Genomic DNA, 118,352 nt, shown 5'->3' with positions numbered 1-118,352 from the left:
GAAGTGAAGTCACCTTCTCTTACACAGACTGCCTGTAGACTATACCATTGAGTAGTTACCACATTTCAGTAGCTGGAGTATTCAAAAGATGAGCAGTATTAGTGATTTTTAGGAAAACTGTAAAACTGTAAATGCTTCTTAAAACATTTTGTGGTGTAATCTCTATACTACTTTCAAAATTCCTCTGTAAGAGAGAAGAAGGAGGGGTTAGTTAAAATGCCCACAAACACTGTGCAGTGCATGTGTTTTCTTCCTTGTAAGAAGCAAAGAATAAATAGGTGGTGACTGGATGTTTTGTCAGTCAAGCAATATTACTCTGAAAAAGGATGTATTTACTCTTTTCCCTGTTAATAGATTTTAATTTTATCAGCACTATTTATAATGTCAAAAGGGGAAGTATTGGGCTGTGATAATTGTGGAAGATGCAAAGATTAATGAGCAAATCAGTGGTATCGATATGGCACAGATCCTTCAGGTTTTTTTCATAAGTAGGAATGTTCTCCTTTAGAGTCTTGTTTATATGGTCACAGTGATCCCATCCACCTCCTTCTGTAGTCACTGGGGAATCTTGGATGCTTCTAAGGCCCTCCAGAAGCTATAGGCAGACAGACTTAGATCATGGCATCACAGAAGGGTTTGGAAATGACCTTAAAGATAATCTAGTTCCTTCCATCCATCCATCCATCCATCCATCCATCCATCCATCCATCCATCCATCCATCCATCCATCCATCCAATCTATGTCTCTCCAATTTGCAGACAAGGATGTTGTGTGAGACAGTCTCCAATGCTTTTCCATTTCCATAACTCCAGGTAAATGCTGTCAGTAGGTAGTGGTGATGATTCTCATTTTCCTGGGAGGGAGCTTAAGGTAAGTATTTAATGACATTATAATCTTGCAGAAAATTGATGAAGTTTGAGAATTGTACAGCAATCTGCTGAAGTCAAACATATGATGCAGTGTCTAACCAAATTACCATCACAAAAATCATGGAGGAACTGTCAGATTTGTATTGTTTGGGCATATCATGGTTGTCAAATTCCTCCTGTAGAGTTAATAAATCAAACCCAGCAGGATTGGTGCTGTTTTTCCTCTCTGTTCCACTATCCTATAAATAGCTCCTTGTTCCATGAGAGCAGTGGCAACTTTCCCAGCAGAAATATGATAACAAAGATGTCTATCATCTACACCTCTCTTTGTGCCTTTTTCAGTACCACGTAGTGGCATGGAGAATATTCTATTTGTACTATGAATTTACCTTTTTTTATTTGGTGTATGTATATATATTTCCTCTTGTCCTGAATTACAGTAAAGATGATGAGAATGAAATCAGGGTGCTGTTTGGATATTGTGCTGCACTTTTTATACATAATCATAAATATAAATAATTTTCTGTCTTGACAGTGCTACATTTTGAAAAGCTTAAGGCAAAGTTTGCTTTCTCACATGCATTTCTATCTCAGTCCACCTGCACAGTGTTCATTTTGTACTAGACTGAAGAAACAGCACATAATAGCATTTCTTAACTTTCATTTTTCTAATATAATTTCTTGTCTTATAGGTCCCTGTGTAAGAAAACAACCCCCAATCCAAAAGTATTTAAAAGAACAAGGAGAACTGCCATTTAAACCTGCACAGTGTTCCAGCCTGTGCTGCTGTCTCCAGCTAGTCTGACACCACCTACCAAAGGAAAAACAGGCTGTACAGTTGTAATAGGATTAAACAGTAAAAACCTGCAAGCAGAAATGTGATTAATACAGGGTATGTCTGAGTCCTGCAGTGACTATATTGCCACACTGAGAAAACCAGAATGTTTATTAGAAGCATTTTCAGTATGTATATATTTTTCTGAAGTTATTTATAACTGTTGCCTTTTTCTCAGGCCTGCAGGAGATAATTTTTAAATTAACTGTGCAGTGTAATCAGTATCAGTAGACTATACAATCCTGAGATGTCAAGAATTATGATAAGCCTCATACTAAGCTCTGGAGAGATTTGTAACTGTGTAGTTTGCACTGCCCCATTTTTATTAGCATTTTCATTATAAAGTTGTTACTGGAAGCATAAAGTTAATGTTCTGTAACAAGAAAACAGCAATTATGCAGTCCTAAACAAGAACTCAACATTAAACATGGCAGATATAAATAACAAGCAGATACAGTTACTGCAGACAGATAATGTGGAAAAAAATAATGTAGCATTTACAGGAAAGCAATGGTAACTTTTCTTCCTTAAGCATAAAGCTGGTTGCCAAACAACGCCCTATAACTTCTGAGCATTCATCTTTGCATTTTCAAGTAGAACTTCCAAAAGTATAGAGCATAAGCTCAAATTGTTTTCCCTTTGAAATCAATGAGAAAATAAAAATCTGATAAAAATTTATGTGCTAATTAACTTTAAAAAAATGTCTTAAACCTGTGTAGCTTTTGAGAATGCTCTCTTCTGTGTCCTCCCCCAGAATCTATATTAAATGGATACTGTTGATTACGTCCACAGCTGTAAATATAGCTCAAGTTGTCCCTTAGTGGAAAAACAGTTTACAAAATCCAGGAAGGACTGCTTAATTACTTTACAAAGTTTAGTCTTTGCTCTCACTAAACAATGGTCCCTTTTCTTTTAAAAATAATGCAACACATCCATGGGGCCGGATGAGATCCACCCCAGGGCAGTGACAGAATGGAGGAAGAGCTCACCCTGCCACGCTCCATCATTCATCTGCAGTCCTGGCTAACTGGGGAGGTCCCAGATGACTTGAGGTTGGCAAATGCAACACCCACCCACATGAAGGGCTGGCAGGAGGATGTGGGGAACTACAGCCTGACTGTGGTGCCAGGGGAAGCCATGGTGCAAATCATTGTGTGTGTCACCACATAAAGAACAATCAGGGGATCAGTCCCAGCCAGCATGGGGTCCTGAAAAGCAGGTCCTGCTTGACCAACCTGACCTTCTATGACCAGGTGACGATGTAGTGGGTGAGGGAAAGGCTGCAGATGTTTTCTACCTGGACTTCAGCAAAACCTTTGACACCTCTTCCCACAGCATTCTCCTGGAGAAACTGGCTTCCCATAGCTTGGGCAGGTGCACTCTTTGCTGGCTAAAAACCTGTCTGAATGGCCAAGCCCAGAGTGGTGGTGAATGGTGACACATCCAGTTGGTGGCCAGTCACTAGTGGTGTTTCCCAGGGCTCAGTACTCAGTCCAGCCCTGATTAAGATCTTTCGTGATGAGCTGGATGTGGGGATTAAATGTACCTTCATTAAGGTACACCAAAGGACATTAAGGACACCAAGCTGACTCTCAGCTTGTTGAGTCTGGAGTGTTGGTCTGGTGGAGGGTAGGAAAGTTCTGCAGAGGGATCTAGACAGGCTGGATCGACAGACCCAGACTCGTTGTATAAGGTTCAATAAGGTCAAGTGCTGGGGTCCTGCCCTTGTGTCCCAGCAAGGCCCTGCAGTGCCCCAGGCTGGGGACAGAGTGCCAGGAAAGTTGCCCAGTGGGAAAGGCCCTGGGGGTGCTGGCCAAAAAGCAGCTGAACATGAGCCGGCATGTGCCCATGTGGGCAAGAAGGCTGGTGGCCTCCTGGCCTTCTGTGCCAGCAATAGTGTGTCCAGCAGGACCAGGCCACTGGCTGTCCCCCTGCACTTGGCACGTGTCCCCCTCACTTGGGCGAGGACACACCTCAAGTGCTGTGTGCAGTTCCGGGTCCCCCACTACAAGGAGACTGAGGTGCAGGAGCGTGCCCAGATAAGAGCAGTGGAGCTGGGGAAGGGTCTGGAGCACGTCTGATGAGGAGCAGCAGAGGGAGCTGGGGATGCTCAGTCTGGAGAAAGGGATGCTTGGGGGCACTTAATTGCGCTCTACAGCCACCTGAAAGGAGGGTGTATCCAGAGGGGAGTTGGCCTTTTCTCCCAGGTAACAAGTGACAGGAGGTAAAGGCCTCAAGTTGCACCAGGGCAAGTTTAGGTCCAATATTATTGGATATTTACAGAAAGGGTTGTCAGGCATTGGAACTGCTCAGGGAATTGTTTGCAAGCAACTACAGGAAACTCAAATGCAGTAGAGTGTATGAGTATTGTATAAAATATTAATTAAATATTATTAAAAAACCCAGACAGATGTTTTGGGCTTTTTCCATTCTACAGCAAGTGCACACAAAGTTGAAGACTTCTATTTTACACTGTTTCTTAAAATATTTAGCTTCTTATACCTGAGTTCTGCTCTCTTCTTAGAATGCTTTATGTACTCTACTTCATAAAACACTAAAGGACTTTTGTCTTAAAATATTGGTATTAGAATAAAAATCAGTCAGGTTGGAAATTCAAGCACTGGAAGGTCATTAAGCGTCTAAATCAAGGCTGTTGGCATATGCCTGTTTTTATCTTCCGTTGGTGTTTTTTGTTGCATATCCTTAGGTCACGATCACATAATTCACTGCTTTCTCTCACTGGACAACTGCCTCATTTAGCCAGTTATTGTATCTTCCCTCTACAGAGCTTTGCCTCATTTTGTTGTGCGTGCTTATGGGACATTTATTGATTTGCTTTTTCAACAGAAATTACTTTACTTTCTGAAATGCCCATGGGGAAAAAAAGGCAAAGTGACACACTGAAGTTTAGTGTAAAGTTTCCCTAACTAGATATCTTCAATGTTAAGACATCTAGGATAAGGGGATTTAAAAGTAATTATCACATTTAAGCACAGATGCTAAGATTTTCAACTATAGAAATAAGTAAAGCTTTTCAAAGCACATTGCAAATGCCACAGTGAGGAAGCAGAAAAGGAGGAAGATGCAATTAATGAATGCTGGTTTTATATCATAAATGAACTCAGAGAAAAATCTGTTCCTAATCTCCCTTCATAAAACCTCATGTTTACCTCTCAACATTTTCCAGCTTCTGTAACAAACCAGGCAGAGTCTTGTGTTACAGATGAGCCCCTGTGCTGTGTAGCCCTCATTCATATCTAGGTCAGGTACGTCAGCAACGCTGAATGAGTCAGAGATTCTGAACAAATGCAGTGTATGAGTGTGGGATGTGAAAGATTCCCAGAAATAGCTTATGCAAATGGAAATGAAAACTGTACAAAGCAGTACTAATTCTAACTTTTGATTGATTTTATCACCTTAATTCTGTGGGGCTGCTCTAATGGAACAGTGAAATGCTTTTCCTATTTGTGAATAAAACCATATAACTGGGAAAAGGAGAAGTCAGCATCTGCTGTGCCCTCAATAAGGGCATCCACACTCTGTTCATGGATTCCAGCTCCAGATGCAGGCTGAAGCCCTGTGCAATACTGAACTTGATCTATATTTGAACTTTGCATTCCCTAGCACTTGGTAGAGATTGTTGTTGTTATTATTATTATTATTATACTACAAGAGTTGGTTCAGAAGTCAACTCATACCAGCCAGGCATGGAGGCTCTGAGAAGGAGCTACTCAGTGGGCTGAAGAGAAGGAACTGGGAGCTGTATTTGATAAACACTTGTGTGTGCAGGAGCTTATTTGCAAGTGGCTAGAGAGATGTCAAGGGTGAGAGAGAAAGTGCAGAATGCATCTGGAAAAAACATTTGAGAAAAACAGGAAAGATATTCCTGTGAATGAAAACTGGCACTGGGATCTGAAAAATAACAAAAGAGGTCAGACAAGAGGATGTGCAGGAGGGACAAGGAAAGCATGGGTGGTGTAGGCCTTGAGTTTTGTCAAAAAGGAAACTGTGACAGAATGAGACGAACAGACCAGGATCAGGCTCCCACTAGAGATGGGATCTGTTCATAGAATCACAGAATATCCTGAGTTGGAAGGGACCATCAAAGGATCCTTGATGTCCAGGTCCTGCACAGGACAGCCCCAGGAATCACTGCTGTGTCAAGAGGGCCTCATGATCGATACTGGTGATTCCAGTGCCTGGATCTGTGTTGTGTGTGGTAAAGCTGAACTCTGCTGGTGACGAGTTTTGTGGCTTTTGACATGATGCCACTTCAAAAACTTGAGGGTATTTTTAAAGCTGTGAAATTGCTGATTCAGAGCTGCAAAAATTTTGCTTCATGTGACCTGGCCAGGCACCTCAACAGTGATAGCTTTTCTTTCTTTTCTGATATCCAACAGATAGACCACCCCCCAAAACATTTTGACTAGGCCAGGCAGCAAAGCTCAGCAATTCCAACTCTGATTTGTTGTCTTAGGTACAGAACAAGCCTTTATGAATGTAGCCTTTTAAACAGGCTTGTGATTGTGCAAAGCAGAACTGTATGCAGTATGTGTATGTAAAAAGTAAACCACGTGGCATGTGGATGCTCAGCCAATGGTTCTATGTGAAGACAAGTGCTTTTCTTGGCAGGACAATCCACCCCACTTGCTGTAGTTAGGCTCAGTGACTCAAGGACCAGAGAATGTTCTTTCAATGCCAAGGTAAGGATGAATATTATTCATGTCCAAAAAAGAGCACAGTCCTTTCCTTTCATGGGCAGTATGTGCCTGAGCACAACTGTGCTTTCATCTTTATTGCTCCTAGAAGTATGAAATGTTCTCCAGAAGATATGTGCAGTGTGCGGGAAGAGGGGCAGAAATGGGCACAAGGAGTCCAGAAGGTAAAGAGGCAGCAAGCTAAAGACAGGTTCCCAATGTTGCTTCTCATGAGGTCAGAACACCCAGTGATGACTCTGCTACAATATTGCTCTGTTATTTGCACTTGGTCAGAGGAGACAAAAAAATTTTGCAGAGGAGCAACCACAGCCTCTGGAAAGTTCTGGTCTTTCCCTTCTGCCTTCTACTCAGGTCTCTGACATAAATTCTAAAGAACATGTTTTCATAAGAGTTATCTCATCTAAGTAATTCTGAGTAAGAGAAACATTGATGGGTAAAAGTGATGGAGCAAAGCTCCGTGTAAAGCTGGTAGAAGTTGTGACACCAGCGAGAAGTGACTTTTACACACAAATGACCCTGCTTCCTCACACTTGCCTTTGCATGCCCATAAGCACCAAGGGTGTTTGTTCAGATAGTCCTGCCAGATTTACCTGCGGTGACACAGAGGACAAGGGACACGCAACCTGGTTCCCCATGATCTCAGCTCTTACCTCAGAGGATAGGTTTAATTAGGAAGAAATCCTTCACTGTGAGGGTGGCAAGAATGCAGATTCTTGAGTCAAATCAGACTCAAGATTCACAGGGAAGCTGTGGATGTTCCTGGAAGTGTTCAAGGCCAGGCGGGATGGGGCTCCAAACAACCTGGCTTAGAGGAAGGTCTCCCTGCCCATGGCAAAGCGGTTTGAACGAGAGACCCTTCCACACAGTCCATTCTATGACCACCTCGTATGTGCTAAAGTACCAGGCTCATTAAAGCACATTTTACCCACAGGCGGTGAATTAAAACGCCTTTAGCATCCGGAGGCTGTGTCAGCCTGAGCTGTGCAGCCCCGGCCTTCCGGGGTCCTAGGGCGGGCGGCGGGTGCTCAGAGGGGCACGGGGAGATGACGGCGGGGTGTCGCGGCTGTCCCGCGTGTCTCCCGCCACAGAGTCCCCTCGTCCCGAGCCTCCTCCCGCCGCTCCCCCAGCCCGCGGGCGGCGCCTCAGGGGACGCGGCCCCGCGCGGCCGCCACTGCGCAGGCGCCGCCCCGCCCCGCCGAGCCGAGCCGAGCCGCCACTGCCGTGTCGGCCGCGGCAGATTCGCCATAAGGCGCCGCAGGGGGACCCGATTTTCGGTGTTGTTGTTTTTTTTTTTTTTTCCCTTTTCCCTCGCTCTGTTTTCGAAGCGGGCCGCGCTCGGCTCCCGGCGCTCTGTCCCGCTGAGTCCCCGCGGCGATGGAGGCGGCGGCTGCAGGTGAGCGGGGCAGGGCCGGGCGGGCGGGGGAGCGCGCAGGGATCCCCGCGCGGCGGACGGGGGGAAGTAGTTCCGGCGTGGCTGTGTTAACGCTCCTTCCGCACGACAAGTAGTTCCCACAGAGGCGCCCGGCCCAGCGTCCATCGCCCCGCGCTGCACGGCGGCCTGGGGGGCTGTGGGGCCGGGGGGGGCCTCCAGTAGCCGCCGGAGGGCTCGGGCAGCCCGAGCCTGGGAGTTCTGTGCCCCGGCTGCCCGTCCTGAAGCTGCCGCTTAGCAGCGAGTCGGGAGCAGCTGGAGCTGCTGCTGGTGCCGAGTTGAAGCGTGGAGACCCCAGAGCAACCTTAGAGGATGTGAAGGGGGCCTGCAGGAGAACCGGAGAGGGACTCTTCCTCAGGAACTGTAGTGATAGGACAGGGAGTAATGCGTGCGAACTGAAAGAGGGGAATTTTAGTCTGCATATTAGGAAGAAATTCTTTACTCTGAGGGTAGTGAGACACTGTAAAGAGTGACAAGGAAAGTTGTGGCTGGCCCAAGCCTGGCAGTGTTCAAAGCCAGGCTGGATAAAGCCTTGAGCAACCTGGTCTAGTGGGAAATCCTTGGCCATGGCAGGGAACTTGGGACTGGGTGATCTTTAACGTGTGTTCCAACCCCTTTCCATGCTCTGATTCCATGATTCTGTGCTCACCTGGGTTTGAAGCACTCGTGAGCTTCTCTGGCAGCCGCTCTAAACAGTGTTAACAGCTCAAGGTCCCCACAGCTCAGCTGCAGAAGGCACATGTTTAAGATGTGTTAAAGATGTTTCCACTGCACTGTCATCTCAGACCTTCGTGTGCCTTTCATTCGTGTGGCTTTCATTCGAGCAGTGAATAAAGTTACTCAGAGGTGGCAGCCCGAGGAGTGCTGTGTGTGTGCTTTCTGCCTTTCACAATCCCTATATGCTGTTGCAGTACAAGTTTGTGAAGTGATGTTGCAATAATTTAATGTCTGTTAATTACCCTATATAGTCAAATTTGGCTTCTGGTTGTCATTCCCCAAGTTGACTTCTTAATTTTTAGAATCCTGAGTTATGTCTACCTGTCCTATGAAGTGCTGATGGATAGTTTACAGCTCAAACCACCACTAAGGGGTGATAGCCATACTCTAAAACTCAGAAAGTTCAACTGCAACATGAAGAAGAACCTCTTTATGTTGAGGATGGCACTGGAACAGGTTGCCCAGGGAGGTGGTGGAGTCTTCTTTTCTGGAGACATTCAAAACCCACCTGGATGCATTCCTGTGTCCTGCTTTAGGTGATCCAGGGAGGGAGGGTTGGACTAGATGATCTCCAGAGGTGCCTTCCAACCCTATCTATTCTGTGATTCTGTGAAATGGGATTTTATGCCAAGGAGAATTGCACTATCAGGAGGATAATTGAGTAGCAGAATAGCTAACAGGTGCTGTGTTACTTATGGACTATTGTTAAAACATTTCAGGACTGCTTTTATATCCTGGGATCCAACTTTTCAGTGAGAAATAATTCTCTTACTACTAGTGCTACTAATACATATTTATTCAAGCACATTATTATTTGTCTTAATAGAAAGTGTTCTGAGTGTGGTTGAACCCAGAACTCTCCTGAGTGCTCAGTATTTTTTATTTTGCTGCTGCTGAGGTGTATCTGACCTCAGATAGTTTTCCTTATGGCTGCTTCCAGAAATCTGGTTCAGTGTTTCATTTGGTGCATCTTGAAGTTGATGACTGATTAAGTAGTTTGTGCTTCTACTTTGAGGGCTTCTGAGTGGTTTTGGTTTCTGGTAGTGCACCTTACACATTTTGATATTATGCATTAGTGTATTTTAGTGGAACCTTAAGCAGTGTTGTGTTTAGCCACATGAGGGAGATCTTAGAACATGAAAATAAAAATGTCTTGCTATAAACGTATCTACTATGGCTTTTTTTTTCCCCTTAATGATGGAAAAGCTATTCTGTTTTTATGTTGGATCAAGTGATTATTCTAAGTGGAAAATAATTTCCTAGTTATTTGAATATCCTATTAAATCCATGTTATACCCAAGTAATGAATTTCATATATTTTAGCCAACAGAAGTTTGTGGAGACAGTTGTCTTCTTTTAATGAACTTTATTTAACTTTTTTTCCAGGAGCATTTGTGAAGATGGTGTGTGTAGTGCAGAAAAATACATGTGCTTTTATTTGCCATCTTCAGTTAAACTCCAGTTGTTTCAAATCCAAGTTTCTTTTCACAAATACAGTATCAGACTGGTTAAATACAATGTGTTTGTCTTAGGTGAGAGTGCCAGAGGTGGGCCTGGGTGAAACTCGTGGAGCTCAGCAAGGCCAAGTTCCAGGTCCTGCACCCGGGTATGGGCAAGCCCAAGCACAAACACAGACTGGGCAGGGGCAGGACTGGAGCAGCCCTGACGAGGACTTGGGGTGTTGGTGGGTGAGAGGCTGGACATGGGCCAGCAATGTGCTCTGGCAGCCCAGAAACCAAACATGTCCTGGGCTGCATCCAAAGCAGGTGGAGGGAGGGGATTCTGCCCTGGTGAGACCCCACCTGCAGTGCTGTGCCCACCCCTGGGACCCCAGACATGGGAAGGATGCTCTTCAATGCTGGAACAACTGAGCTATGTTGAGCTGAGCACATATTTCCTGTGCCTAACAGCACACAATGGATGTTTAATTAGAGAAGAGTAAGAATGGGGCAAGCACGCAGTGATACTTGTCCAGAATATGGACTTAGACCTTCTTATAGGTTTTGCTGAGCCCCAGCCAGTCTCTGTCAACTTGGTGCTTCCTGGTCAACTTCTAAGAATTCTGGACACCAAGTGGATGTGTACCCACTTTGGAGTTGCAGCAGCATGGAGAGATCAGCTGCAAGGCAAGCAGTAATTTCAGAGGGGTCGTGTCCTTCATGACACCTGGTTTTGTAGTTCTTCATTTTACACTTTGCCTTTTCTCTGGTCTTCAGTTACATCTTTCCAAGCATAAAAAAAAAAAAAAAAAAAAAAAAAAAAAAAAAAAAAAAAAAAAAAAAAAAAAAAAAAAAAAAAAAACAACAAAAAAAAAAAAAACAACCAAACAAAAAAAACCCCAAACAAAATCTGATTTATTTAACTGCTCATGTATGGAACCATGCTGTGTTTGTTATTGATCTTCCTTATTTCTGTACCTTTTATGGATGTTGATTATGATTACTATTATTTCAGTAGAGGAACAATATCCAAAGATGTAAGCCCAATATGGATCTTTTCTATTTTTCAATAGGTCTTTGTATTATAGGACTGTCTCTTTTATAGGTCTGTCTGTTTTAGCTCTAAGCTTTTGTTTCTGAGTGCAGTTCCTAGCCTTGTTTTGAGGCTGTCTTTAAAGTGTTTGCTATAATTGAGAGATCTTTCACAGAAAACTTCTCCAAACCATTAGAAAATGACAGCAAATTGAAAAATTAATTTTGCTATGGGCTTGCCTTCTTTGAAGGGTCTTTTTCCTATACAGATTGCTTTTTATTGCACAGGCTCTTGGGCAGGCCTGTTACTGTTGAGATGTTTTTAAAATGTTGCTGCATTCTACTTTTTATTTTTTAAGTTGCTAAAATTATCCTTAATGACCTGCCTCACTGTTTTTTTTTACCTTAAATTGGACACAATTTAAATCTTCCTTTGCTTTCCTCATTAGATGAAACTTCTATGAAAATGTTTTCTTCTATTGAAAGTTCATTTTACTGCTATTTAGCCGTGTTAGATTTTTCCTTCCCGTTTCTAAAACCTTCTTTGATGATTAGCATCAAATATGATGCTTTTAAATAGCCTTCATGCTGCTTTCAAGGATTTAACTTGTCTTGGAACGCTTTAGTTTTTTTTGTGGTTTGTTTTGTTAAAGATGCTTTTTATCTTCATATAGTTTGCATTGTTGAAGTGAAGCATAAACATTCAGTTCTTTATCACTCTTTTAAGAGGGCTTTTGAGAGTACTTTAATCATGGTTATAGAGTAACTCTCAAATAATGTCACTTCGAAAAGCGTCTTGTGTTTTACTTCTGATAAAGTTAAGAACTGTTTCTCCTCATGTGGTTTCCCTGTCTGCTTGCTGGGTGAAACAGTCATTAATGGTGTCTAAATGTTTAATCTTGGCATCCTATCCTGACCTGACATTTAACCACTCTGCCTAAGGCTAATTAAAGCCTAATAACTAAGAAGTAGTGTCGCTTGTCTTAAACAAAAGCAATTGGCTTTTTACATGCTGCTTTCATATTAACTGCTACCTCACATTTCATTGCTTCTATCTAAACAGAAAAAGTCTTGTTCATTGTTCTTAGACACTTCAGTATCTTACATGCTCAACATTTGTGTATGAAAAGTTCTTTTACAAAACAAATAATTTGATTGGAATAGCTGTGCTCACTTTTCCCACTTTTTATTGTACTTGATATCTGCAGGGAAACAACAGAAAGAGGAAAAAAAAAAACAAAACAAAACAAAAAGCCCAACAAGACCAAGTCTACTCTGATGAATAAGATTTTTAATTGCAGAAAGTTCCTGTTAAGAATTTGATGGTGATGAGGCAACAAAGTTTGTTTCAGCTCTGTAGTAAGTTTAGAAAGAAATAAGTTATTACTCATATTCTGAACTTAATTGCTGCATATTTTAGGAAGGTTGACCAGATGCATAATTATTGATCCTATCAACTTTTTACACAGGCCAACAAATACCCAGTGACTTCATTTTTTAATTTAATTGTGGAGTTTTAATTCCTTTTAACAGCTGCAGAACTTTAAAGGCACTTACAGCAGTTGTTAACTCTTGCCTGCTTTGAAAGGAAAGGTGAAAATTTTTGGATGCATTAGAATGATTTAGGGTACATAAATACAGATTTGTGTCCTTGCCCTGTGTGTCTTGTAAAAGTAAAAGTTATTGTAAAAGTTATTAAAAATAAAACAATACCCAATGCTGAGACTTCCTTTTATGCAAAATTAAAGTTTTTGGTTAGTTAAAATTTACTTTGCACTAGGTTTTGTCATACACTGGTTAAAAGTATATATGACAATAATATATTCCTTGATTCCTTTAAGTACTGTTAATTTCGGTGATCTTTCCAAGATAAGTGCTGCTTTCTTGCCCCTTTCCCATTCCCCACTACAACTTTAAAGCCAAATAGGACAGATACTGGTTTATGCTTTGTGAAGGGGATTGGGAAGCAGGGACTCTGCTTCCTAGTCTGCAGCTTGCTCTTTGTTTTTAGTAATCCATTTGTTAAACTCCCCTTGCCTTAGATATGCTTAGTGTGAAGAAAAAAAAAACGCACTAATTAAGAAATATGCTGAGGGTTTTGGAAGAATTAGGAAAAAAAGGCTTTGCTTAAGTTATAGCTCAATTTTCCACATAGTCAATTAAGAAGAAAATTATTGGTATTATTTATTTCAGTGTATATTTAGCACAGCTTATAGGGGCAAACTGAAGATAATGAATTACCATAAACATGTTTAGTGAACAGAACATCCCAGATTGGTTTTGGCTGAATTTCCTGACATTTGTGTACCTGCATACTTTATTACTGTTCTTTTCTTTCTCTGCATATTTAATTGCCACCTAATTAATTGTTCAGTTGATTTCCTACATAATTAATTATTCACTAATTAGTCATTGATTCTATGCATAGTTAATTAACTTACTCCTTATTTGATTTTTACACTTAATTGACTATAATTCATTGCTTTATTGCTACACTGCCTAATTAGCAACTGCATAATCAATTATTGTTTGCTTATTCCATACTTGCTTAGTCTGGTGATCAGCAGAGTTTATCCTCTGCTCTCTGACCTCCTTTTCCAGTCATTCTACCTAAAATAATTTCATTACTCTACTTTCCATCTCACCTCTGAGTAAAGCTCGTGAATCTTCTGTGTGTTCCCCTGCTGCTTCCTGCGCCTTCACTGACACTCACTGTGCTCTGCCACCCAGGCCGTTCACTTCTGGGTTTGGGTGGCTTTGCTAATCAAACACTTCTAACACTCACAGAGGCTTCTGGGCGCTCTCCTTGCTCTTCTGCCCCTCCCCACGTCTTCACTGGGAGGAGTGAGAGATAAAGTGGTGTGTGAGTACTGATTGCAGCCGTGAGGAGACAAGCGACAAAACACTGAGCCTGAACTTCTAGGGTAAACAGCCAGCAGGTCAGGAAGCAGAAACAGTGACAAATAAAATTTCAAAATAGAAGTGTCAGCTAAATCGTGAGATTTTAATTGGTTAAATGTTTAGGTAAATGTTCGTAGGTTTTATTTTGCGTTTATATTTAAAGAGAAGAGTTGTTATTTGCTGGGTCAATAACAGGCTTCATGCCCTTTTAAAAAAACCAAAAAAACCAGTAATGCTAACTAGAGCAGAATTAGTTCAAAGGAACATTTCAACATACTGCAATCAAAACAGAAATATCTGTGTGCTCAAGACAGCAGAATGCCTGAGAAGGAGCCCAGCTGAGCTGCTAAGAACATGTTGATTGTACCATACTTACACAGCTGCTTGTGTGTCATAAGGGAATATTTCGAGCAACAGGAGCAGTATTGGAGTTGTTTTTTCAGAGATGTTGTGGAAGAGATGAAGGCATAGCCTGCCTGTTAGTTTTGAGCTGCACTTTTGTTATATTTCAAGAGCAAATACCTGTAAAAGTGACACCTCTGCTGCTCTTAACTTTCAGGACACCTTAAATAAAGATTTTTTTTTTGAGTGGGGCGAACTATATAATTAGTGTGTCATGAAAGAGGTGGAGTAAGTTTCAGTAGGGAAGTGCTTAGGTTTGTTTTAAAAATAGGTCCCAAAATACAGCTTCCCTGTTCTCTTACCCCCAGAGTCATCCCAAAATTCACAAACTATCACTTTATTTCTGTACTTACCCAGTGATCTCTGGTTTGACTTGTACCTCAAAAGTGCTGCTTGTTCCAGTTTGGTTTCAGTGGGCTTACGTCCCTAATTTTCCATAGGGAGGTGGAGGGGGAGTAGCAATTGCAACCAGTCTCTGGACCAGAGCTTCATACATGTAGCTGGAGAACAACTGTGCTGTTAAAATTGGTTCCTGGTTGTTTCTTTGTTTCATTGGAACCTGAAGGGAGTAGGGACTCTTCAAAAATCTACCATTAAACTAAAAGACTGCAGTGTTAGAAAACAGAAGTCCTCTGAATTTCTCTGTCTAAAATCTCTGGCTTTTTTATATCTGGCATTATATGAATCCTTCTTTATTGTTATTTACTTTCTTGACACTTTGCTTTCATATCACACTTCAAGTACCTGTGAATTGAACAAAAACATAAAGCTTTATCTAAAAAGTTGTGTCAAATTGACCAGGGGGCATTTTAATGACATTCCTCATTTGCTCCTGCTGCTTTGAAGGTTTTTAGTTTGTTTTTTGTTTTGTTTGTTTGTTTTTCTTAAATCAACAGGAACCTTTCATGGAACTCAATGAGGACGTCACTTCTTACATATAAATTTATCATGTGTTTGAAAATACATAAAATTATAATGTTGTTTGAGGCTGGAAGGGGAAAAAGGTTTTAAATTGTTATTCCTTTTGTATCATGTTAAAACATTTCTAAGATTTTAGCCAGAAGAAATTTTTTGCCCTATGAGGATCTAGCTGGGAGTTTACCAATTTCTTAAATTAATTCATTTGGAGATGTATTATGAATATGTTAATTTAGTGATATAACATTAATGTTTTCACCTCATTGCTGCCTGTTACGTGTCTTAAGTAAATGATAGTTACTACGTTGACTGAACCGAAATCCTGGTAACTCATGGTAACATAAATAACTTACATTTGAAAACACTAATTCCTTGTTTTTAAACTTGTTTTTTCAGGGATCAATTCCATCTTCATGTGTAAGCTTTGTAACTTATTTTCACCAAATAAGTCCGAGCTGTTGTCTCATGTCTCCGAGAAGCACGCAGAAGAAGGGACCGGTGTGGATGACATCATTATTCCTCTCCAACCTCTAACAGTACCCACAAACACAAGCAAAGATGGAGAAGGTACATTCAGAAATTGAGAGAAATGTAATTTTCAGTGTTACATATTTTTTTTAATAAAACCTGTGGTGTGATGACTCTGCCTTGTGTATAGAATGGTGTCCATAGTTTGTTTTTATAATAAGCACTGTGCAGCTGTCACCCCAAATATCATTCAGCACAGAATAGATCACATGACAGGTATGGATAAACTCAACGTGTTTTAGGGAATGATGACATTGGCTCATTAATTTTCAATCTCAAGTATAGTAAAGTTTGCTTCCTACAGCTTTAATTTGAGCTCTGTTCTGGGAGCAGTGGGAAGATTGTCTAGCAGCAATCAGGACACCATGGGTGAGGGTGTGTCTTGAAGCTTAGGTGTCCTTTTTGAATTGTCTAACTTGTTTGCTGTGATTCAGGTAATGTTAATAGTTCTATTCCAAAAAGGAAGTGGCACAATTCATAATTTATAACCGTGTTTTGATAGTGATGCTGGTAAATAAAGCAATCAGAGGTTGAATTAGTTACACATAAAATTTTTATTGTGCGATGGAAGAAGTTATATTAATTCCATTCCATTTTAAGCTGATCATAATTTCCATCCTTTGGAATATTAGCAATGGATTCAGAATAATTCAGACTTTTATCTTCTTTTATGCCCTTACTAAGTAATGGATTTATATTGCTGGCAAACCTCTTATTTAACACAAATACTAGGATTTTTCAATCATAATTTCTGGATTTTAAAAGCTATGCACTTATGAATCAACCACCCTCTAATATCATACATTTAAGAATTTTTTTGTTGTTAACATATGTATGTGATGTTTCTTTGCTTATTTACCAGCAGTAATTCAGTAGTTATATTAACTTCATCAATGTAAGAAGATATTTCTAATAATGGTCATTTAGTATTTCACTAGAGCTGCTGTCTCCTTAGGTGGCTGGTGAGGAAAAATCTCACCAGAGTATTATTTCACATAAAGCCCAAAAAAACAGTGTATCAGAAGGTGATGAATAAATTTCAAATTGGTTTTCAAAATGTCATTCTAATTTTATTTTCGTAGCACAGAATTAATTCCTTGGGCATGCAAAATGCATTTTCCTGTCTCAAATCTTTGTTTCCTGTTATTCCTCTACTACATATGTTTCTGAGCATAGTGATACTGGTACCTTGTAACATATTCTTATTCATTTTAGTAAAAAGGCTCTTCTGTAAACTTCTCTTTGCATTTTTGTCAGGAGTATCTGCACTTTCTATATTGTATGTGTTCAGCATGCATTGTACATTTATGAGGATAGTTTATAATTACCATTATGATCTGCAGCAACAGAAATTAGACATAATTAGCTTTTAAGAAAACAACTCTGCAAATCTTACATAAAATATAGCATTCTTAAGTTATATATTCATAATTTACCTTTCTAATTATTCTTGGAGAATACTTTATTCGTCTGATGTGCTCATATGGTGCCACCTTTTTCAGGTTATGTAGCCCAACTCTTTGCCATCTGATGTCAGTAAGAATGTCAAGGTAAATTACTTTTCCATAGTTTTCAAGTCATGTTCTAGACATTCTTCAGCATTTCTCCTTTCCCATCAGGCAGATTGATTGGAGAAGAAGGTTCTGAAGTACCATTGAATTATTTTCTGTGTTCTGTTAAAAAAAAAATACGGTATTTACAGTTGAGCATAGGATTTGGATTTGGAAAAAGTTCTTCTTTCAAAGAATCAATTATTCCCTCCTGCTATGGAATCTGCAGCAAATAAAACTTAAAAAGCTTGTAGTATACAATTATTTGTCAGTGAACCATTCTTTGTAGTAATTCAGTATTGTCACTGAAAGGCAAAGTAATTGATGAATGACAGTCTTAGAAATTACAACTTTCAGTACTTGGTGACTAATATATGAAGGTATTTTTCTCCTTTGAAAGTGTAAATTCTTTTCCAATTATTGGTAAATACTGTAGCTACCCCACAATTGGTATAGAAGAGTGAATGCTGAGTTGCTAATGGAGCTCTTTGTTCTGCCTGAGTAATGAATTAATGATTTTATAAGTACTGGGGACAAGTAAAGTGCTAGGCATGTAATATGTGTTTATTATTCTAGTGTTACTTAATTTACAGTGCTCTCTACTGAATTTTGTTTAGTCACACCACTTTCCCATTGTTAAGCCATGATCTATTTAGAGTTGATTTGTCCTAAATATTTTGGCACGATGATGTTAAAATTTTTTTTATGAAGTGGGACAAAGGGTACCAGGGAGATGTTGCTGTTATACATCTATGCACAGGTCACATTTTGTCCAGCATATCTGGAATCACATCATGCATGTGACATCTTTGTTTTGGGAAGTGAAGGTAATTGTAGTCATTCACGCTTCAGTTTAGCCTAGGGCTTTTTATAATTCTTCCCAATGATGTCCATTTCCCTCACAGTGCTTGACAAAACTCAGCTTTCTTTTGCTTCTGCTTAGTCAGATTGGTGAGGATTTGTGGGCATCAATGGCCCTGGCTTCATCTATTCATACTGTTATTACCTGATGGATTGTTGTTTGGTTTGGGCTGTATCTGGATTATGGGATGCATGTCTCTGTCTGTTATGAAACCTCAAAGAAAGTTACAGTCTGAGTATCACAGTTTACTCTGAGGAGTGCAGCTCCTTAAGGTCACTTAGAATCACAGTGTGTGCATCAGCCTCATCCTTGCCTGACCACAACAACGCACACAGACCCTGCATTCACACCTGGGGGACAGGAGGTGCTGCAGGTGCTGTGATACAAACACAGAACTGTAATAAGGCTGAGGATGAGATTTATATGCATGCATTTATGTGACACTGTGTGCAGAAGAATCTGAATATGTTGTGCTGTTGTAACTGATGAATGTAAGCTTTTTCTACTGACATTTGAGAAGGATTCATGTTGCATAATGTGTCAGCCTGTTAAAATATGGTCAGGAGGTTTAAGTGACATTTGCACAAGCATTTTGTGACTTCTGACAAACTTTTTGTATTAAATAGATTGATTTGGGCAAGCTTATGTGAACAATTCCTATGAAGGAACAGTATAAAAATAGACACACAGTTTATTTCATTACTCTCTTTTTGAAGTGTCTTTTTTTATGCCTTTGAGTACATAATTATACAGCATAGCACAGAATGTCTTCACTGGATATTGCTATTGCTCATCCAATAGCAGTCAGCATAAAGATTGGTTTCAGTCAGTCTATAATGAGTGCAAAATCCCCAGAAACAATGCAATTGTTCTTGAGAGAACAGGATCTTAATTCAAAATCTTTTAAATGACCAATTTAAAACTTCTATTTATGACTAAGCATCATTGAAATAAGTGTTAGGGGGATTTATTATTTATTTAATATACTACTTTATTTTTAGCAGTTAAATAGATTCTATTTTCTAACAAGAAATATTTTATTAACTTGGTTACGTACTGGCAGATGAATGAAAATGTTCTACTATTAAATTACTGGATGCTGTTGATCTTAGGTGGTTTAAGCTGGAATTTGTGTACTGCAGTGTGGAGAGCTCTCTGGAGGCAAGCTGGGTAGAGAGGCAGCTGGAATTTGTGGTTATGTGCCTCATTAAAAATTTAATTCTGGCATTTGTTAACTCAAAGGAGCTTGAGATAAGTTCTGTCTTGGAAAAAGGAAACCAAGGAGCAAGGAAAATAAATGACTGATAAGCCTTGGAAGTTCTGGTGATGTATCAGCTCTCACATTAGTCCTGCTGTTCCTGTGTTTGTTGCTGCCTGCCTCATGCCACCAAACCTTTTACATGGCTGAGAACTGCTGTAAATTCTCCTACTGCTGGACACATTTACAAACATTTCTAAAATTTGCACATTCTTTGTTTATTTGCCACACCATTAATAGTCACAGTGATAAGAACTGCAATTTTGTAAGCCATAGCAAAAGTTCTATCACCAGACATCTAAAGGAGCAGTTTTCATATTTGCACTTGCATGCAAGATTTTGTTTCAATTTCTGACTTAATGTGAAAGTGCTGTTCTGTTTTTCATTAAATTTGCACTAAAACAGTCAGGAAGAAGTGTCTCTTTCACCTGATTTTTCTTAATTTCTTTTTGTTGGGTAGTCTGATGATTGCATTGGAAAGAATTAAAAGAATAACATAGAGATATGGTGGTTGCATTAATTCTTCCAAGTGTTGGATTTAACTATTTTGTAGTAGTCTGACCAGCATCCACATGTGTATTCCTCATGTTGGACAGTATCAAGGCCAGACTATGGCCTTTTGATGGGTTGATGGAAGATAATTGTTGTTGGGTTTGTGTTAATTGTTTGTTAATCAACTTAAATACTGATTGCTGTGATGGATGGATATCAAAATAGCATGAATGGTAACAAAGAGAAGTTTTGAGAGCACAGAGATTACCCCTTTCTTTTTGGCTGAAACTGACAAAACTACTTTTCCTAGAGTAGCATGAAATTTCAGGACACTGGTGGAGAGTTGCAAAAAGTTATGGGAAACAGTTGCTTTTTTTCTATTCATAGTAAGGTCTTTTGGCAGTTTTATTATGTTTATTTAAGCAGACAGGTATTCAGACACTCCTGTAAGAAGACAGAATGCTTTCTTTTTAATCTGATAGTAATTACATGGTTAACTCAAAGCTGTGGTCTCTGAGTGTGAGGTTTTGTTTGCGTGGTATGTTTTAGGGAAATGCTGAATAGGTTACAAATAACATGATGCTACCTTCTGTTCTCCTGCATCATCTTCCTTTAAGATTCCCTAAGTCATTTATTTTTCCATATCCTCTAAATCAACCAATTCAATAACGTCTTTCAGCACCTGTGCTTGAAAAATTTTTGTAATTTGTTCGTTTTTTTTTTAATATTCTCTCTTTTTGTGGTTTTTCAGACTTCTACATTGTCAAACTCAATTTATCAATACAGCAGTGATGAGAGAAATCTTAAGCAGGAAATACAATTTATGTTGTCATGCATTTCTGTGCACTGCATATCATTGATTTCATCAACATTTCCTCTACAGAAATATGTAAATGTAAAATAATATGGTATTTATTAGTTTTGGATGATGTTTGATTTTAATTCAGGAAAAATTTTTTGCGTGACTTCTGGAATTTATTTGTTACCAACATTTTTTTTAGGCCAGCTTTTGGCTAGAAAGTGCTGGCAATCAAGAACCACAGAAAATATTAGGGAGTAATTTTTCACTATATTAAAAAGACAGTGAGATTTTGGTTCTTAAACATACATTATTTTTCTCTGATTACATCTCAGTACCTGGATAATTTATTTGAAAATTATTTAAATTAAAACGCTTTTGTAGTGTTGAAACACACTAGAGCAATTTTGTAGAATACATGTGCTGATAGAGTGCCCGCAGTGTAATTAAGTAAAACTGTGGCACTTTGACATCTGCTGGTCTCAGTAACACAAATGTTACTGCTTTGGAGCTCCCAGAAATGCCAGCAAATACCACTGCTCAAAAAAGGTTTGTGTGATGCTAACCTTTTTTAAGCTTTTGGAATAACTCCCCTCAAACTTTATTTAAGGCACCTATTTTTCAAAGATCAGAGGGCTATTAGCTAATTAGCCGTGGAATTTAATTGTAGTTTACTTTAAGCTTTACTTTAAGCTTTTTTTTTCTTTTCTAGAGTTGCTTGTAGCGAAGAGGAAAAGGGGCAGACCAAAAGGGTCCACTAAGAAGTTTTGTGTGGATGAAGATGTGGCAGAAAATAACCCTGTTCCAAGCAAAGAGACTCCAGCTGGGACAGAGGAAGGCCCAGAACTATCTGAAGTCTCACCAGGCAGCCTGGAGTGCAGGAAATGCAATCGGAAATTCTCCAACACACGTCAGCTGACCAAACACATCTGCATTATTGTCTTAAATGAAGGAGAAGAAGAAGGAGATGGAGGTAAGAAAACATCCAGCAAAAATATCTGAAACAGGTTGTGGGGCACCATGAGACCTGGCTTGGAATCCCCAGTGCTGGCTTTAAATGGAATGGAGTTGTCTGTTCCTTGTAACACAAAAAAGCAAAACTGAACTTAGACGAGGTATTTAAACTTCTTTCAAAGTGGTCAAAATGTTTATTACAGTAATGATGGTCTTACAACTCCCTGAAATGTTTGTTTTTCATTAGCAACTGTTCTGTTTCTCATAAACTGGATTGTAGTTTTTCATTGAGAAGTGGTATAGGCCATGCAGGTGAGTATCACACATAGGTGAGGAAGGATGAGCCTGTACAGGTGTTTCTATCCCATGTCTTTGGAAACCTGAGTTCTATTCTCTTCTTTTGATAGAGTTTGCTTTTCTGGATGGCTTCTTTCGCTGTATAAAAAATAATGTCAAACTCAAACAAAGCTTTATGTGAATGATTGTCTTTGGCATAGGAGAGTCCAGTGTTTAAATTTAGCTTTAAGATTGATTTGGATATATTCGTCCTCTTAAATTTTTAGTATAGAACAGAGCAGAATGGAGTTATTTTCAGTTGTAAGGAACCTACAATGACAATCTCATCCAACTGCCTGACCAATTCAGAGCTGACCAGCAGTTAAAGCTGCTGCTAAGGGCATTATCCAAATGATTTCTTAAACAGTCATTGGCCTGGGGCATTGAACCCCAATGCATTTAAAAAGACAACAGTGAATATTTGTTCAGAATAGAGTAGTTGAAGGGATGTACAGTAATCATCTCCTCTACCTGCCTATTTAACTTTTCCCTAAGGTCAGTGTCACATACATACAAAGCAATTACTTAGTCCAAATTACCTTATGTGAATTTTGTGTTAATGGTAAAATTCAGGTTTTGCTTTTGCTACAGTTGCTCAGCATAATATTGTGGATTCTGCTTGTAGACAAAATTTGCCACTGATTTTTTTCCAGTTTTCTGTTAGTCTTTCCAGTCTGTCATGATTATACACATACTAGTTAGTATGACTATTTTACTTGCATTGATATGTAGAGTTTAACTTCTGTGGAAAAGCTTAATTAAAATAAGCTTAAAGTTTGTTGATAGAGCAGAGAAACCCTTACTTTGATAAAGTACCTGGTTATATTTTACTGTCATCAGTGGTACAATTTTTCAACTACACAAAAGAACAATTACTCCAGCTGTCTCACCTCTGACATCCTAAGTGTCCATGCCCTCTGCTGTTTGTATGTGCTAGATCCACTGTTAATATTTGCATTATTTTAGAAATGTTGCCTTTTCTAATGTCCTTTTAAAATAAACTCTTCAGGTCAAAGTATAAACTCAAATTACCTGTTCTTGACCTGTTAGCTCATTTGAGCGCCTAAATCTTATCTTCATTGGTTTCTCTACAAAATACACTGCAAATTTTCCAAACTAAATTGCTCATCCTTTTCCTTCTTCATAAAGAAAATAGCCTCAGTTTTGGGCAGATGAAACATTTTTTGTTTATTCCTTGGTAAAAGCAAAATGGTCAAGCAAAGTCAAACAGTCGAGCAACAAATGACTTGGGGTCACCAAAACAAGGGGTTCCAATTTTTGGAAGCTTTCTATCTTGACTGTGGAGGTATTAGGGGCTGGTTTTATCCTGAAAACATAATTCTTCCTTGGAATACATCTGTGAAATTCAGTCCTCAGCGGTCTACTAGTTACTGTCCCATCACAGGAAAATTTTTCACTTCTGCTTTACCATATGAACTGGTTTGAAATAACTTTTCAGTTTCTGAATATGTAAATGATAGTAGCATGTGCATTATTATTTTCCTCTAAGAAAGTGTGAATACAGTCAGTAGCACAAAACTCTGTGGAATGGGCAAGAACAGCATGTTCTCTGCCTAGGGTTTTCTATAATAGTCTCTGTAATATTCCCCATAACCTTTTGCATAATCACAGAATTGCTAAGTTTGGAAAAGACATCCGAGGTCATTGAGTCCAACTGTGAACTCAGCATGACCATGTTCACCACTAATCCGTGTCCCCCAAGCGTCACATCCACAGACCTTGTGAACGCTTCCAGGGACGCTGAGTCCACCGCCTCCTTGCACAGCCTATTCTGATGGTTGATCACCTTTTCAATGAAGAAATTTTCCCAATATCCAATCTAAACCTCCTGTGGCACAACTTGAAGCCATTTCCTCTTATCCTGTCTCTTGTTGCCTGGGAGAATAGGCCAACCCCCACCTGGCTACAGCCTCCTGTCAGGCAGTTGTAGAGAGTGATAACAGTCCCCTGGATCCTCTGCTTCAGGCTGAGCACCCCCAGCTCCCTCAGCTGCTCCTCACCAGACTTGTGCTCCATACCCTTCCCCAGCTCCATTGCCCTTCTCTGGACCTGCTCCAGTCCCTCAATGTCTTCTTGTAGTGAAGGGCCCAAAACTGAGCACAGGATTTGAGGTGTGACCTCACCAGTACTGAGTACAGGGGGACAGTCCCTGCCCTGGTCCTGCTGGCCACACTAATTTTAATAATGTGTCAAGCTGCCAAGGTGCTATTTGCCTTCTTGCCCACCTGGGCACATGCTGGCTCATGTTCAGCCACTGTTGACCCACAGCTTCAGGTCCTTTTCTGCCAGGCAGTTTTCCAGCCCCTCTGCCCCCAGCCTGGAGCAGTTGTGACCCCAGGGCAGGACCTGGCACTTTACCCTGTGGAACCTCATACAATTGGCCTCAGTCCACTGATCCAGCCTGTCCAGATCCCTCTACAGAGCCCTCCTGGTTCATACCATGGCATGAGGTGTTTTTTTGCTGTTCTGCTCATTTCTTGATGTTTCCTTTATATTATGGTTGATTTTTCAGACTCCTGCTTACTATTAAACTTATATTTTCAGGGAAATATTTAGAAATACAGACAGATCTTTCTTGTACTCTGAGAGTCAATTTAGAACCTATCATTTTATCAGTTTTTTTTTTTTTTTTTCTTGAGTCCACTGTTGCCAATTTTCTTAGAGCTGGATGGAAGATTTTGTTGAAGGTCTTTGAATTTTCCAGAAGTATAATACCTGGTTCTGCATGTCAGAGACCGTTCAAAACAGATGGCTAAAATTCACAAGCAACTTTGGCTGCAGGTTCTTCTCACTTAGTCTTTTGACATTTTACCTAGTACATACAAGTTGTGGTTTTTTTCTTTTTATCCATGTATTTTCCAACTTGAAATTACTCACCTGTTTTTTTTAATGCTTCTGATATATTTCTATAGTTTTAAAGTTTATAGCACTTTCTCATGTTTTTAATTTCTTGGAAAGCTTAGCACTCTATGGACATCTGGTTAATAGTCAGATGTTTTCACTTTGCACTGTGTCTGGCTGCAATGGAGTTAATTTCTTCATAGCAGCTCATATGATGCAGTGTTTTGTATTTTTGACCAAAATAATGGTTTGGCTATTGCTAAAATATGCTAAGCATGAAAATATTGAAAAGAGATATATACATATATACAGTTATTCTGTGTGATAGTCTCTATTCAAAGAAATCTAATATATGTTTTGTGCTGGAGCTCAAATATTCATAGAGGTTTACAAGTAATAAAATGTTTTGCTGTCTTTTATAGGTTGACAAGAAAAGTGCTGAAATCCCTAACATAACTAAAATAAATAAATCACTAGAAAACTCTAATTGAAACTAGAGTTGAAACTTCATTGAAACTGCACATGTATTGGTCAGAGGAATAGCTGGTAGATGCAGTGGGCCTCTGCTGTGCCTTGCTTCTGTAATTCAGAGTCTCAGTGATCTGCATTGATCTCTGAGATCAGTGACTCATGGATAGTTCTTCTGCTCCTTCCAGAGTAACCAGGCCTTACTGGTCACTGACATCCTCTGTGCATCTCATTTGATCCTTTGAAGCATAATGATTGCCTTCACCTTGCATGCCCATTCACTAAAATAGAATTAAAAAAAAAAAAAAAAGTATTTTTTTTCAAATCTGGAGGGTTGACCCTGCCTAGACTCCAGGGTGCCCAGGAAGCAGCTCCTCAGCTAGACTGGAAAGAGAAAATACAACAAAAAGCTTGTGGGGAGAGATCACTCATGAGTTACCATCACAGGAAAAATAGACACAACTTGGGGGAATTAACTTATTACCAATCAAATCAGAGCAGGATAATGAGGATTAAACTCAAAACTCCATCAGAGAAGCCAAACTGTAGCCCTCCTGCTGCCAAAACACGGCCACACAAAGCCAATACAGCACAGGATTAAAAAATGTCCACTGTATTTCCAATTTTCCATGTACATGCTTAGTAAATATATTTTCTTCATAGAGGGCTTATTTGCCTAAGCAAGTTGCTGTTTTATAAGCCAAACTGTGTGTACACCTATTTCTGTTTCTTTTTGGTTAAACAAAGTTAACAGTTCTGGCTAATGGTTTGGATCTGGCTGGCAAGATACAAGAGAGGACATTTAATGGCTGGGGAATGGCATTTGGGTGGAAGACAGATTACAGCCCCTTCTCTGGAGTGAACCCTTCAATCCTCCTGAAGTGGGAGTCTACATATATCTTAAAGATGTCACTTTGGGTCTTAGTTTAAAATGGTTTTGCCATCAGCTGGATTCTAATTTAAATTAATTCTTCCTGCAAGTAGGATGTCATTCTCTGCAGGAGAAGCAATTGCCTGTGTTAGTTTTAAATGGCCAGTTCACTTTCTTTTTTCTCAGCTGCTCTCCTACTGCTCTGAAATACCACTTTTTAGAGGCTAAAAAATAGTAATTTGAATGAAGAGTAGTTTAAAAACATGCCAGTTAAGGCTGTGTAGCTATGCCTGCGAAATGTCATACATCCAATTACAAATGCTGAGAGCAGTCCCTCCAATTAATGACTCCAGCGGAGTCCTGGGACAGATGAACGATGCAGTTCGATGGGACTCCAGAAGCCCTGATTAATTCAGAGCTGGCAGTAGCTCTGCTGATGAACAGACCTGACCATTCCTGGATGGTGTTTGAGGCAGCTCAGCGTTGTGTTTCCTGCACAAACACGAGCGGCGTTCGAAACGCCTGTTGGATCCAGGTGCCAGCTGACAAAGTGCTGAGCTGACTGCTTAGCAGGGGAGGTGCAGAGTGAGACAGTTTGCCTAAACAAACCTGTTCAGGAGCAAGCAAAGGCTTTTACTGCCTGGAGGAACTCACCTTACTATTCAAGTGGCATATACTCCATTTTCTCATAAATCATCTTAAACTCATCCAAGGGTGTTCCTTTATAACCCATGGTCGTTATTATACAGGAGAACTCTCCTAGCTGAGATGGACAAAGCCTTTATTTGACACTCTAATCCATGGTCCTAACAATGAAGGAATTTATTCCAGGAAGGCTGCTAAATACTGATTAGATGGCCACATACTATAGAAAGGCTGCTTGAGCCCTGTGGTCAAAGTTGAAGCTCTATTGTGTCCCTTTTAATCCTTTCCTAAAGCACACCTTGCACTTCAGGGTTTTTTTTTTTGGAGTAGAGAGAGTTCAGGAACAAAGAGCTGTCATTGAGAGTTAAGGTGTTTGCTCATTTGGTGATTTGATAGGTAGTGTTGGTTTGAAGGATTTTTAAGTCTCAGGTTACACAGAGAACATGAAATAGTTCTCTTTGTAGCAAAAAGTGTTATCAATGTGTGCACCCCAACTTCTTATCAACAAATTGTTTCTGGAAGATGTTTCTTCCTCTCAGACAGGGGTAGAATGGGGCTACTGCCATCAACAGGCATCAAATTAGTGAATAAATTTTAATGTTTAAGTATCATAACTAGATCACTGTAGAGAGATGATTTTTTTTAAATCAGGTATCACGTGAGGGTGAGAATGTTCTTACAGATCCTCAGCACTAGTAGCAGATGTATGATCAGGAAATCAGTGGAGTTTTCCCACTGCTGTTTCTCACCAATCTATGTGTGGGCTTTTTTTGTGTTAACTGAGATTGCACAGCACTCTGTAGCTTCCTCGCACCTTTGCTCCTACTGAATGTAGTCCTCCTGTTAGGAGATGGGTGTTTTCAGATCATATTGAGAAAGTTGAGATTCTTTTTTTGTCATATAGGTAGTTGAGATTGAGTTATTTGAAGTACTTACCAGCTTTGGATTTTGTATGAAATTTTTTTTGTATGGCCATAATTTTTAGAGCTTAGCCTACATGCACAAATATTTTACATGTATGAAACAGTTCCATTTTAACAAAGAAATATTTTAATATTGCAATTTTGTATGTTGTTTTTAAGTCCTTTAAAATAGTATTTGTGGTCTGTTTTCAAAGCAGGGAGGCAGTCAGCAGTGTATGACTGTATTATTGTAATACATCTCTTCACCTTGACCCTTGGTTGGACTGAAAGAACTGCCAAATTGATCTGCCTGACAGAGGCAAGTCAGGAAAGAAAAACAATGTGAAACATTTGTTGGCTACTGTGGTCGTAGTTATTCACTAACATGTATTACAAAACAAACTCAAATCTGTGGTTCTCCTTTTTTTAATAGAATTCCAATACTCAGAAGTTAATAGGGTTGCATATTAACATGAAAAGGTAATAAATGGTTTTGTTATTTGTTTTCAGCCACTTCATCATTAAACTGATTAATGGTTAGATAGGAGAGATTAGGAGTAAGGTGCTTGGATTCTATTCATATAACTAGTAGGAATTACATGATCCCTAGTGAAGTGGAGAAAATCCCGTTCTCCTCATCAGAGCTTTCATTCCAATATATGGTTCTGGATTTCTTTTAGCTAAAGCATGTTTTGTCCATAGGTATATAAAACATTTGGGGCCTTTTTTCTAATGCTTTTCAGTTTTGCTTCCTGCCCACTCAACAAAAGCAGAGTAACTAATTAATTATTTAAGCCAGTGTGTGAAGTACCGTCAGGGAAACAATTCAATAAGCAGATTGTATTCTCAGGTACATGGTGTGGCTCCTGGGGACAGTCCTGAGCAGGGCCAGGAGTTGGACTCCATTATCCTTGTGGATCCCTTCCAACTCAGTTTATTCTGTGATTCTCTTTTTTCTGATTCTTTATGAGAAGACTTTCTTGCGTTGGTAGCCTGGTCCTGCTGAGAAATTTGTGATGATTCATTTTATTCTTGCTAATAAACTAACAGAGGTTGTTTAATGAAGAAAATGTGAAAATATGTGTTTATTTCATAGAATCACTAAGGTTGGAAAAGAACTGTAAGACAGAGACTGACTGTTTCCTTACACCCCTGCTCAGCACACCAAAAGAAACCACTGCACAAGCAGGTTCTGTTTGAAGGGGATTTTTCTTTATCTTCAAATATCCCTTTCAAGTATTGCAGAAAAATATCAATGCTAGAAATATGCTCTTTTAGTATAAATGAATAATTTACAACTATATTAAGGAGTTAAATGGGGATATTATGAAACTCTTTATACCTATAAAGCAGCAATATTTTCCAAAAATCAGAGAAGTCCACAGAGAAGAACCTAATTGAGAAGAGTCGTAGATCAAGGAATTTTTGTAATGAAATTGGAAAAATCATTAGTAGGTGTTGAAAAGCTGGGGGCTCTCCAGGCAGAGGAGTTGGAAGCTGGGCAGAATCATGGCTGGCTGTGTTTGAATTCTGTTTGCTTTTTCGTTGTTCCTTATTCTGGAGATTCTAAATAGTAATTTCAGGCTTCAGTTTAGTATTAAATCACTGCCAGTTGTCAGCATACAGATTTCTGTTTCAGGATGCCTGAGAAAGCTAAACTTCTTCCTGCACACCTTGTTTCCTTCTGGTTCTGTGTCTTGTACAGAAATTGTGGTTTATGCAGGTTATGTGATCAGCCGTACCCATGCTGCTTTAGCTTCTGCTTGTGTCCTTCATTTTTGTAAGGAACAGCCAGGGCACTTTAAACCTTTGTTCCATTAGAGTCAGGCCACAGAGACAGTCTTTGTTTCTATCTCAGCTGAGTATTTACAAAATATTACTGGAATTAACACAGCTGCTTCCATGTTGTGTATCTTTTCACTCCTTCTGCTGTTTGCATGACAGAAACAAGTCTGGACACAATACAGCTTTGCTCTTACTGGTTTTTTATTTATATTTTGTTTTCCTATCTCATCATGGCAGCTACAGCATATTTTGTATTTACATGGAATTGCTTATTCTGGAGATTGAATCAACTGATGTAAATTGAGAAAGTAAAAAAAAAAAAAAAAGAAAAATTCACTGGGTTTATTTATAATTTTCTTCCATTAGTTTCTTCCTTCCTTCCTGAAACATTTGCATAATGCCTTAATATGCCAACTTTGTTTTTTCTTGTCTGCATCTTCTACCACGTCATTTAATATAAGGAATTTTATTTGTATAAGCTTAAGAGTTCTCTGTTTTTTTATTGATGCTGCTAATTATTTATCTATAAAGACACAGGTTTGTGTTTTTTTTTTTTTTTGTTTGTTTGGTTTTTTACTTTTATTTTTATTTTTTAGAATTTCAGTAAAGGAATTCCTCATTTGCTTTAAAAAAGAAATCAGCTGATTACTGGCTATTCATTTTTATCTCAGAAGAGTATTTTGTATACAACTGTTGTGAGACTTTCTAGTTAACAGGTTGAAAACTTCTCCTATTTAAGAGGTTGAAGACATTCTGAACAGTGACAGGGAATGATTTGGATGTGCAGGCCTTCAAAATGAGGAGTTGCATGTTGGGAGTGAGGTTGAACTAAAGAACTATTTTGAACCCTAATTATACTTGAATCAACACTAAAAAGAAAATTATGTTTCTGGCTGTTGATTTACAATAACTGGAGCAGAAGAAGGTCTAATCCAAAGAGATGGTCAAAAGACTTGCCCTTAAATAAGATGGATAATGAAGCCACTATTAGAAAAAATAATCCTAAGATTGTCAGAACAGTTGAATATTGAAAAGAGAAAAATTAATTGTTCATTAATTGCAAAATCATAAGACCTTCAACGAAATTTGTATCATTTTCACAGAAATCCACAATAACTTGAATGAATTTAGAGACACATGTTTCTGAGAGTTCATTTTTAAAATTTTGATTTTTTTTCTCTTTTATTTTCTTTGTTTGTATAAGTATCATACTAGTTTTATTAAATAGAGGGGGAAAAGGTTCCCCTTGAGGGATCATGTAGCACATCTTGTTTTGATAATGTCTTTCTTTCTACTGTAGCATAACTTTTCTCCCCATTTGTTCTTGCAGTGTTAGTAACTGTGTCACCTGCATTGCTTTTGTACATAGTTACCTTCTTTTTGATGTTTGCTCTTTAGGTAATGATTCTGACGTTGACCTTGACAGGAAGGAAGATGAGCGAGAAAAAACTCCCAAGAGGCCCAGAGTTCAGAAAACAGAGAAAACAGCATCAACTAAGGAGACTGAGCAGGTTTCAGGAGCTAAAAATCCTATTATAAGTGTGGTTTTGACAGCCCATGAAACTATTCCAGGTAATCAAACTCACCAATTATATAATAATACTTTTTTAAACTATGCTGACACTGTATAAAACATACATTGGTCTAAGACAAAATTGCTTGGAATATTTAATGTATGAAAAATATTTAGCATTATTTGATTATCTTAATAGAGTCTCCTCATCTGGCAGCTACGTAATTGTAGAACTTCAGTCACAATTTTGCATAGGTACCAGAAATGCTGGACCTGGCTGTAGTTAACCTCAGTTACTGCATTGACATCAGTTATGTTTAGTCTGTGAATAGTTTAAAAGAAGAAAATGCTAAAACACTGACCAGAGAACAGAAAAGTGCATATATATTTGAAAATCAAGTTCTACATAATGATTAGAGGATTCAAACAATTTAGTTAAACCTAGATTTGCATTTGACTGTTTATATAAACCAATAACTGGTTATAAATCATTAACCATTCTGACCGACTGTCAGAATCCCTATTTTATAGTTTTGTGCATTATTTTCAGCTTTGTAGTTTTGCTGTTCTCCTTTTCATTATTGATAAAATTTCAGAGTATTTGTTTTGCTTATAACTATCAGAACAACTTCAAGGTCTTCATTTTGTTGGTGTGGGTTGGAAGCTAGCAGGATTCTCTGTGTTGTTAATATCTTTTGATATTGAGATCTGTGATATGCTGGTTCAGGGACTCATGGAGGTCTAGGTAAATTAACACCTTCAGGTGTTAATTTATGGATATAGACAAACCTGCCTACCTCAGGGCTTTTGGAAAGAGCCATAACTGGAGATTCCCCTCTCCTAGTTCTAAATTTTATGTACTTTGTAAGAGTTTTTATCTTAGACCTTTACATTTCTGGCAAGAACTAGAAGAATTTCCAAGAGGGGGAGGAAAGACATGATGGATAATGCAATCAAAGATCCAACTGGCCTAAAAAGGCAAATGAAATAATAATAAAGATAGATAATGAAGCAAATGTAGGAAGCATGTGATGCAGGAGAGGAATATAAATCTAGTGGATGCCTTAATTACTACGTAGTAAAATTTTTCTTTGGAAAATCAAAATTTTTTGCTTTCTTGCACATATGCTTTTTGAGGTACTCAAAATAGTAAAAAAACTTTGGAGGTACTTGGGCACAGTACATCAAACATTCAGAAGACTTTAATGAACCAAAAGGATTTATGGTCAAGTATGAAACTGCAGCAGTTTTTGAAGGTCCTCTCATCTATTTGACTGACAGTTAATAATCTTACTTCATTCAAGTTCCCAGCTAAATTATGTGTAATAAAAAAGTCAGTACTCTTCAAAAAGTTACGATTGTCATCCAACTTTTCAGAATTTGGAAATTCTAGAAGACATGATATAAGTTATTAAAGATTCAAAAGAAAAAACATTTCATTTAATGCAATTATGATATAATTGATTTTCCTTCTATTTTCTTTTCATTAATTTCCACAATCTAACTATGTCTTAATGGCACTAGCATTTCTTAGACAGTTCCCCTTGCTCAGTAATACTTAAATATCTGGAGTTTTTAATAAAGATTTTTCACAGACTTTTTCATAGTAATTTTTCTGGAGATTTGTGCAGAAGAGATGAGTTACTGCTGTAGACTGCTGTTGAAGAATATTAATAGATAAAATAGTTCTCCCTTCTCTTCTGCTTTCTTTGTACTAGACCATCTGTAATGTTAAGTTGAAAATAAAGTTTAAAGTTCCTTAAGCACTATCGAAACTCAGTCCTTTCTCTGCAGGCATTAACAATCTGTACCCACCTGGTACCTGGTTTTGAGGGTGCGTGGAAATATCCCTTTTTGTGTCCATTACAGTAAAATTCTGTTGGAAGATTTCAGATGACAATTAGAAAAATAGAGAAGGCCTTAAGAATTAGCTGTATTTTATTCCGAGTATCATGGAACTACTTAAACTGTGTTTTCCCCCTCTTAAATAAAAGATTCTTGTAGAAGTATTACATTAACACTTTGCTGTAACTTTGCTAAACACTAACAAGGTCTGGGACAATGCTTTGTATCATTTAGATTATGACTAAATGGATGTTTTCAAAATCCCTTTGAGCAAACAGGATCAGTCAGTTTTTAGCTTCCCAGAAAGAACATTTGGGCAGCTTTGATTTTCCCCAGTGTTCTTCTTCTGTAATGTTTTCCTGGGAGGCATATGAAAGGTAATAGATTTACAGCTATAGAAATCTGAAAGGTGGCATTAACCAGAGTAAATACAGTTTGAATAAAAGTTGTAGATTTTTTTTTTTTTTTTAGTGCAAGCCTTGAAGTTCCTTGATAGGCTTGAGAGATCAGCCTGGGCAAAGCTCCTGCAGGGCAAAGCCAAGCACAGAGTTCTGCACCTGGACATGGAGTGATAGGATAAGGGAAAATAGCTTCAAACTGAAAAAGGGTAGTTTTAGATTAGGTTGTAGGAAGAATTTCTTCACTGTGAGGATGGTGAGGCATGGAAAAGTTTGCTCAGAGAATTTGTGGATGCCCCATCCCTGGAAGTGTTCAAGGCCAGGATGGATGGGGCTTTGAGCAGTCTGGTCTAGTGGAAGACAGGCTGGAATCAGGTGACCTTTAAGGTCCCTTCCTACCCAAACTACTCTGTGGTTTTATAACTGGAGGGATGTAGAGACCTTTAAGAGAAGGAGTGCTGAGTTCCTGAGCACAGCAAGGCATCAGATCAAACACAGGACAGTTTTTCTTAAGCATCACAATTAGGAGAGGGAATAACTACAATTATATGCACTTCTGATAATTGTTTTGAATGGCAGACACTTATTTTGCATAGTCTGTTTTTAAGAACAAGTGAGTAAATTTGTCCAAATATTCCATCTTCTGGGTTTTTAATGTATTTTGTTTCCCATGTTTAAATTCTGTAAATTATCAAGGTGTCAAAAACCAATTTGTTATTCATGCTCAGTTAGTTTGATTCAGGAGAGATGTGAACATCTAAATTATTGTTTTATGTAAATTCTGTAATATTTTAAAGTCTCAGCTTGTTAATAAAAGATTCATTTTAAGTTCCTGTGAAGATGGTCAGTGGTAGATAATTTTTTTGTTTGTTTGTTTTCAATAAATACAAAAATAGCATGAAGTATTCAGTTTCTTGAAAATAATTCATTTTTGTTTTCTAAAGGAGTTGGATTTTTTTCAGCTACAAAGTCTTAATACAACACTGTGAAGGCTTTTCTCTCCCTGATTTCCATTGTCCATAAAAGTCCACCTGAGTTCTTGTGCTACTGTGTGAGAGGAGTCTATCTGTAATCTATCAACACTTACTTCCATCTTCCATTGAAATTTTTAGGCAGTGGGGAAGAAGTAGAAGAATGTTATTTTGCTTACGATTTTGGGACTGACTTAGTTTAACTGGTAGCAGTCTTTTTAACTGATATGAATCTTTTTTGTTTAAGATAATTTCTGTTCTGTAGCTCATGGAATAATGGTTGTGGGTTTATGACACATCTGAAAAGATGTAATATCAGACAAAATGAGCCTCCTGGGGAAAGGAGGAGGACTGGGACTACCCCTTTTCAAAGTATCTTGGTCAGTAAGTACAGACTGCTGTCAAAAGCAACTGCTGTTCTCCAGCCCCAGCTTTCTGTCCTTCAGATCATTGTGCCTGTTGATGCACTTCTGTAGTAAAACACAGTAGAAAATTAATAATATGTTTGCAGAAGGAGAGATATGGTATAGATTTTAGGTGGATCCCCTCTCTAACCCTATTCTCCTTTGCTGGTACTTTTCAGGCATCACCAACATATAGTTGAATGGAGGGGCAGAGAAAAGATTCTATCTTTATGCTGACTTAAAGCAAATGTTGAATCAGACAAGATTAGGAAAATGAAACCTCTCCCCTCTGAATGTGAGCCAGCGTTCATGTTGTTGTGGGTTTACAGATTGATTTAGTTCAGCCAATCTAATGTCCAGTTCTGGTGAAATGGGGAGTCTTCATCCTCCCATACAGGGGTCTGTGTTTCTATTTTTGTCTAAATTAAAATGTGTTCAATCTCAGGGTGACCTAACCTACATAAATGTTAAATGGTCCTTTTGCTTTTTTTAGCTTTATTTTGAGGATTAGAGATAGCTTTGTATGGAGAGCTTTGGGATTATGGGTAGGGTTTTGATGATTTGACTTTCAGAACTGTCTTACTGTGGATAACACACATTTGGAGCACATTTCACAGGATATTGTGGAAGCTGGAAAAACTCATTCTTTCAAAAAGAGATTGTAAGAAACAAATATTCACTTCGTATCCATAGCTCATTATTTTAACTGTACAGACCAGAGTTACGGTCTGTACAGTTAAAATCTGTTATGTATACCTATATTATGAAGTTCTTTTTTATACTTCAGCTAAAGTCCTTTTTTAAAACAAAAGAGTTGGTCTAAAGGCAGCATGCAGCATCTCTATAGGAAAGAAAAATGACACTTATTGTGTAAAGTCTCATGGATTCTCACAGTTGTTGAGCCGGTGTTTGCATTAGATTATCATATTTAATATGTATCAATTAATTTGTCTAAATCCCATTTTGAATGCATTTATATTTTCAGTCTCTGTGACATTATGCAGTAATTGTTCCATAACTGAATTACATGTGGGGTGAAAGTGCATATTCCTTTATTTAAGTCTGCATAGAATGTTTTTTTTGGGGTTGTGAGATAATGATTATTCACACTTTTTTTTCACAGTATTGCTAATTATAGAATTTTTTCTGATATTTCACTTTCAGTTACCTCTTTTCTAAGCTGAAGGTCTCCAAATTCTGTATCCCTTTCCCAAACAAAATACTTCTGATTTTGTCTTTGTTACTGTTTTCTGGTTCTTCTTTATCCTTGATAAGATATCCATACTTGAAGCTTTAGGACATTTGCAGAATTTAGTTGAATTAATAAGAATGAGGTTGATGTTTCTTTCCTGGTTTAGTTCTGATCCATTCCTAATAATTCCATTACCTTTTAGACTGTTGAGAAGTATAGGAGAACTCTGTAGTGAAGGACAAGCTGTTTTTCTAAGGGACAGACTGTAAGACACTGGAGGCCATCTCTAAGTTTGAGCCAGAGATGAGGCTCACTGGGTAATGCTTATCTGTAGAAGCTGCTGTCAGAATGCCATGAAGATCTCAAATCTTATTCTTCTGAAGGCAGATTTACTTAGATGATATTGACTGAAAAGAGGAAAGCAAAAGGCATAAATAAAGTGTAGTAAACTAAAGTCGATTCTGCCTTTAAAATAGAGATATGATAGTGCTGGAGGAAGGATTTTTCTGAAAGAAATTATCAGTACAGTAAACTTTTTTTTTTTACCCTGATATTTATATGCTTTGACTTCTTGAAATGGTTGCCTAGAGAAGCAGAAAAACCTTTATCTTCCTTATTGGCATTTGATGTTTTTAATGAAAAATAAGACCTTTTATGTGTTTGCTTTGTTCTTAGGCATTTCCCTAACCTGAATACTGAGGGCATTCTTTTGGGATTTGGGACATGTGGGGACTAGGCTGGGTAGAGCCTAGAAACCAATTTTCTCACTTCCTGGGCATATGCTGTAGTCATTAGTCTGTGTTCTAGTGGTGATTGCTGTGGCTGCTGGTCTGTTGGCACCCTCAGGCAACATCCCAAGTGCATGGAGACATCTAATGTTTCTTAATGCTTCCCTGTCTTCTAAGGGTGGGAAGTAGCAACCTCCCACTAGGGGACATGATTGCCTTTTGTGAGCAGGTGCTTCATCAGCATGACTGAAAATCTCCCTCTGAATCTCTGAATCTCCCTCTTCAAGTTTTTAAAGACATTTGTCTCTTTGTGAAATGCATAGGTAATTTAGAGGCAGCAACATGAGGATAACCTTGGAGCATTCTGTCCACTCACAGTATGTAAAATACTGGTGAGTTAGTATTTATCTAGTGAGTATATATTCAGTTCACCCAACTTAGATGATTAAATTTTTATAGTGGTAGTATGAAAGTCTGTTAAACAGTTTGGCAGTCCTTTTAGGAAATGCTCAAACATCCTGAAACACAGAAGGGCACAGAGGAGAGTTAGTGTGGAGCATTTAATGAGAATCTTTTTCTCACAGTCAAGAAATGGGAGGCCTAGAAGAGGCAATCATGCATATAAAGCAGTTTAAGACCTATTTTCTTTTAACTGAGTCACTCTAAATATAGAATTTGCTTCTATTTTAAGTATTGAAGTTTCAGAACACTTTTCTGGTGTCTGATGTCTATTCTATTACCTTTGTACTGAACCCACAGACTGAGCCATGCTCCTGTGCTGTAATGACAAGGTCCCATCTCACTGGGACAGTGCAAGTTGGGAGATGCAATCCTGTGGACAACCTGACATTTTTGGGAAAGGGAGGAATAGAAAGAATAGAAGTTGTAATGTTCTAGTAACGTTTAGGGTAAAAACTTGGAAGATCAGTTCTGTTGAACCTGCAGAATCTTTAGTACAGAACTGAAAGTATTATTAAAAAAACAGTACTCCAAAAAAGCTGTTTTTAGATGCAAACAGTTTAGTGTGCAATAGAGCTATTACAGTTTAGTTATTCTGTTTAGTTACAAAGTTGCCTAATGTCCAGTCTGATAGGAAAAGCTTCAATAGCTTTAGATACTCCCATATGGCCTCTTCTCAAAATGTCTCAATTTCCCGCTTAAAATCACTCTGAAGGACCCACAGAATCTCTGTTTTTCTCCTTGTTGTCTACAGCACTTTCCTCCATGTCCTCCTAGACTCCTCACTAAGTCTTTCACACCTGTTGTTGGGTAACGCTCACTGTGATTTCAGAGTTTTTATGTTAGTGCTGCCTACATTTTATAAATAATATCTTCAGGAATCTGGGCTAAATGCATTCAGTAGAGCCTCTTCTGCTCCCAGCAGAGATTGAGAAGTGCACATGGAACATAATCAGAATATCCTGAGTTGGAAACGCTCCACAAAGACTGAGTCCATCTCCTGGCCCAGCAGGACAGGACAGCCCCAAGAATCATACCATGTGCCTGAGAGCATTCTCCAAACACTTTTTGGGCTCTGTCAGGCTTGGAGCTGTGACCACTGCCCTGGGAAGCCTGTTCCATACATATTTGCATTCTGAGGGATGGCAAACTCCTAAAATATAAGGAGTTTAAGGAAAAGATGTACATAGTTTTAAATATAGACTAAATTGTCTTTTAGACTAAACTTTTCCCCAGCCTTATTTGTGGAACCAATTAAACAGCTTGGCATAATTTTTCAAAGCATGTGGTATGTAGCAGAAACAGAATAATTCAAATTTTATTTAGAAGATTTACAGTCTTTTAAACGTGGAAATATTTGCATGTTGGATCTCCTTGTAGCAGGCATCAAGCACCATGAATAACACTCTGAGCTCTCAGTCCTGGCAAGTTATTTAAGTAGAACTGTGGTGTAAGTACTGATGGCTTCTGGAAGTGTATCCATCATTAACAACAGAAACAAAACCATTCAAACGAACCAGTCAGAGTTTATTGTTTAATTTAAGCTTTTATATTAAAGACAATGCATGTTTCTAGTGTGAGATCTTTAATGAGCATTCTTTCCATTCTTCCTTTAGGAGCCAGAAAAATTGTTCCTCTTGAGGCTTCTCCTCATGAAAGTGAGCCCAAAACTCCAGACACAACAGTCCAAGACCCATCACAACGAAAAGGATATCAAGAATATGCCATTCAGCAAACCCCATATGAACAGGCAATGAAAACAAGCAGGTAGTTTTAAAGTACTTATATTTGTGTTCATGCAGAATATGAATGAAGTGCTTCCCCATCCATTTTCATGAGACTGGGGTATTTTTCTGAGACCTTTAAATAAAGGAACAGCTGAAAGTTAACTATGAATAAGCTGTATAATTTAAAATGTTTTTGGAGAATACATTTTTTAAAAAACTAAGCATTTCTGTCCATTATGAATGTCTAGGGAAATTTCAACACATTATTTTACCAGGGTTCACTACTGTAAATATAACTGCTTGTTTGGTATTTTTTAGGTTGGGTCCAACTCAACTGAAAATTTTTACATGTGAATACTGTAACAAGGTGTTCAAATTTAAACACTCCCTCCAAGCACATCTGAGGATTCATACAAATGAGAAACCTTACAAGTGTTCTTACTGCAGTTATGCCAGTGCCATCAAAGCCAACCTGAACGTTCACCTGCGGAAGCACACCGGGGAGAAGTTCAGCTGTGATTATTGTACCTTCACTTGCCTCAGCAAAGGCCATCTCAAAGTCCATATCGAAAGGGTTCATAAGAAGATTAAGCAGCACTGTCGTTTCTGCAAAAAGAAATACTCAGATGTTAAAAATTTGATCAAGCATATGAAGGAAACTCATGACCTTCAAGACAAAAAGGTGAAAGATGTTTTTGATGAGCTTCGCTTGATGACACGAGAGGGCAAAAGACAGCTTCTCTATGACTGCCATATTTGTGAGCGCAAATTCAAAAATGAGCTGGACCGTGACCGTCACATGCTCGTTCATGGTGACGAAAGACCCTTTGCTTGTGAGCTCTGTGGGCATGGAGCCACTAAATATCAAGCCCTTGAGCTTCATGTTCGAAAGCACCCTTTTGTATACGTGTGTTCTGTGTGCCTGAAGAAGTTTGTCAGTTCTGTGAGGCTCCGTGCTCACATCAAAGATGTGCACGCAGATCTGCAGGAGGATTTTGTTTTTAATAGTTCTATCAACCAGAGCTTCTGCCTGCTTGAGCCAGGAGGTGACATCCAGCCAGAAGCCCTTGGTGAACAGCAGACACAAACTGCAGGTGAATCGACTGTCACGAGTACTGATGCTGTTAACACCCCACAGCCATCTGCTTCTAAAGGTGAATCAGCAGCTGCGGATGTAAACCATGATGGTCAGCATAATGGTGATGTAAAAATTGATGCAGTGCTTTCCTTAGAATTAGAAAATCCTCTGGTGAAGAATGTAGCAGAGACACTGTGTCAGACAACAGACGTAGCAGTCCCAGACATTCAGCCCTGTGTAGCATCAGATTGCTTCCTGCTGAAAAATGGTACTGCTGGCCCTGAAGAGTTAAAAGGTTCTCCTCCAAATGAAGAGGAAGTTAATCAATGCAGTTCTGTAAACGAGCAGGGTGAAGAAATTAATCTTTTGCTATCTGAAGGCAAAAGTTTAAATGTGAGTCAGAACAACGCAATGGCTGAGAACCTTCCAGTTCTTGAAGAGCAAATCCAGTCTCTTCCTCCTGGTGAATCAGAAACAAGCAATCCACCCATTCAAAACTCAGCAGAGCCCACGGACCCTTTGGCAGCAGCAGAAGCTGGTGCAGCCACCAGCCCACAGGCAACCTCTTCCAATACAGCTACAGCCAGTGGGGGGAATGGATCCGTCGCCTTCATGCAGATCCTGGACAGCTTGCAGAAGAGGCAAATGAACACTGAGCTGCGGGAGAGGATAAGGAAGGTTTATGGAGACTTGGAATGTGAATACTGTGGTAAGGAGCAGTAGAATTATGTTTGGAGTTTTTTAAATCTTACACAGTGAGCTATCTTTTTCCTGCTCCTCCGGTTTACAGTGTTTGATATATTTATGTGTCTTTGCAGCAGCATTAATTTTGTAGTTCAGTATGGATTCTGGGGTCCAGTGGGATTTATTTTTTGCTGTACAGATAATGTGAAATGAGTCAAATCTCCTCAAACAAACCCACTAGTAGACTATAGCAAAGTGCCTTGCAAGGCTCAATTTTCTGTTGATGTGAAATTTGATACAAGTTAGATTATTTATGTCCACGTACCTCTCCCCAACTTTCACTGGGGCCAAGCACAGCAGATTTAGGCATGTGATCAGCATTAGTTCAGTCCATGCTTTAATGCTTGAGCTTCATTATCAGCTTAGTACAAAATCCAGTTTTTTTCATATAGTGTAGGAGGATGTATAGTAATATACTTTCTGTACAATAGAAGCATAGATACTGGAGTAATTTTGTGTCTTGTTTTGAACCATGTTCTTTGAGATGAAAATTTTAATTAGATGGTATCAGATCAAGACTATCCTGATTGTAATTGTTTGGGATTTTTCATTTATGGAAGTGGGAATAACACACCGTTCCCACTTATTCTAACTGAAAATATTTGTGTTTATGTAACTGGAAAGGAAGCAATTCGGGATGTATTTTGTAGTTTTCATTCTTGAAAAGGGAAAGGAAATCTGAAATCAGAAAAAACAAGTTTTTGAAACATCATAACATTGTACATTAGATGAATTGCTCTGAACTTTTTGGTGCCATTATGCCAAAAAGGCTTTTAAGAAGTAGTAGCATGAAAGTAACAAAAAATATTTTAACAGTCTCTTTTAGTATACAGTTGCATTCAGATTCGTTGCATAAAAGAACAGGTGTAAAGGACTTTTTCTTTAGGAAAAAGATTTTTGATATGTATTAAAGTTGCTCTTCTTAGGCTGTTTCAGGATGTGTAACATGATCTTTTTAGGCAAAGGTGGATTTGTAAATATGTTTTCAGTAGTGAAGGGTCTGTAGACGAGTTTTCATCAAAGACAAAAGGGACAGGATTCAAACAGTGTGTTTTGTCCTGAAAGAAAATCGATTATTTTTTTGAATTTTCACTAACAATTGTTTAGGAATTACTTTCTTCATGTCTAATTTAATTTTCAGGCAAGTTGTTTTGGTACCAGGTGCACTATGACATGCATGTCCGTACGCACACTCGAGAACATTTGTATTACTGCTCCCAGTGCAATTATTCTTCCATCACCAAGAACTGCCTTAAGCGTCATGTCATCCAGAAACACAGCAATATTTTGCTGAAATGTCCCACAGAACATTGTGACTACTCCACTCCAGATAAATACAAGCTCCAGGCACACCTTAAAGTTCACACAGATCTGGTAAGTAGTGAACCAAATGTGTGTTTGTCTGAATTCAGTGTCTTCTTCAGTGTTTGTAATTCTGTAGTAATACTTGAAGACATAGCTCAGGGTTCTAACCTGTATCTTCTCTGCACACTTCTGGGAATACCTGACTTGGAGTAACTGGATATTTGGACTTTCTCAGAGCTGTTTCCAGGGGAGTATGTCTGTATCCATTTTCTCTCTTTGGTTTTCCTAGTATTTCCTATCGAGTAGAATACAGTTGGTACTATTGTTACATTACTTCATTCTGTGAACCTGAATTCTCTTCCTTCATAAATTGATGACTTGTGTAAAATGAAAATATGTACTTCTTAATTACTACAGACAAAAGATATTTAAGGTGTTAAAAAGGATTTTTTCCCTAGTATCTCCACCTAGTTGCAGTTAAACATTTACCATTTTCTGTTGTGTTGACGGAGAGATCACATTTTAAAGGTTCCTGTCTTGTTCAGAAAACCCTCCAGCTCAGAGTGCCATGTGCTAAAACCAGGTCTTGGTAGACTATTGGTCAGTATTTCCAACAGCTGAAGTTACTTTAAAGATAGTTGGAACAGAACAACACTTCACCTCCTACTCTTAAGCAGTTACTTCTGAAGAACTTTAAAAGCAAACAGAAGAGATGACACAAAAAGGAAAAATTTTCCCCCTTGTGTCCTCCCCTTCTGTAAATAATTGAAATAGAGTCTGAATTTGTTGTGAAAGGTGCAGAAAATTCACATAATAGACTTTCTTTTTGGATGTTTTTGAATTCATGATGTTTACAATGCCCTTCTGATAGCAAAAATCTGTGTAATTGATGTCTAAGAACACTTAAGAAAAAAGAGTCTACAATTAGCTCTCCTGTATCCTTCCGTAAGTACCTGGTTTTCAAGAGTGATGAATGTCCAACAGCTCCCACCAGGAAGATAATTTTCATAATTCTAAATAGAACTGAGAAAATGGATTTCATAATTTTTTAAAACAATTGTGACAGCAAGATCTTTCTGAAATATGCTTACTGATGCTTACTGTCAAATATATTTATTTAAATGTATTGAAAAGTTAATGTATTAGATTTTGGCAATTCTCATATGGTCTTTGTGCCCACTGCTTGCTATATTTACTCCATGCATATCTCAGTGACAAGGACCACTTCTTCAAAAATATATCTGTGCACAGTTAAATGTGGAAATCTACTTTAATTTTAATTTGAAAAATCAATTTTTAATAAATATTAAAATTTAAATTCTCTGGAGATAGAAGATATTGAAATGTCAGTTCAGTTTCTTGTGTGGATGCTCATCCTGCATCACCTCCTTGCTGGCTGCATTTCAGCTGGATCGCTGCATTATTTGTAGAAGATAAATGATGGGTATTGAAAAGCAGCTTTCCTTCATCCTTGTATATATCACTCTATAGCCACCCACTTTAATCTCTATGTGGCACCCAAGTCTTGCACTGAATTTGGGATTGGGTATTCCCTGTCAGATGATGATGGGGAGTGTGAATGTGCTGCCTTTTGCTTTCTGTGTTTGCTGCACATTGTTGTTACAGGGAAGATTTTTACTTTTGAAGCCTGGGAATTGAGGTGGGGCTTGATTCAAAACCAAAACTTTGTGTATATTCTCTGATTTTCAGTACTCATGAAACTTTCCTCCTAGGGCTTTTATTGTAGATTTTTGATATTTATTGGCATTCACTGAGCTCTTCCAAAGTTCAAACTGGCATGACCAATCACTTCAGTGTCACGGGACCTAGGAAAGGGCTGGGCAGTTTCAAATTGCTTTAGTACAATTTATATTATGACTGAGCTCATGGTAACATTAAAGGGCAGGGTGTGGAATTGAACAATGCTGAAGTAGGTACCAGAGTTTGTTTACAAACCCAAGTGGCTTTTGCCATACTCACTGTGCTGAGCAGATAAGCATCACAGAGAGGTTTGTCTCTGAACATATTTTAGGTCTATGTATGTAATTGATACTGCAGTGTTAGCATCTCTATAAAACTGCAGTTCAGACCCAGAACCACCACCCGTTATTGGGTGCCTACATCTGCTTTCATTTACATTTTGGGATGTAAATTATTCTTGTCCTTGGAAGGATGCTTAGAAATTCCATTATGCTGTTGACCTTTCGTGTAATAGCGTAGCTGTTGGTAAGGATATGAGATGCTCAAGCTCTGATTGCTTATTTGCCCTTCCTGAGGAGAGTAAATTTTCACATGGACACTGCTCTGGCTGTGTTACCTCTGCCTCTGGAGCAGTGCTGCTGAGCAGTCAAGAATGCAAGGTACTGCAAAGGGAAGCAGTTAACAAAAACATCTCTGATCTAATGGTCGGGCACTCAGTTGGAAAGCAGCTTTTGCTCTTAGTCCTCACTTCCATAATGAATGTCAGCTTGGCATTTACTGATAGTTATTTCACAAAAAATGCTTAAGTGCTGTATGCAGGTCATTTTGTCATTTTGTGAGCTGAGTTCTGCTTCTTGCCAGACTTCAGACAAGTCTGTCTAAACATCTGCACATTTTTCTGTAGCCTCCTTCACATGTGTGCACAGCTGTCTCCTAGGTACATCACATCCTTTCAGCTGAGTTGCATTTTAATGGGACATCAGTTTAATGCAGGAATCTTTTGGGAAAATTTTTATTTGAACATCGTGACAACTGTGGTGAAGATTTCTGGAGGTCTTCACTCCTCAGAAGTGTAACTTGGGGGTCTTATTCTAATCCCATGGATGTTAGAAATAAAATTTTTGTTGATCTGAATAGATGTGGGAGCAGGCTTTGGCCCTTTATTCTTCTACAAATTTATGCAATCAAATATTGTCTTGAGTTGTGGGAACTTTTCCTGAAAATGTTCTGTGAGTGCCAATATTTAGTAGAGGGTTTTAATTTTTATTTTTGTGACTGTATACTTGTATATGTACCCCTTGAATTATCTTGAAACACATGCCTCAGAGGAATAAAATTCTCTTCAGAGCACTATAAATGGATAATGCAGTATAGCTGATGCTTTCTTAGCACAATCTCAATTCATTTATATAAAGAGAAATGCATTGTGATTATTACTTAAGTGGCCTTATTTAATAACAAAATAGTATAAACAAGAAATTTTTTGATAGTATTATACTGATATATTTTCACTAGGTTTAAGAATACTTAATTCTAATTAAAGTACCTAATTAAACTCCTGTTTTATGGAATGTAAACAACACTTTCAGTCAAAAACCTACCTTTACTTAGGAATTATTTTAAGTTTCTTATATTTTCTCAAATTGGCTAATAGGGGTGTTGAACAAATATTAGGCAGTGATAGCCTTTGACATTTAAACAGCCGATTGGACTTTGCAGCTGGTCTCTAACAAAAGTAGATGCAGTTCTCTCTATGCTTTGCTTCTGTTTCTGTCCTTCAAAAAAACCTTCAAAGGCATTTAAAAGGCAGGTATTCTAATAAGGCATAAGAAAAATAACTTTCATTCTTACCAGAGGAAAACTTGCATGCTGAAATGTGATTCAGGTATTACTGCAACCTCAGCCTTCAAAGGGTTCTGTCATCACCCACGGCCAGGGCACCTGAAGAGCTGGAGCTGTGGTGCAGGGGAGCTTCTCTGGGGCTTTGTGTTGTGGTCTGGGGGCTCTGAAACACTTCATTTGCAACAGGGGATTTTTAAAGGCTGTTTTGAGAGTGATGGAATTGCACTGAAGGACTCACACAAGCTCACAGGGCAGCAACAGAAGAACACTTAAGCATTCTAAGCTGACAGCATAATCTCCAGTACTCTGCACTGGCCTGGATACCCAGCAAGGAAAGGTTTGGCTTCAGCTGGGCACTCTCTGGGAGAAACTGGAGCTTGACAGACACACTCTGAAGGGACTCAGTGCCCCTAGGCACACTCTGTTACACTACAAAAGATAAGCCTTTTGAAGATCACTTCTGCAGAACTTGGTGTAGATAACTTTCTAACAGCTTGAAAAAAGCTGTTGGCATTACTTCATTATTGAAGAATTTTCTTACCATCGTCTTGTGGAAAGATGAGTTCTCAGCACCCATCTATTCATGTTGCTCTATAGCTCTTGATGCATTTACTGATTATTTTGGTTTTTCTTCTAAGTTACAGGTTTATAGCCTTGCTTTCCTCGAGAATATGAATAAAAACGTAAAGTTGTCACAGTTAACAGCACTTCAGCTGAAGTAGCATGTGTGTAATGGAATGTTGAATTTTTTTTTTCTTATTTAACATTTGTCTCAATGTTCTGGTCACACTGAGAAATACTTAATTCAGTGAGTATTAGAGACCAGCAACACACAACTGTTCATTAAAAATATACTTTTTTTCTCTTTATTTATTGTATATTTTGAAATCAGATATATAGCAAATTTGAGGAACAGACTGAGATCTGTCAACACATTTCAGCTCAAGAGCCCCTAAATCATTTTGTGCTGTTTTTCTTATATGTGCCAAATTATGAATGTGATCCTGCAACTACATCTTTGAGAAGGTGCAAACATTGCTATGTAGTTGTGTTATAATTAATCTACCAATCCTTATTGGAGTAATGTGCTCAGGTAGAAATCCAAAATCCCCAGTAGCAGATTTAGGTTATATCATTTGAGAGACCCTAATTCCACAAATTAACAGCTCTTGTTCAAGGTTTTGTCAGCTTTGTAAGCTCCTTGAATCTCTTCCAAAACTCAGCTAGTGTTCTCTGATGTTCCTTTTTTCCCCTTAAGATTCTTAGGACTTAAAATGATGACAGCCCAAACTCCATCACAGCAAGGTGCTGCCCTCAGGGTGGTAATCCTTGTGTAGCTGCCATCCCCTGTCCCTGGTGCAGGTTTTCTCACAGGAGCAAATGACTGTCAGCTCAGGCAGAATTCTCCTTGTGCCACTGCCACATTAATGGCACTGAGAGCTTCATGTCCTACAGTCGTGGGAGTGTTTATTGCTATTTCAGCCCAACTCTTCTAGGGCTGCTGCTGGTTTTAACTTGTAAGGTACTTCAACACAGGGATTTGTTTCTCAGAGGTACATGAGACTGCAAATGCTGCATCATATTCCAAAACCTGTCTGCCATGAAAACCCACCAGTTTTTGCTTTCCTTTCAAGAGAGGCATCCATTTACAGCTGTACAGTTGTACAGCAACATCTGGACAATAATGATGTCCTTGTACAGTCCTTCTTGACATTCAGAGATGCTCTTTGGTCAAAGGTCAGAAACTGGTAGAGTCCAGGACCCTTAGCGTCCTGTGATCTCCAGTTTTCTCCTTCATAACTCAGGGGTCTGTCTCATTTTGATTAATAATCTTCCTTCCACACTCTTCAGGAAGTTTTTCTGTCCTCCTGGAATAAGTAGTGAAGTGTCTGTTCTGAAGTGGCTTCAGCTCATCTTTTCAGAGATCTCTGGTAGGTGGGCAGCTGTACCTTTCCAACCAAGTAATGTGTTACCTGGGCACCAGCCCAGCTGTCAGGACTAACTAGACTCCCTTCATCTGTGGTTTTCATAATCCACTCATAAATGAATCTACTCAGTGCAGAGGTGACTATGGCCCACTCATTTGATTGAGCATCCAGTGCCAGCAGGTACTTCTGGAAAGATCAGTCTCTCCAATTTGTATTGTGACTGTCAAGGTTTAAATTAAAGTGTAATGGAGAAAATTCCTATATTTTTACAGGGAATTAGATGCATTTGTAAAAACATGAAAATTGCAATTAGACTAAAAGTGCATATAGGAAGAAAAGACATCAAAGCTCTCCCGTTGAACTTGATTGATAATGTTAAATCTGTTATAACGTCAGTGACACTGAGAAAATCCACAGTAGTCTTTAAATCAAAATAGCAGAATAAGACTATTGGTAATACATAAAATGCTGAATATTTATAAATAGTTAGAAATGTAGACACTGAATAAGTAATGGCATCTGTCATTGTTAACTGTGCTGCTCAATTTCAGGCCATTTTATAAATCCACATAGTGGTGGTTGTCTTTGGAAGGGCAAGATCTGATCCTTAGGTTTCATAATGGTGGACTTGTGGAAAAAAAAAAGAAGAAAAATCCCTAAATATTACTGCTTACATCAAATACATTTTCTTCTGTTATATGACTTGACCTTTCAACTGATTTTCTACAGAGTCAGTCAGAAGATAATGCTTACATTTACTGTGCATATTTTCATCTGCTGTAACTTGGAGCCCTGTATTCATGAGGATTAATGATGTACTTAGAGTCTTTTAATATTTCTCCTTCATTTATTTCATTATAAATACATTCATTTTTTCCTTAAAAACCGATCCTTGAATTATAACTTTGTTGAGAACCATGTATTACTGAATAATGACTATAGTGATTATACCAGTAGACTGAAAATGCAATCTTTCTTTCTCACTTAAGGATAAAAAGAGTTATTCCTGTCCTGTGTGTGAGAAGTCATTTTCTGAAGATCGACTTATAAAATCTCACATCAAGACAAATCACCCTGGTAAGAAAAAAATCAAGGAAGATTTATCAGTCTATTGCAATAAATGGATAAGAGTTTAGAATGAGCAGTGTAATGTAATCACATATTCCTAAGAAAGAGAAGAATTTATTTCTAATTCAACTGGTTTAGAGTGAGAATTGTGTTGGTTTTGCAGATGTTAGAATTTAGAGTGAAAAGTGTTACTGTTTGAGCATGGAATATGTCAGATAATTGTGCTAAGAAATCTCTCTTCATCTGGCAAAGGGTGAATTCAAATTAAGCACTGGAAGTTTGGGATCAGGCACATCTCCTGTAGCAGCCCAGGAGACGTAAAATTCCCACTGGACTTATATGAACTGATAGGAATGTGTTCAGGGCTCATGATTTGTCTGTAGGTGCCTGATGGGAATGCAGAGCTGGCCCTGTGCATGCCCAGGTCCTGTGGGCTGGGCTGGACCCCCAGGGCCAGCTGGAGTCTGCAGCAGGGCTCCTGCTAGAACCAGCTGGGATGTGATATGCCCAGTATTAATGGAGCTGGCAAGCCTGGCTGGGTCCAGCAAACTGCTCCAAATTTTGTTTACACCTTGCATTCTGGTGCCCTGGTTTATCAGTGCAAGTACAAAATAACATGAATGTGCTGTGCCTGAGTAAACAATCCTTTCTCAGATCTTGGGAACTCGATGCCAAAATGCTGGTGTGGGGACTGATTTAAACTCACTGATGTGAACTCAGCAGTCACACTGCTGTGTCCCTAATTTCCTGCTTCCCAGGCTCTGCATTATGTTGGATCGAAAGTCCTGCTGCTACTGCAGAGGAGGGAGAGGTGACACTTTCATTAATTCATCTACAGTGCTCCTTATCACCTGACATAATTGGATACAAAGAAGGAAAACACTGGTCATGCTCAGACTGAGTCTAAGGGAAAAAATCCAATTAAAATGATGTAACTTTCCTTGTCTTTCTTGTCAGATATAAAGCACAATAGGTAAAGCAGTAGTTTATCTTCCTACTGCCACTAGATAGTGCTAGACCCGTGTTTTAAACAATTTCCTTCACTTTAATTTCGTCCTTAACTCCCACTTCAGCTCTTTAGTTACTAAACCTCTTTATTTGCAGACCACTCCAGAGCAGTGTGGTTGGAGGGCTTGTCGTACGTCAGAGGACATGTCTGATGCAGGAAATTGAGATGAGAAAAGGCTTCTGAACTATACTGTAGTCAGGAGGTATAACACCAGTAAGCATAGAAATTGAATCTCAAGAACTGTGCCTTTAAAGCCTTCGTGCTGCCTCAGGCAGGGAGCATAGGAGACTTCCCTACATAATAGGACCTGAGAACTGGCAGGACAATGGTGTTCTGTGCCCTTACACGTTGTCATTAGCCTGTACTGGTCCACTGACTGCTGAATGATCAGTATGTGCTATGTCTGAAGTCCAGAAATACCAGTTAATTCTGGAGGCCTGAAGTACTAAACTCATGGATTTAAATACTCCTGAACAATTCATGTGTTATCTGAATCCCTCTAAAAAAAGTACAGTGTAAATTTTTTTTTATTCAAGTGGATCTTTTAAACTCTTACAATAGAAGTAAGGTTTAAAAAAGTAATGTTTTAAAATCTGCACTAGTATTTTGTGTTTTCATTTTTCATTCTTGTATCAGGGGTGAATAGATCTTAAAGGCGGAATAGCAGATTTATTAGATGTATCTCTGTGGCACTAAAGAAATACTGCATCTACGATATGCCTATGCAACAGTTATGCAACAACCCTGTTTTAACACATGGAGGAAAATTAATGCACAAATCTTTTTTATTTCTGTGAATTTTCTCCTTGTAATCAGGAAGAAATCCTTTATTTGTATACCATATCTAATATACCACATCTAAAGCCATATAAATGTGAGGGGTCTGATGGTATAAGCTATTAAATACTGTGGTGGCATGAGTGCAGTTTTTTTCAAAAATATAAATTAAAATTAATGAAGATGAAAGAAAAGATGGGTACTGTTTAACAGGAATTGAATTTTAAAACAACACATCAAAAATTAATTTAAACTGAAACACTTTTCATATTTATCATTAAAATGTCCTAGAACTCCCCCTCTCCTTCCTTTTTTAGTATCATTCAGCATGCCCTGCTCCCTTGTGTCTTCTGTTTCATCACGTAGAAAGTATGAAATCAAAAAGTCATCCTTCCTCTTCTATATTTGCAGAGGAGTTGAATTTTGGTCCCTTGAAGGCAATGAGACAAAAATCTCCATAGACTTTGGCAGAGCAGTATTTCAAACCAAAGAGATAAGAGAGCTTGGCTTTATTGCCCAATGATTTTTGTACTCAGCAGTGAAGGAGGAGTCTTGGGTTCTGGTCCCAGCTCTCAGAATTATCTACCTTTCATCCATTGTCTGATTTAATATATTTCTTAATAGTTCTGAGGCATGAGAGGTATCAGCTTCCATAGCTCCCCACTGAGCAGACATCCTAGCCTGCAGTCATGAATGAAGGATCTAAGCCATGAAAGGCAGAATAAGGGTTCAGACTTATGGCTGTATTTTTCATTTTTTGGTACCTTAGAACTTATCTCTGCTCAGTTCATGGGTTTTTATAGTTACCTTTTGAGGTTATTTTCCCTGTGCATATGAGTTCAGGCATGATTTTTGTGATTGCATTCTGGGACCGATCATCAGGAGACAAGGTGATTTTGGTAAAAATCGAAGTTTAGACAGGAACTTTCAAATTTGTAAGATTTGGGGCATAACATGTCACCAGCTTTCATGTCTTAAAGTTTAGATTGCATGAGTGTTGTACTTTCATTAAGTCAGGAGATAGCATTTCATTCATCTGACATGCATTGAGCAATTTGATTTATTTTTAAAAGCATCCGGCAGTGTTTTCATTATGCGTCTGGACCACTTTAATTTAAACTTCATTATTTTGAACTTTTTCCCTGTGACAATCAAAACATTATCTCATATGAAGGAAATACAGAGAATTGAGTATGTCTAGCTTGAATAAGAAAAGGCCAGGAGAGGAATCTTAATTGCTGTCTTCAGCAATCTAATGAAAAAAAGAAGACAGAGACAGATTTTTCTTGGAGCTGTACAGTGAAGGGATGTCAGTTGAAAGAAGAAGATTCTGACTAGAACTAGGAAAACAGTTTTGACTGTAAAGATGGTTAAACACTGCAATGGGCCAAGAGAGGCTGTAGAATCTGCATCCTTGGATATGTTCAGAACAGGACTGGATATGACCCCAAGCAACTTGATGTAACTTTGAAAATGGAACTGTAAAGTTGACTCTGCTTGAGTAGGTGACCTTTGAGGTCCCTTCCAGTCACATTTATTCCATAAGCCTGGTTTTCCCTTTAAAGTGCCTGATTATCAGAATTCTGACCATTGTAGCTGTGGCTGAAGTGAATTGTCTTCAGATCCTTGACATCTGGAAATCTGGGGTGAAATCTTGAATAAAGCTTTTGAAAATATTGAAGAAAAAATTGCTAATTTAGCTTATGGGGAAGGGTCACAGTAATAAAATATTCTTTTGTGCCAGTGGCCTAACCAAGTTTTTTTCTATTTAAAATATTATTTTTTTTTTAAACAGGCAGTGAGGACAGTGAGTTCACAGAGCAGGAGAGAAAAGACAGAGCATCCTAGAAGGCCTAAAGGAAAAAAAGGTCCTTCTACTCTTTGCTCAAGCCAGTTTTGAGTGGGAGTAGGGGAAATACAACTTTTTAAAAGTTGGGCTGAATCAGGATCTAGCTCTTCAATATTACTTAAAAAATAAATTCCCTCATGTCCTTCTGGTTCTTACTACCTTTTGCATTTTTCTCAGAGGTTTCAATGACTACTATTTCTGAGATTCTTGGCAGAAGAGTTCAGCTGAAAGGACTTATTGGAAAACGAGCTGTGAAATGTCCCCACTGTGATTTTTATTTTATGAAGAATGGATCAGACCTTCAACGTCATATTTGGGCTCATGAAGGTAAAACTCTGGTTTTAAGCTTTTAGGCATATAATGAGTCTCATATTCCCCTGAAGCTTTGCTGACATAAAAAAAAAAAACAGATTTCAGTTTATTTCTATACTTGAATGTAAAACTTTAAGCTACATTGGAGGTTAATTAGTTAGTTTAATGGATTCTGGATCACATATGGAACTTCACACTCAGAACATGAATAGACAGTTTAAATGTTTTATAAAAATTTTAAAAATTCTGAAGCAATTTTTTTCCAAAGCACGTTCATAAACATCAATAAAGTATTCTATGTGAGTAAGGAGGAGTAAATTAAATATATGCTCAGTATTTTGAAACAAGCAATTTTCTGTTTCTTCTTATGAGTCTCTGTTGCTCCTTTTACATTTGTCCAAAAATCCTTGGTCTGGAAATCTGTTAGTAAACCAATTGAAATCCAGTTCCTTTGATGTATGCATATAAATTCTGTGAGTATTTTAATTAAATTCTGCAGAGCATGGCAGCTAGCTGCCACAGACACAGACAGTAATCAAAATCCCCTAAGATAATGCTCATCATATTTATGACTTTTTTAGGGAGAAATTATTGTAATATGGCAACACATGGGTTAAAAATGCCTTGAATTTAAAATCTTTAGACAGTAAAATCTTGTGTCTACCCAGTCTGTGTATTTTTATAAAAGGTTGAAGACAGCTTACAGGCTCTTTAGTCACGTTAGTAATCTATGGAACAGATTGCCTGTGATTTTAGGTTCTTTAGCCATCCCTCTGCATAAAGGGGATAATGGGATTTGGTGCTCTCAAACTGGTGTCTTGTTCCCAAAGTGTTCCTGTATTGGTAGTTCAGCAGATTTGTTTGAATGCTCTAACTCTGAGCTTTCCTGCCTGTGTAGCAAAGCAGGGCTCCTCGCCAGTGGCCTTTCCTCCGTTAAGGAGTTTAGGTAAGGCAGAATGTAAGTTAGAGAAATTCCTTGTTTATTCTATAGACAAAGTACTTTTATTCTGACTGGAACTGAGAACCCATGTCATTCTAACTGTCAGGAGAAAGAGATGAATAGAAATTTCTTTCCAAATCAAAGTGTGCAATCAAGTCTGCTTAAAGCAGATTGTAATTCTTCATGCTTGGAAATCTAACTTTAAGGTTACCAGCATCAATCTAAAATGTGGAGACCCTCATGAAACTGTTGAACTACTCTGCCAGTTCAGATTTATTCAGCTTTTCTTTGAAGGATTTACTTTGTTCTCATAGACCTTCTGTTAGATGACCCACTCTATATGCTTTGGACATATCTCCCTATATGCTTTGGACAGTTTGAGGGAAGTGAAGTTTTAAGTGCTTTTATCTGCATGAACCATTAGCAAATCTGACACTAATTAACAATAAAACCCAGCTTGCACATTTAACTTCTGCTTTCATGTTAATTGCCTGATGAAGCAGTCCTCCTTACAACAGGTTTCCTCACTGTTGATTGTAGTAAACAGAGAATGGGAGTTACCTGAAGACTTCTAGAAGGAGACAGGTACACCAGCTCAGCATAAACACAGGCAGCCTGGATTTTACTTCTAAATGAAGGGTAGGCATAGCAAGGCCCAAATATCAGTGTTTTCCTGGCCAAACTCAGTACCTGGCTTCAGTAAGGCAATATTCAATTGTGAAACTGCTCTTTTTTCCTAGCAAATTAAGTGATGCTGTCATGAGCTCAGCATCATTTACACAGAAGCTGTAGATGAAATTTCTTATTTGTAGAGATCCAAATTTTGAAGTGTTTCTCTTTGTCCATGTTGCTCACATGATCTGAAATTTCTCTCAAGCAAATGTCCAGCCAAGAAAGGCACAGCCTGGTTGTTTCACGGTATATTTTTTCATTTTTAGGTGTGAAACCCTTCAAATGTTCCCTCTGTGAGTACGCCACTCGCAGCAAGAGCAACTTGAAAGCCCATATGAATCGTCACAGCACGGAGAAAACCCACCTTTGTGATATGTGTGGGAAAAAGTTCAAATCAAAAGGCACTTTGAAGAGCCATAAGCTCCTTCATACTGCTGATGGTAAGTGCATTAAATCTATTATCTATTTATTAAATCTATTTTAGGACAATAAATATTGGCTGTACCACAGGCCTTATTAACAAATGCTTTTCAGTTGAACACTTACATGTGATTTATAGACTTTGTTTATTCCCAGGAGACACCATTTGGGAAATAATTCAAAACTTTGCGAAATTAATTTCTATGAAAGACAGCTGTCTCTGAAATATTAGGTTTCTGTGAAATTTGTGTTGGCTTTGTATGCCTTCCTTGTTCTTACAGAGAATCGTTTATCTCAATAGAAATTTGAAATTGCCAATAGTTCTGTGTTTAAGTCTCTTACTGTTTTATTCTATGAGAATATTATTTAGATCCTGGTGTCTAATCACCCAGTGGCAAACCTGGGCACTTAGTCTCTACAGTCTCACACTCAGCACCTCATTTGCCCTGCAGTTTTATTATTTCTGTGATGATAACTGAAAAAAAGCAAGATGCGCATCCAGAAAAGTATCCCATTTTATATCAAAGCTTAAGCACAACAGGACTTTATTATTCTGTGATTATCATACTGAAGTAAATTATTTAGCAGAATAATTTGTACAGACCTTCATTATGACTTAGTAGTGTGATCTTTGTTACTCATGCAATTATCTGAAACCTCATTCCACTTTTTATTGACCATTTCATTTACATTCTTTTTTTTTCCAAATTACATCTTCAGAGAAAGCACACAATGCTCTGTTACATTTTTAGAATATATTTGAAGTTTCTGTGTCAGAGATGTTTTTTAATGCTTTTGTCTGTGTGTTCAAGTGGAAGAAACGATCCCTTTTACATCAATATGCTACAACTTACAGGGAGATTATAGTTACTGTTTTATTACCAAAGTTATTGCAGAAATTATATGTGTTGGTAAATCACTTGTTATTCAAAAAGTACTTTCTAATATTTTGGACTAACTTGATCAGTTACAAGTAGGTCTGGCACACACATCTAAGCTTCATTTGTGAAAATCAAGATTTTACTTAACAAATGGAAACCTCAGCTGATTCCTTGCTAGGAGAAGGAGGCAAGTTGTATTTGAATGAAAAGAAAATTTCAAGCATGATCAGTCTATAAAGAAAAAGATTTCTTTCTATGGCCCCATTAAAAAAAAATCACTTCATGGGGTTTCATTTCAAAAACTTTCTGGTTTGTTTTCACCATCTGACACGATCAAATGGTGAAATTCAGTAATGAAAGCTGAATTTGTTTTCACCTGCTGTGTGTTACTTAGATTTCTTAGAACATGTATATGTGTTTATAAGTCATTACTGCAATTCATCTGAGGCTGCTTTGAAATTTAGTGTTGTTAAGAATAGCACTATAGTTGAGCAGGATCTAGCCATGTCTGGATTGGGTTTAAAAGCATGAAGTTAGCTTTAAACATTTAAATCCATGTGAGGAACTGTGTTCTTTTATAAGTTACTGCTCGGTCAGGCTGGAATCTTGGCTCTAGAGGCATTGTTATTACCAGGAGCCTTTTTTAGCTGGCTTCAAACTCATCATCTTCTGGAATAACTCCAGTGACTTATAGGGGAAGGTATCCCAGCCCATCACCGGGGTGATGCGGGTTGGAACAAGATGACCATTGAGGTCCCTTCTAACCCAAACCGTTCCATGACTCTGTGTTCCTTTTTGGTAAACCTCCATTTTTGACTGGTACAAATAAATCCAAGACTTAGGCTCTTTTGCCTTGCTTTTCACACTTCCGAAACTATTCCAGGAAATTCCCACTGCCTTTGGAAGGTGAGTTTGACCATTGTCTCCAGTGGAAGCAGGATCTCACTGTCTGTGGAGTCTTAAGTAATTTTCCTGACTTAGTCCACCCCAGCAAACTTTTCATGCATTTCAAACTCTTGTGAAAAAGAAGAGGACATTTGTCAGTAGGAATGTGGTTTGTCAGGGGACTTTCACCCTTCTGAGTGACAGCTTCTCTTTGCCCAGTGTCCCTTCCTGTAGTGACAGCACTGCAGCACACATGTAGTATTCTTCAGTTATTTCACAAATAAGTGAATTTGAAAGCTGTTTCACTGTTTATGAGTCTTGTCTTCCTGACTTATGAATCCAAGGAATTTTTGTTCAAATATCAGAGCCCTGCAAGGTCAATTTAAGTCTGGAATATAAAGTAGTTTTGTGTCTGATTTATTCTTTTCCAGAAGACAGACTTCTCAAGAGTTACATGATAGAAAGCAGTTCTGTAGTCCAGGGTCATTACTGCTTGTGGTTAGAAGTAAACCAGAAAGCCTGATTTTCATTATTTTATTTAGATACCAGGAGGTGCTTCTTAGCTGTGTTTTACAGAAACTTCTACACTTAGTATAAAATGCTTTTACCTTTTTCATCAGCATCTGGAATCTAAAGAAACCCCATCTCTTTGTGATAATGCAGAACATTATTCTACTTCTACTTCACCTTTTGATTCTTTTATTTTTGGAATAGTTTTTAGCATATCCTTATTCCACATGAGCCAAATACTATTTGTCGGCTGTGCAGATTTAATTCAGGAAGTCCTTCTGTATTTAATGCACTTTGTAATTTGGCTGGAGGTAGCAGGACTGATAGAATCTTAGGGGCAAAATAAGGAGAAAGAAAGTGTGAAACCCAGTGAACAAAAGGAAGGAAATTGTGTTCATTTAAATCATAAGGGGAAAAATAGATTAGTGAGAGGGACTACTTTGAGGGGAAAATGTATTTGAATCATAGCAATTCAGTGCTTGGACAGAAATAACTAAACCCATGTGAACATGATCAAACATCGGTGTTTTAAGGATTTCCAAGTGTGCTTTATAAATAGCAAAGTAGCTGTGCCTGCAGTTGTAAATAATGGATTTCCTTCTTCCATTTAGGGTGCACTATAACAATTCTTTTTCTTCTTTCCCAAGTGACTATCCCAGGAGAATCCAGAGCATTTAATGCTTATAATTTAAAGATTGCACTCGAACCTTTTTTCCTCCCTTATTCTCCTCTTAGCTCTATTTAACCAAAATGTTGTAGAGCAAGTGCCAGATTTCTCTTATTGATCATTCTTAGCATTTTGGAATTTATAAGGAAATAGAATCAGTAGTTTTCTGAAATTAAATAGAAAAATTATTCCATTTCTTATTCCCATTGCAGGAAAGCAATTTAAATGCACAGTATGTGACTATACAGCTGCCCAGAAACCACAGCTCCTACGTCATATGGAACAACATGTCTCTTTCAAGGTAAGAAAACATATAAATCATGCTTAAAGTTTTTAGGAAATACACAGAACTTTAGATCGCAGTATTAAAACTGGCACATTTTCTTGTTTGACGACAATTAACAGCATATAAACATTTTAATATTTTGGAAATTTTGACTTTATATTCAGACTTTTGATATAGGGTTATTTTGTTTGTGACCAATTTGTAATTAGTAGTTTTACTTGACAAAAATATCTGTATGCTGCAATATGAAACAAATTTATTTATCAAAATTTGATTGTCAGTCCTTGAGTGAGTGAATCTCATATGTACCTTAAAATGTCCTAGGGAAGTATGAAAGCAAATCCACTAGATCACTGTTCATTGCCCACCTCAATTTTCCCTGAAATTTGCAGTCTCTTGTATACAGATGAGTTAATATACTTGAAGAAAATTGAAGAGAATTAATTTTAAAACACTTACCTTAAAACATTTATCTGAAACATGCATTGGAAAGAGTTTTGAAAATTGTTAATGTTTCTACGAAATATTTAGATTAGAGATACAGTTTATTTTAATAAATGGTAGTATGTTTTTATTTCTAAATTTCACATTGGTTCTCAGTGAGATAGGCCCTAATGGAATGTATTGTGAAATGTTATATTCAGTAAATAGGAATTATACTGGTTCCTTTTCCAGAAAAGACAGTATTTTTTATTTACAAAAATGTTCATTTTAATGTGAAGCTTTGTCTTAACAGTGAACATATTTCTTATTGAAAACATCGTACTATTTTTATATGTAACATCTTTCATTATCTAAGAGATCATTTTACTTCTGTAAAGAGTACACTGCAGGCATTCTTAACAAGTACCATAAAGCAAGACAAGCAGTCTTTTCAATGATGCTTTAAGTTTTGGAAGACAAAACAAGTCATCTAAAGAGATTATACGTTTTGAACAAATAATTTTTCTTTCTTAAGTATGTGATTTTGCTCCAGACTTACATTTTTTAAAATACTTTTTTGTACATGAAAATACATAATTTTCTTTTTTTGATGGCTGAAGTGATGAATGCACTCACAGTGCAGTTCTTGAAATGCAGCAGGTTCTGACCTTGGGATCTGCCTACACATAAGTGTGGCAATTCAGGACATCGTCAAGAGAACTGAACACTGGATTAGATCAATCAGGAGTATTTGTTTAAAGGAGTTTAAAAAATGTTTGCCTCTTTTTAGGACAGTTGTTTTCATGCTTATCAGGCTCAGAGAACTGTCGCTACTTTTGTGACCTAATGATCCTTTAATCCATCATATTTCCCAGCTCCATGAATTTGCAGTCCTGCAATCTAGTAGCAGGTAACATGCATGACTTGCCCAAGTGAGTGCTACAAGAGCACAACAGTCTGGTTTATTTTCTTTAAAAAAATACAGTTTCAGCAATAGAAAGAGAGTACCCATCTCTGAAATACTGAGTAGCTGAATGTTACAGTACCCTCTGAAGCATAAGGTTAAGGGAGTGTGAACATCACTTTTCTTCCTTATTTTTGCTGTTTGGAGCCTGAAGGAAGATCACGAGCAATGAGCTTAGGATAGTGTTCTAATCAATGTACCCTGACTGCAGACATTTCCCTGCTTTAAATTCATCTCCTGGATGAACATTTCTGTACCAACCATTTTCTGCTGAGGAGCTTTAGGTGGGACTGCTCTGCATGAAACATTTTCCATCCTGTTCTGAGGTACTTGACTTTTCCCTGAGGACTTCAGTCAACATCTGCATGCTTTTACAGGATCTAATGGTTGTGTCAAGCTTCCTATAACTGTGACATAACTCAGTCAGAAAGTTATTATCAAAGGTTAACTTTAGGTTCAAATGTTTGTTTTCCTAATTTTTTCTTTCTTTAAGAATTTTTCTCTCTGTCAGTTGAAGAGAGACGTGTTCTTTAAAATTAATTTAGTTGCCAAAATCAGCTCACCAAATGGTCAGAGAAATGCAAATGCCAGGGAGAGGGGAAAGGAAAGGAAAGGAAAGGAAAGGAAAGGAAAGGAAAGGAAAGGAAAGGAAAGGAAAGGAAAGGAAAGGAAAGGAAAGGAAAGGAAAGGAAAGGAAAGGAAAGGAAAGGAAAGGAAAGGAAAGGAAAGGAAGGAAAGGAAAGGAAAGGAAAGGAAAGGAAAGGAAAGGAAAGGAAAGGAAAGGAAAGGAAAGGAAAGGAAAGGAAAGGAAAGGAAAGGAAAGGAAAGGAAAGGAAAGGAAAGGAAAGGAAAGGAAAGGAAAGGAAAGGAAAGGAAAGGAAAGGAAAGGAAAGGAAAGGAAGGAAAGGAAAGGAAAGGAAAGGAAAAAGGAAAGGAAAGGAAATTAGATTGGCTGTACAGTCATGTTGTACTTTCAGTTATTTTAGTTGTCTTGCTGCCCTTTGTCAGACCAAAGCTCACAGCAGCTGAGTCATTTCATAGTAGAGAGTCTCCACATGGTCAGACCTGTTATCATCAATTATGAGGATACACAATTTACTGAATTACAAAAACTGGGTAATAATCTTATAATACTGAGAATATTTGTTGTCTTGCACATAATAGAAAGTAACAAATTTAGGTAATGTTTAGTTACAACTTCAATTTATTTTGAATTTTCGAGGGTTTCCTGGAAAGATACCCAAGCCAGAAATGAACATAGTTTCTTGGGATCAAAACATTGCAGCTTAGACCAGTATCCTGAAGAGGTGAGGAAATACAGTCCAACATTTTCCTTTTTGCTCCCAGCCCTTCCGCTGTGCACATTGCCACTATTCCTGCAATATATCTGGTTCCCTGAAGAGGCATTACAACAGGAAGCATCCCAATGAAGAGTATGTCAATGCAGGGTCTGGGGAGCCTGCAGCTGAAGCTCTTATCCAACAAGGTACATCTCCACCAAATAAGATTTTTTGGTTTGTTTTTTTTTTGGTTTGTTTTTTTTTTTTTCTGAAGCAAACTTGGTGTGAAGGTAAACATTTGTGCAGTATGTGTTCTTCAGTTTATTGGGTGTTATATGATAAATCATTATTCCTTTTTAGTAATTTTGAAATTACCACCTTTTACCCTTCACTCAGTGTTCTTTGTTCTTGGTTTTTAAGGGTGTGGGAACCAAAGTTTTGTTTGACCTTGACGGTGCTATTTGTTGTTACATACGTTTATCATTTACACTTGTTTGTCTCTTTTTGTAAATCAAGTATCACTGCATGTTGAAATGAATGATAAATTTCTACCTTTCTGCTGATAAATTTCTGTGACAATTCTGCAAGGTTGAACTCGAGGTAAGGTTCAGCAAACATAAGGAAAGAGACTGAAAAGTAAACGGCAGCAAATTATTCCCCCACTAGAAAAATCTGGGGAGAAAAGAGAGAACAGGTAAAACAGGTTAGGAGTTGTTATGCTTAGAATGTTGTTTATGGGCAAAGGAAGCACACCTTGTCTGTGTAAGCAAGCCAAGAATTTTTTAGTAGTATAACAGAAATCTTAACAGTCTAATTTAGGAATAGTCTGAGTCCCATAAGTAGTTTTGCTGTTACACACTGGGTAGATGAACCAAAGCAAGCAACTAATTATACAGTCAGGTACATTTATGGGTGTAAAGCTTCTTCAGTTCTAGTGCCTGGTGTGAGGAATATTGAGCAAGAAGAGGAGAAAGCCAGATTAAATATTAAATTGTGTGGAAAATATTTTAATTTTTGGTAAAATTAAGTTTCTCTCTTTGTTACTCATAATTTTAGAAAGTTTTTAAGTAGAAACTAACAACAGTTTCATCTTTTGGAATCTTCAGTTTCTGATTTTGTTGAAGAGGAATAGAGACCAAAATGATGCTGTTGTATGAGATAATGAGTTAAATGTAATTCTTCTAAGGTTGAATTATTTCTAAATGCTATTTCCAAATAATTAACACATAACATTTATCTATTGAAGGCATTAATCCATGTTAAAATACTGAAATCATGACACAGAAAGATAACTCAATTGTAGACTCTCCCTTTAAACTTGCTCTATAAGGGGAAAATGTGTAAATACTATTGTAAATACTATTGTAATCTGAGTCTGTGATGGTTTTATATAATGTTTCTTTGTTTCCTTTTGTCAAAAAAAAACCCAACCAAATAATTTTAAAAGTAAATATCTATAACAGAGTAGGAATATAATTTTATTATTATTTTCACAGGCAGTACAAGTCCATGGGGAGCCTGCAGTTGTTTTAAGGAAGTAATATTTGCTTGGTCAGTACTCAGAGCCTCTATTTTGTAGTCACCCAGATGAAGGAAGACTCTTCACTATGGGGAGCTTTGTTTAACTTTCCAAATATCTGAGCACTGCAAGGAAATATTTGTCTGTAGCTTCTTTTAGGAATAGATATGAGAGAATGAATTCTCCTAGTATAAATTAGGGATCATACTTGCAATGTTTGGAACAAAGAAAATTAATCTTATACTGATGAGGCTTTCCTTCCCCTTTGGGAGCCAGATAAATGCATTTCTGAAGGTAATTCTTTTCCACTGAAACAAAAGAACTGTAAAGTTGTTGAGATGCAAGAGTAGCCTTAAAATCGAGACATTGGAGTGAGATGAGAGAGAAGAGTTCTTAACTTTTTCCTGTGGCAGATATCCTTTTCCCACCACATTAGAACATTGGACAGGATGAAATTTAATAAGGTCAAATGTCAGCTTCTGCCCCCAGGGTGGTGCAATGCCTGGCACTAGTCTAAGTGGGGAGATCAGCCCTGCAGACAGGGATCTGGTTGGCAGCAGCTCTCCAAGAGCCAGCAGTGAGCCCTGGCAGCCCAGAGGGCAAATCCCATCCTGGGGTGCATGAAACACAGCATGAGCAGCAGGAAAAAGTGAGGATTATCCTGCTGTGCTCAGGGTGGGAGCCCTGAGTGCAGGGCTGGGACCCACCAGCTGAGGATGTGAAGGTTCATGACGGAATCCAGATAACAAAGGTGGTGATGGGGCTGGAAGTCATGTCCTGTGAGGAGCACCTGAGGGCTCTGGGCTTGTCTGGCTTGGAGGAGGCTGAGGAGCAACCTCATTGCTCTCTGACAGCTTCCTGAGGGGGGGAAGGGGAGAGGGAGGTGCTGAGCTCTTCTCCTTGGGATCCAGTGATAGAACACATTGGAATGGTTCAAAACTGTGCCTGGGAGGCTTAGACTGGACATTAGGAAGCATTTCTTTAGTGAGAAGTTGGTGAAACTGGAAGAGGCTTCCCAGAGAGGTGATCAATGCCTGAAGGCTGTCAGTGTTTAAGGGGCATTTGGGCAATGCCCTTAACAACAGCTTTAACTTTTGGTCACCTCTGAATTGGTCAGGCAGTTAGACTGGATGGTCCTTGTAGGTCCCCTACAACAGAAACAGCCTTTTCTGTTCTTTGCATCTCTGGCTTTGCATCCTTCTTTCTCCTCCTCTCCTTACACAGCATTTATATTTCCTGTGCTGACAGTAGTGCTGTGCCTGTTTTCCACATTCACCTGTGGAAATGTCAGGTATTTTAGAGTAATAATGAGGCATCAAATCCATGTTGGAGCTATGAAGTCAGTGTCTCTTCTCAGGGCTCTGTAATGAAGCCCTGAGCTGTATTAATAGCTGTGATTTTCCCACATTCAGCTGCCTTTGCCAACTCAATTTCCTGTTCTGTGATGCATCAGATGTATCTTGCACCTGGGCTCCAAATAAGACCAGAGATTCCTTATCAGGCTATAGAAACATCAGTTTTTCTCAGTGTATTGGTATCTCAGTGGGAGAAGAATTGTTCCTGGTGGGAGACATTTGCATTTGGAAGTGATAAACATGAATCCTATTGAAGTTAATAAAAGTTTTCCTGATTTGGAAATCAGAATGTCTTCTGTATTTGGTTCACACAGCAGAAACAGATTACTGTGGACACATTATGCTGTATGACAAGTAAATCATATTTGTCATATATGACACCTGGGTGTCATACAAGGTAATAGATGTTAGGAAGAAATTCTCTACTGTGAGGTACTGGAACAAATTACCCAGATAAATTGTGGATGCCCCATGCCTAGAAGTGTTCAAGGCCAGGTTGGATGGGGCCCTGAGCAACCTGGTCTAGTGGAAGGGGGGTTTGAGAGGGGGGTTGGAACGAGGTGATCTTTAAGGTCCTTTCCAACCCAAATCTTTGGATGATTCTGTAAGTTTCTGAGCTGCTTGGGCCAGACATTGCACCTTTTCCACTGTCTGACAAGCTGCTATTTAGTTTCAATTACTGTATTCATAGATCTGAAATGCAATTTTGGAAAATTATTAATGTATAAAGGAAGACCTTTCAGGCCTGATATTAAACAAATCCTTTGAAATGAAGGGACTGTAGATGAAAAGGAAAAAGAGAGAATACCAGCAAGCAAAAAGGCTTGAAAAGAAATTGAGAGGGGAAAGTAACAAAGATTAATATCTAATAAAAGCTGTCTATATCTATTTGTATTGTATTCTGCTTGTTCTAAGTTACCTCCTGAGCCCAGAGTGAATTGCCTCACACTTTCTCATCTCCTCTACTCTCAGTTGGTTTTTGACTGCATTGCAGGCATTGCAAATAACTTAATTGGAAATATTTATATGAATGTAGACTGCTGGACTGTACTCAAGATTCCTAGAATGAGCTTATAAATAAATGAATGATTCATAGAAGAGAGAATGTGTTCACTGGAGCAATTGCATTGCCAAGGATAGACAGCAGTATATAATTTCTGGGCTTGTGGTTATAAATTGGAATCACCCAGGATCAGAGAAATGCTTGGGATTTTGCAAGGTGTGTGTGTGTTTCTTTGTTTAAGGAGAAGTCTATGATCTGACATTTATTTTAGTATTATAAAGTAATAAAGGAAAACAAATAGCATAAGAATTTGATATATTCTGCAAAGGGGGCAAGAATCTTATGCATTACCCACTAGTTTTTCTGCAAGGCCCTGTCTATGTGCTCATTTGATGGCTTATTTTTTAGTTTCATTTGCTTTGTGCTCGGCAAGTCCAATACAATTTTTCCCGGATTTGTTTCCTTTCTCTTCACTGATACTCCCTGCCATTCAGAAAAAAAAAATTTAACGTGTCTGAGAGACAAATTTTTGTTTGTGTTTGTGCAGCTGCTTGTACAGGCCATATGTGAGGATCCACTTGTGGCCTCAGTGTTCGTTTTACAGCAGTCATCATGTGCTTTCTTTATACAAAAATGAGAATTGTCTTGTGGAGATTTTAGGCCAATAAATAAAAAAGAGCACATGTCAATGGAAGAAAGTTGTGGAGCTATGTAAGATCTGCCTGCAGTATTTTGTTACAAACATCAGTTTTGTTATTGAAAGTAGTAAAGGTGTGTAATTTGTTGACTTTCTCTGTATGTTACCCATTATTCTAAAGAATTATCTAGAAATTAATTTCTCTGAGCTTCCATATCAAGTCACTGATATGGAGTTATATATTAACAGCTGAATTCTATGTTTCTATTACTTATTGTTTAATTCAAGTAATAATGACAAAAGTTACAGATTTAATTTAATGGTGTGTTGTTTTAATACTTTTGATATCAAAGTAATGCAGAAAAGTGTTCACTGCTTTACAGCAATGTGTTTTTCCTAATACTACAGATTGGTGTGAAATTAATGTGTCATTTCATTTTCTGTAACTGATAATATTATCTAATCTATTCTAATCTGAATTTTTTGAGTTTCCCTTAGAAAAAGTGCTTCAGTTTTGCTTAGAGATGGAATATTGAGCATCTGCTCTAACAGTGAAGTTTGGTAAAGACTTAGCAAAGAGGAGGGTTAGTATAGTAATAATAAGTGTCAGTGAAATACTCTAGAGACTGAGTTTAGTTACCTTCTGTTTTATCAAAATTAAAATTTTGTTTCTTTTCACCTGGTTACCGTATGGTAAGTTTCCATTAATGTAAAATGGGATGTTTTTTCTAATTGCTTTGTTCATAAAGGACTATGCAAACAGGTCTTGGCTCATATCCAGCTTCTCTGGGTGTTTTTGATGCCTTGGAACATGATGGGTGAAAATCATCTTTTGCCACAATGATTTGGAGTCAGGCATGTGGTAGCACAGTTCCTGCTATTAGATTTGTTACAGTGAGGTCTGGTCACCTAATGCAACAATTTATCACATGTAGGTTATTCATGTTGTCTTTAGTCAATAGAGGGGAAAAAAGAAATACTAATTTGCATTATTACAAGCAAGTGATATCTGACATTTGACCAAACGACTTTCATAAGCAAAAGAAGTAAAAGCTCTTTTATCTCATGTAAAAAATTAGATTCTCGTGATTTTATCATGCTTAGTTTTTTTACCTGTAATGCTTCACACTCACATATTAAACATTGTGCTAACTTCTTGCTATGCATCATTTTGTAGACAGAAAACTTTATTTACAGTTTGCATGTTAACATAAAACTCAAGAGCAAAAATATTTGGGTAAAGAGAATATTACATTGTTAATGCTTCCTAGTTTACATTGCTAATGTAAAAAAAAAATAGTTTGTTTTGAAACTTAAGAAAACTAGAACAGCTGTATAAAATAGAGAAACTGTAGAACAGAGAAGACACATTTTAAAAATATTATTAAAGTATGCCACTAATGTGTATGTTAAATATTAACATATTTCATGTTGGATAAATAGCTGAAAGAAAATGTTTCACAGTTACACAGCTTGATTGAGATGGGGTCAAATTAAACAGCTTGTTGCTGTGTTGAAAAATAATGTATATGAAAATAACTCAAAGAATTTATTTGTGTTGTCTTGTAGGTGGCATTAAGTGTCCTGTTTGCAGCTTTGTGTACGGTACAAAATGGGAGTTCAACAGACATCTTAAAAATAAGCATGGAATGAAGTTGGTGGAGAATGATGGGGAGACCAAGTGGGAGGTAAAGCAAAATAACAATAGCTTTGACCCTAAGATTTTTTAAAATTCTGGGGAGAAAAGTAAGAATAAAAATAAGAAGTGTGAAAAAATGTGGTTCTGACTTTATATAAGATCAGAATGTCGTGGGATTTTATCTTTGCTTGAATGCATGCCTTGCTATGTCTGTTAAATTTTAATATATGGTAGGGTTAACAACCTCGTAAATGCTTATTTTTGCATTTTAGGCTTCTAGTCCTCTGTTTGCAACAGAAAGGGTGAAAGCTTTAGCAAAAAAGTGTGAAATTGAAAAACTTACTGCATTTTGTAATATGCTGAATATTCACTAGTGTTAACTGTAAGATGAGCAAAGCTGCAGAAAAAAGCTTATGTCTTAGTCCAGAGAAGGCTAGAATCTAGAAAACTGAATTTTTAAATTGACTATCTGAAAAAACTGTAATGTTATGCAGGGTAAGACTTCTATGATATGTTCTGTGCTTTCAGCTTCAATCCTGGAGATGCAGAATCGATGGGAAAAGCACAGATTTAGACACTTTCATTAAAAAATTATGGTTGGCCAGCAGAGTGTCTTCCACTGCCCGAGCAGGCTGATTTTGAAGTCCAGATTGAGGAAAAAGCCAAGAGCCAACTGCAGCTGGCTGACCCCCACAGTTATAGGCCTCTGCTGCTAAATTTCAGTCTGACCCCCATCACAAATCTAATGCCTGATTTGGAAGAGCTGACTTACAGGTCTTGTCTAACAGTTATTGAGTATCCACACACAGAAGGATAAGTCTTTGAAAAACACTGGCATAGGTTCTATTTGGACAGCTGTTCAAAGAAGACAGGACAAGCCTTTTAAAATGTAACCCTTCAAAGTCTTTTATCCATATTCCAAATGATTCTCTGTACACTTTGCCTGTAGCTGCCCAAAGCGGGAAAAATAAGGGGACATCCTGGGTGCAAGAATGACTGTTGCTGAATTGGCAATAGAGTCCCATCAGAGCAGGAATATATATTGACAGCTTGTCTTGAAAAAAACATAGTTTATGGAAAGGATAACTTTTCCGAAATAAAATGTCATTTGTTTCAAGCTTCTGAAGTGTTTTAACAGATCCACATGGTAAATTAATTATGCTCAAAAGGTATTTGCTAAACCCTGGTACAGTACAAGTTTACTGTTAGTTCCAAGATAGCTGTGCAACAAAAATAAGGTCAAGATAACTTTTTGTTTTAATTCTTAAAACAACTTTTGAAGTAGAATCTAGAAGAACACTGTAGAATGATTATCCTGTCTCCCATGTTACACTCTTCTTGAATTCTGTTTCACCCAGTATAGCTCTTGTTACAGTATTTGTTGTCCAAACTCATTCCTTATTTCTGTTAAATTGCTGAAATGAGATTATTCATGCCTTGGCTGGGTTTTGTTTCCAAGTTAACTGCTGAGGTTTCCGAAGAAGCATCTACTCAGTATCTCCATATCACAGAGGCTGGAGAAGATGTTCAAGGCACTCAGGCTGCTGTGGCTGCATTACAGAACCTCAGATACACTTCTGAGAACAGTAAGTTACCTTTTTCCTGGGTTGGAACACAAATACACCTTTTCTTCCAAAATATCCAATTATTTTGAGTGTAATGGGCAATATGTAATCTTCTTCTCCTGTAATATTCTGTTAAAAATTATGAAATAAGTAGCCCAGAACTTTCTTCTGGGGGGTTATATTTTCTTTAAGTATAAAGGAAAGATTATAATTCATTATGAATTCCTGTATCCTGAATTCATTAATACTTATCACTGCCTGTTTTGCACTTTATTATTAGCTGTGTGGAATTTCCTGCCTATATTATTAAATATGCTGTGAAATTAGCTATCTTGGCAGAGTAGATGGTGTATATCTAATGACAATTCTCTGGCTATTATTTTTCTCCCTCTCTGGCTTTAGTCAGCAAGACTGCAGGAGTGACATGCTGGAATAGCTCATTTACCACATTCCCAAGACAGCACTAACAATCTCAATTTTGGTGGTGCACAAAACTAAGTGAGCTATTCTGTATCAGGCTGAGAAGGAAAATAGTAAAAGAGTAGTATTAGATAATGTCTGCCAAGTGGGAAATAACAAAAACCAGGAGAAAAGAAAAAAAATGCCCAGATTTCTTAGAGTGTTAAAACACCAGAGACTAGAGTAGGTGTTCCTATGTTGTTGTTGATTTTGGATTTTTTTTAATATATATAAATAAATGCCTTGGTTCTGGGAAGACAGCATTTTGCAATTGCTTGCCATTGTAGTCTTTATAGTTCACAGTGGAGATACATGTCAAAAATTCTCAGTTTTTATGGATTTTCCAAGCATGTTGCAATTAAATTACATTACTGCCAGTTTCTGTATATTACTTTAATGAGTTGAGATTCTGAATAAGTGAAAACTTCTTGAAAACTTTTTTTAAACTTCTGTATATCTAAATTAAAATAAATATTGTCATGGAATGTACTGTACATAGCAGTCTTTATTTTAAGCATGAAGCTATCATTTTTTCAGTAATCTTCTTTTTAGAGCATCCAACTTCAGGTACTCTTCCCGCATATTCCCTCTGTATAAAAACAGTAGTATCTTGTCTAAAGGCAGTTTTAGCAAACCTTTTTCAGTACTCAGATACTTTTTCTTACATAAATTACAAAATATAACTACTTTCTATTTGAAGTTAAACTATCTGACTTAGACTACCTATACTATCACAGTATCAACCTCAGTTTAAAAGAGTTTAACTTAGGAAATTAGATTTATTCTGTTTTCTATCTCTTTTCTGTCTCTGACAGTGATTAAAGCAAATATAAGGAAGCTTTACATGACCCTGACAGTTTCTTTCTTTCTGTCTGACATCTCCCTCATGCTGACGGTGGGCATGTAGGAATGGTGGGCCATTGGTAGGAATTTGTATTCCTGCATAACAAAAAACATTTTTCTGCATTCAGGTCTTTCACGCCTTGTGAGAAGTAAGAGTACAACTATAAATGTTTTGTTTGGGTTTTTTTGTAAACATTCCTTTCCTTTGGCAGGGCTACACGCATCAGAAAATTTTTTAAAAAGGACAGACATGTTCTGATCCAGTGTTCATAAAATTATCAGTATGAGGTTAAGCAATTAACCTTTTCCTTCAGCAGGTTAGTGATAAAACTTCTTCATTTAGGTTGAGGGGTATTGCAGAGGACCAGACAGAGGGTAAACACAGGTTTCTAAAATACCAAATGGCTGTTATGGTTATTGGTATACAGGCAGGTTCTGTGTAAGGTGAATGACTGATAAATACACTTTTGGATTTGTAAAGTCTTGCAGCTTCCTAATTTGCAATTCCTGCTATGTTGTTTCTTTATTCAATGTACTCTTTTAGATGTCTTTCAAATAGGCATAGAAGTGATCAGTGTGGCTGCACTTACTGATTCATGTATTCCCTGGGCAAATTTATTTTGTGAATACTTCCCTGCCATAGATCTGTTATTAAAATGTCACATTATTGAGCTTTTTGAATTGTACCAGCAGCACTGCGAGTCAGGGCTGTGCTGTTTGATTCACATAGCCTCAGAACTGTCCTACTGTGATGACCTTATGGCTGCTGTCTTTCTGATAAGGTGAAAGACTGGATCCAACAGCTGTAAACATCCTGCAGCAGATCATTGAGTTGGGTTCGGAGTCCCACGATGCCACCGCAGTGGCTTCTGTCGTTACCATGGCACCTGGCACAGTGACAGTGGTCAAGCAGGTAAGAGCTCTTTTCTTCTCTAAACCAGCCACATTTAATTTTCATATATTTATTGTGAAATGGGTCTTACTTCGCAAGGGACAAATTTTAAATGATTATTCAAGACACATAAAGAACTTTTCCTGATTTTTCACTGGGTGTTGTATGTATGTGTGTTTACATGCCCACACATGTACATGTTTATACATATATACACATATATCTTTATACATCTAAAAATGCATATAGTTTTGTATGTTTTATAGTTTTTGAATGAATAAATACACCTGTATCTGTATGTAGATATGTATGTGAAAATACAGCTTTTTTCTAGCAGGTGTTTTCAGGCTTTATAAAATAACATACTTATTTTGTGCAGACACTTAATGCCATTGTCATCTAAAAGATTCAGGTGGTCCTTGGTGCAGCAAGCAAAAGGAAATAAATTTCAATTTGAGGTGTCTGTTGGGTTCAAACATGAAGACTTTTGCTCAGTATTTCCTCCTCACAGGTGTCTGCTAACTTCCATTTTTCATTCTCCTCTCAGTGTTCTTTAAACTCTGCTTGTTCCTTCTCTTTCAGCACAGCTCTTTGCTTATCCCTGTCCCCACTGATTCACTGGGGTCTCTGCACTCAGTGGTTGACAGGTGAGGAAAGGAAAGAACATGTGAAGTTTTAACTTCCCAAAGAGTTTAAGTAACTCCTTTTATTTAAATGAACCAGAACTGATTATTCTGAATGCTGAAACTAACTTTTGAGTTCAGCATTTTTTGTAGTGTTTTGAACATAGAGTTCATGAGAGCATCACAGAAGTGTGAAGTTCATGGTGTGTGAAGTACTTGGATAATTCCTAAGCTTGCTGCCCAGATGTCACAAAAGGCAGAATTTGAAGCAAGAGCATTTTCAGATATTCCTTTGCAATACTTAACAGGTATTTTGACTAGAAACTATGTAAGAGTTTAGGGCTTTTTTGTAGAATAACATACCCAAATTTGAAAACTAAATTCAGTCATTAAAGAGAAGAGACAGTGTGGTCCAATTACATGCAAGTTTAAAAAACCTTTTATAGTATAGCCATTACCAATGTGCATGCTGTGCTATAGAGGTGACCTGTTTAGGGGTTGAATGCAGTATTAGTAATTGGTGTTTGTCAATATTATTGAAATTAGTTCTTCCCTAAAGAAATTCATCTTTTGAGGCTGTTGTACTAAAGGTATAGGAGAAAGTGGCTGCTGAAGTAGAGCTGCCTAGAGAATGTTTTGATATCTGAGTGTTAAACTTTAAATATACAGGTATTAACTCTGATCAATATCCGAGTCATCATAAAATCTATTAACTTCCTTGTTGGACCCTCTGAATTTACTGGTAACTTTTTCTAAGTAAATATTTATATTCCAAATTAATTTTCTTCTTCACTTTTCAATCCATGTTTCTAGCCTTTTGAGTTTGCGGACTGCTAAGCCTTAATCACTTCTTTTTCCCTCTATACATCAGTGACTCTCAGTGATATCAAACTCTTACAAGCACCACTCCTGTATTAAATGAAATATTGAATTCTCAGAGCACAGAATATATTTTTTACTATTCTTTTTATGCCCCCTTTCCCCCTCCCTTTAGAATCTTCTACATTTTAAAAATTTTTCTTTTCATTTTTCTCTTTTCTTTTTTCTTTTATTTTTCTACAGAAATTGGTTTTTTATCATAATCTGGTGTGTTATATAGCTGTAGTTACTTTCCAACTCTTGTCTTCCCACCAGAAAATCGCTCCAGAGTTACAGGCACAGCAAATTTTAATCTGAGGGAAAGAGGTCTTTAAATGTTATTAGATTGACTTTAATCCTCCCCCATTAGAAACTGTCAGGCTTTTTCTTCAATACTGAGTTGCTTTCTGTGGGATATTCCTTATTTGTACCTATAACTTGGTTGAGTTTTAATTATCATTGGTTCCTAATTGTTAACTTTGAAGTGACCTTTAGATATGTTCATATTTCACTTTCCTACTGGAAAATGTATTCCACACTTTCTTCTGTGACCTTCAGCTTCTCTTGTGGATTGTGTGAGACAAAGAATTCATTCAGGGTGTCAGCAATCTATCGATATCATCCGTCACTGAATTTCCACTCCTGCTCTTTAATGGCCTCACACAGACCTTGCTTAGCAGCTTGGATCCATTTTTTCTTTCCTCAACAACATTTATTGTAGTTGTCCTGATTTTTATGCTGTTTGTTTTTTTCTTTTTCTCTAAGGACATACATTACCCATTTCTTATATCAGTTCTTACTTTCAAATCTCATTTTTAGCTAGCCCTCACAAGTTTCCTTCATATTTCTCTATTTGCACCAAGAAATTTCTTCTAATTCTAAACTACTGGAATGTTTCAAAAGGATTTTTTTTTCTGTAAATGTTACACTCTAGTGTTCCTATTTTTGTTTCCTCTTTCCTCCCTGGAAATTTATTTCTCCCACAGCTGTCCTCATCCTTACTTTTAACTCATAAAATTCTCATTTACACTTTATCCTCAAAATCTTGTATAAATCCAGCTGTATCTCTCAGTAATGCTGCTATGCTCATGCTTTAGCATTTCTCTAACGTGTGCTTACATATCTTCAGTGTGCTGTGCCTCTAGAGCTTCCGGTTAATTCAAGAATTTTGCCTCCAGAAAAAACTCTATATTTATCCCTAAGTCCTTTTTATCATCTTAGAAGATATCTGGTGTATTAATTAGGTCTAATCTGGTATAATTTTAAAATTGTTTTCTACTAGGTCACAGGACATAAAGGATAACGTGTTTGAGGAGTTCTTCTATTAAATTATTGTTCTGCTTGTGGTCTTACTGCAAGTACACTAAATTATAAATACACATTATAATGGAGGTGAAATCAAGATCAGATTGTCCTTCACAGCTCCTGAATTGCATGTCGAGAACAAAATTTCAGTTGTGAATTAGGAAACTTTATATTTCTTGTTTATATGAATGATTATATTAAAGAAAAGGCTTTGACAACATAACAGTAACCAATTCCAGCTAGAACTGGGATTCAACTTACGATTTTAAACCCCAAAAATGCAAAGTTAGCCCTGCTTAGCTTGGATTATGTTTGGTAAATAGGAATCATTCTTGGCTCTGTTAGTGTCACAGTGTCACATGTATAAGACCTTTCCAAGGTTGTGTCTGGAGCCTGAAATGATCTTATCTTAATTGTGCCTGTGAGTCAGTATACTAATCTGTTATCAAAGTTAAATTTTTTCTAGTTTGAGATAAATCCAGTTGTGTGAGGACTGAAAACATGCAACTGATAAAGAGAGTAATATAAATATCTCATCAAATGCCTGAGGGAAAAAAGTTAGTAATGTGAAGTTTTACCAATGTGATCTGAGACTGGCAAAAATCCCCTTTGAAGGTTTGATCACAGCATGGCAGGAGAAATCCATCCTTGTTCAGTTACTAGGATCTACTCTGGATCTCTCTGTAAAAGAGCTGATGAAGATATATCTTCATGGCAGGACATTTGAGTTGTTCTGCTCTGCTTAAAGACGAAAAAAGTAGCAAGGTGGGAAAAGGGATAGAAGAAAGAGTGCTAAGCTTGAAGAACAACTAGGAAAAAGGCTAATAAATGCTTAGAAAAGCCAGGAAATGTTCTGCATAGTGGATGGTAAATATAGGCAAGAGACTGGGGAGAAAGGAGTTGTGTGGGAACAGCTCATGGGAAGGTGAAGGGACTGGAAGGGTAAAACAGGACACTTCCCTTTCTGTACATTCAACTCTCTGTGCTGTGTCCTATTACAGATGTACTTTTGCCCTTGTGATTAGGGTGGAGATTGATTCATTTGGTTGTTTTTGTTTATTTTGCTAGAAGAGGATATTCAATCCATTATTTATAGGGTTGGACTATTTTCCTGGCTTACATGCCAAGCATAAGCAGTCAGGCCAGTATCACACAAACCCTTGATTTACAGTCTCTGCAGGCCTGTGTTCAAAGACTGTTTTTTCACACAAAATCTGTGTGTTAACTAGAATAGAGATAGTGTTTCACTACAAACTGCCTTGATATTTAGCTGTTTCTTTCAGTTAGAGTGTGCATCAAACAAAGGATATTAATTATTCCATAAAAAGTTTCTTCCAAGTTAAACATTTGTTTGATTTAAATACTGAGTTTCTTGTGAGGAAGCATTACCCTCAGAAATTAACAGCCCTGATAGGTTATTTTTTCTAGAGGAGATTCTTGCAGTGTGTAATGCTGTAACTCTCCAAGGAAACAATATTTCAAAGTGCATATTCTTGATTTCACAATATATGAAGAATATCCTTGAAAGCTTAGTTCCTGAATCCCTCACTGCATTGACCAGAACACCAGAAGTGTTTCCTCTTCATGGTCTGTGTCCATCAGCTCTAGTTTCTCTTCTAGTTGTTGCTCTTCCATTGCCAGTGTTTGTTAGCAGGAATGTTTAATGGCAGCAAGATACTACCTGATTTAATTAATTCATTTTTTATACAGTTTATTTCTTGTATCAGATCTCTTTGACACAAGAAGTAGAAAGCATGTAGAGTTCTCTGTCCAAATATGAGTTCTTATTTTTGCATCAAATTACTGCTACAGAGCAGTAGAATTTTGGATTGCAAACCAAAGGTTTACATTGGTGTGCACTGTTGTAACCAGTTCAATTTGATTGCATGTTATCTGTTTTTCAGGGTTTTTCTCATTTAGATAGCGATGGACAAATTTGCTGGTAATTTGTTTTTTTCTTAGGCCTGTGATACTGCACTGGGTTTGTGTGCTCTAGAACCATCACTTTTAGCTCACTCTGAAGATGGCTGAGAAGTTTGTGTTAATCACTAGATATTATTATTATAAGGTGATTATATCAGCCTTTCTGCACAGTTGTTCATCAGAAGTCCACTTCATTTCTCAACTCTGTGGGATATCTTCCCTATTTTTTCAAGCCAGAGAGCTGATTTCCTCCTCAGGAACATTCTTGGGCCTTGCCTGAAGGTGAATACCTAAATGGTGCCAATTTGTTCTGAATGATGACTCCTATATGGTTTCCCATTTCAACCTTTTAGCTACAATGGTTGCCCAAGCCATCATTATTTTATGCTACAGTTAACTTTGATAATCTTTTTTCTGACATTCACAATTTATGTTTTATCCCTTTTGTATCTTTCAGAAAAAAACTCAAAGATTACTTTTGCTCCTCTTCTTGTCATCAGCTTCTCTTATCCTGTTTACTTGATGTTCCTTTTTATGCCACATCAAACAAAGTCTTGTTTTCCTTTCCTGAATTTTTTACTCCTTTTCTACTTAGAGTCCCGTTTCTCATTAAAGATTTTGTCTCCTACCTTTGCTCAGTTGATGAAGATTTAGTTGCTTATTACTTTTTTCAAATAAATTTCTAATGCCTTCTTCCATCTTGTGCTTAGTTCTGTGGATTTTTAATGAGTAGCCATTTGTACCTCATTGTCTTCTCAATTACTTGTCAAAAATATGATGGCAGCAATTATCTGTGAATAGGCTGTTGTATATTGACACTAATGCCTGTCACACTGAACTACCACTGTCCCATTTATGTTTTACTCTCTCACTTCCCTTTTTTTATGTCTGCTTACTTTGTCTTGTTTTATACTGAAGTGATACTGAAATTATAAGGTCTTTGGGGCATGAACTACTCTTTTCATGTAGCATAGCTGATACAATCCAGGTCCTGATCCAAAGCACTACATGAATATTAACAATAAAGTGTGGTAGTCGGCTGCTGAATTCTCTTTCTTTTCCTTCCACTCAGAAGGATTTACTGACGATTTTACTACTGTAGACTGAAGTGAAAGGTTAAATTTATTTCTGAAAAGGATAGTAACCTATTTTTAACTTAGACATAATGTGTTCTGGAGAATAAGTATATCAGCTATTACAATAACTAAACAGATCTTTATCAGAAGATAATCAGAAAATATAGGATTTCCATGTGTTTCACCCTTTATTTTAGTCCCTTTTATCCTTTTATTCTGTGATCTCTTCAGGCTCCAGTAAAAACCTACCATGGTAAGTCACTTTCTTCAAAGTGACAGCAGTAGGAAGGCAGAGTAAAGATTATACATCAGCTCAAAGCAGATCACAGAAAAGAATTTTATAGCATAGCACATCTTCAAAAGTAAATACCTATTATTAGCATGGCTGTCACATCAGAGGCTACTGAACATTGTGCTTCAGCAGCACACCTTGTATTTCAGTCTGCTTGGATTGGTCCTGATGTGATGATGGCTGCTGGTGGTAATCTAGAAAATTTGCCAGTGTATGGAGTTATGCATATGTTGATTGTCAGTTTTGTAGTTGCTTTAGAACACAGAGCAATCTGATGCTTCCTGTAGCAGTAACAGCAATGGAAAGTTTTAAATGGGGCAGATGGGGATGAGGGGTTCTCATCTCTGTAAGGTACAGATAAAATCTCAGTCAAGATCCCTGTCCTGTTAGAGCTCCTAAAACAATGGCAGTGTTGCCATTCTGCCTCAAAAGTTGATCCAGCATTGGTCCAGCATTTTGCCAGATGAGTGCCATGTGCAGCCACAGTCCCTCTGTTGGGCATATTCAACCAGCCAATTGCAAAAAGTTTTTTAAAATCTGCATCAATAGTACAAAGATTTGTCGCCTTGCTGCTTTTATGCAAAGCAATTCTTTCATACTCAAGCCTCTTATTATTCCAAAACCATTATGCACCAGATTGTCTTTGTTTTGTAGCTCATTACAGAGATTCAAATGATCAAATTACAGTGTGTTCTGTGTGTCTTTTTTACACAATATATCTGTATGTAAACCAGAACTGAGAAAGCGTTGAAATTATTCTGATGATACTGAGCAAAGCTTGTAGGCACCAATGTAAGCTGACACATCACATATCCAGGTGCTCTCTGTGATCTAAAATGCTTTCATTTTAATCCTTTCTGCAGATATTTTGTATATTTTCTTACTGATGCTTTATGATATAAATAGGAGCATCTGCAGCCTAGTATAAGGTTTTGAAAATCTGAAAGATCTCTGTGATTAACTTTTCTGCTTCATGGCAAACTGAAAAGCAGCATTCAATGTGAAATCAAGAGGGAGATTCTACTGAGGATTTGGGGACAGGCCCAGCAAAACTGTTTTAAGCACAATGGACCTGGAACTCCTGCTGACTTCAAACAAAATTGAAGATATTACAGTATTTCACAAAATTAGTTCTAGAGCAAGGAAAAGGCTTTAGCATCTTACTGCAAATATTTTTTCTTACTCCTTTTAGGAAAGGGAAGAAGTATGTTTTCCTTAATGGCTTGAATTCATTTATTTCAAATTTAAAAATACTTTATTGTTTTGAGAGAAAGAGATTTCTGTAAGAGTGACACATTTGTAATGAATACTTCCATGTATTTGGATGATCCTTGGATATGTAAATTAAGAACATTTGGAATTTAGAAATGTTGAGCTTCATAAGAAAACATGGTGGTGAAAGTCCCATTGGCTTTTGTGAGAGACAGATTTAGTTAATAAAGAATATTTATGCAGGTACTGACTTGATTTAATGTGCCAGCTGTGTGTGGCTTCAGCTCCTTGCTGTCATTCTTTAATGAAGGATAAGCAGACAGATGCTTTTCAGCTGACTCTCAAACAGAAAAGAGGTCTTGGATGCTGCTCTTCAAAAGATTTCAGAAGCCAATAAAGAGAATTGAGTGTGGTGACTTTGTTCATTCAGATGGCAGCTGTCCCACTGTTTCATCAATTTGAGGGATGTAAATTAACATTTTGTGATTATTCCCTGTGGAACAATCTAATAGGAACCAAACAGAAGCATGTAAACATTGAACTGATTTGAAATGTAAATATCTCAAATAATGTGGTGATTTGTCAAACTAAAAGGATTACAGATAGCTGTCCAAAAAAGATACTGGAAGCTAGAAACACCAGAAATAAAGGCATTAGTTTTCTTTACCCTGCATGACAAGGGTAATAAACCCACATTGATAAAGTCAGGTAGGGAGTTTAAATTAACTTTCTTTATTGGCCATTTTCATTTCAAAAGGATATAAAACTGAATAAGTATTAGATTGCTGCTATTGAATTGAATGAGATTCTGCTTTCATTTCATTTTTGTGTCAACTATGCTTTATTTATTTTCCTCTCTTCATTATTTATGTACATTCACAGAGCTATATTTAAAATTATTTATGGGTTTTGATTTAGAGTGACAACAGTGAGATCCATCTCATACTGTATTGTGCATTCCTGCAGCTCTTAGCAAATGTAGTGTAATTTTTCTGGCCTGAGGCATGTTGTCAGGGGGTTATGTGTAGTGCACAAAAACAAGAGGGATTAGTGTATATTGCATAATTATAGGGCCACGTTTTAGGCATCCCTATTTCTGTATTTGTTTGAGCATCTCTAACATCAAGGGCTGTAATTGTGAGCTGATTCATAACAAGTTGTGAGATTCTGATTATCTACCATTTCTAACTGCAGCTTCCTATTTGAATTCAATGGTGATTAGACTTCTCATGGCCTGTTGCAATATTCATTAGTAGATCTTGTGTATGTCCTTAACTTCCACAGAGCTGAGTGGAGCGAGTACCCTCAGGAAAGAGGAGAGGACAGTTATGAAAAGGGCGTTTGGTATAAGAATTCACAGATGCTCAGTTGCTTTCAATAGGATCTAGGGTTTCTTTAATAATTAAAAAATAATAAAAGGGTGCATTAGGAGCAGCAAGAGACAAAAGTTTACAGTTCTGTGAGTTTTCTTCATTATTTAGCTCCTTGCTTTTCAAAGAGAGGCTCAAGTTTCCATTAGTGAGGGGTGAAAGGTCCTTATAAAAAGAGCAAGTGATTTTTGACAGAGAGGGAAAGGACAAGGAGGATTGTTTATAAACTCAAAAAGGAGAGACTTAGATTAGATGATAGGAAGCAAAGCAATTCTTTACTCAGAGGGTAGTGAGGCATGGGAACAGATTGCCCAGAGAAGTTGTGGATGCCCCATCCCTGGAGCATTCGAGGCCAGGCTGGATAGCCCTAGTGGAGGTGTCCCTGCCCATGGCAGAGGGGTTGGAACTAGATAATCTCCAAGTTCCCTGTCAATCCAAACCATTCTGAGTCTATTGCTCTTTGATTCTATGATGCCTGCATTTTGAGACAACATAAATTGTTCTTTCTGGGGCTGGTTGCAAATTTTACTGTGCCAAGAAAACATCCAGCATCATCTACTTGTATAGGGTGTTGAGCTTGAACTTCAGCAGGAACTGTTTAAGCTATATTTCAAATAAAACATTTAGATATGTTTGATAAAGGAATGTGAAAAGGACATCATTCCACTCCTGTATTTTTTTATCCCTATAAACTGAATCCTGTGCAATGAAGCCAGATTGAGCATTGGTACGTATGACTGTGCTGTTGCATTAAGGTCAGTGGCAATGGCCAGATTCCCTTTAGATGTTAAATCTTTCACCAGATAAAATCCACATTTATTTCATTAGTATATTACAGCCATACTGACTTGGGGCCCTCTGCATAATTTAACACCTGGACATACTCATTATTGTTCAAGAAAATCTTTCTATAGCCTTATTAATTGAGTGAAAGTTCAGAGTGCTGTGAAGTTCTAACGGTCTTGTGAATCTCTGAAATCTTCTTCTGACAGGTATTTTAAACACGAAATAGAAAAGTCAAAAGCAAAGTCACTGTATAACAAAGAGAATGGTTGCTTAAGGAAAAAAATTAAAAGAGAAAAGAGCATCAGGAAAACAAACATATAGAGCCTATTTTTCTCCTTGCTTGTCTCTAAGGGACCAAACAGATCCTTGGAATCCCCACTGTAGTTCTTCCCTTCTGTTTCCACTCCCTTCTTAAATAGCATTAGTGATCTTAATTATATTTACTTGAATTTGATTGTGCTACTGCTGTTTACTTTTGATCCAGCTTCTAATGAAAAAAAAAAAAGCCCTTTCTAACTTCTGTAACTCTTAGATTCCATACTTCATAGAATCTACCATGTCTGACCTCTTCTTTGTAAGATCACTTAAGAGTTCAGTGCTGCAGGAGCACACTTTGCTCCAGCAACAGAACCATAGATTCCTAGAATGGTTTGGATTGGAAAGGACTGTAAAAATCATCTCATTCCAACCTTCCTGCCATGGGTAGGGACACCTTCCCCTAACAAATGGTTTTGCATATGTCTTGCATACTGAAAAATTGCTGTTCTCTTCTCTCCTTAAAAGTAGATTATTTTATCACTAATACTTGAGAGAATGCATTTCTTCCATATGACTTCCAGTTTCCTGATTTATTTATACTTCTCTGGAGTACTTTGCATGGGAATTTTATATGGGTCTGCTAGAGGATTAAGATTTGGTTTTGCATTCTAGTATGTACTGCATTTCAGTAATTGACAGGCACTTCTATGAATTTGGAATTCAACACCAGATTGTGTTGCTTTTTAAAATTTTGACAAGAAGCAAAATGTTCAGTAAAAAATCCTTTATTTTCACTTGTCTCTGTCACTCTCCTTTCAATAATGTAAACATTGCTGCCTCACAAACAGTAGGCCTTAGGAACCTATTTCAGTGATATTTATATTTCACATTTTTCTAATAAAATCCCTTAAGGTTTACAGTGAAATTTGCACTTCTAAGAGCAGCCATTGACTAGAGAGAAAGAAGAAAGTGGGTACAGTAGGTGTTTTCTCACATGGTTTTGGATGGGTTCTCAACTCAGTGCTACTAGAGGAATTGACTGAGTTCAGATTTATTTAAATTAAAGCAGTTTTGAATGAGTGACTGTGAGAGATTAAAGCTGTCTCTAAAGAACCAGTGTTCCTGAAATTTTGCAACTCTCTGTGCCCAGAACTGAGATGCTGTGTTGGTGCTTTCAGTATTCTGCCTTGCTACACACTCATTAATCAAAAGCGCTCGCATTTTCTGCAAAACTGACATTTTCTTCCAAAACTGTGTGATTGCTAATTTGTGTGCTGTATTTCCATTAATCATCACAATACCAGGTACTTCTTGGGAAGGTGAAATTTCTTTAAGCTCTCCACTGTCTCCTCAGGTGAAGGAAGAGGAGCAGTCAGCCAACCACACGCTGATGATCCAGGAGACGCTGCAGCAGGCGTCGGTGGAGCTGTCGGAGCAGCATCACCTGGTGGTGTCCTCAGATGAGGTGGAGGGCATCGAGACAGTCACTGTCTATACCCAGGGCGGGGAGGCTTCAGAATTCATTGTTTATGTTCAGGAAGCTGTGCAGCCTGTGGAGGAGCAAGCTCTGGAAGAATCAGTGCAGGAGCTCTAGAGAACGATGCTCAAAGGAGATGACTTCTTAATTTGCCAAAGCCAGAGGTTTGGGGTTTTTTGTCCCAACCAAAAGCGAGCAAGCTGATGGATTTTCAGTTGATTTGTGAAGTGATCTAACTGGTTGGATTGTATCAGTAAGTTGGATTGTATCTTAGACGTATTATGTGCAAAACCTTCTCAGACTTCTTTGTTTCTAGAAGATGCTTTTAAGGAAAAAGTATTCTTCCCCTTCTTAGAAGATCTCTCACTTGATTCCTGTAAATTCGCAAAAATATTGTCTGTTCAAAACTGTGGTATCCCATGATAAAAACCATCTGTAAAGATAACTAGAGTGTCTGGAAAAGCCCATACATCCCATTTTATACATGCTTCATATGTTCTTGACTTGGCTGGAATCAAAGTTGTTTTTTCTATACTTTAAAAAGGCCTCTTAGCTCTGAGTACCTGCTTAGAAAGTGTCTGCTGAGCTATGGATCTAACCCAAACAAAGGCTGGAGTTTTAATTAGAAACACACCACAGATGGACTGTAGTTTATACCTGTGAGATGATCCTTTGAGTTTGGGAGGTATTTAAAGCCATATGTGATAATTCTGGGTATCAGTGGGATGACTGTTATTTAGCTATTTGAATAATGATAACTGTTTCCATCCCACTGAATAAATATCCATCTGGTATTTATAAGGTGAAACCAAAACTGTCAAATCAAGGAAATATTCTTTTGTTTTTAAGGAAAAAAGATATATTCAAAAGATTTGTAAATGCTATAAGAGATGTATGTTCATATGTTTTAAACAGACATGATTGTAAATATGACTGTGTGAAAAAATTTGTACAAAAAGCTTAAGTAAATATTGACAAGAATCAAGATATTCTTAATTATGCATGTATATAGTTCCAGATTTTCTTTCATGAATCTTGAATTGTTTCTGGTTTAATATTTTTAAATTTGAGCTGTAAAAATTATTAATAAATAAAAAATTCTCATGTTTTCTTCTAATGCTTCAAGTTTTTAAGTGCTGGTTTCCCTTTGGTAGCTAATTAAAAAGTGCTGGTGTGCATTGACTTTGATGAGTTATTCCTCCAGTTTAGTAGTCTCTTATCAAGAAAGTACCACCATGAAATACAAGCAGACCTTTCTATGTAATTGAACTTATTTATGGGTGTTCTGGGTAAAAAAAAATGGAAAAAAGCTTTTGACTAAGTGGATGTAATGTAATGAGTTGATTGTCAGCATCTTCTGAGTCTGCTGGGTTCTCTTGATGCTGGAGAAAATCTGAGTGCAAACCCGTAGTGACAGTTTTTCCCTTAGCTATGGCAATGGGGAGTTTAAATTTGTTAATGGAAAAGAATTTGAGAATTGCTTGACTTCAGTGGCAGCTTTGTTTCCTCTGGTTTCATCCTGGGGGTGCACCAGGAGCCCCAACAGGATGTTAAGTTTGTAGAGGGGAGACCTTGTTGCTATTTTGTGTCACTGACCAGAGCTGGTCATAAGTGTCAGGGTTGATTCTATGTATGTTCAGTGAACTTGGCAAGAATAAGCCATGAAATGTTTAGTAGCATTTGTAATATGATAGAAACTGATGCATCAAATGTATCAGTATGATTAATCTGGATAAGAAATTGTGGTTTTGTAATTAATGGTTCAAATTCAGTGTTGATTTACAAGAAATGCTTTCTAGAAGAGAAGAAAGCAGTCTCAAAAACTTACAATTTATTGGAACAGCCCATTTGCTGTTAAAACCATTTGGAAGAGCCTCTTGATTACATGTGGTAACAGTGGTGAACTTAGTGTAAAACCTCTCTGAAAAGGGACAGAAAAATATTTTTCTATGCATCACTCAAGAATTCTGAAGTATGTTGTTTCAGATAGACTGAGTAATTCTGTCTGGAAGAGGTGTGGCTGTATTTGAACAATGTTTTGGGGTTTTGTTTGTTTTAGTTTTAGTATATCACAGCCATACATACTTATGTAATTTAAGTCTTGATATATAATTGGTGAGTTGTATCACATTTTCCTATACTAAATCATAAACACTTTAATTTTTTGCTTCCTTTTTTTATTATTTTTTTAAATACTTTTCAATTCAGGTCTTTTTTCCCCAGCTGTCTCCTATGACCTAAGCAGCATAAATTGTTGTTGTTTTTAAAATGGCATGTTTTCCAACAAGATTACAGAAGTGTCATTGATGCAATTCAGATTTTCAAAATATTTCAATATTTTTAATTCTTCTAAAGTTATAAATTTCTTAGTCTACACAGCATCTTAGCACTGCTGTATAAAATATGAACTACAACCATTCAATATTAAGAAAGGAAAATTATTTCACATTCCAATTTGCTCACAACATGGACATGTGCTTTACAAATTTAAAAAAAACCAAGCCAAACCCAAAACACGGGAGAAGACCTCTTGCATCTCAAGAATGAGCAGTCCTGTTAGCACAGTTAGCAGAGAAAGGAAGAATGTAGCAAAAAATCATACTGCAAGATATTCAATTGTTCAAATAATTTAAGATCCAAGTGGGCAGAAAATCCGGTGTGTGAGGAAATCTTTTGGAGTTGTATTCAACTTCCATAATCAGAACTTGATATTGGCTTGAATTCTTCACACCTACCTGTGGAGGAGTCTGATCACAGAAGGTTCAGTGAAGTGTCAATGGAAATGTGGAAATTGACCCAGTGAGGAAGTTTTACCTTTCTGGCCCTTGTAAAAATCTAACTCTTGGGGCGAAAGCATACTGAACATTTGAGACTGACCACTCAGGGAGAACTTCTTTCCTAAGTGCCACCTGATCTTTTGTGGAGGCAGAATTATCAACCCATCTTATGCCCTAAAGGACTGCAAGCCTGTCTTGTCTTGACCACACTAGAGTTGTATTTATGTAAGACCAGTGAGATTCAATTGAGGACTCTGCTGCTAGTATTGGATAAAAATAAGGTTCATTTTTATTTTGTAATTATTTTTATCTGTTAATAAGGATGACTGCTGTCAGCACTCACAGAGCAGAGCTTTGTGAAACAGATGGTGTATACAAAGTCATAGTTTATGTATGGTTGTATTTGGGTTTGTGTTGATGGTTGGATTTCTTTACACCAGATTACAATTTTTGCTATTTGTAGGTATATTGGAGCTGTATCTGAAAGTTTGAACAGGGAGTGACATGAGCTCATTTGCAGATGGCATCATTAACAAAAGCATGGCTTGCTTAGGTAATACTAATCCTGTGGTGAGCTGCAGATGTTCTGTTCCCTTTTGTGGTACAATGACAGTGAGGTTACTGAGTGGTGCTGCACATGGCTTGACAGCTTCTCAATTTGCATTTCCAGCTTTCGCATCATAGCAGACATAATTTCCATCAATAGCAGCACTACTCCATTTGTCTTTTAATCTGGGAAGACTTTAATGTTCACTCAGTAACAGAGATGTATTTTGCTATTAGGACATAAATATGCAGTATCGTATCCATTCCTGCTATAGTTCCACCAGGTAATTGATTAAGGTGATCTTTCATGAGTTCCTGTTCTCAATTTGCCTGTATTGTGCTTTAAATGATTAAAAACAGTGCCACACATTTCAAAGGACAGTGCAAAGTACAGATCTCACATATCTGCAAAACAAAATATTCTGTTCAAGACCACTGTGTTCCCCACCCCATCAACCCTCAAAATGGTTGAAGCAGAGAAAGGAAACTGGCATGTTTCTCTCTTGATAAACACTGATGGACAAAAATTCTGTGTCTGTGACTGATACCAGGTCTTGTCCAATTCCATGCTGTGTGTTCTGGGATGATCCTTCTGGAGCAGAGAGGTTGGACCAGGTGACCCAATGTGGTGTTTTCCAACCTGACCCATTCTGGGATTCTATGAAGCGTCTGTGTGTACCCTGATCAGGAATGTTTAAAGATTTCACCAGAGGGGAAGGAGCAGAGCTCAGTGTGAAACAAAACCATGGAATAAAATCATCAAGGAAAGGAAACATTAGGCCAAATAACAGAATTAATTAATTCTGTTGGGAAGATCTATTAGCCTAGGAAGTAATACCTAAAGCTCATCTTGAGTTGTTCTGTTTCTGCACTGAGTAAAATACAGCCAGACTTTGGGAATGAGCCCGGTGGGAAGAGCAGGGCAGCTGAGCTCAAAGGTTTCTCTGACACCTCAGGTTTCTGGGCATTTAATGACAGCAAAAGAGAAAAAAGTAACAAAAGACCTTTTTTATATTCAGAACCACACCTAACAAGAATGCTTGTCAGAGCTCACTCTGAAGGAATTGATGGGATGGGCTTTGATGGGATGTTAAATAAGAGCAAAGTCATCACTTACATTTCCTTATTCTTAGGTCACATATTCTTCATAAAAAGTTCAGTGCAACACTTGAAGTGAGTAGTGGCTGCCAGTAAAGCAGGAAAACAAAATAAATGTCTCTGACAACACTATAAATGACCTTTATATTCCCTATAAAAGTATTTTTTACAGGCTGGTTTGCTAAAGGGGGATAAAGAGAGAAATCACAGTCAATATGTTGCACAGAGCTCTTCCTGGTTTTTGAAATGTTGCAAATTTTCCTGAAAGGTGGAAATAACTATCAACCTAGGTAAATATAAAGGGATCAAAAAGTGTTCATTGTCTTGGAATGAAAACAAACAATGGGAATGTATAGAGCAAGCCTTGCTTTGAGTTTTTCTTCAGTTCAAGGAATGTTATCTTCTGGAAAATAAGGGATCATTTTGTGTTGTGTACCCAAATGAAACACACTGCAAGTGTGTTTTACAGGAACTCATAAAGATATATGAGAATGAGACCACAGGAGCTCTGCATTGGTAATATTCTTTATGGGCAAGCAGTGAAATAAGGGACAAAATATCACAGTGGATTACAGAGCCAGTCAATGTTTTCACACTTTGCTCTGGAAATGGTTCCCTTTTTTGATTAGCCATTATAGCATTTATTTTGCTAGTACCATTTGGAGTGAAAATAGTTTCTGGGAGCTGAATTGGCCCAGGGTATTAAAAGTAGAGTACAGAATATTTTAGGGATGGATAGCTTGTTCAAATATATGTTCAGGTAGTATTAGTCAAATATTCCTTTCATCTAATGGTGACTGAATGAGTGAAAGAGTTCAAATCCAAGATATGATAAAAAAGGTCCAAATCAGAAAATCTCTCTGCTTTGTGCATACATCTTACCTCTTGGTCAAAGGCCAATCAGTTTCTCCAGCAGAAACAACCTCCCTTCACTTGCCTCAGAGTTTGTCTAGACAGTGACATTCTGCTTAGAGTTTGGGTTTAGCTATTCAGGTTGCATTTTCAAAGCTTTAATTAATTGCATGGGAAGCCTTATCTGTTTGGAGTGTAGTCCTGCTCACTCAGAGATGTTTTCCATTTCTGTTCAGGTCATTCCCGTGCCCTGGGTGTTGACTTGAATTCCTGGGTGGTGCCACAGCACAAAAGCTTTTTACTACCAATTGTAGTTCTTGCAGTTCTTATGGCATAGCTGTGCTGTTTTGTGAGGTCAGAATATATGATGCTACAAAAATTATTTACTGAAGTGCTAGAGAAATGTTGTCTACTTTTGAACCTAGAAGTGTTCCCCAGGACTGTGTCACCCTCAGGAGCTGCTCTCTCCATCTGCCAATGTTGACTCAATAGCTTTGCCAGCAGAATGGGTCTGTTGGGTTTGCTTGGCCAGGTTTTGGTAGCAGGGGGGTGACAATTTGGCTTCTGTCAGAAGCTGCCAGAAACTTCTCCCCATATCTGACAGAGCCAGTGCCTGCCAGTTCCCAGACAGACCTGCCACTGGCCAAGGCTGAGCCCAGCCGTGATGGTTGTAATTCCTCTGGGGTAACATATTTAATAAGGGGGAAACAATTGTTTTTCTGGGATAACATATTTAATAAAGGGGAAAATATTGTGCAGAAGGAGTTGCAGGCAGAGTAAGAATATGTAAGAGAAACCTCTCTGCAGCCACCAAGGTCAGTGAAGGAGGGGGAGGAGGTGCTGCAGGTGCCAGAGCTGAGATTCCCCTGGTGCAGCCCATGGTGAGGCAGCTGTGCTCCTGCAGCCCAGGGAGATCCATGAGGACTCAGAGATCCACCTGCAGCCCACACCAGAGCAGGGAGATGCCCAAAGCAGGCTGTCATTCCGTGGGAAGCCCATGCCTAGTGGGGTCCTGGCAGGAGCTGTGTGCCTGTGGAGAGAGGAGCCCAGGCTGGAGCAGTCAGTCTGTGCAGAGCTGCAGCCCATGGGTGGGACTCGGGCTGGAGAAATCCATGGAGGACTTTCCCATGGGAGGGACCCTGTGCTGGAGCTGAGCTGGAGAAGGAAGCAGCAGCAGAGACAAAACAACGTGTGATGAACTGACCTCAGCCCCCATTCCCATCCCCCTGAGCTCTGAGGGGGAGGAGGTGGAGCCCAGCAAGGAGAGAGACATGAGGGCAAAGGTTTTTGTTTTACTTCTCATTACCCTTAGTAATAAATCCAATTAATTTCCCCAAGTGTGGTCTGTTTTACCTGTGACAGTAAGTGGTGAATGATGTCTCCCTGCCTTTATTTCAACTCAGTGACCCTTTTGTTATACTTTCTCTCCCCTGTCCAGCTAGGAAGGGAAGTGACAGAACACTTTTGGGGGGCATGTGGTGACCACCCAGAGTCAAACCAGAACAAGAGGTCATGTAGGAGCTTCCTAATATACCCCAAAGGAACTGGAGCATTAACTTAATCCCTTACACTTCCATTGAAGCACACTGGGGAGTTTCACCAGAGCCTTCTGCTCACAGAGCTCTTGGGCAAGCTCAAGGAACCAGCTGGTCATGAGCATTTTGGGGACTTCACTGATACCAACCAATATGGAATTTATGGCTTTGGAAAAGAGCAACAGTGACAAAAACAGTGACAACAACAGTGACAGGATAAAACTCCTTACACTTACATGGCTAATGCTGGGACTATCCTGATTCTATGTTTTAATTTTGTTTTTATTACTTGAGTATATTTATTTAGAATAAATTCTTTTCCCACTTGCCTTAGTAGATTATTTTTTTCTGGCAAAAGGTCTTTGCTAGCATAATACATCTGCATTAGAAATGTGGCCTGCTGTGGTTCTCTCTCTGCTCTCTAGGTATGTTTAAACTGAAAACATGGACAAAGCTGTAGATGGTGTACTTTAGCCACTCTCATGCTTTAATTTTCCTGGGTCAGAATGAAAAAAAAAAAACCAAACCAACAAGCTGACAGAAAATTTAAATGTCTATGAAATTTAGCAAAAAATAAAGGGACTGCCACAATGATTGTGTTCCACTTTTGGGGGATTAGTCTAATGATATTTTTAATTTACTTTACCTGAAGCTGCACCAGAACTTCCAGCTTTCCATGTGATGCTCTTAACTACAGAGCCTCTCCATAGTCTCGTCTGAAGTGAGGAAAACAAGGGAAGCAAGTAGACCTTAGACTTTTGTCTAAAGTTCCTGTTACTTTTGAGTGAACCTAATACTTCTTTAGTCTTACTCAAAACAGGCACTCAGCATGGAACCTATTCCATTGTATTTTATACTAAGGAGGATGGAGGATGCACTATGAGTAAAGCTTATGAAGGGTTTAAGGTTTTGTGGGGTTTTTCATTGGTTTGGTTTGGTTTTTTGTTGTTTTGGTTTGTTTTGGTTTTGGTTTTTTGGTTGGTTGGTTGGTTTGCTATGGTTTTTTTGATCATCACCTTGAAAACTGTTACAGAAAAAGCCAAGTGTACCAGAAGTTCTGACAAACATTTATAAAAAAATAAATATTTTACTATCTCTCATTCTCGTCTTTTAATTTTACTATTTGTATGTAAAAGAATTCAAAATTTAGTCAGTGGTTCTAGTAGGTGCTGTAAATCTGAACAAAAATCCTTGCCCTGAATGTCTTAATCTCTCTCACCTCCAAGCAGGTGGGATTGATATGAGTTTTTAAAATTTCATGTGGGTAAACAGAGAATTAGAGTAGGGAGCAGCTGTAAATCTGTGGCACAGCCAAGAGAAGCTGGGTAGCTTCGTGTTGTCCTTCCCCTTGAAAAAAAAAATAAAAGTTTCAGAAATTCTAGAAACTGTTATTTCCTTGGCAGATGAGTAGAAGCACAAAAGGACAGACATTGTCTGAGTGATGGCAGCATGATTTCAGTTATGCTGTTTTTCAAGCAGTTATGGATTTGGCTGGTATTTTCAGCATAGGATTCTTCATGGGACCAGCTTTGAACTGTAGATACATTGATTTTAGGTACCTTGTCACATAACTACTGTCCAGCCCCCAATGGGAGACTTTGTAGATGCTTTGGCAGCGTGACATCAGGGCAAGCATAAACACAGCTTTCAAAACCACACACAAAGGATATTCTTGAAAAGTCTGATTTGGTAATGTTGCAAACTAGAAGTCTGTTTGTCATGAATTAACAATATTAATGTGTTTATCAGCAAAATTCTATATTTATCATTTTCTATAGGGAAGCCACTGGGATTTCTTTCCTCCTGGCCACACTTAAAAGCAGAGAAAGTGTTTTGTCTTAGGCTACAAACTGTGGTTTTGACTGTCTTCTCTCTTTCCACACCCTTATTCAACAGCTGTTAGAGTCTGTACTTTATGCTTAGGTTGGTTCACAAAGACTTGAGGACACTGAGTACTGTGAGCCATCAAAAAGTTTCTAGGCTGGATGTCAGGATGTCCCATGTCACAGCTCAACATGAAGCCAGATTGTTGTTTAATTGCATATTTACTAGTTGAGCTCAGATCCATCTGAATTGGACATTCATGCTTTTTCCCTTGTGCTCTACATTCAGAACGCCTTGCCTCTCTCACTCTGCTTTCAGATCCCTTGGTGCTCCTTTGTTATGCTGAATGCTTTGGTTGGTCCTTTTTTCTACTGTTCAAGGCAGTTTGCCTTATTCCCCCTCTCAGAAATGTAACAGGATTCTGTGTATTAGAGGATTTTGCTTGTTCTAGATCCTGCCTATAAAACAGAAGGCACTAAGCCTTGGATGCTGTGTGATTTACTGCAAACCCAAACCATTTCACTGAGCCTGACACCACAAGGGTATATGAATTTGTGTTAAAATCACCCTCCCGGTGATTTAGAAGGGTTAGATAAATACCTGATTTAGAAACTAATGACTGAGCCTGTGTGAGCTGGCAATTATGCATGCAGTAATTGAATGTGCTTAGGAGCATGTGTCATGGAAATGGGAACCAATGGGATTATACCACCTCTCAGGAGGTTTTGAGATTGAGAGGAACAGCAAGTACAGTTAAAAACAAGATTAGTTGTGCATATGTCGAGATTATAAAGCATCAGCAGACAAACAACAGAACTAATTCTCCTCTTCCAATGGCTGGGAATTCATTGCCACTAAATGAGCATCCAGCTGCACGTGGATGGAGATGGGAGCTGGGTGGGGAGCAATCCTGACATGGGGGTGGCTGGGGAACTCTTGCAATATCTGGAAGAGGAGATGAAGCTGCTGTGAAAACAGATGCACGAGAGTTGCTCAGAACTTGCTGAAGAGCTGCACCACCAATCCACAGCATCTGAAAGTCAAGTCTGATTTGCACAAACCAAAGCATTGCAACAGCTCTTCAGGCAGGTAATGGCCCACAAAGGTCCCAGCCTGCTGTGGTGTGTCTGAGCCAAGAGTCCTTGGGGTTGTGGTGTTGCATGCAGGAGGGGAGCATTGAAAAAGTGAGTCCAGAGAAAGAGGCACATCCAGGAGTAGTAAAACTTGTACAAGTTTAAAACTTTCACCTGTAATTTGCAGCTCATCCTAGCAGAAATGCACAGTTACTAATAAAGTATTTCTTCCTAGCTGCAGCTCTCTCTTATATCTGGCTACACAAAACTCATGAGGTTGTCTATGATAGAATTGTCTGCTGAGTGCAAATGGAGTCACAATCCTACTGAGTTATTCCTGCCATCTGTCATTCATGGACCTGTTGGAGCAAGTCCACAGAGATGATCAATGGGCTAGAGCACCTTTTCTATGAAGACAGGCTCAGAGAACTGAGATTGTTCAGCCTGGAAAAGAGAAGGCTCTGTGGAGACTTTATAGCATGTTCAGGTTCCTAAAGATGGTACAAAAAAGCTGGAGAGGGACTTTTTAAAAATTATGGGGTGATAGGACAAGGAAGAATAACCTTGAACTGAAAGGTGAGGGTTTATATTGGATGCTAGGAAAAAAATTCTTCCCTGTGAGGGTGGTAAGGCCCTGGCACAGGCTTCCCAGAGCTGTAGCATCCCCATGCCTGGATGTGTTCAAGGCCAGGTTGGATGGGGACTCTGAGCAACCTGGATACTGGAAGGTGTCCCTGTCCATGGCAGGAGCATTGGAACTGGATGATATTTAAGGTCACTTCCAAACCCAAACCAATCTGTGATTCTATGAACCTCATTATGTATGGTTGTAAGTAAATTCAATATTGTTTTCCCAAATACTTTAAAAATTTGTAGCGTGAAACTAGAACTTCAGTTTACAGTCCCAAATTAAGTTGTTTGGCATTAAAAAAAAAAAAGCCTAGAAAATTAATTAATCTGTACATTAATATCTTTGTGCATTGGAAGACACCTGGCCACTATTGTGGCAAAGCCTGAGATGTCACTGAAGTTTTGAAAGAAGGATGTTGCCTTAGTGCAGAGTAAATGTCTGGGTTTTGGGCTTTTTTTTCTAATCTGCATATTAATTACTGTCACACAGGTGATGGAATGGTCTGCAGCTAGATTCATCCCATTTAAATCAGTTTAATCCTTTGCAAGCTTGCAAAAGTAATTATTCTGCATTTCCATCTAACACTGCGTAATACAAACTTCAATCTGTTCAGCTCCTGCTCTAGACCCTTGGTAACCTTTCTGCTCATAAACCAGCAACACTGACTGGAATTAATTTCTTCTCTCATTGGGAACATTCTTGTATTGATCCATTCTTCATAAAAGATGGTAAACTCTTACCTGCTGGACCATTCTTTGAATAATCTCTCTCTCTCTCATTTTTGCTTTTATCAGTGTCTTGGTTTGAAAAGACAGGTTTCTGCTAAGGAAGGCAGTAGCCTCTCTTAAAATGGAAAATGTAATACCCTCCCTCCAAATTATTATAATTTTGAAATTAAGAGGCTCTCAAAAAAGAGATATGGGAGTAGGAATTTTTCTTTATTAGGAAAAGCAAAAATGCAGTAATACAAAACAACACTGACAGAGTCAGAATACGACCTGACACGCTGTGGGTCACGGTGCGGCAGCAGTCCCATTCTGTGGTGGCTGCAGCCCTCCTGCAGTGACAGCTGTGGTTCTGTTGGAGCAGTGATCCTGTAAAAGGGTGGAGTTTTCCTCTGAAGGTCCAGCGGTGGGGTAGATGGGCCTGGTCTTCCTCTGGGAATCCAGAGGACAAGAAAGCTACTCCCATGGGAATCCACCAGGAAAAGGCTGCTGTGGTGTTCCCAACCTCAGATTATATCCAGGTAGGACTTCTTGGCTCCCCACCCTGGGCAAAGCATCTCCCAATGGGATGATGTAATTTTATCAGCCATGCAGGGACACTCAATGGCCCATTAACAGAAGAGATCTCCTGGAGGGAGGATTGGTTGTGGAAGAGATAAAGAAAACTGCCCAATGAACAGAAGATAACTGCCCCACCTCTATCAGATGGCAATAGAGTACACACCCTGGCCACATCTTGCATCTGCAACCTAAGACAATCAGCCTCAGTGTTTGGAGCATGCATCCCATGGCATGGCTTTCCCATTCAGCATGGAGAGCATATTGCCATTAATTCCTGATAGCGTTTCCTGGTGCTGGGAGTCCAGCAGCCCCTCTGCATCTGTTCCCTGTGCTACAATTCTTCCTTGGCAACAAGACATTCTGTGCAGCTTAATTTGTCCTTTGGCTGGATTTGTCTGCTTCATCAGCTTGATTTAATAGACCATCTTGTGAAGTGAGCCTGGGGTGGAGCCATTCTGCTGACGGGAGGGCAGCAGGTTCAGTGGGCTCAGCCCCTTTGTGCTGGGGATGCACCAAACATATTCATGTGGCAGAAATCTCTCTTGGCAGGCTTGAACTCCACTCTGTGTTAGGACTACACAGTCCACACACCGCTGCAGTGAATCACTTCCTTGGGGATTTGGGTTTCAGATTCTCCCATTTATTCCTATTTTTTTATTTTTTTGCAAAATTTGTTTCCATGTCAGAACTCATTGAGCTGGAGCCTGTCTTCTGTGACCGTCATTAACGCAGTGATGATAATCACTCTTTCTGAGTGTTGCTATTATTTGTTCTGCTTTTCACAAGTATTAAGAGAAAACAGTGAAGGTATCCCTTGATGTGAAACTTACCCATGTTTGCCTGACCTTCAGATGGACAGAGCTGTGACTGTTTCAGGCAAGTGGCCCACAACTGGAGCTCTGATGACAACATTCTTGTAGCCTTTCTGCTGGGCACAGGTGGCAGTTTGTTTCAGTCATTCTACAGAGCTAAACAAGATGTAGAAAACATGCAGCTCTATAAAAGAGGGAAATTTCAGCCTTCTCAGGTGATTCAGAGATTAGTCCACCTACAGTTTCTAGTAGGTTATTTTTATGTGTATGCTTAATCCTTTTATATAATCCTGCTTAGTCTTTCAAAGACAGATAATTACAGCTTTTTGAACTGATGTGGAATCTCAGACATGTTATGACTGGTGGGGATTCAACAGTGATACAGACAGGTGAGCAAGAAGGGGCTTACTCCAGCTGCTGTATCTAGTTACGTGCATATTTTAAACTAACAGGCACCATTTTATTACACATTATGAAATTACAGAGTGGTGATAGTAATATAATTACCATTATTAAATATTTCTGTAGCTGTACCAATTGAAACCTCAGCTGGAATCTTTCACAGTTATCTGAGAAATTACAGTCCCTGTCCAGCCAGTCTGCAAGATGAATTCTGAGGTACCTGCATGGTCCAATAAAGCACCTCACCTGTCATGTTTTCTGCCAGAGCTGCTCCTGGTGTTAATGCACTGCAAATAAAGGGCCTGGTGTCTTGGCAACTTGGGAAGGAAGGTGAGGACAGGCCTCTGCTGCCCAACCTTTCACATTCCCCTGGTGTTTTTTGTCTTGTGAAGCAACAACAGCTGAACTTCTCCTGATTTGCATTCTGACAACACCAGGTAATCTCAGATCAAGTTGCTGTTGTGGGTTGGGTTCAGGACTTGTTTCAGGAGCAGCTGAGCTGTCTGTACAGTAGGAGAAGGAACAGTTTAATGGAAGGCAGTGTCAGCAGCTGCTGTGGCCGTCCAAACAAGCCACCTCTTCACTGGTTACAGCCTTACAGGTGTGAAAATGAAAATTTGGCCCCAAAAGGACAAGGTGAAACGAAAAAAAAAAAAAAAATTGATCTCCCAACACAGTAATTGTTGGATTAATTTGTTACTCCCTGAGCTCAAGAAGAGTTTCGTCGATAATTTTGGAGGCAAAACTCAGTGTACTTCCCCACCATGGGACTGGAAGAGAGCATCCTAAGTGAATATGGAAAAAAATGTAGCATAAATCAAAATTTCAAGAACTCAAGCAATAGATTTCATTCTGTATAAAGAAAAAAACTCAATTGGCAGCTGCTGCTGATATAAAATGTCAAAGATTACATGTTAATTTACTCTCTAGCTAGGACTTGCTTATTACCTTTCAGTAAGATCTGTGTGCAAGACAAATTGAGCTTTGAGCAATGCATGGAACAGCCGTGAAAGACTTAAATGGAAAAAAACATCATAAGCAAAGGACACTGAAAGTCTGCTGCTGTTTGTTGTTCTGCCTCATTCTTCCTTTCTAGTTTCTAGTAGTTTCAGCCCTGCTGTGGAGTTTTTTAATTAAAATCTCCTCTAAAAATGGAGGGGAGGGGGTCAAGCAGCCCCAACCTTCTGTCACTGGCTGTATAGATTGGAAAAAGAAATGGTCCCTAGTCACAAACATGAGATGGAGAAGTAAGATAGGAATGGTGGAAAAAACAACAACCCCCTGCTTTCTAAACCGTCAGGTCTCTCTGAATCTGATCCAAAATCCAGTGAAAGAAAGGAAATCTTTTTTTTCATCGGCTTCTGTGGGTTTGGAGAGAGCTCTCTACTCGAGGGAGTGCCAGCTGTTCTTTAATGACTGTAATTGTTAACAGTGCTGCAGCAGGGAAGGATAAAGGAAGCAGCATTCAGTGTCTCCATGGGGAAAAGGATGTTTGGTAATATTTTGCCTCCCGTGTTTGTAACAGCAGTGTGTAGTGAACCTTTGCCAAGGGTGCTGGGAATGCCCCACTGCAGCCTCCTCTGAGGGCACAGAGGTGGAGACAAAGGACTGCCTTTGGCAGCTCTGCCTACAGCTTAATCCTTGTTTTGCACTTGTCTGCCTCCCTGCATCTGGGAGGATCAAAGAGCTGGAAATTAGGAAACTCTTTAAGGCTTGTGGCCCTTCCCTGGGATCAGCCACTCACACAGGTGCTTGGCTGCTCTGTGAGGGGTACTGCACATTGAGTGCACAGAGCAATTTTGGCTGAACACACGGGGCGTGTCCTGCCCTGCTGCTGGCAGGGAGCGGGGCTGCAGCTTGCTGGCAGAGTCACAGGGAGCACCAAGAGATTTTCTGGTGCCTGTCAGAAACACCCCCCCACTTCTGTTATAGATGAGTAATGGGATGGCTGGCTCTCACAATTAAGGGGTGAACATCATATGTATGTTAAGAGAAGTTTCTGTAGATGCATAGTTGTATTACTGTAATATATCCTCCCCCCTGCATCGTTATCACGCAATGGCCTTGATAATTGCGTGGCCCTCCATTTGGGGAGGGTTGGCTTGTTACTGTGGCAATACCTGACCTCCAATCAAGATGTAAGGAAGTGATCTCCACCACTGGATGGCAAGGAAGGAGTCGACTGACAAGACTTTAGGAGGCGCTAGAAGTATAAAAGGCAGAGCATCCATTTTGAAGATGAGAACATGGCTGGTAGTCACAGTGGGGGGCTCCCAATGCTGTAATTTTTCCTTATTTAGTCCTTTTGTTGAGTTTTTTGTTAAAGTTTAATAAATATTCAGAAATTTTAAAAAATGAGCACTTGTTTCTCACAACTTCCAAGGATCTGGAAGAGAGAGCAGAGTTGTTTTCTTCAGGATCCTCTGGAAGCAGCTTGTGTTGTTCAGCACGGTGGGAAAGGACGTGGTGTGTCCTGCCTGCACTGCCCTGCACGTGTTTTGGGAGGGCCCTGGAAGGATAACACTGTGCCCTGCCCAAAAGCTCCTTGGTACAGAGAGGAAACGCATAATTCTTTCCATGTGTGATCCCTTATTGTCTGCCCTAAAATCTGGCATTGTCACCTGAGACTTTTCCTAAAAAAAGAGCCTTTTTTTTGTTTCCCTCTTACCACCCTGGGGACACCATTATCCTATGGAGTTTAGCTGGGTGCTGATCCCAGAGCAGCATTTAAACTCTGTGCTTTTTGAAGCATGGTCAATCCAAATGTGTCTCCAGGGGAAAAACAACCAGCAGAAGCAGACCAGCAGGTCAGCAGCAGCATTAACATACATTTCCTTCTTTGGGGCAGAGGAGTTCAGACCCCGCATTGAAAAGTGGCAGATTCTGTCCTAGGAGGGTGAAGGGAATGACAGGCCAGGCCAGCACTTGTCACCACCGTGTCAGGGATTGAATGACAAAGGAAGGACAGTGATGTGTCTCTCCCAGCAGATAGTCAAAGATAGTGGCCTGGAGTCAGAGCCAGTTGTCACTCAGATATTGTGAGATGTGACAAAGCAGCAGGGCTGCCCTGCCGTTTAGAAGCAGCATGAATTATTAATGGAGCACTTGTACGAGTAAGTTAGGAGAAAAAGAAAAGAAAAAAGTCAGCCTGCTGTGCTGCAAATACAGTGATAACAATTCCTTCCACTTTTCTTTTTTAAATCAGAAGATGGTTGCTTCCACCTCTGTTTAATAAGTGAGCAGGTTTGGAGTGGAACAGCCTGGGTTCTGAACAGATTCTGCACAGTTTTTCCCCAAAATATGTTTTGGATCTTTCTCCCTTTATAAAAGCCTCTCTACAAAACCCTAACCACAGCAAAGTTTTTCTCTCCCCACCCTGCCTGCCCCTTCCAATTATGTAATTTCTCTCTTTTTTTTTCCCCCCCAAAAAAAGTTTCTCATGTTGTGCAAACTGGCAAGAGAGGGTCTGCTCTGTTGTTAAATTTTAAATGGAATACTATTTTTTCTCTTCAAAAAGTTCAGAAGATTGAGTCATGAATTGGATTTTAAAGTTTAATCACACTCTGTTGTCCAGAGAAGTTTCTCCTCAAATGCTCAAACTGAAAGGCAGCTGTGTAGGCAGGCAATAAGTAAAAAGCTTGAGATGACTGACATTAGTATTTTTCAGGGAATCAAGGATTTATAAGCTATTACTTTATACTAGTGCTCTTCTAAATCCCAGCTGCAGGATTTCTTTGAATTTGTGATGTGCTTGTGCTAGCCTTTAATTTTCTCAAGTACTCTTAGGTGCCTTCTTTGTATTTCACCCTCACAAAGACACACGACTTGAGTCTGGCAGACTGAAAACTCTTAATGGGTTAAAATGAGCCCCTTTTCCACCTCCTTTGTGTCTGAGGTGCACTTGTAATGCTGGAGGTGATTTATAACTGCTTCCAGTGAAACACGGGGGAAATGGAAGATCTGTTTCATCATTCCCAAAGTTGCCATTTATGGGTCACTGTGGGGACCCTTTTGGGGTATGAATATTTCATGCTTGGATGCCTCAAGGGAGATGTTCTGTATGTCTGTCTGTCTTCCAGTTCATGTTGGTTTTCTGTCAAGCATTTGTTTGTTCCTGGTTTTCACTAACCCTCAGTTTACAAAATAACTCACATATTCCCTCTCCTCCTTGCTCCTGTGCCATCCAGCTGCAGATGGGCATCTGAGCACATCTGTGCTGTAACCAAATGGGAGAAAGCAGAAAATGGCAGCAGCAGCACCACTGGAGGTTGCAGAGGACTCCTGGGTGGGATGGTTTGTCATAAAGTTCATACTGAGGACTTGTTTTACTGGGCTCCGGATAACCTCCCTCAGGAGCAGCGAGGATAATCTTCACAGGAGCATAAGAAAAGGCTGTGATAAATCAGAGTGAGGTGAAATATGCTATAAATACCTGTGCTAACCAAAGAGCAGCTGGCAGTGCTGTATCTCGCAGGGGAGGCATGCAGAGGGACATACACAAGGTCCTGCACCAGCACAGGCTCTCTGTGAGGAGGAGATGCTGCCTTGCAGGCAGCACCTCCACCAGGGAGGGCAAGGAAGGGCAAGGAAGACAAGGAGGAGCAGTCCCCAGGCATGGGGGCTGTTTTATGGACAGATTAACATAGGATTTATATTATGGCATTGTCTGATGCCTTCTGACAATGTTAAGTACAGATGTGTTTTAAAAGGAAAAGTAAAATCTTCACCTCCTACAAGAAGTTTGCAGAAATGTGTCTTTTGCTACTGTAATGCTGCCTATAACATAAATAGAGCTTCATGCTTCTCCAAAAGCTCTTTTACAGCCATTTAAAGAGACATGATAAACCATTCTTGGTAGTAGATAATAAAGCTTTCTTTGCAATATTCTGTGACAAACAAGCAGAAACAAACATACAGTGCTGCCAGCTACGGGAAAAACCTGACACTTTTTCATTTGTTCAGTTTAGTTTCATTGCACTAAATTTTCAGATATGCATTTTTTTTTTCCAAATAATTTTAAATTTAAATGAGTTCTCCTCAGCATGCAGAAGGTAGACAGAAATGCCATCCTTCTTTTCTCAGTCCTACCCTATGCCGGTGTAATTCCCGGTCCCTTGGACATGACAATAAGGACAACAGATCTGGAAAAGCAGAGAAGACCTGAGTTGCATCTTTGGATTATAAGGGATGCTTCATGCATTAAATACTATGAGGGATTGTAAGGGATGCTTCATGCATGAAATACTATGAGAAACAGAAAGCAATTTTCCTTTCAAAATGTTAGCACTGTAATATCCAGCTGAGACGTAGCTGTACAGGAATGCATGAAAATGAAAACTTAGGAAGAAGGGAATTGAACTAAATAACCAGGCTCCTTCCAGCGTGGCTTTGGAAACATGGGTGTTTTTTTAAAAGCTGCCTCACCCACTTCTACCCCCTGGTCCAATGGCCAGAACGTTGGTGTGACTAGGCAGAGAAATCATCTCTGTAGCTAAATGTAGCAAAAGTGCTTTGTAGTGGTGTAATAGGTGAAAGTTGTTCTCTCTAGGAAGATGAAGAAGTGGTTTGTTTACCTTGTTTTGTACAAGTGCCTTCCCATAATAATAATTTCCTTGCAACTTACCCTGTTGGGAAGATACTGTGTGCAGGGCAGTCCTTAATTGCTTTACCTCTGCCATCAGTAATACATAAAAAAAGTGTGTGGGACAAATTCTGTGATGACCATTCTTTTGCTCACACCAGTTTGCATGTGCAGCTGGCAAAGAGATGTCTCTATAACATGACACCATTCTTCACCACTTTGACATGATCCATTGGTGGTAGGACAGGCACAGGCCAGCCTTGGAACCAGGCAGGCTGCTGTCCACTCTTGGGGTAGACAATGGTCATCCACTTGCACTTCAATGAGACAATATAAATTTGATTTTTACACAAACCAGATCAAAACTTTACATTATTGAATTACTTTGCTCATGACTTTGAGTGCTGTAGGTTGAAAGCCCCCTTGTATTAAATCCACAACTCCTTAGCTTTGTTGTTCAGCATATAAATAAATATATAAGTGTCTGAATGCTGGGAGCTGTTGTTTCATTCCCTCCCTCAAGGCACTCAGTCCCTGCATGACAAACGTAGAAGAAAAATCAAACATTATTGCTCCTGCCTGAGATGTCATCATTGGGATTCACAGCAATGAAGAGAACTTTATTTTCTATTACCTAGTCATGGCTGCTGCTATTTCAAATGAACCAGAAATGCTTTTGAATTTCATCCTTCTAAGTTATCACACTTTCCCTGCTGAGCTGAATGTAGTAAAAATGCTGTTTGTCAAGAGACTGGAGAAACTTTGACATGAAGGTTTCAAAGAGAACACTTTAGGAGATGTCGATCACGAGCACACACACCAGAGGCCCTTGGGGCTTTCTCCTCCTCCTGGCTTTATTCCTTAGGTGATTTATCTGCACTTTCTGAACAGGTTTCCAGTTTTCCTTTTAAGAAATGACCGGGATATTCAAGCTTCTCATTTTATGTCTGAGGGAAGACAGTTGTTTTTGTAGGGGGAATATTTGTCACCTTCTGAAACCAGAGTACATCCCAGCTGTTTGAATTAGACACTTGATTGGGCTTTTTCAATAACCATTCGCTTGGGGAAAATACATTTTTAATATATATAATAGGTGAATATCACTTTCTCCCAAGTGTATCTTCTGTATGGAATCATGTAATTTCTCAGTTTTAAGATTATTTTTCTTGAAACCGAATTACTTTCTCACAACTCAAGAAAATGTGTTTATCAGGTCAGATTTTCCACTTGAACTTCACTGAAGCCCTGCCTGCTTTTGCTAGCAATGTATTTCACCTCTTGCCCTTAATTTAAAGATATTTTGCTTACAGAGACATTTATCTAACAGGGACCTGTAAAGGAAGAAAAAATTTGGTTTACAGATGACTTGATTCCCTCAAGGTATGTGAATCAATCATGTAAATGGCAGTGTGTCCTGCACTTTAGCTTCAATCAATAGGGGATTAAAGTTCTTCTTTCAGTGTGGGGAAAATAAATGCCCATAGTGATGCTATTAATAATGCCTGGGATTACTAAAACTGTACTGATGCTTTAAAAATCTTGCTTTTTACCGTTTATGTGTCTTGTTTGGTATTTCCACTGTTCATCTCTGCTAGGAAGGTGAGCAAAGACGAGGAACTTTGATTTCTCCTAACTTACTGCCAGGCATTGCTAAAAAAAGTTGATTTCCTACTAGCTCTTTCCCTATCTGCAGTGATTAACCTTTCTTAGAGTAGCTTGTTTGAGATCCATTAAGATCTGTATGGCCAGGAGACAGAGGTAGCTCTGGTGCCTCCACAAAATTCTGGTGTCTCTGGAAGCAGGCTCTCTCTCTGGGGTTGGAATAGTTGTGCTGGAGATGAAGGATGTTTTTCATGCTGACTGGGGGCAGCCTGGATGCAAACAAAGCAAGTGCTGATGCAATGTTATCCTTGTTGGTCAGAGCACTTGGTCTTCTTGCAGAGACAGCAGCTATGTTGCCTCATCTCTGTTGGGTCAACACTGGAGATTGACTGCCTCTTCCACAGCACATCCAGAGTCTGGGAGAGATCCATTTCATTCCCTGCCCAGGGCAAGAGGACTCAAACCTGCATCGCCATCACCTGGGTGTGGCATTTTCTGTGCAAGTCACTTGGGAGAGCAAACCTGTGAGGCTTTGCTGTGTGGGGTGGGCAGATCCCTGGGCCCCGCTGCTGAGACCTTTCCGGAGTCTGATATCACACAGGATACTACAGACAATTTCACAGGCACTCCTTGGCAACATTTAATGGTCTGTCTGAGCTTTTACAGCCTTTTAGTTTTTGTACAGGGTAGAGTGTCTTTTCCACGAATTGGAGCCGGAGCACCTTGTAAGGAAATCATGAGCTCAGGCTGTGTGGCAGCAGTTCTCTGGCCACAGAGAGCAGGCACAGACTTTCCCAGGCATTTTCCTGTAAGAAAATCAGAGAAAAGAATGGAAACAATTCTTATCTCCACTTGCTACACCAGTTGTTGTACACATAGAGAATGTGTTCTAAAAATTTGTTTACGAAAGGGTGATTTCTTAATTAGACACTAAATAGTGTTTAGATTGATTGACCAATTAGGTCAAAGCTGTATCGGACTAACTGTAAGAGTTACTGAGTTTCTTAATAAGAATAACATAATATAAGATAATAAGCAATTAATCAACCTTCTACAATCATAAAGTCAATACTAATTATTACCCAACTAGAAACTTACAGCGACAAGGCTGTATAGAACAGTCTATGTGTTACCTACCCACTGTTGAAATTTTGCTACTTTTCTTTCTAAAGCTGCATCTGTATCTTCAATGAGGCTGGTACTAAACAAAACAGAGACAGAAGTAGTGTCTGTTTTTCTAAATGTGTAAAACACTCTGCAATAAATACTCTGGTTTTTAAATGTGTAAAATACTCTGCATGAAATACTCTGCACTCTTTGTTGGGTTTAGCATCTGCTGCCCTAGCATTTACTTCTTCTGACAGTCCTCTCAAATCCTAGGCAAAAAGCAAAATTTACTTATATACATGTTTTGCTGGCCCAGATCTATTATCACATATTTTCTTCCACTGTATGTAAGATTTGAGATAAATAATATATTTCTTCAGAAATGAAATTGATAGAATATATTATGCAATATGAAACATTATTTCCATATCAGTGTAGTTTTGAGCCAATAAATCCATTGCAGTTGTTAGTTTTAGAATGATCTCCTGCCTGCTTTAGATGGTTGTCATTGATTTTGATACGTGCTTGGTGTACATGAAATATTATTTTCTAGATTGTGTGGTTTGAACTTTGGATACTTCTGCTTTAATTTACTGCAGCTCTCAAATGCTTTTGGCAAGGAAGGCAGCCTGCCTCACATAGGTCTGAAACCAGATGCAATTAGGAATGTTTCCCATCAGGACAAGTCTGCCCTGGCTCCTTACGTGACTGTTTTTGTATCATCATTCTCTGTGAAAGCTGTTGCAGGGAATTGGTGTCTGTCTTCACTGCAGTCTGTCAGTGACTGGGAATCTTAACAACTTTTTAGCATGTTTTGACTCACCAAAGACAAGCTCAGCTTTAGCTAAGCCATCCTGGCAGATGATGATCTAACCTGCTTGTAGACGTCTCTGAGCAATATGAGCTTTACAATTCTCACAGGCAGAGTTCTCGCCAGAACAGCTCGTGCTGAAATTAAAAATCCAGCATTCTTTTTCCTTCCCTCATTAGACCTATTTCTTTCCTAAATTACCGAAAGCAGCCACCAGCTGAGGTCCTACAAGGGCTGCATGAGGAAAGATGTCCTCTTGTGGCTGTTGTTATCTGCTGTCAGTGTTCTGTGTCCATTTACCCATGGTCTCACTTTTCACAGAATGGTGAAAACCAACCACAGGCTTGGTTTGGTGCAAAAAAATAACGGTTTATGGGTTTGGTGGGTTGACTCTGGCTGGACTCCAGGTGCCCACCAAAGGCTCTCTGTCACTGCCATCCTCAGCTGGATGGGGGAGAAAATATAACAACAGGCTTAAGGGTCAAGATAAGGGCAGGGAGTGAGCAACACTCTCCAAATACCATTATGCACAAAACACATTTGTCTTGGGGAAATTAATTACAAATCCATTCAGAGTAGTATAGTGAGAAATAAAAGCTAAATTTTAAACCACCTTCCCCTCAACTCCTCCTTTCTCCGCAGGCTCAAATTCACCCCCAAATTCTCTACCTCCTCCCCTGCACTATACAGGGGGACAGGGAATGGGGGCTGTGGTCAGTTCATCGCATGTTGTGCAGATCGTGTCTCTGACCAAGACATGTCCCTTGTGCACCTGAGGTCCTCTCTGCATCTGCAGAAAAGCCTTTTATCCTATAACCTAATATTATACACCAGTCAAAACAATCCCGTGTTATTTTGTATAATTTAGAAAAGTACACGTTCCATTCCTGGCAAAGGGTGCTGCACACCCTGTGTTTAATAAATTTGTTTCCCTTACCCTGGTTTTGCAGGACTGTTCTCCCTGTGACATCCTCCTGATCCCATTGGCATTATCTTGGGCAAACAGTTCTTCTGTGATCACATCCTCTGCAAGATCTGCTCTTACTACCTGTCAGCCAACACTTATATGATTACAAATACTAATCAATATCTTCAGCAGGGTCTGCAGCCTCACATCCTCCATAGACTGCATGCTGCTTTTCACAAAGTCTAGGATCATTTTTGCTTTTTCACACACCAGGACATTGTTGACTCATCTCCAGCTTGTGACTCACCACATCCCCATCCCCTTTTCTGAATAGCTGCTCCCTGGGGCCTTGGTCCATATGGTGTGTTTGTACGGTCAATTCTTCCTGTCCTGCATGTGTTCATATTGAACTACACCCTGCATATTTCAAATGTCAAGATCATCTGCAAATTTGACCTTGTTCTATAATGACTTCAAAAAATCACAGTTGCCTGTCTCAAACACTGCTAAGGCCACACACAGAAAGACTCTGCAGAATGGAGCAGGAGGATGGTCCTGGTTCTGGGCCTGGCTCTGGGTCTGGCACATCCTGGGTGATGCATCCAGGCAAGGGTTCCCACTGTGGAAAACTGTGTGTACACATATTGCTGGTACCACCCCAGGCTATGGCCAGATGGCACCTGCTACCATGGGAACCCTCCCCTCTCCTGCCCCTTCCCCTCAAATCTGCCTCCAGGGATTCCTGGAACTTGGACAGTAAATTAAGTCACCTGATGGGAATAAGATAAAGGCGCTACCATTGTCCCAGTGCTACCTCAGGCCTAGGGGAGCACAAGGGAAGCAACTCAGAAACTGTGCTGAAATCAGCCCTGAGGAGGTAAAAGGTAATTCCAGCAGGAGGGGATTCCCCCAACCCACTGATTCAAAGAAACTCTGTCTGGAAGACAGAAAGACTGAGCATATGGCTAATCAGTGCTAGAAACGAGGCAGTAATTTAACCAATAGAACTGTGTAGCAAATAAACATTAGCTCCTTTCTTTGCTAAAATGTATAAATTGTGAAAAGTTTTTAACAACCTCAGGATCCCCAATGCCAAGAAGCCCAGGGTGAAGAAGGACCAACAGGATGCTGCTGGATCCACAGGCTGTGATATCTGTCTACCTAATCTGTCTCTTTCTCACTCTCCTTCTCTCCCTCCCTCCACCCATTTTCAGTTTCTTTTGATTTATCTGTACTAACTCTAAAATTTACTGTTAAATAAAATCTGTAGTATTGACTTTGACATGTGGTCTCTCATTTGCACCTTAATTCTGGTAGAGGCATCTCTCAGTAATAGGATCATAACAGTTCTCAAAGAGGCTCAGCAGTGCCTTCACACCATTTGAAAATTCATTAAATCTCGCTGTTAAACACTGAACAGAAGATGGGACCACACTCAATGCATTTTTTTCAAATTGGCAAAGAACTACTGGTAAAAGTCCTGACCTATGAACACCACTAGGGTGAAGTGCAGGTGTCTCACTATATCTGCACCTGCTATGTATGATTTTGTTTGTACTGCACTTGTTCTTATTTATAATATAGCTGTGCCAATTAAACTGTATGAAATCCAGAACTTCTTTGCTGATGTGTGAATTTCTGTCTAGTTTTGGAAGAAAACTAGGTAGGTTCTGTCATGATTTAATTCTTGGCACATAGGCATTTTTTCTTTTCTGACTCCTTATTTTCTAGATTCTTACACATGGCTGTTCTGCTTACTTGACTGAGAAATCTATAGTGCATTTAAGCCAAGCTGAAAGGTCTGTATTTCCTCCAGGTCCTCTCTATTTGCCATTATCAGGACTAAGAATGCTTTTTACCCTCACAGTCTGTTGGTAGTTCATACACTCTTTACAAATTGTCACAGCCTATAACCAACAGACACCAAGGTTAACCTCACAGGCCGAATTGTACTGAGAATATCAAAGGCTCAAATGAATTTTTTGAACGTAGAATGATATTTGGGATGCCAGGGCATATCTGAGCATCTCCGTTGTCTGTGGAGCGTCCTGCATCTTTTTGTACCAACAGCTGGAGGTGGGGTGAACATCTCAAGTAACACTAGGGTCATTGAATGTCCTGAGTTGGAAGTGACCCACAAGGATCATCAAGTCCAACACTACGACTAAGCAGCGTAGCCAAAAGCCATCTTCTTCCTTTTTTTCAGTAAAAAAACAAGTCCTCTTTGGAGTTTCTCACTGTCCTTGGTCAGCAGTGTCCCCTCTCCACTGAGAAGCTGATCAGCAATTTCCGTGGTCTTCTTTGAAATTATAATTAAATGTGGTTTTCTCTTCCTGTTCTTCTGTGAGGAGACCTCATTCTACTTTCCTTTTCCATGGACATAGCTTACACTTTTGCTTTAAGTGTACTTTCTCTGAGGAACTGCAAACCATCTTTTGTTGTTGTCTCCTTCAGACTCACCTCCTGGCTCTGTCCCTGAGATTTGTTCAAGACCAAATGTGAAAGGTTGTCTATGGAGTGAGTTAAAATTCTAGATCTGAAATTGCAATGAATTTTGTCAGGAGCTACTCTTTGGGAAACAGATATTGGAAGTTAGAGGACTCCCACCACACACACAATCACAGAATCATTTAGCTTGGAAAGGACCGTTAAGCTCATTGAATCCAACTGCAAGCCAAGTCCACCACTAAACCATGTCCCTAAAGTCCCTAAGTACCACATCACATGTCCTTTAAATACCTCCAGGGATGGTGACTCAACCTTGGTCAGCCTCTTCCAATGCTCGACAACACTTTCCATGAAGTGACTTTTCCTAATGTCTGATCTCAACCTCCTTGGGTGCAACTTGAGGACATTTCCTCTTCTGTCATCACTTGTTACTCAGGAAAAGAGACCAGCACCCACATGACTGCACCCTCCTTTCAGGGAGTTGTAGAAAGCAGTCCCCGTGGGCCTCCTTTTCTCCAAGCTAATCACCCCCAGCTCCTTCAGCTGCTCCTTTTCACGCTTGTGCTCCACACACTTCCCCAGCTCCATTGTCCTGCTTTCGACTCACTCCAGCATCTCCATTTTTCTTGCCATGAAAAACCCAAAACTGAACTCAGGATTAGCGGGGAGGCCTTAGCAGTGCCCAGCACAGAGGGACAATCACTGCCCCAGTCCTGCTGGCCACACTGGTGCTGACACAGAATGCTAGGAGGCCAGCACCCCCAGGGCCTTTCCCACTGGGAGCTTTCCAGCCACTCTGCCCCCAGCTGGGAGCACTGTGACACAAGTGTAGGAGCTGGCTAACAATTGTGAGATTTCTCCCAGATGCTTATAGAATGTCTCATGTGCCTCTTTGTCCTGGCTGGGCAATCTATAACAGACTCCCACCAGGATATCTGTCTTTTTGGACTTCCTCTGATTCTTACCCATCAACACCTGATGCTTTCATCACCATCATCAAGTTTAGATAGTCAAAACACTCCCAAGCACACAGAGCTACTCTACTGTCTCGCCTTTCTTGTGTGTCTCTTCTGAAGACCTTATAGCCATCCACTGCAGCTGTGTGACTCATCCAATCATATTGTGATTGCAACTCTATTGTAGTTTTCCAGCTGCACAATGGTTTTCAGCTCCTCCTGCTCTTTGCCCACACTGCATGCATTGCTGGAGATGCATTTCAGCTGGGCTACTGTTCCTGCCGCCTTTGTTGGAGGAGAAGCCATGATTCCTATGGGACTGTTCTCATGTTCTCCCATGGTTTCTAACATATCAACAGCTTTTACTCATTTGCTGCCATGTGGATCTCCAGCCCCTTCTCCATGGAGATGGCTGAGAGTTCCACACATTCTTACAGAGATGATTAATATGTGCTTCAGTGTGCTCAGCACAGCCTGGAGCAGCCTGAGGGGCTTCACTAGAACACTCCCTAAAATGCTGGTGTGCTGCCCCCTGGCTTACCCCTAGAAAGCCTGGTTTATCTATTTCCCCTTTCAAAACTAGTTTAAAGCTCTTTCCGTGAGCCCTGGTAACTCAACAGTCAATGCCATTGCTCCCTGGTCAAGCTGGCTGAGTTACAGCCTCAGCCTGCACACTATTCCATGAAAACTCCCACATAAACTGCTGCACCTGTTCTCTTGTACTGTTTGTGAGTTCCTGAGTTTCTTTGATCCATGGCTTGGCCGCTGATGCCCTGGTCCTGCCCAAGTCCCATCAGTTGCTGTGACATGTGCTGTGGTTTTCTGCCAGGTCTCTGTGTTTCCCTGAGATTCCCCCAGCTGAGGAATTCTCTGGAGTGCTCTACTGCAGGTCGTGCTGGCACTGGAGCTGCCAGCCTTGGCAACAGAATTTTCCTTTCCTTCTTTCATTTTTCTCCTTTCATTTGCCTCATTTGCTGTCAAAACACAAAGTTTCTACCAATTCTTTCCATCACTACCTCTTCTAGGGGTTCTCTGATGAAAAATGGCAGCATTAAGATAATTTGCATATTCAATCCAGTACACCCAATAGACAACACAGTGCTGTGGGGCAGTTATAAATCATTTTTTTTTTAAGTAAATAATGGAAATGGAGGGTTGAAGATTATTGGCATGCCACTGTTTACTTAAATGACTTCATCATAAAAGAATATCTTAGTAGTTCCAACAATTAAACTGAACCACGTTCTCTGCTCCCATTTGTTAAGTAATGCCAAATGCAAACTGGTTTTTGTTATAGTTCCAAAATTGAAAGCATATCCTCCATAAAAAACATATTACTTTCACCTGTCTTTGCAGTTACTCATAACTGTATTGGCTCTAGGCCTGCAGCTGTGAAAATAGCACAGTATTGAAAATCTTTATTTCTTGCAAGCTTCTCCTTTGATCATCATCATGCTGTCTCCATTAATAACTCTTTAGGTTACTGGAACCTGCTCTGAGAATGGAATCGATGACATTCCTCTTTAATTACATCTGAACTTTTCACTTTTCTTTTGGTGCTGTTTTGGTCTCTCCTGATATAAGGTAATGATGATTCCAGTTCAGCCAAAATCCTTGTCAAGTAAATATTCATGGACCTTTAAAAAGACTCCTTTCTCTTTGTTAATAGCACAACATTTCAGCAGTATGGAAATGGCACATAATTTTAATAGCATGCACTTAAAGCAGAGGATAGCACAAAATCAATGCAACGTTTGACCAGAATGAACACACGGAACATGAGATACCCTAGCCATTTATAATTTTCATGTTTGGATGATATAAAACCTGGTTTTCTGTTGCTTAAGACAAACTAATACCAAATTTCTGCTATGAAAATATAAAATTAATACTGTGGTGTTTATACTATTATTTTAATCTTAAATTTGGTTTATTTTATGCTGTATTTTCTGTTTGCTTTATGATGCATTTTTTCTATTAACAACAAAATATTGCATTAAGAAATTTAGTTTTTGTTATCAAAATACATTAGCCTGCAGTGCTCGGTAAAACTCTAATTCAGTCAGGTAATTAAATAGATGCTAAATTTCATGAGTCAGGAGTAATTGATCAGGCTGCTCTATTTTACTTTACTAGGAATGTTAGACCAGAAGGGTCATTAGATTCTGCTTCCTGTTATTACAGGTACACAGTTTCTTATCTACACAAACTGCTGATCAGGATCTGTCTCAAAATTCCTTCTTATTGATGTTTACTGGTTGTGATCCAGAGAGTTGGAAACTCTGCATTCTATCTAAACTCTCTGGTTTCTGTCTGAATGTATTCATGCCCAGTTTATTTGCCCTGCATTAAGCTGGTTCACCCCCTCTGGAATTGAAAAAATGGAGAAAAGGGAATACTTTTTAATAAAAATCTTTCCTCTTTTTGTCATTATGGCTTGAACAAGCTTGGTGTGTCCAGATTCCTTTTGCACAACAGCCCAGCCACTTTACTGTTGATTTCTTCACCATGCCCAGTCTGGGGCTTTGAATCTCAAAGTACTGCAGGTGAGGGCTCTCTAGGAATAAGGGCACCAAGGTGGATGAGATTCAGTGACATTTGTGTTTCATTGTATATTCTGGAAAGAGTTCTCATCTGTCCTAGAAACCCCTTTGCTTTTCTCACAGATGCAGCAGTGGTGACTCTCATTTGCCCACGATGGGCAAATTTGAAGCAGCTTTCCTTCTCAGTTGTTCCAAGTTATTATTGCCCTGTATATATTATTCCACCAGCTAACTGATCTGACAGCTAAATGTCACTGATTGTTTCCAAAAAGCATGCTTAAATTTCCACTCTTCCTGACATTATTTTACACATTCTCAAAATATTGTTTATGGCTCTATCGCTAAGGTAGTTGTCTCTTACACCATATGCTGTAAATCCCTTTAGGTGTTCTTCCTGTGTCACACCTTTAAATTATTCTGTTGGACTTTCAACCCTACTCTGGCATAATTTCAATGTGTCTCAGACTTTTGGATGCCAGTGTAGATCCTATTTCTGCCTGTCAAAGCACTTGCAAGGGCCAGCAGGAAATGTGCTGCTGTAGAGAATCCTATTCTCTAGGAACAACATCCATTCAGCAAAAGACATGGGAGAAATTTCTACTATTTTACTTAATATCCAAATAACAACAACAGAAAGAGCTACATCACATTATATGAACTCGTTGAGACAGCCTGTGGAAGCAACAAGATTTAACAGAAGGTTTAGAAACCATTGTGTCATTTAAGTAAATTGTGGCTCATCTGCAGTGCTCCAAGCTAATTACTTGTTTTTCTGAAGCCAAATATTTTGATGTTTAAATATATATCCAAGAAGGAAGCATATATATTAATGAAAATGTGTGTCTGAAGTAAAAACAAGCAAATAAATCAGCCACTATTAAGAATTAAATTCTTAAAGACTATAAGAATTTTCTGTGTAGGTAAATAGGTGCTGTACTCACTCCTGTCTCTGTGAAATATTGTACTCATTCAAATCAATTATCCTTTTACAGATGTGATTTCATAAAAGGATAATTATTTCATGTCTGGAATTGCATCAGGTAAAACAATCTATTTTAATTGTTTCTATATCAATGAACTGCAGCACATTTTTTTTTCTATCCACAAAACAAATTTAATCATCTCTGCCAAATAAGAACTCATTTGTCACTTGAAAGATGAAATAGTTTATTTTCTCTGTCAGCCAAAAAATCTGCCAACAAACCATATATCTGCATGCATATGTTCCTTGTAATGTAATTGTACCTATCTTAGCCTTTTCTAAAAATTCACCTGCACTGGGGAACAATGTAGGTGATTCTATTTTCTTTCCATTATCTTTCATAGATGTTTGTCCTGGGTACACAAGGACAATGCCTGGCACAAGTCCTGCTGACTCCTATTTAAAGGCCATTTTAAACAGGTGAAATTAAAAATATTTGCCCACAAGGTTGTTTTTGAAAGTCACATATGACACATGAACAATGAAAGATTGCCTTTCATTTTTCTCAGGAGAAATTTATTAAACTAACCAAAGTAATACAAAAGTGAGGGAACTTAGTGGATACACAGCACAGTTGGAGAGAATTTCAGTCAAAACACAGCAGGTATTTTCCCCTACACCTGGATGTGGGAGGTGCACCCTAAAGGCTTTGCTCCAGCTGAGCAGAGGGCTGGATGTGGTTTCACAGAGCCACGCAAGGTTCCCTTTGCAAACCTCACACGCCAGGGGCAGTGGATTTGCCTTGTCCCTGCAGCCACAAGCCCCAGCCCCTGCCTTGCAGCCAGCACTGGGCTTGTGGGTGTGCTCATCCAGCCTCAATGTGCTGGCACTGAGGAGGGAGCAAAACACCTCACCAGTCTGTGCTTTCCAGTCTCCTCTGTGCCCTGACTCCTATTTGTGTGTGCAGAGCAGCCATCCCTACTGGTGATGTCCTTTACCATACCACAAGAACTGGATGATAACAAACCTTTCCCAACCAGTGAAGTGCCAGTTCTGCATCCCTTTGCATACCAAGGCTACCTCTGTAACTTCCAGCATAGTCCTGGAACGTGGTTTCGTGTGGCAAGAAATCCCTAGATTGTTCTCTGTCAAAAATTTATCCTCTTCAAACTTGTGAGCTCCTCAGAAGTCCCTGGATATACCCCAACAGATTGCACAGTCCAGGGATCATTCCCCAAAATATTTTTTGTGCAGCCACCGTGTTCTGGGTGCTGTCATGATTTACAGGATGCAGGCTCATGTGTACCTCCTGACTTCAAGGTCCAGGAACATTTATTTCCACAAAGGCAGCCAGCGTGTCACACCATGTCCCTTCCTCTGTGCCTGTCACCTCTCTGGTGGCTCCTGCCATTTCAAATCTCAGCCACTGCAGTGATCCTTATTCCCTCTGAGCCCAAGCCATTTTCAAAAGCCTCCTGCAGGACGGGATCACGTCTGTGCTGAGGTGTGAGCTAACCCCATCACTCAAAGCAGGCACAAAGCTCTCTGCTCTCAGAGGCTCATTCCACCAGGCTCAGTCTAATTGTCCAACAACAGCTCTCTCCTCTCCCTGCCTGTCACTGATGCAGCTGCCAACCAAGACAGGAACTGCAGCAACAAACAGTCAGCATTTCCCCCAAAATAAGAAAAGCAGGGATCTACTTCCTGGTGCATTTATTCCCTAGGCTTTGGAATACAATACTCTGAAAAATTTTTATTAATAATAATACATAGCTACTGCTTGATGAGACAAGTGGGATAGCTGAAATGTATGCAGGGTATTTTGAATCATGTCTTTTCTGATAAGACTCAGATCTCTGGAGCAGAAGGCAGAGCTCTGCAGCATGTCTCTCATGATTCTTTGTACATTTATAGCTGGGTAATTGAGAAAACAAGGGCAATTCAGACTGATTCACACTGGATTTACCTGTGCTGGCTGAAGATGTTTCCTGCCTAGATGATAAACTCTTTAGCTGCTGCAGCTAAATCAGAGAGGATTGTGAATCTGGTTTGTCAGCCTGCCCAGTTTGCAACCTGATGTTTTAATGTAAACTGAGATTGATAGTGGTTTACATTTACTGGCAATGACAAAATCAGCACCTCACCTCATCAGTGATCTGGCAGGGATGCTTTTGGATGGCAGGCTTTTAAATCACCCTGTCCTGAAGGGCCAAATCTTGTGAAAAGGGGGTTTTAAGGACAGGACTGTTACATCTGACTCTGGCTTCACAAGCTTATGTCCATCAGCCCTTTGGATTTCAGTAGACTGAAGAAAAATAGCTGACCTGTGGTATTTTGAAAAGTATTTTTCCTTGGCTTATTTTCTTTGCATATATCTCTTGATCTCATCAGAGAGCTTGTCAAATGAATTCACTGGAGAAGATTTACCAAGCAGGTAAAAAAAAACCTCATGGATAATTAATACCCAATTAATTTGATACCAGTTATACCTGACTTTAGAAGAAATTATTATAGAAAATATAAAAATACAGATGAGTTAATATGTTACACGTCTTCATCAAAATAAATTCACAGAATAATCTGAAGTCTTCTTTGATAGGATATGAGATTTTCTAAATTAATCAGTATATTTTTCTCTTGACATTTAAGAAATTATTACTTAATTATTACTTATTACTTCCTAAACTGGATATCAGTACAACTGTGAGATAACTGGAGATAAGGAAATACAAGACTATCATGAGACTTCATCTGGAATAGCATGGGAATTCTGCTTTTCTATACCTGAGAAAAAGAAATACAAAATGAAGAAATTTATTTTACTGGAGGAAACAAAAAGAACCTAATTTATTTCAAACAAAATTTATTTTATAACAAAAAAAAAAAAAAGAAGAAGAAAAAAAAGATACAAGAATGCATCTGTGATAGGTATGTGTCTCCATCCAGGTGGAGAAGACTGGCAGGTCTCCTTCAGTGGTGCATGCCTGGTAGGGAGATCCTATTTGATGCCAAAAAAGTTCAAAAGAAAGTATTGCAAGCCATTCTGGGGGCGGGGGGGGGGGGGGGGGAATCAGTTGTGCAAAGGCCAAAACGCTTTATTGCCCTTTGAAAGCTCCTGAACAAGCACGTGACATATGGACATTTTTCCACTGGAGGAGATGAGGGAGATCAAATGAAAATGAGACCTCAGCTGCTTGGTCTCTCACTGCATGGGAATGCAGAGGGATGTGTCTGCCATCACTTATTTTGGCTGGAATCTTTCTCATACATCTGGGCTGTGCCATGTCCTGCAGATTGTCCCAGGTACAGGCTGAGTGCCAGCAGCATCCAGGGAACTTTCCCAGCAGCAGTTTCCTGACACCCCCATGGCAGCACAGGCAAGTCAGAGGAAGAGCCCAGTGCTCTGCACTCAGCTCCAGTGTGCTGAACTAAAACTCCTGAGCTGTTGAGTCCATGATCAGGCCTGTGAGGGAAGGATGAATTTTCCTATCAGAGTTTGGAGTGAAAGAAGGGATTTAATAAAAATATCTATGCTTGTACGTCATTCAAGCTCTATGAAGAGCACCATGCCTTGTTTATCCGTTGGTTAAACAGCTGTAACAGACTGTACCTGCTTCAAAGAGGATTCACAAGAGACAGCAATCAATAAATGCTTGTGAAGACGTTTGATGCTTGAAAATGGAAAACGCTGTTTTCACTAGGCTTATACAACAATTCAATTACGGTTTTGGGGAAACAGAGGGAGAAGAGCAGACAGATTTGATCAAGACTGCAGTTTTTTGCCACGATTACACTGAGACCTAGCTAAAAATAACTATAGGTTAAGAAAGAACTGATTCAAATTTTTATCTTTCAGACTTATTCTAAGTACATGATCTAGAAATTATAAAAAAAATATTGAAAAAGATAAACAAGATAGTCAAGATCTGTCAAGATCAGCTGTCAGATCAGCTGTTTCTGTTTATAGGCTAATGGAAGCAGCATATCAGGTTAGAAAGGCACAGTCACAAAACTAATGAAAATTTAGGGGGGTGATAAATGTGTTTTGATACCAGCCTAAGACTGAGGTGTCCCTGAAGAGCTTACTTCAGAGATAAGTGCAGGACAAAATTCAATTCCATGAAATTGCAGTGAAAGCAAGATTGAAGTCACCTAAATTAAGACTGAATTTAGACTAATGTTCTGCAAAATTTGTGTGCCAACAGTTCAGACCACTGCTTCAAAGCAGCCGTTCTATTGATACTCTCCTTACTGTCCAACATCTGTGCGTGCCTTTGGTCAGCCCCAGAGTTCCATACAAACACAAACATTGCACATCTCTGCTGTCACCCATTCAGATCAGGTTGGTGCCCATGTCACCCTCGAGATCTCTTCATATTCAGATTTGGGCACCAATGTCTAATTCCACCCAAAAGCCTGGAGAACTTGGTCTATGGTGCTGTATTTGCAGGTGCCCACTGCCATGCACAGATCCACAGGGCTGTCAGGTCACAGATGTTCAAACCCATGACAGAAGAAGTCAGGACCTAAAAAGCAGGAATTTAACTTTCCAAGATGTGGGGAGTTTCGAGCCTCTGTCACTCCTGTTCCTGTTCTCTGTGCCCCAAGAACTTGTACTCCATCCCTCCAGATGCACAAGTCAGATTTCAAGATTTGTAAGTCCAGGAGAAGAATAGAAAAACAACAACCTGACTCTACTCTGAGAAAAGCAGGTGAGGGTTCTGACTAGGCTAATAAACCTAGTTGAAGGAGAGAGAAAAGGTAGTCTTTATTTGGTCCTGAGCACCACTATAGCAACAATTTAGTATTTGGAAAGTGCACTGTGCCCTTGCGCATGAAAAGGATCTGCCAGCCTGACTTTTCTTGTCATTAAAGTCTTCTTCCCATGTTCAGACCTGCTTAAAGATGCCTCTCTCCATGTGCTATTCCATAAGTCTCCTAAAAAAGGAAAAAAAATGTATTTTGAATATAATGGAACACCTACTCCCATGATTAAATGCAATGAAGGAACCATTGAATACAATGATTTGCTAGCAGGAGACTCATATATCTTTAAATCAATAGAGTTGCATTTGCTTGCTGTGATGAGCCCACAGCCCACCTATGGTTGGCAGAGGCTGAATCAGCTGGCTGGCTGGAAGAATTATGAAGAATATATTACAAAAACACCAAAAAGAGGAAATCTGTTTTGTCAGGCATTTTGAGAATAAATCCTGTGCTGAGCAGTACACGAAGACCACAACAATCAATCTCCTACCCAACATCTTAGCCTGTTTTCTGTACCTCTTTTGGGTGTGTGCAGTCTCACCAGGATGCTGAATCTGGCCCTGATTCTGCCCTCTTGCCTGCCCCATCCCTTGGCTTTGTCACTGTGGTGACACCATTAACTTGCTGCTTTGTCATAATGTGGCATCTTCCCTTCCCCTTTCCTGCCCTTTCAAAACACTGATGCTCATGTCATCTACCCTCTCTTCCAGCTGCTTTTGCTGTTCACTGGCCTAGAGCACAGACAGCAGAAACTTGTTGAAAATATTTCACAACCTACATTTTTGTCTCCTTGCCTTTCTCATCTTCCTTATCCTCAGCTGGTCCTTAGCATCAGCTCAGTTGCTTGCTTTGTGCCTTCAAGTGACCTCCTCAGTGCCTTCTTTGGTTTTCACTGGCATTAGGCAGGAAAACCTCCTGACCAGTCTGAAATATGTTATGATTCTCCTTGAAACCCCTCCCTCAAACACCTGTTTGCTCTGTGATTGGGGTTCCTCTCCTGGAACCACTGGATTTATCACTTTCACCCATGATGTGTGCTGGTCTCCTTGTGCTTTCCTTGCCTGTTCTGTTGTATCCCATCTTACATTTATCCTGTGAGTTCTGCAAGGGAGAGAGCTTCCCTATGCTGTGTTCACAGAGTGTTTAACTCCAGGAGGAGGATGGGACAGAGCTACTGTCCAAATAAATTAATACTCTACAGGCAGCTGTTTGGTCTTTTTATTAAGTCAGGATCTCTCTTCTTCTATGACTTCTCCATGTTACTTGACAAGGTAGCAATATTCCACCCGACTGTGCTCAATGACATCAAAGCCACTGGGCTGTTGGGAAACACACTCTGTGTGTAAAGATTGTTTTGAAAAACCCAGAGAGAGAGAGAGAAAGAGAGAGAAAGTTATCAACTATTTATCTTGGCTCCAACAGAAATTTCTGCAGCTGTTGTTAAAAAAAAAAAAAAAAAAAACAACTTTCCAGGCTGGGTATTTTAAGTTTCAGCCTTTGGCCCTCTTATCCCAATTATGTCTTCATTAGGCATGTTAAAGAACTGCTGAAACCCCAGTATATTCTACAAATACCATCAGGTCACTTTTCCACCATGTCCTGAACCTTCATGAGTGTAAGTACCACACCAAAGAAAGTAATACCTAATAATGGTGATAGAATCCAGTATTCACAAAAGAGATAAAACACACAAAGTGCAAAATATAGAATCAAAAATAAAGGCTTGAGTACAGACCAAGACATTTCATAAACTGAAAAATGAAGGCTTGAGCATAGCTTAAGATACTTCATAGGCTGGGACATAATTGCTCTTGATTCCTTTATATTGGCTTTTTATCTCAAAGAAGGCAGATGACAAATTGTCAAGTGATTTTTCATAAGCCATTAGTACATGGTTTCCCTTCCTGTCTCCTTCTCCTCCTTTGCACATTTGGATCCTTTCCTTTTAATATTTGCAAGTTTATAGTTTGGAAAGGTCAAAAAATGCAAACCACAAAGCTTTTTCTCTCTGCAGCCTGCTGGTCTCCTTCTTACTGTTTATACACTGCAGTTGAACTTGGGGACATCTTTGATGTTAGACAAACCCATTTCAGAAGGTGCTCCTGACCTAAAAGATTTGCACTGATGAAGCTTCTAAGAGAAAGAAGATAAAGCACAGGGACTTACCCCAAGTCAGTGGGCAGTCAAAGGGCAAGCCTGGGAAGGAATTTTTATCTCAGTGATGCTTTGGTCACTGTTTTCCCTATGCACTTGTATCCTTTTCTTAGGACAAAGATTGTTGTGACTGAGAAATTGGGTGTTTCTCTAACCTGTCAAAAGCCAGCCAGTGCATAAAGGGACCACTGGGATGAGCCACTGTAGCTTAATCATGTCTCAGTGTACCTGTACCCCTGGAGAGCATTTTTAAGCTGATGGTCAGATCCAGGTTT

The 118,352-nt window shown here is 38.9% G+C and overlaps 1 protein-coding gene and 1 long non-coding RNA gene across 3 annotated transcripts; one reads left to right on the top strand and one right to left on the bottom strand.

The window, feature by feature from the left end:
- Nucleotides 1–7,734: 7,734 nt before the first annotated feature.
- ZFAT (zinc finger and AT-hook domain containing) lies at nucleotides 7,735–82,562 on the top strand. 2 transcript variants are annotated; one of them, XM_053947415.1, is made up of 17 exons: nucleotides 7,735–7,816; nucleotides 15,658–15,828; nucleotides 21,463–21,723; nucleotides 30,972–31,145; nucleotides 38,700–38,850; nucleotides 39,129–40,597; nucleotides 41,774–42,006; nucleotides 48,398–48,485; nucleotides 52,289–52,438; nucleotides 54,302–54,475; nucleotides 57,611–57,699; nucleotides 60,419–60,557; nucleotides 66,435–66,553; nucleotides 67,964–68,090; nucleotides 70,154–70,284; nucleotides 70,846–70,910; nucleotides 81,321–81,355. In XM_053947415.1, the coding sequence occupies exons 1-17, from the start codon at nucleotides 7,798–7,800 to the stop codon at nucleotides 81,322–81,324; spliced, it is 3,564 nt and encodes a 1,187-aa protein (XP_053803390.1). In that variant the 5' UTR covers nucleotides 7,735–7,797; the 3' UTR covers nucleotides 81,325–81,355. The 2 variants fall into 2 exon arrangements, with proteins under 2 accessions (XP_053803390.1, XP_053803381.1); XM_053947406.1 differs by lacking the exon at nucleotides 70,846–70,910 and having other exon boundaries at nucleotides 81,321–82,562.
- A 33,337-nt stretch (nucleotides 82,563–115,899) lies between these two features.
- On the bottom strand, nucleotides 115,900–116,486 carry LOC128797901 (uncharacterized). The gene is made up of 2 exons (XR_008434274.1): nucleotides 116,440–116,486; nucleotides 115,900–116,094 (listed from the first exon to the last, which is right to left on the bottom strand). It is a non-coding gene; the product is annotated as an uncharacterized LOC128797901 (long non-coding RNA).
- Between the last annotated feature and the right edge of the window lie 1,866 nt (nucleotides 116,487–118,352).

This window comes from Vidua chalybeata, chromosome 1 (assembly GCF_026979565.1).
Source record: "Vidua chalybeata isolate OUT-0048 chromosome 1, bVidCha1 merged haplotype, whole genome shotgun sequence".
Classification (NCBI taxonomy): domain Eukaryota; kingdom Metazoa; phylum Chordata; class Aves; order Passeriformes; family Viduidae; genus Vidua; species Vidua chalybeata.
The sequence above is the reverse complement of the archived record's forward strand: the minus strand, read 5'-3'. Positions and strand labels throughout refer to the sequence as shown.

Excerpts from the sequence above, each read along its gene's own strand:
- ZFAT (XM_053947406.1), top strand. Across the intron at positions 40,598-41,773 it reads CTTGGAATGTGAATACTGTG|GCAAGTTGTTTTGGTACCAG; the intron begins GTAAGGAGCAGT and ends TTTAATTTTCAG. Across the intron at positions 54,476-57,610 it reads GCTCCTTCATACTGCTGATG|GAAAGCAATTTAAATGCACA; the intron begins GTAAGTGCATTA and ends TTCCCATTGCAG.